Source organism: Ischnura elegans, chromosome X, assembly GCF_921293095.1.
Source record: "Ischnura elegans chromosome X, ioIscEleg1.1, whole genome shotgun sequence".
Taxonomy (NCBI): Eukaryota; Metazoa; Arthropoda; class Insecta; order Odonata; family Coenagrionidae; genus Ischnura; species Ischnura elegans.
The window spans coordinates 93,489,008-93,599,223 of NC_060259.1; the positions used below are offsets into that span (position 1 = coordinate 93,489,008).

A 110,216-nucleotide genomic window follows, 5' to 3' on the forward strand; every position below is an offset into this window, starting at 1 on the left:
ATCCACTAACGGCGGGAAATTTAAACACAGGAGTAAGGAAACAGTTTATCAGAACTTACATTTGGAGTATGCTTCTTTACGGAAGTGACATTAACAGCCTAAGAGAAATCATGTGTAAATGCCTTCGAAATGTGATGCTGCGGAAGAATGACGAGGATGAAATGGAACGACCGAGTTAACGGAAAAGGGAGACCTCGAATGAAATATATGGAACAGGTGAAGAAGAATGTTAATGAGACTAAATACGTACGTGTGAATAGATTATTTGATAGGATAATTGAGTGGAGAGCTGCGTCAAACCAATCTTAGGATTGATGACCAGTGATGATGAGTCTATGTACCCTCCTGCTGCTAAGAGCTTTCGTAGTTTTCCCTGTCCATCTAATATTGCTATCCTATTTTCGTAATTTTTCTGCGGTACATACATTTATTTTAAGAGTAAAATTTCATGGTGTTCTCACTGAAAATTACCTACCCTCAGCCTACATTTAACCCCCCGAAAATATGTTCTATGAGCGGTGCTGGTCTCATCTTAATGCTCTCTATTCCTCGGGACACCTACGAGCGCTCGTCCTGCACCATGCATGCCCATCATTTGAATTCTCTCGGAGTCGTCTCTCAACCGACTGGGTCGTTCTGCCACGGTATGCGGGCCCAGCCGCCCCTCCCCTTCCCCTCCTCGCCTCCCCTTCCCCTCCTCGCCTCCCCTTCCCCTCCTCGCCACCCCTTTCCCTCCCCTCCTCTTCCCCCTCCACAGTCCATGGGCGCGAGAGCACGCTGCCGTCAGTCGAGCGTTGACCGTCCGGGCGTGGAGGCCCCGATTGCGCGTGTGACTGTGTGCTAAGTGTCCAGGATGAGTGCGTCGTTGCGCCGGGTGCGGGAGTTGCGCGCGCGGTCCGGCCCCCTCTGACATGCTGGGCCAGTGGGTGACGCGGCTGCACGGGCTCGCTCCCCGGCCGCGCCGACGCCGCCACTTCCGGGAGGTGCAGTCGGAGCCGGAGTCGGGCGACGAGGCCCCCACGCCCCCCCGCCCCCCGCCGCCCCTCGCCGCATCCAAGTCCCTCGGACGGCTGGACGGGCTGCGCGAGGTGAGTGCCAAGGACGCGCTGTTGCCGCCCCTGTTGACCTCGTGGCGGCAGCCATCATGGCGGCAAACGATCTGGAGGCAGCCAGGGACTCCTCCGTCGCTGCTGGGCGTTTTTGAAAAGAGGGTGCGCTCGCCATGGCTGACGCGATCGTCCGTGATTCCTCAGCTCCCACCTGTATCGCTGCGGTACGATGTTGGGGAGTGCGAACTCGGTCATCGTTCGGCCCGTAGTCATCCGAATAGGAGGCCAGCTCTGGGAAACGAGCATTTTTGTGGCCGTATCGATACCTTCGCGTGGATCTGTTGATTAAAAAAATGCTCATCGTGTCATCAAGTTGATGCTACCACTCAGTAGATCAGGCAGTCGTGTCGTGGCCGATAAAAGTCAACGCCTCATACAGCTAGATAGATGGTGAAGCTTAGAAAGTTTCCTCTCCTATACAGTCATTCCACTCGTAGGTGGTATTTCAATGCAATTCATTAGAAGAGATAGATTAGATTCATTAGATATCTATGGCTATCATTGTGAACAGCCATCTTGATTGTGGTATTTTGGTCACTTACTGTGTGGCTGAGATATGAAATTCAGGCTATTAGTCCTTACATCATTTACAAATGATTCCCTGTTCATTTATTGACAACGTTCCTTCGTGGCGTTCCCGCAGTGCACAGCAGCCGTTGCAAGCTTCATTGCGGGGGGTTTGAGGACCCCTAAGGATGGGGCGCACCTCGCCTTCCCAGTTTTATGAACATGAGGGAAATATTTTATGAGGAAAACTTCGTTTCTCGCGTCCTCAAATCATTTAATTGAAAGGTATTTGATGCTGTGGAAGGCGAATTCTTATTATATGAATAATTTAAAATTCCATTCTTTATTCACGACCCGAATATTGGCTCACAGCTGTTTTCGCGATGGGCATGAACTCAAACACGTTTGTATTGCCCTAAACAGGCCGACTCTTGTTAGTTCTTTGAGTTTTCTGTCAACAGTGTTCGGGGTCAGTCTCCCTCCAGGCCATTGCGATGCCTGTTTTCTCTCGGTAGCTGCCCGGGTTGACCGTCGACAATCTGCTTTCAGAAACTCTCTTCGCTAATATTTAATCAGCAAGATGTCGGCGAAGATGAGGACAACTCGCCTGGTTAGAATCTTTGCCCCGGTATTTTATGGTCTCGAGTCCAGTTACTTTAGAGGCGAATATCATGCATGTATTATTTTTTTGTGTGTTACTTTAATATTTAATGTGGAGGACAAATCGCTGGAAAACGCCCTCGAAGAAGACCTAAAGATAAATACTTGGGACAGGTGAAGGACTCTATGAAGAGGATTAGAGAACAGAAGGGATTAGATTGGGAAAGGGCAGCATTGTACCACTCTAAGGATGGTAATACTTTGAATGAGTGGGATTTATTTCAATATTTGAAAATGAGAGGGCGTGGAGATGTGCTAATATATTACCCATGCCTTTGTCGTCCATGGCGAGAATCAAATGTTCTGGAGGAGGTCACCTTTGGGTTTGTATCTAGTGCAGGCGCCATGCGTGGCGAACGTCTGTCTCTGACGTCATGGAATGGGTGTGAGGGGAGGGGACGGCCGGCTGTTGAAGTCTCTGCCTCATCTCGGAATTATTTCCGTCCCTCAGGCCTTCGCTCAAATTCCACGCTCTGCTTCCGCGATGAGTCTTCGGCCTTCCATGGAATCGCCCTTGACGAGCACAAGTGTTTGTGCGGCCACCGATCGCTTCAGTTCGTTGTGTCACTTCGATCCTCTGGGATCCGTTCTCGATCGAGCTCGAAAGTTTTCCCTGGGGTGATTGTGTAAGGCCGATCGACGAGCACCCGAGCCAACGTCCCGGCGTTGTCAGATTGGCAGCACATGTCGCTTTTGTTTTCCTCATGCGTGTGTGCACGGTTCGCAATTTAAAAACTAAATATGAGCCGCAATGTTAACGAAATTGAAGCTGGTTTCACCAACAACCTCTATTTATGCACACATTGCGTGCTCTCTAGATTAGTTGTCTTACTCTAAATTACAATAAATACCTAATGCTTCTACCAAAGGTTCGACGGTTATGATGTGTAGAATGATCGCTACACCGTATGAAATCTCTCGAGAAGAGGGACTCAAACTATGAACTTATGAACGGAGGGAAATTTTTTTTTAGTCTGAAATATAATCAAGAGTATTTGTTATGATTCTTCTGCAGTAAATGTTACGTTTCATCCTATTTCTTCACCAATAGTTGTCAGATATGACAGCGCATGATCTATGGGCAATGTCAAGGCCGTAGCCAGTTGGGCAGGATGGGTCAAGAGGTTCAACTTCCCCCCTCCAAGAATTGTGGAGGGGGTAGTGAAGTCCCTCCAAATGAACCCCCCAAACCGCATACGTTTCAAAATGCCTGTACTAAAGCAATCATCAGGTGCTAGACTGTTTCATGAATAAAATAAATATTGAACACTTTCAGTGGTCAACCTAGTCGCCTTCAGAAATAAAATAGGGAAATTCCTTTCATGAACCTATTCCTAGTGTCAGTGAGTAGCTAAATTAAATTACTTGAATGTGGGGTAGTGAAAATGTGGCACCTTAGTACTTAAGGAAAGTACATACGATGAGAAAATGACACTAATTTCGCGAAAAAAAACACCTCATAATCTACATCTATCAATAATTAGCCTTCAATTGACTGTGGAAACGGTGACACCTACCACTCGGTAGCAGTCATGACGACGAATATGTTTTCTTTCCTGTCATAGCTTTGAGGTTACGTATCGGTAATATTGGAGAAGTCTCTAAGTTTCTAGGATACATTTCACATTTTTGCAATGCGTTATCCAAAAAAGAATGAGTCAAGAGAATGGAAATGCAATTTTTTCGCTGCAGTATTGTGCGGTTTTCCAAACAATACATCTATCGAGCAACTTAATCCTACCTTGTCACCATATAAGTAACGGTGGTTGATTGAAATAGTTTGCGAATAGTGACCATATGATTTGCCCGATCGCAAATTTGATCTTAACCCACCCATAAAAATGGCAATTGCTGCAATTTGCAGTCGTTTTAGCTGGGAACTTTTTCATCTATGCACAATGTATAATGGAAATATGCGTGATAGTTTAACTTTGACCAGCGGCCGAATGAGTCCGGGTTGTAAGGGAACCGAGAAGCTTTGTACCAAATGAACACCAGGGACAATGTAACTATAGGCTTTGGGGGCGGGGAGAGGTTTCAGGAAAACAAGAACTCGGTCTATTCACCGCGTTTGCTCATGTTCTCCGACGACAGTTGGACCGCATGGTAGCACGCGTCTTCTGCTCTCAAATGTCACAAAATTAGCAATATCGAATTTTAATGGGTATTCATTATCCGAGTCGAATAACGGTAATCGTTAACTAGCACGCTTCACGTATAATTCTTGTGAATGAATGTCGAAGTACCGCGTCAAAAAAAAAAAAAAAAAAAAGAATTGTCAAAATCAGAACTAACCATTAGCATAACTGTCGGTTACTAGAGAATGGCGAAAAATGTTGGGACGGCCAGTTTTGCGGTTAGGATTGCGAGGATACCTCCCTCGCCGATTGATGGTGACCCCCTATGCCCTCTCACCTGTGGACTTAAGTAAAAAGACTGATTAACATCTCCTTCCAAATGACTTTGCGCAGAATTGTAATTTTTGGCGGCGCTCCTTGTCCTCCTTTTTACCTAGCGTTTTCATTGATTAAGGGGCTTAGTCCAAGAAACAAAGTGATTGTCATTTTCATGAGAATGTCTCATTAGGTTCTTTAAATTATGCTTCGTATAATGAGGTTCAGAACTATCTTTTCTGGAAATTGCATTAAAACCTGGTCTCCCTTGCAGACACTAATTGCGACTCTTGTCCAAACATACGAAAAATGTTGATTAATCCCTTGTTACAAATGTATGTAGAATGTTTTTCAAAGAATGTGAGGAATTTCACGGAAAGCGTCGTCGATTCGTAAAGGGCGTTCGCTCATGTCCCGCTTAGATCTGCAGAAATAATTTCTTTCGAGCGAATGGAGTGCTGCCGTACAATCTGTTCCTTATAATTCGGTGTTCCTTTTCGAGGGTTTTTTTATGAAGCACGAGGTCATGTTCCGTACGAAAAAAATCTGTACGACCTTTCTGACTGATTCTGTACAATCTGTTCTGTAGAGCGTAAGGAATATCTATAAAATGGTGACTATTCTCATTTGATACAGATTTTGAGTTTACATATGTACGCCTGCGACATTCTTTCTTTGGAAATAGTGAAGTCAAACTTAAGAGTTTCGAGCAAAAGGTTGCAAAAATTTTTTTATGTTGCAAGGGAATCAGTGGAACCTCTGCACGTTTTCTCAAGAAAAGGATGTTGCGTTCGGGATATGATGTTGTCGCCGTCTTGAGAGAGCGTACGCTATATTTCATATGCTAATAATAGCTTAATGTGATAACTAATCGACGCGTTATTGTCGTATCACTTGGCATGTATATAAATGCGATACTTGCGGTTGAAATTCGCAATGAAATGCGTCTGCCAAGAAGCAGCGGAATGGCCTCACTTCGTCATATCTAAGAGGCTTTCCCTATGGAATACTGCCATTTATTGGTGATTTAAGAAGATCAGATAATAGCTGCTACTTTGCATGGTATTAGTCAAGTTTTAATTCATGTACCATTGCTACTAAGTAGATAAATTTTCCGCATTTAGTTCTTAAGCGAGGCGGAGTCTTCTCGCAGTAATTCACAAATTTTCTAATATATTTCCTCACCAACAATGAATTCTGTCTGGAGACATTGAAATTATGGCAATTTTACGTTAAAATAAAACCATTTAGTACTTTTAAGGTATTGTTATCTTTCCCCAAAATATGTGAGACCAAAGGTGACGACCCAGAACTTCCATGTTTCAAATGGGAGGACACGCCATGCCAATGGCATGTGATAGTCATAAGGAGTGTAGTCCATCATGTTCTTCTCGTTTGGTGCGCTTGTTTGCTGGCTAGAGCAATACGTTCTCAATCATTAGTTCCTACGATTCGCGCTTGCTGTTTCCCTATGCATTAACTTTGTCATTTTTCTTAAATGATGCTTAATATTTTCGATTTTAGAATTTGTTTTTGCCGAGCAGCTAGAATTTTATGGCAAAGAATTAATGTAAAAATTCCGAAGGAATTCTGTAGATCTCTACAGAAACTGTGAAGGAAATCTATAGATCTGTACATAAAATCCTAAAGAATTTTGTGGACAAGGGTTTAAGGAATTTCGTATAGAATTTTGTAGCAGGGAGCTGGATTATTTTTTTTCATTGTGGCATAAAACTGATATAGTACTCGTTGTGCCACTAGAACCATAAGAAATATAACGGAAGCTCGTGGAAGACCTCTCTTGGAATGATGAGAAAATGATTGCTCCTATGGAAGTCAAATCACGCTAGTTACTTGAAAAAGCGCTACGTTCTGGTTAAAAGTGGGGAAACAGTCGACATGCTATTGCCGTTTTGCGTTCAATTCATTAAAATCCAAGAGTTGTGGTTGAAATTCATGGCGAAATGCTTCTATCAAAAATAAAACAGCGGATTGCTCATCTGTGTAGAATGAAACTAGCCACCATTTCATTCATACTCCTTACGTTACACCGAACGGATTGTACAGAATCAGTCTGCAAGGTCGTACAAAATATTTTCTGCGGAAAGAAGAACTCCGCAAATAACTTAGATTGGAAAAGTGGTAGTTAAAAACGTAAGGGTTGTCCTCATTCCATACGCCATTGGTAACCTCGATGGACGTCTTCTGCGATGGTAAAAGTTTGTTTTGGTAACAAAGACGGAAAGTATGTTTGGAATCGTGTACTGGCGAAGCTACCTCCTTCGTAACATATATTTTGAACCCTCAAATTCATGCTTCATTGCCTGATTGCCATTGTACGCCGCATCCGTGGTCGCCCCTCGCAATAGCAATCGTTTCTCTCCCATCCTCCCGTGAATGGATTACTCACCTTCAAGCGGACAATGGCTTTTTTTCTTGGAGGCTCCTTCGATTCATCTGCATGTACGTGATAACCTGCATCCAGGATGTGTGGCAGATAGTGGGTATTTCTCCCCAATATGCGCTCGGCTACATTCACGTGTCCTCATAATTCCAGTTTCAGTTACATGGTAGTGATTAGCTCTCGCCTAGCATTGAACATTCATTCTCCAACCTATGACGGCACAAGGCCCTAATGGACTTGCATCGCAATCTTAGGGAATGCATGTCAATCTATGTATATTATGGCCACTAACAACTACTGGGCTTATGCAAGTAATGGTTCATTGCGCTCAAAATATATAGATTCATCTTAGCAATTGAAAATATGTGGTGAAGATTGGCACCGCAGAAGATGCAAATTCTTGGTTAGAGGCTTTGCCTTTTTCTGGTTTAACGCGGACGGAGTGGAGCCGGAGCATTGTAAACAAATGAATAGGAATATCATCTGGTTAACATGACATAAATTTGAATTTGCTCCGTCCTAACAGTAAGGAATAATTAAAACACCCAAGTAATCCGAACAGAACAAACTCTTGGACCATGGATTGGTACGCCGTAGATTTCTAGCAAATCCTCGAAATAAATAAAAAATTGACTAAACTGTGTAACGAAAGAGTGCTTTTGGAATGGCGGTGAATGGTTTCACAATCGGACCCCTGGAGTGGGCTCTCGTCCCCCAGCTCTCGCCCCTCCCGGCGGACACTGCGGCCGTGGCGCCGCCGCCGTTGACGGAGACCTGTTCCACACTCGCACCACACCTCCCATCCTCTCTCTTCCCTCCCCTCTCCGTCCTATGGCCATTCGCCGCAGCGTGGCTTTTCTCCGTTTCTGAGCAGAACGCAGCCACGCGCCTCCGTGTGGCCTCGCACCACCGCCATGCTGTTGCACCGCCGGCCTCCTCCTCTTCGGACTATCTGCCTCTATCACGATATAAAGTGCAATACTTGTGATCACCCCTTCTTTCAGCCGTCATCGTGTATTGCATTGTCCTTGAATGCGTCATGCAATGCTAGAAAAAAGTTATAAAGCATCATAAATCATTAACCTGGTGTAAAATTCTGTTGTTATAAGTAAATTTCTATATAAAGTATGAAAATGTTTTTTCATTGAGCGTGCATGACGAGTTCAAATGCCTCTTGAACAGAAATACCTGACGTCTTTCTAGATTTAGCATCGGTCTACTTATTTGGGTTGAATTCAATTATACGAATTATTTTTGAAGAGGATTGTGTGTGCAGCGAATTATTTCAGACACTATTATTACCATCATTATGTGACTTACATCTTAATGATGCTTCGTCCACTCTAGGAAATAAATACTTGAGCATTTGCCCATAGTTATAATCCCGAAAACGCAGCGTGGTTTGTTTCCTTATTATTTTCTAGTTATCACTAAACAGCATCAAATAATAGTCCTTTATCTTCAGATGAAAACATTTTTCAATTTATTAATTAATCAGTATAATGCTGGAAAATGGAATGTAGGAACGCATGTTTTTGAGATATTTCACTCCGGTCTCAGTCGTAAAAAATATCGTAATATTTGTTAAATAACATTGTTACTATGGTGGAAAATGAAAGAATAAACTTTGTTAGGTTGACTGATATATTTGAAAAAGCACGACCCGGGCATGGGCGTACCCAGCTAGGGGCAGCTGCCCCCCTAGAAGCAAAAATCGCAAAAGTCTTTAAGCAAAATCAGTACTGAATTGAAACGAAAGTAATCAACAAATTCTCTTTAAACCCACGAAAAATGATATGTATTAATATAAGATATGTAAATAAAATAAAACTATTTTTCAAGGGAATAATCTCATAAACTAATAAAGCATTGCATGTTTTCCTTCTATGCTTCTAGGTGTTTGTTTCAGTGTATTTCTCCTCTGCCGGGTAATTGTTGAAGTGGCCGCGAGGGTCCGACCTCTGGAGAGGCAATTGGAACATTCATGGCTCGAGCGGTAGCAATGGAATGTGGCGATGCATTTTGTGACCGGGGAAAGGTTTTGCACCTGGAGCATTTTTCCTCTCATCGAGTGGAGCTGTATTATTGAGAATTTGGAGTCAATTGCACTCCTCACCGGCGGAATGCGTGTCAGCAAACCATCGCATAAAACCCCTTACGGACGTTTTCACTGGGGTACCAATAGTTTTCAATGTAGCCTCATGGATCTATGCTTACATTTGGAGAGATTGTACATTTCGGTGTTGATTTGAGGAATAATATACTCCCAACTAACTTATTTCCATTTTCGAACACTATTCAAGGTAGTATCTGTTCAAAAAAGGAGAGATATCACGTAAAAGCAGCCAATATTATCCCTTTATCCTCGGATAAGATACGGAAAATCTGGTGGGTATGCATTGGCCGAGGAGTGAGGCAAGGCTGTCATCTATTGCCGCTGCTTTTTAACGTATACGCCGAGGAGATGGTAGGAGAAGCGTGGGATGAGTTGGAAGCTGGAGTACGTCTACATCTACATAATACCCTGCGAGCCACCTCTAGGGTGTTTGGCAGTAAAAGTGGAAGGAATGATGTTCAAATTAGTTAGGTTGGCGGATAATCAGGCGTTGATTAGCCAGTCACCAAGGGTATTGCAGACTCTAGTGCACGAATATTACGAAAGAGAGTCCTCTAGTCTGCCTCTAAATGTGTTGTCACCCACCGCGCATTTAAATGGGTTTACAGAAGTCGCCACTCGCGTCGCTGTCGGACAAATTGATCCGATTTTTACGGGGAAATAAGGTATAATTTGGGGTATTAACCGAAATTTTTACGCATGATGATGTGGTTATTCAAATTCATAACTTTTCAATGCCAGTAATTAATCGTAATTACAAACATTATACTGCAAATTATTGTAAAAAGTGGATCGCATTGCACTCATCACCTCACCGTGGGCATTTTTGAAAAACGATTAAAATGCGACCGAAGGGGATACAGGAATCGGCCTTCTATGGAATGGATTTGGGCCTCGCTTATGCAGCCCCTCTGCTCTTGTGGATGCGTCAGACAAGCGTTGCGAGGTAGGATTAATCACAAGAAGGCCAATGTCATGGGTCTTTGCAAAGCATCGCGGGCTAGGATAGTGAGGCTCAAGATGAAAGTAGGTGGGGAAAAATTGAGCAGGTAGAGCATTCAACTATTTAGGCAGCACATTAGAGGGAAAAGGATTACAGTAGTAATGGACATAAGGAAGAGAATTGCATTAGCGAAGGAGGCGTTCATGAACAGGAAGGAGCTTATGATAGGATCATAATGTAAGAGTTATAAGAAAAGGTTAGTGAAGATTCTGATCGGGAGTGTAAGTCCTTACGGTGCGGAAGCGTGGACACTTAGGAAGGAGGGCAAGCGAAGACTGGAGGTGTACGAGATGTGGGTGCGGAGAGGAATGGAGAAGGTGAAGTTGAGGGAAAGAAGGAGGAACGGCTAAGTGCTGGATATGGTGAGTGAGGAGATACGGAGGAGGCAGAAGGTATGGATGGAGGGAGTACGTAGCGGGGAGGGGATGTTGAAGACAGTGTTAGAGGGTTGGATTGGGTAAACGAGGGAGAGGAATGGAGAGAATAGGAATTTTAGATGGAATGAAAGTGAGTAGGCCTTACAGTGAATCGAAGGGGAAGTGCCTGTAGGAAAGGTAGCCTCCCAAAATGTTTCTTAAGTACTCCATGGAAACGTACCTTAATCGGCAGAAAACTTTAATTAATAGATTAATTAATTGTGTTCTAAGACCATAATGTCTAAAATTTCCTAATGTAATGCATAAAAATTTGAAATTTCATTGAAAAAAATCGGCCCCGGTATACCCTATGTAAATTGAAAAAGAAAATGTTGTTCTAACAAGTCATTGTAATACTTATTTTTGTAGTAATGTGGTGGAATTCATATTTATTCGTATTATATTATAATAAGTGAAAAATTATTAAAATCAGTACAGCCGCTCTTGAATTATAAGTTGTGTAACTAAACTGTTCGTAGATCATGAGGTGGTGCGAGGTTCGCCGGGTCAGCTAGTTCTCGATAAATAACCAGATAAACTCGTAGTTGAATAAATTTGGATAAACCTTGAGCATGAGATATGAATGCAATTCATTTGATTATAATAGTATTCAAACTTGAAGTACTTAATCACGAAAAAATGCGGGAAATTACGTGATTAAAAGCATAAACACTGTGCAAAACACTCTTAGGACCTGGTGGAAATAAATAGGTATATGAATTCTTTCACCCTAAATAATTCGTCGAAAATGAAGAATTATGCACTTATGACCGAAATGGATGTCAGCCGTCTTTGCACTTGTTAATCAGACTCACTCGTGATTTTGCTGTGATGGTGGGGTGGAATGGGTGCTTGTCAAGTAAAACTATTCATCTTTTTCTGTTAACTAGTATTAAGTAGTGTCACCCGCTGTCTCTACAACTTTATGCAGACGTGTAGCTATAGCTGAAACTAATGTGTCACATTTATGATGCTGTCATGGAAATGAATTCCTCAAGTCGTTGATATGCGCCTCTAGCTCCTCCCATGTTATGGCACCCCCCGGTTGTCATTCCTTTGTCATAATCCACCATAAATTCTCGATGTGGTTTTGGTCGGGTGAATGAGGCGGCCATTTGTGTTCTTCTGACGTTACTAGTGGTGAAATAAGGAGTAGAGGCTATAAGATTTGCAGATATAAATATATCGGTATGATTAGAGACAAATTATTCAAAAGTTGATTAAATGGATATCATCTATCCGGTCACAGTGTCATATGGATGTATTTATTCATATCTATGAAGATATGATGTCATATTTGTTGAGAAAATAAGTGAGTCCAAGTATGAATCTAAAGAGCGAAGAGCCCGACACGACATATTATTGAAAACGATAGTAAGACGTTAACAAATTACCTTGGTTATCTTTGAATTTGCTTTTGGTGGGAGAGTAGAGTCTTCGGTCGATGATGGCAAAGGGATTTGGCGTTGATGAAATCAATCGGCGAATCACCGGGAATTTGCTAAGAACTCAGTTTTAGACAAGTTGCAAGTTGGGTGCATTTTAGATTCGTGGTAGAACAAAGAAAACTCTTGTTTAGACTTTGCTGATAAGGTGGCCACGAGGAATGAAGAGGTCAGAGTTAATAACTATGTATAACTGTGTATAACTATGAACAAAAGTGATAAATTCTCTCCGATTGTACTTATATGCTGATTTATATTTTTTAGGCGATGTAGACTGCAATCATATATTATCTTCTGGTTGGATATGTGTTTTTTAGCCACTACGATCTCTTCTCGGAAATGCCAGTCCTAATTGTTGGCACAAGTATCTCCCTATTTCCTTAGTCGCTCGAAAAAATCTAATAAAATGTTCTTCTTTCACTTCAAAATCATTCGACCCCTTCCAGGCAGAGCAATGGCTTTTAGTTAATTTGCGCACGATGTGTAACCATAGTAATGGACGAGTAATTTTTTTCATCTCACATCAAAATCTCCATCGAAACAATTGAGTGTGACGATCCGTGCGTTAAAAATGCCCTGGTAGGGGGTCGCCAAGGGGACAGCACAGAGGAGACTCAATTCCACCCCTTAGAAGGCAGATTTCTGTTGCCAATTCGGTCGCATTTTAATCGGCTTTCAAAAATGTCCGCGGCGCGGTGATGAGTGCAATGCGATCCACCTTTACCCAGTATTTTGAAGTATAATGTTTGAAATGGCGAGGAAGTGCATTGAAAAGTAATGAATTTGATTGATCTCATCATCATGTAATGAATTTCGATGAATACCCCAAATTATACCATTTTCCCCGTAAAAATCGGATCAATTTGTCACTAAGCGACGCGAGTGGCGACTTCTGTAAACCCATTTAAGTGCGCGGTGTATGAAAACACATTTGGAGGCGCTCTTGAGGATCCTGTTTTGTAATATTCGTGGGGGTCGCAATCGGATTACGCTAGCCAAAAGTTGGTGTTATTTTCGCTGCCATAAAGCGACCCCAAATTCCGCTCGTGGGCCGCTATTTTGACGTAGAGAATCGGGGGGGGGCTAATATTGCTCCTAAATAGCATCTTCGCCAAAATAGCGCATCCGCGGTCTTTTATAGAATATCCCTGTTAGACGTGTAAACTAAAGTTGCATAATACTTTCAGCAAACCCGCGGAATTGGCAAACAGAAAAATTACTCGCAAATCATAGCACATTTATCACTTATGAAAGTAAACATAATAGTTACATGTAAAAGTAATGAAAACATTGTTTTGTAAGTAATTTTCTCTAACAATTACCTGCTAATGTTGCACGCGGTGTTGCATATTGTGTGCCATCTTTGGTTGTTGATAGGAATTCAGCTTCGCATGAACGTAGGCTGATATCCATGAATGACGTTGACTTATTTTGTTCGAATTGCACGCTTGACGTAATGTTGTGCGGGACTGAAGGTGGCCGTGTGCTCACTGACGTCCATGTCAGGAATTCGGTACTCTCCAATATCCGACCGGGTGAGAGTTTTCATTGTCCCCGGTGACATTTCTGAGTCCGACATGTTCCTCGTCATGCGAAGGAATGGTGGGGAACGTGTGATGAACATAACTGATGACGAGGGTCCAGCTCGGACCTCGAGACTTCACAGAGTGCGCTGAAACCTAAAAAAGCTGAGCAAAAATCAAATATTCCATATTTTTGGTGCTAGAAAAGAAATAACTTGTCACGTAGGTACATGTTTTTAAGTACGGAAGTGCAAAAATATTTAGAACATCTTATTAACAATTATCTTCGTAAAATTTTATAAACGACGAATTCCAAAAAGTAGAAGCCAGAGCTGATGAGTGGTAATATATTCGATATTAATTTAAGGACAAAATGCATAGCAATAGGCAGGGTTAACAGGAAACCAATGACAAATAATACAGGCGAAAATGTTGTAGCCTCGTCAACGCATGTAAAAGTCCTTCTTGGAAGGCATGATGGCTGGTATATATGGCATTTGCACTGAGTGTCATGGAAATTTTTTGTGACTCATTCTTCTTTTTTTTTTTTTTTTAATAATAATATATAATTTATTCCATTTACAATCAAATATTACATTTTAGAACATACTTAAATATTTTGGAATATATAGGTACCCCTTTTAGTAGTTTTGGGGCTACCATCATAAACTTTTTACATAGGTCTGGTGCTAGCACACATGAGAAGTAAAATTTCTTTGTATTCAGTTATTTGTTCTATTGCCGATTGCATTCATTATTACAAAACGTATTTCAAATATTTGGACAAGGATAACTATTTTTCTTATTTTTCTTATATAAACGCATAATTACATACATAGAATATACAATATACCTTTTATTGTAAACTTTTTAACCCACCTTTCTTAGTAGAAACTCTACTTCCTCACACATCATAAGCCATTTTTTAACTGCGGATTTAAATCCCCATCTTTTTTCCGAGTTTGCTACATTACTCGGCAACATGCTAAACAATTTAGGCCCTAAGTAATTGTATGACTGTCGATAAATTTCGGTCGTCGGCCTAGGTATATGGAAGTTTCTCCAAGCTCTAATGTCATAGTTTTGTGGTCGGGCCTTTTCACCACTACGGTTATAGAATATTCTAAGGACTTTATAAATGAATAAATGCCTTAGTGGGAGGACATCTAATTTTTTGAATAGAGGAAATGAGTGGCTTTTCCTATACGATCGTGTTATAACCCTGATAACCCTTTTTTGCGCCACTATCAATGGTTTAATGTTGATAAAATATGCTCCACCCCAGCAGGCTATTCCGTATTGCAATCTTGAATTAACGAGAGCATAATATACCATTTTTAACACTGATTCAGGGCATATGTATCTGAGGAAGTAGAATTTTCTTACAATAGTAATCATTTCTGATTTTAATTTATTTATGTGAGACTTCCATTTACAATTTTGGTCAAAATATATACCTAAATATTTTATGTGACTAACCTGTTCGATCAAAATACATTTATCACAGGAAGTAACATTATCTTTTATACAATTTGCACATTGATAGTATAGTTTACTTTTGTTTGAGGTAGATTTACTCATGCTAAACATAATATATTTCGTTTTTTCACTTAACAACATATAATTAGCCGAAAACCACATATTGAGTGTTAATAGATCACTTTGTATGTGTTCATATAGATCATCAACACTATTAACAGAGTAACTTAGTGCAGTGTCATCTGCGAATGACGTTAATTGACCTTTAAACCTGCCAGCACATAAATTGTTTACATATATTAAAAACAGTATGGGTCCCAACACAGAACCCTGTGGGACACCACAGGTGAGTCGAATCTTTTCACTGTAGCAATTTTTGAGACGCACACATTGATCTCGATCACAAAGATAACTTTGAAACCAATCATATGCGGTTCCACGTATACCCGCTTTTACCTGTAGTAAGAATGTATGAGAGGGATCTGTTGGGTCTGTGAGGAGGGGGTGGGCATGTAGTTGGAAGACTCGTATGCTTGTGATTATAATACATTTGAGGGAAAGATTGCGGACACCCCCCGAACCAAAGGCCTCCAAGTGCGAAGGGTTGCGCCTTAGTCCTGGGTGAACGCACCTATTCCAATGAACTCGGGACATTTTACTCAATCTATTAAAAATCGTGAAAGCCGTCTTTTCATTCGTAATGAAAAGTGTTAAAAATATCATTTATGGGCCCCCTTTCTCGACTCTTGTCCATTGTGCGACGAGTATGCGAACACGATATGCCATTTAATATTTCTGTTTTAAGATTCTTGGATTTCAACGGTAGGTTTTCGGTTCAAAAGGCTCAAAATCAGTATACCATGGCTAGCAGAGTAGAATTCTAGAGTTTTTCCGGACCTTTATTGAGTATCAGTAAAGACGTTTAGAAGAATCCCGTGCGTCTCCTCACCTTGGGTGCCATTGTCACTTGAGGGCAATAGGGTGGGTCAGCTGTTGCAGACCCAATGGTGGGGGTGTGGCAGGTGCTGAGTCTCCCGAACGAGTCTTCACTGCGGAGCGGACACGGAATCGCTTCCCGTCGATCGTTTTGGCATGAGAGCAATCTAGATGTATCAAAGCAAGGGCAACTGTCGCCTTCCGCGCATGCGACCAAGATTGAAACGGAAGCATCCGAGATCACGTCATACCTAAATCGGGGGATCCGGGTTCGAATCCCAGTCAAGGCGGATGATATTTTTTTCTCTGTGGATATTTCGCACTAATTGGTCTCTAATTGGCTGATTTTGATGATAGTGTATTTCATGTTGTTTATTTCGACGAGAAACTTTATTTCCGTCACATTTAATGTTCATTATGAATTAGAAGTGTTAGGAGTGGAAAATAATGGTATCCTTCGTTAACCCTGTTTCTTTTCCGTAGTAATAACCAAATTAGAGACGTCAGTGTTGACTTCGCCTGTTGCTAAGGCACCTTGATTGCTCTTGTTAACAGTAACTGCGAGGGTGGTACGTGGCCGTTGTGCGATGCCTTCTCTAGACATGCTGATGGTCCGCAATTTTAAATAAAGTGAGTGAACTGCATCTTTCACTAGTATTCATTTTGTGATCTCTCTGGTTAGCTGTCTCAATTTTTCCTTGCAACCCTGATTTTCAATTGTGAAACCTTACTGAAACAGAACTCTTCCCCAACTCTTTAAGTAGTGGGCAATGGGGAACTTGCATGGGTAGATGGTTGCTATAAAAACTATTTTGAACTAGTAGAACGTATATATTAGGTATCTAAAATACCGAAAGCTTCTCCATTCATCATCAAAAGAAATAAAAATTGACTTAAATGATTGAGCAGAAATTCTCCGAGCCAACCACTGCGCGGAGACACCCCTTGGCATTAGTTACGACAAATTATTGCTATTATATTGTCGTGGGAAAATCGCGACGAAAAGAAACTCGCATTGTTGGAGGGTAACGACGATTTAATTATGCATGAATACCTCAATTTTCCCGGTTTATTGTGATGTTCCATGCTTCGGTGCATTTTCTAAACATGTACCACTCCATTTATTCCATTTTCATCTAGTTTTATACTTAGGTCAAAACACTTATTACTTGACACACTTGTTGATAATCTTCGAGAGTTCTTCGGAAAATACCTATGGTAAAGATTTACTCGTGGAAATAGCTGGTGTTAGCCTCAAGAATAATATACTCACACCTCTTTAGATGAATCGACTATAACATGTTTCAGTTACAACAGGGTCACAATCCGTAGGACCTAGGGAGTTCAACGCAGTAGTCATGGAATGTACGACTTTTTGGTGAGCTGCCTCACCGCTCACAGCACACTTCGATGACTGCTCGCATAGTGCGACTCGGCGAAGTGTTTCTGTGTTGAGGGGAGGGGGAAGAGGGGAGTGGAAGAAAGGGAAGGGAAGGTAATGTGGGGGGGGGGGATTTTTGAGCGAACATTTGTGATGCAAAATTTCCTACATATACATCTACGCAATACCCTGAAGGCCACCTCTAGGGTGTTTGGCAGGGGGTGATGAATCACCAGCATGCGGCATGCAATTGGACTCCCACATGCACACCACACCGTCCAAAAAAGTCACGCATACTAACAAATTATACTACCATATGCTGTTAGAAATAATAATAAAATTAAGGAGCATGCATTAAGTTTTACATAGGTTAGTAGGCTACACTACAAGTCATGCAATCTATTTATGAGTTCTATCGCTGCCGTTATAATCTCTTATTGATCGTGTAAAAAAAGACATTCTGAACCTGTCTTTTCTACAATCTTTCTCTCTTATTTTATTTATATGATCTGATCTTCCGTAGTATGTTGGCGTCCGTAATATATGGTTAACTTCGCTAGGAAAGACGCTGCTCTTGAATTTATCTAAAAGGTTTAGTCTATTTTTCAATCTACGGTCCGACAGAGATTCCCATCCGAGTTTACCTAAGAGGTCAGTTACACTAACAAGACTATCGTAACGACCTTTCACATACCTGGCAGCTCTTCTTTGCACGCGTTCTAACTCTGTTATTAAGCCTTTTTCATGAGGGTCCCAAACACTGGCAGCGTATTCTAAATGTGGTCTAACGAGGGAAAAGTAGCTAATTACTCTCACTTTGTCGTCTAAATCCTACGTCACTATTGAATGTTTATTTCAAATTAATATCACATTAGCATTCAGAAATAAAATCTGGGAAACTCTCCTTTGACAGAGTCGTGGGCGGAGGGAGTTGCGATTCACCAAATAAGACTCTCTCGCCTCGCCGACAGCTCAATCAGCCGAGTCGCACGTTGTAACTGACTCACTCGCACAGTGCCCATCACTGCAACACAGTTCTCGACAGTTTCAAGTCTTTTTCATGCGTTTCATCACTGCTTCAATAGATTTTTCAAGTGACTTACAACACAAATGTTCTTTCACGGAAACGGTCGCGATAGCAAATTTACTTCGCTTGTTTAGGTTGGTACGATTCTGAAATGTGCATTTCTCAGAAATGGAGACGAGTGCCTCAATAATAACCTTTCCAAAAATAATTAATTCATTTGCAAACAAATATTGCGCAAGCATAATTTTCATTTCTTTCCCACAAGACTGAAATTCCCGGCTCAGAAGAAAATCCAGCAATTCGGGCCCAAACTCGCGCGCTAATAAGTCATTTTAATAATATCAAGTAAATCCGCAATATTTTTAACAACATTTTCCAGTTAGACGGCTTTTCACATAATTTGCGTTTATATCAATACTTTTGTTGATATCATCTTCACAGATGAATCGCAGTTTTCTTTGAAAAATCTCCCAGATTTCTGCGAAGGGCTCGGAGCCACAGGCTTCTCCTTCTTGCGTTTTTAGGCAAACTAATAAATAGTTTATCAGGCACCTTGGTTGAGGTATTTCTACAACCAGGGGTGAAACCATACTTATGCCACTAACTCATCTCGCTGGCTAATTACAATGCTTGGGATTATGGTCGATGAATGGAGCGGGCACTGCGAAAGAAAGATGAAATTTCGGGATTTAAACAATCTCTCCAGCATATTTCTCATTATTGAAGTGAAATGTCAACTCTATACCATTAAATGATTACCTTCTCAATAAAAAACCATAGATGGGCTCACTATTGGGTTTAGTACTCACGCTTTAAATACCATTTAAATAAACGTAAATGTATATTGGTGAGCTGTTAGCCCAGTAGTTGACTGCTGCGGGTGATGATTCGGCACAGATGACGTCATCTAGACTTCCTTGGGCGCGTTCCGAAATCAACTGGCAGTACGGTGCAGTAACCGATGACGTCTGTCGATTGATGACGTTCCCTACTGTGGACTTGACGGGTGCCTTCACAGTTCGGCGTTGCGTTGACGCCGCGGCTAGCGAGCCAATCAGAGCCCATCTTTGAGAATTGATGACGTCATGTCGCCAGCTCGCTGCGTCTTCGCAGAAAATCTGATCGTGACGGATTTTCTCTGCGTGAAGGCGGCAGTACGCCTTCGATCTCGAATTGGTGTTTGTTTATGGGAAGCTTAGGTATACAAATACGCAAGATCAGCTCTATTGGGAGTAACAAATGCTATTGATTGATGCTTACGATAGTCTTGTTAGTGTAACTGACCTCTTAGATAAACTCGGATGGGAATCTCTGTCTGACCGTAGATTGAAAAATAGACTAAACCTTTTAGATAAATTCAAGAGCAGTGTCTTTTCTGACGAAGTTAACCATATCTTGCGGACGCCAACGTACTACGGAAGATCAGATCATATAAATAAAATAAGAGAGATAGATTGCAGAACAGACAGATTCCGAATGTCATTTTTTCCACGATCAATAAGAGATTATAACGGCAGCAATAGAACGCGTAAATAGATTGCATGACTTGTAGTGTAGCCTACTAACCTATGTAAAACTTACTGCATGTTTCTGAATTTCTATTCTATATTCTATTTCTAACAGCATATAGTAGTATAGTTTGTTATTATACGGGACGTTTCTTGGACGGTGTGGTGTGCATGTGGGAGTCCAAATGCATGCTGCATGCTGGTGATTGATCACCCCCTGCCAAACACCCTAGAGGTGGCTCGCAGGGTAATTTGTAGATGTAGATGATTTCATTATTAACTATCATATTGAAGTGTTAAGCATAGATATTTCGTATCTTTCCTAAACATAAGACAAATGTTAACCCTAAATTAGATTACAATCACTGAGGAATATACATTAGTATAACACATACCCGTCAATGGTACAGGCACGCCGACTTACAAAAAATATTGGGGGAGCCCAAACCGGGGATCTTTTCCCGGGAAATTTTATAAGTAGTGAATTGTAAGTCTTTTATGCATTTTATAAGAGTCATATGATCAAAGTTAGAACCCTGATAACTCTAATCTCGATATCTGGACACTCCGGGGAAAATCAACAAGCCTGACACTTTTTTCCTCACACCCATAACGAATTATTGGGGGGGCTCGGGCCCCCTCAAGCCCCATGGAGTCGGCGCCACTGCAATGGTATCACGAGCTAAATACAGCGTGAGAGCTCCTTGTTAGTGACTACGGTCGTTTAAATTCCAATTTATATCTAATAACTGTGCGCTCATGATCTGCTCAGTTGAAACTATTTAGATAACATGACTAGGGCACTCTGTTTGAACAACAGTTATCGTAATAAATTTTCCTGATAACATTACACGTTACTCATGTTCACCGAGTATATGTAATTTTCTATTTTTCGTATATTCTGAGTTGGGAAATAAAATTAAAAGGTCATAATAATGCATTGGTAAGGGCTATTACAACATATATGATTATCAACTTTATGGTCGCCATATTAACTTCCAATGATATTTATAGCTAAGAAGAATATTTTAAGAAATGAAATTGAGTAAAAATGCACAAAAAACCTATGTGTTGTGCGTTTGGCTCGAAATCATAAGATGATATGCTCCCGGGGCGATTTTTAGGAGCCGACGCTTCTTGCCTTTCATTTGTTTTCGTAACGCAAAGCGCGCAAAGCTGTGAAGGCACCCTATTGCGGCTGCTGCGATTCGAGAGCAGCAGTAGTGGCTGTGCAGACGACTAGCGGTAAAATTTTAACTTGGCGGCGTGTAGTCATGCGCGTCTTATGCGCGAGAAGATGCAAGTTATGATAAATGTCTGAGTTATCTCTTCACTGCCGCTAAAGAATAAGTGGAAAGGGTAATAAAATGTATGTTAAGTATATATAAAGTATACTTTGAATGACTGAAATGGTCGAATACCTACTGTTTTAAGTATGTATTATTCGTAAAGTATTTAACAACCGGTCAAGGTGATTTTCTTAGGGCTGATGGTAAATCAGGCTGCTTTGCCATCTCTTTGAATTATTGGTCCAATCAAAGTTAACATGTTTTCTATCGTTTCTGAATGCATTCTGTTTGCAGTGAAAAATCGAAATATAATAATGAAGACTTAACATTGACAAAGATAATTCAGGTCTTTAATTACCCCTAGTAATCTTTGAAAGCCTAGTGAAATATGATTTTTGTGAGACAGTGTTAAAACGATGATAAATCGTGGCTCTAGTTGGCATCCTACTTGCCGAAAATTCTTAAAAAATTTCCCCGAGAATGAAGATGCAACACATTCGAGAAAAGCCTCTTGCCGAAGGCAGGAGCAGCTTTATTAAACTGACGGAAGGCATTGTTCATTTGTTTTTGGAAAACAGCATTCGCTTTGTGTAGTAACACATGGTACGCAAGTAAATGAAATATAATGGATATAATTCAGAATATTCCCGTAAACTGAGGAAAATAACTCTAATTATCACTTAAAGATATGTATTGGATGCGAAAATAGCGAATGGAATGGTTGTGCGCGAATCAATGTCTGAGTACCTATATGAAATATAAGGTTTCCTAACTTAGTGTGATTTACCGATGGTGTCTTGAATGGTGTCTGGTGTCTCGCAAACTCCAAGGGTAGATAAGAAGTAATTCCTGAAAACTTCAACGCAAGGAACTATTTAAAAAAATTACGCTTTCTACGCATGTGTAGGTGTTACATAAAGGCATGCATGAACTTCCATGATCAATGCATTGATGCATAAACTTTATTGTTCTACCATACTGTTTAATGAGTGAGCATAACCTAGGTAATGGCGAACGCAATTTTAACTACTCGTAGGATATTCGTCTCTCTTTACATTCTTCTACCTTATTAACTGTACGCATGTTGTCGTCTGCTTAAGGTTCAGGAAACTCGCTTGCATTGTGTCAGTGCATGAAGTGCGAAATATAATGTGAAGTATAGCATATGTTACGTTTAACTTTGCTTCAGCTATGGGTATTGAGAGACATCTAATTAATTCCTGTATTGGTGCCTTGAAAATTTCTCTTGATTATGTTTACGCACTGAAACCTTACAATTGAAGGCATTTTCAACCTGAGGTTGAAGTATTTTTAATTTAAAATTCTTACGTGACTCCGCGATTGCAATGGATATAAAAAATATTAAATTAGGCTGCAATCCATCAATTTCGCATTTTTATGCTTACAACTTATATATTCAATTTTCTTTGAAAGTGGTATTTGCACAATTCATTATTTCCCGCGAAATTATCAACGGAAACCACTGTTGACCGTTCCGAAATCACTGCCTTGTTTACAGTGGCTGTACTGTTTTCCGTTCGGTTTTGCTGTAGCATTAGCAGTACTGCCAGTGAATTTCGGAAGGCGGCCTTTACCAGTGGCTTGGGGGGGAGAGAGTTTTCGGCGCGCTTTAAAATTCGTTATATTTTTCATTCATTATCTCGCGAAGGAAAGCTCAGATATACATGCGGTTTTCCCTGTTGAATTCAGAAAATAATCCTCTGTTCGCCTGTGAAATAAAAAAAATATTCATGCAAGTTCCCCTTTGGATTTCTCTTAGTTTTTTTACCAGACTGCTTTGCTTTCTTTTTCTTTTCTATGATTCCAAATGAACTAATGTCACCCTAGCAAACAAGCGCATCATGCTGTGTATCACCCGATGTATCATGGCATGCATATCTGTAGGCGTAAGCTGCGTCACTACAGACATTGTTGTTGGAAGTGCTTACCTTTTTCACTCTCATAATTTTCACATTGCATCACATCTCTGGTATGCAACTAAGTAATGTAGATAAAATGTTTCTTTTGCCTTATTATGATTCTTATTGTTTAAGAATATATGCGTTATGGAATTTGCTGTGGTTGAAGTTAGGTATATGAGTCACTAGAAGTATATATTTTTCGAAGCAGGGAATGCAGTGTGTGGGACAGATTGCGGAATATATCCGGAAATGGATTTAGGGAGCTTGTGATTTATGTGTACTCACATATTTATGCACCGTAAATATCTATTTGTCCTACTTATTTTTTATTTTATTGGTATGAGTATAATTTTATGTTTTCAGACGATATATTTAAGGGAATTATGATTGATTAGAAATGATGCGTATCAAAGTTGCCGCACCAACTATTAATTTATACTTATCACCGACAACTTTCATTTGTTGCTCACAGATTTCATGTGAATTCTCGATCGATGATCATACGGGAGAGTCGTCTATTTTATCTAAAAATAACGCCAAACTCAACTTCATTTGTCGTCCCTATAAGTTCTTTGAAATCGTCAATCGTCGTCTTTGATCGCCGTCCAAGTCTACGATGCTAGAAGCTAATGAAATGTTAGCATTGACTCTCAGGCGGCTTACATATTAGTATGTATCAATTTCATATTTTTGCTATGGCTTTATCTGGTGTGATGATAAACAAGTAGATCCGAAGATACATTTATTAATTATTACATTCTTTGCTGCTGAGACCTCTGCGTGGAAGCCTTTATTTTTTGAGGTTTCGTTGTTCATATCGGCAATGAATTTGGTAGTCATGTACAATTATTTCCGTTCTTGACTTTGAGTTAGAGCATTGTTCATTGAATCGATGAGCACACGTGTTGAGCACGCTCTGTGATTAAGGTCCATTTAGTGCATATGGATTGATTGAATTTAGGAGCCAGGCGAAGAAATATTTTCGGATAAAGGTGTGTCACAACTATTTCATTATTAAATGGGATTTTCTTATTTTAGAATTGAATACTCGTCTCCTATGAGTATGAAAATAAAAAATCTTAAATTCGTCTTTTTAGTTTGTGGCAGCTTAGCTGGTTCTTGTCAAGAGTTAGTTGTCAATTAGTAATTAGTACACGTAGTCTCCACACATTATCATTTTTGTGTTAGCTACATATGTTTCAACACAATTTTAAAGCGGAAGACGTAGTAAACTCTCGTAAAGTCGTGTCTTAAGTGACGTGGCAATGATGTAAACGTGTAAATATATCTCATATACCTTCAAATTCGTTTGCTGGGCTACGAAATTGAAGAAAATACATCTCTTACAAATACAAGGGTATGCATGAGTGTAAGCAAGACGCAGAAAGAATATGGATGTTAGGCATATGCAGATTATATCCAGTGTAAAAGGAAGAGTTAGAAGCAAGTAAACTGTGGCCTAAGGAATATTTTGATGGTAAAGAACTCATGTATTATAATTTATTTATTTTTACTTTTAAAGAAGGGCCTTAGATAGAATCGTATTTCGTGTAGTTGATAGGACTCCGAAATATGAGTGGATAAAGAGTGAATTAATTCATGGTTGACTCGATTCGGGGAAGAAAAAACTCAGCATACCCATGCGTTTCAAAATTAATGTTCAATTCAAATTAAGTCTTCATCTCATTATTAATTTTAGATCAAATACTTCTTTACATCCTTCAAAAATACTATATCGAAAACCGACTCACCATAATGTCGAAATTGAGACCAGTTTTTGAAGTTTGGTGATAGTTAGTGGCCAGTGTGTTAGAGTAAAATCGATTTTTTTACGTGAAGTCTTTTGTCATTAATCTTCATATAGGTAATCCAGTATGCTACAATATTAGTTTCTTTTCTCCTCTCATTTGCTGTGGATAAGGGATGACACAAAACCCAGAACCCCCAAACTTCTCCGCTGACCTTGATACATTTGAGAGCATTTGGTCGGCAGCGCATCGCCGCTATGACCCAGGGCACGCGTGTATGCCCACGTCACGCCTCGCCTTCAAAACAACCTGAAATAGAACGTGTGCTTAGGGAGAGTTTGATGTCCGCGTCAGAGTTCGGCTGCAGGAAATTTTCTCGGGGTCTCGAACGTTAGAGGAAATCCTCTAACTCCTTCGCAGTCATGAGGAGTGGAGATCGTGAATGCCAATCCTCAAAAGGCATTTGGGTCAAAACATGCAAATGGCGAGGCTCGTATGTTGTAGTTTTTGCACTTGTTAGTGGTGGGCTAAATGATTATTGGCTAAAAACGTTTCTCCTCGATTATTTCATGAGCTGCGCAGAGGCGTTATGTGGTGATAGACCTGCGGTTTGGCAGGATCCTCGAAGGAAACTTCATCCAAGTAGGATATTTAAAATGGAGTTGGATGAATGGCATTACGAATAAGATCTGACGTTGAGATCATTCAGTATGTATGACGTGGGGATTTTCAGATGCCGATTAAAGTGTGCGCTTCCAACGCTTCGCGAAATCTCTTTTTTTTGCACCTTGACATCCCTTGAGATAACGCCAGAGTTATCAAAACGTTGAGATACCGACGGATTCTCATCCTGCGTTTCAGGGGCTGCCACCGAACGTACTGCCTAAGCCGAGAAAAGTCCTGCATTCCAACTCCATCCGTCGAAAAGGCCTTTTACCGAATTTATTCCCTATTTTTTTCCCGGCCAATTTTTATGACGATATAGTGATTGAGCTTGGGTCAATTATTCAGTTCTATGTTTCCTAAGCCAAAGAAGGGAAAGGTTAGTTGGTGGAGCAAGGTGTGTTGATAAAGACCCGAAATCATTCGCTAACAGCAGCACGCAATAGGGCTGCACACATATTTGATATCTGGCCAACGCAAAAAGTGTTGTATTAAATGAAAAGTGGCGGTGAGGCAGAGAAGAAAGAAAATATACGCTGTCCACGGCATATCAGTGAAGCATTTTCTCTCTCGCGATTTCGCGAATTAGGTAGTGCCCAACGGTATGTACCCTTAAATAAGGAATTGATACCAGATTGAGATAAGGAACGCCCGGTGATAATGGGCAAATCGGTGTCTGTCATTGCGATAAAAACGCTTTTTTCTACGACAGAGACATTGTTAAGAAGTCCATAATGCTTTAGATTGACGGTACTTCTAGCGGTGTGAATTTATTGCTCACGCCACAGAACCTTACACCTTAGTATCACGGTCAGGTAAGAATATAAGCTGTTCGGCATTCCAAATTAGGCTAGAAATTGTGTCCAATATTGTGAAAAGGATATTGGAATGGAAATTAGTGTGTGTCAGTAGGACCGCAATCCAATATCCAATGGGTTGTCCAATAAATTGGGAAGTGTCATACGGGCTTAAGGATAGATATCAAGTACACACGGATATGGCATTCGTGTGACTTGCGTTGTTGAGTGTCTTAAAATCAATCGCTCTAAATGCAGTATTTCAGCGGAATTCAATTTGTATGCTTTCTTGCCGATTTTTTATTCCGTTTGTGATTTATATACCAGGTTTCATTATGGTTTGTGGACTCTCACATGAGTTTCAGGACACGTACGTATTCGTCTCAAACTGCGATTATCCTTTTGTTGCTCTCCCATGCTATAAAGACTGGAGGTATGTGTAAAAAAATGGAGTGAACGTGTTTCGAGTGTGTGGTAAATACTGAAGGGAAGAGGTACGCAACAATGTCAGGCTTAACTAAATGTTATCTTTCCAAATAGGAAGTAAAAACTATGTTTTCAGTGTTCCACGTAATGGAGTTATTTCATGCTGGGTTAGCTTCATCGAATATGGGCACCTTGTGGGGGCAGCGATCATTTTGCCGCGCGCTGCATGCCTGGCATTCATGCGTGTGTGGCATCTGCCGGGGATGAGCTTCGTCCTTAGCGGAGCGAACCAACCTTCGCGTTCACTGGGCTTTGCGGCTGCGGAGGGGAAGGGAGGCGGGGGGAGTGAAGGGTGGGGTCGCTTTTGGTGCCATGGAGGAAGGGGAGGGTGTGTGTTCTTGCGTGTCAGCGTGGCGTGGCTGCCTCAATCTCACGGCCCCTTTTTCCACGCGTGCACTGGGCCATGCCCACTGTGCGATTTCGCAATATGCTCATTTTAATGTATTGCGATGATAAAATCGTTTCATCGCCTCTTTAACTAGTTGCTGTTGAATGTTGTGGCAGTCGACTATACTCTCGACTCGCGCGTGTGGTTGAAGAGAGGTCGAGGACGTGGGGTCGATCTTGATTGGACTCATTATCGTAGTTGGTGCAGTTCAAATTTGACTCGATAGGAAAAGATGGTTGTGGACTATGGAGGTGTTTTGTTGATTTTACTACGCAGGGAAAGAACATTTAACCGCTTATTTTTTCAATTTTTACTGATAAGAGGTCAATGGTAAGCTAATGTTTAATTTAATTTTCTCATCGAGAGTTGGTGATGGAAATATTTCTCAATTTCCAATGTAGTTTCTTCTGTTTTTCTGCCTCCACCATGACAGACTGCGTATTGACACTCCTGGGACACCTCTGTACTGGTACTAGTCGCGGTGAGGTATCGTTTTTGTTGCTGTCTGCCTTGATGTGTGAACCAGGCTTGGCTACCATTTATCACCATGTATCGGGATTATCGCGGTATTTAATGATATAATTGGGCGCCGATATGTCGTACATATTCAGTTCTCATTCGGAGTATTTTAGGGAAGGGCAGTAATTGACGATGAGTTGGCAGGTCGCTCAGACTCGTCCGAATCTCTCAACCAGTCTTCAGTGCAGTTATTCTCAAGAATGGTGTTTAGTTTTACCGCAGAATTTCGAGCTATTGCAGCTATGAAGAAGTGACCTACGGATATCCTTACAAGTATACTTCATATTGTTAACGAATTATAACCCGTTTTTATAATGGAGTAGTGAGATTATTTGAAACTCCGTGCTACAAAATGTAGATGAGATATTTATAAACATCATTGAAACGTCATATGATTAATGATTTTCTCTCGACTTCGTGTCAATGTTAAATTTTGATGAAATTCTGTGAGTTGCGACCATCGTTTGTTGATCTGAGGTCGTGTGACCAATGTAATATCATCTATCTTAACTGGAGTTTCTTAGAAAATCAGCGTGTTTATTTGTTTTGGGTAAGGTCTCCTCATTGTTGTAATTAGTGCAGCCCTCACGCTTGGGGTCTAAACGTTTTGTTGCCAGTGGTTACAAACCAAAATATCGGTGACTCTTGTGATGTTATTGTCTTTCGTAAAGGATTCGAGACATTGGTAAGAGATCTCTTAATTTTATTAATTGTCGTAACTCCATTCGTACCTAGGTATTCTAAACGAGTCATAGAATTGGGGTACCAGTAGCACTCGAGCCTGCAACTCGTGGAATAGCATGTAAGGCCTTCAATCATCTTGCCGTCGCTGAGGGCGAGGTTCTGTGTACCACGCTTTAGATGAATAGTTTGGGAGATTTTGGGAGCGAATTATTGTGATACCATGGCCGTGGTTAGTCAGTGAATCCATCAACATGTAAAGAGGGCCCATTGACGAAAAACTGGCAGCAAGGAATACTCGCGTAGTGAAACTGACCTTTTCTTAAAGCCGCCTTTTTAATTTCCAAACCGACCGAGACTATGATCTGACCCAAATGATGGTACGACTGCTTGAAAGCTAAGTCCGTTTGGTAAAAATATTTTGGGCTGAGTTAGTTTCCTTACGAATGGAAGCAACTTCCCCAAAGTCTAGTCAGAAGTGATGACTCGGTGGATTATTAGGTAAAAGTGACGCTTAGTTGCGACTCCGAGGAATATCTGAAGAATATTAATTTTTACCAGCGGGTCAGCGGCGTGCTTGTTGCATTTAGCTTCGTGTTAAAGGGACAAGTGCCATAATTTTCTGAAGTCCGAGCCGACGGACAGAGAGAGCTACCACATCGGCAGCTTTGTTCCAACTTCGAGCGTTGCCTATCCCGTCAGTGGCTTCAAAGTTATTCTCACTGCCCGCGAAGGCCTTCCCATGGTATTCTGTAATGGGCCGCTATCTCCCCGACTCCCGAGGGAAGGCCACGAGGCAAAGCGAAAGTTCCCAGTGAGGTGATTTTCACTCTTAGAAGTAGGTAGTCTCGTGTGTCCTCCAAAATACTCAGCCAATGGATCTGCGTGTCAATGGAAATGTAAGCGCAGTGCTAAAGGGAGAGAAGTTTCCTTGGCTTTTGATTGCTGGAAAACTTCGTTGCGGGTAGTGGTGTACAATTCCCTGTTTTAGAATGCTGTAATACCAGTATACTTCTCTATTCACTAGCAAGTATTCGCTTACATACATTCGAGTCACGTATCGTTAGACACGCATTTACAATTGAATGGTTTACGTTCATCTGTTGGTTTGATTCGCAGGTCCGTTGTTGGTTTTAGTTGGCCTTGGTCTAACTTAGTTGCATGGGAAGTGTTGCTACTAATTTCATGACGCTTAATTTTTATTTCACACCAAGTTGGAACTGGAATGAGTTCTACAGTCATAAGATGAAGAATGCGAAATATTTCTTGGCGTATCAAAATGAATCATCAAAATCTTCATCTGAATGTTATTTAGTTAAAAAACTAAATATAAAATAAAGGAATATTTGGTAGTGAACGGAAATATGCCTTAATAATTCCGAATACTTCTTGTTTGTTCATTTTGGCCCACTCTAGGCCTTCCTATTTATTTATTTCTTCTCTGCGGGTTGTTTCAGTGGCATCGCCTGAGATTTTTCCCATGTTTAGTGCTTTTTTCACAGGAATCAGTCGTATTTCGCGTTCTGGTGCTACGTATGGTGCTGCCTTTCAATCTACTATGTATTTGTGATTTTACTCACTAATCAAATATTCGCAAGCGCCTCACGCGTGCACCCAATGTAGCGCTGCGGGTAGCGCTCTTATGGGTTGACGCATGTGGCTCGATTGGGTTGAAACACCGCGAATCAATGCATCCGTCAGTATTAATCTGATTCATTGGAGTAAAATTGTGGGATGATTATTTCTGTAACGATTGAATTTATCATCCCACAAATAAATTACATATTTCACTTCGATTTGGCGTTACGGTATTTTCTTCGATTAAAAGTGGGTGCAGTGGATGAAAAATTCTACGTCGTGCCAAATTTCAATAAAAATCTGTAAATGTTATGAAATTTTGCGATGAAAAGGAGCCTAAGTTGAGCAAAGTTTGCGGAAATTTTGAGACCAAAATTATTGGTAGGGCTTCATGAGCACCAAAAACCTAATTTATCTGCTGCTGGTGATAATATTTAAAAATAAAACAACAAAATTGCGATTAATGATAGTAATCTCAGGCAGAGCTCCTGACGAGAGGGGCAATCTGAGGGCCGTTTTACAAGGGTCTCAGAATTGCGCAGGTTAGAACTGCATTAATTTCTAAAATGGCGTGTAATTGCGCGAATGCATGTACGAAATTAGAATAGGGGCTATTTTGCCATCCCGCGTCCACGCATTCTCGCATGTGTTTTAGCAATTCACCGCTTTACACGACGCAATTTTGACTGCGCCTTCGTACACTCGCTAGATTGTGCAAGTACGTGCCCCGTTTAAAACGGCCTTGAGGGTGAGGTGGATTCAGATGGGGAGTGCTTTTTAAGCCGATTCTAATAATTAATCAGTGTTTGATATGTTATAATTATTTCCTTTTTATATGCTGTCCTGTACAGTTTGTGACGTGCTTGCATCGTTACGTGGAATCCTTCCGCTGATTTCAATTGGTTTTAGGATTTAAAATCACGTATCAAGTAGTGACCTCACCTCAAACATGCTGTGAACAGTTATTGGGCAGCATGAATCTCTTCACGGCTGTATCTTACTCCCTAAAGGAATGCAATGATGGTGATACTACAGAATATTCTTAATTTATGGGTTCCCCAAGAGAAATTCCGTCACTTTTGGTTAGGTACCCGTGATAAAAAAATAAAACTATCGGGGAAGTGTAATCCCGATCACCAATGCTTTACGCACAAATGGAATTTCTTTAATGAATACTTTTAGGTGCTTTAGTTAAGTGTAATTTCATTCTTCTTTACCTTATGACTTCAGTAAAATAATTGCTGGTATTTGTCAGGTACAACTGATGAAAAATTCTTCTTTCCTTAGCTATTAGGTGAAAAATTCTTCTTTCCTTAGCTAAGTTTTTAGTATCTGCCTGGGATAAAAGATTTTTATTTGCTTGCTTTGAGAAAATAAATGTATGGTATATTCTCTGAGTTTCTAAAATTTTGCTTTCTGAATTGTAATATCCCGTCAATTTTAAATCGAAATCGTCCAAGGCCTATTCAAGCGTTGTGTTCTTTGTGGTAGACTCGGCAGACATTTGTGAGTTCAAGAACAAGGGTATTGCGACCTCATATCAGTGGGCATATTAAAATCGATTGATAGTATGCCAAATAGGCTCCACGAAAATAGCCCAATTTACTCCCGAGAACTCACAATAAATGGGCAGCTAGATGTGACTAAAGGTGCATACTGCTAACGCACTCTAGTGTGGAACAACCGCAGGCACATTGCATGCTTCCGTTAGTTTAGCCACCTACAAGAATACAGAATGTAGTAATATTAGAGTAGGTATGTGATAGAGTGCTTCAGAGCCTGCGCCATAACGAAAACCGTGGGCCAGGAATGAAACAGCCAAATACGCAAATGAATAACTAGCAAAGAAAATATTTATTTATGATTTTGTAATAAACCTTATATTTATCATAATTGAAAATTAAAACTTTGTGTATGTCCACAGTATTTATTATTGTACTACGCAAATACTGTGGACATACACAAAGTTTTAATTTTCAATTATCATTAATGTGTTCCACAATCTCGCCAAACACCGTTGAATACATCTTATATTTATCCTTCCTCGTGAGCCTTGAATTTAATCTAATTAAAATCTCCAATCAAAATAAACTCCAAAAAAATAAATAAAAGAAATCTTGGGGATAGGCGAGTCGGAGACCCATCAAGGGATATTAGCTCCGATTATGCGGTTTCACACGTGGATGCGTGCGCAGAAGCCGAGTATATCGCTCTTGTGTGTATCTTGCCCTGCTCTTGCGATAAGCATATTATATAAAAGTCACCCTCTGGTGATCACCATGAACGTGGGCTGCACTCAGGTATGTAATGCACTGGGTATGTCATTTATTTCATCGATTTGTTTCCTATCGTTGGATTGACTGGCGGGGACCAAAAAGTGAAAGCGCTCCAATTCTCTATGCCGCTCCATATTTCGATCGCAAATGACTCGCCAACTATTTCTGCGTCTGAGGTGACTGACGAGCTCTTGCCTCCTTCCGTGGCAACCCTCTCTGCCGGGGGCAAATGAAAGAAATATTTCTTCTCTTTCACGTAGGTTCGTGCTTCGGAATGGTAGGCAGCGGTATGCTTGCAAAAGTGCTTCATTTTACTATAGGTATTTACCCTATAACATTTCACTTGGTCCATTAGGGACTCAAAGCGTTTCTTAATTGGGAGTTCCTCTCGTCCTTTTCAAGATCACGTATGATGAATGATTTCTGGCTTTCTCGGCGGTCGCCGTCGATAAGATTAGCCCATCGACTGGGCATCTCTAATTGTTAGCTTTCAACCCTAAAGTGATTTTTTTCCTCAAATTTGTCGGGACGCCCTTATCCATGGTGGAAGTGGTCTCGGAACCGTCTCACCAACTATATACCAGAGCGTCTTCGCAGTAAGCAAAGGCCGAGACCGGCATAGTGACCTTAATTTCGGTATTGTAATGGGAAATAGAGAAAGATAGGAAATTATATGCTTAGAAATAGATTTGCTGACAATAATGATGCTTCTCTTTCTTCGTGAGTATTGAATCTATCAGGATACAATTTCGAAATGAAAGGATTTAGCCTGGAAATCAACGCCATCACCATAGTCAGCACCAGTCACGTGATCTCATATTTTGGTTTTTCAACCTTAAATTGTTTGTATGCTCAGAATCCCTCTCGTTCGTTTTCGCTCTCAACGTATACTTCGGCCTCTGCCCATCTAGCGTTACCAAAATAATTTTGTCAGACGGAATTTACGCGAGTACCTATCCATGAAAATCTTCGTTCACTGACTGGGAAAATGCAAAAGTAATGCGCCGGATCGTCGAATATCTTTTCATTTCTAAATGCTTCCGTGAATCCACATTTTCTTAAATACTGGCATCAGTTTGCACTGAGTGCTTCATGGCTAGGGAGCCATACCTATTCATGATGTTGGGTTTATCGTCGGATTTATCGACATTAGTATCGAGCCAGAGCGGGAGTCACGGTTAACCACCAGTGCTACCACCAGTATGTTCGTGACGGCGCCATTCACATTAATTACTTTTCGCCTGCGTTACCAAAAATTGTCAGCCATTATTGTTTAGCTATTGTTTTTTTTTTCATTTTTACCAGCTTATACGACACCTATAGAGGTTAAAAAAGAAGTAAGGGTACAGGAAATGTGGAATTATAATATTTTTACTGGGACACTTTTTCCAGCTCCTCGAGGTCACTATCGTTATTTGATTGACTGCGTTCATATAGCTGAAAGAGTAGTCCGATGTCCACCCTAAGGTACATTTTTATCATGAATCTTAAGGTATAGAAGGTAAGGTAGCATTAGGCTTTGTCAAAAGAGTTGAACATTCTCGCATTAATCAACATTGGTCGAATTCTCCGAAAATCATCGCCTAAAGAACTTGTATGAAAATGCGGATTGGCGAATGCAATTTCCAGACATTATTGGATGGAAAGGCTTTTCTTGGCGTTATTTTAACGGATGTATGGGATGGGGCATAATTCGGAGGGCATATTTTGAAGTTGTCATCGTTTACCTTCGATTCTCCCTGACTGGACCTCCCTGCCTGCTTCACACACATTGCATTGACAGGGTTCCCACCACGAATATTACAAAAAAGGATCCTCAAGTTGGCCTCATAATGTGTTGTCGACCACCACGCATTTAAATGGGTTTACAGAAGTCGCCACTCGGGTCGCTGACAGACAAATTGATCCGAGTTTCACGGGGAACGAGGTATTATTAGGGGTATTAACCGAAAATTACACCCATGATGATGTTAATTATTAAATTCATAACTCTTCAATGGAATTACAAACATTTTACCGCAAAATATTGTAAAAAAGTGGATCGCATTGCACTCATCACCGCGCTGCGGATATTTTTGAAAGCCGATTAAAATGCGACCGAAATGACAACAGAAATCCGCCTCGTATGGGATGGAATTGGGCCTCCTCCATGCAGTCCCCTTGGTTCCCACTCAACCGTGAGAACCTTAAAACCGTGAATAAGCCGTGAATTTCGTCTACCGTGAAAAAACCTGGAAAAAGCCGTGAATTTCGCCATGAAACCTTAAAAACCTCTCAAACTTGATTTTAGATCTACGATTGACGGATCAAAAGAAAAATCGATATGTCGATCATATTCAAGGTCAGTCACTCGCAGACACTGTCCACGAATTTGTGTGCACACGTATATTCGAAGCGCAAATATTGGTCCGTGTGCCATGGCGACACACAGACCTTAAGGCTGTGATTGACAGACCGTTAGCCAAAGCGATCATTATCCCTGGCGAGAAGTCATACACCTCATCACTTCCTTGTCACCCTCCATTTTCCCACTCACAACCTTTAGTCAGCCCTAAATTTTGCTTACGATAGGCGACGTCATAAGAGCACTTTCATTGCTGCGTTTGTATTCCCGGCGTTCATCGCGTTTGCTATATTTTTAGTTAAAGTGCGGCCAGTGATTATTATGTGATCAATATTTCTTCCTAAAATGGCTAATCAACTGACCGTGAATTTGAAGCAATTTAGACCGTAGGAACGAAACCCTTGGGTCGGGTTCGCGGGATACACTCCTGGAGCAGGGACTATAAGCGATCAGCTTTTTTCCTCTGCCACCAGAAGGGGAAGGACGGGAAGGAACAAGGAAAGGAGGCGCCGCCGCGATGGGAGCCCGACGACGCCTCCAGGGGTAGGACGGGGAAGAAGGGGAGGGGACGAGGAATCCTGCACCGTCACAAAGGCGGGCAGGTCCTACTACTAACGAAACCAAGCTTACGCAATTAATATTCTACCAATTTTAGTAGATTTTCCTATGAGGAAGAAAAATCTATCGATCAAATCGGTAGATAAGCAATTTAGACCGTGAAAACCTGGAAAACCCCGTGAATTTTATAATTTAGTGATAATGGGAACCCTGATTGATCTTCAACGCCGGCTCGCTAGTGTTGCCAAAAATTTCCATTAAGAGACGCGTTACCAAGACGAGGTTTAGGCGTGAACGTCTTTCCGACACATTTTTCGACATGCTTCCTTTAAAACGAGATTAAATTCATGATCTTAAACGTTACTTATTCATCTCTTTTGTGAGTTTTTTTCACCACTAAAAAAAAAGAATGCATATTTTGACTAATGGGGTTAAGCATGAGGAGATGAGGAGTAGCAGAGCCTTGGAGGCACCTGAAAGAGCTGGAATTGTGGGAACGCACGCAGCGAAAAATTCCGACGAAGAATCAGTAATAATTTGTGTGGCTTGTTTCCCGTCGCCGTGGGGGAATGATTTGAGGGACGCTTGTCGCACCACATCGCGAGCTATGGGCTTTCCCTTAGTGATCAACTAACCGTCAACGTCCACATTTTATAAAAATATGTATAAAATGTGGACATTGACATATGTATACACATATTATAAAAATGAATTGGAGGATTGTCATCTTGAAATTGTACGCATTGGTGTTGATGTTATTAGTATTTCGCGGTTCCACTCGTACTCATTCATTTAAACTCACAAGGAAGAAATTCACGGTGAAATAATCCTTTCGCTCTGCCGGGAATCGAACCCACTTACTTATTTTGCGGTCATGCATGCAACCAGTTCGTCACCCTCATCATTACTCTTTAAGCCGTTTTGCCGTTGGGTTCACCGAAACACGGAGGTCGTATTTAAGCAAGGGAGAGCGTGGACGAAGGAGCGCTTAGCATGCGCTCCGCCTCTCTCCTGTTCCTACCATTATTCTCAAGGTAATCGAGTATGAATTAGTCATCTTTTTTATTTATTTAAGTATACCGGGACTAGCTACGGTGATAACTTTTACGGAGTCACCCGCAATGCACAAATTGTGCGAAAAGTCCACAGAGGAAACAATCATTCGCCTTGACCGGGATTCGAACCCGGATCCCTCGATTTCCGCTTTAGACAGTAAAGCTACTGAGGCGTTATTCTACTCTGTGGAAATTTTTGGACTATACCGGACGAGGTGGTATGGACTGCTGAGCATATTATGCGACTAGCAGACCAGGTCATGCGCATGGCGCCACAGCCAGAGAGCAAAGCCCGAATTTTGAACACGAAGAGGTGTTCGCTCTACCAAAAAGTCTACGTTTTAGACTTATTTAAGGATACCGGGACTAGCCACGTTGATAACTTTTACGGAGTCACCCGCAATGCACAAATTGTGCTAAAAATTCACAGGAGTACGATACCGTACCGGACAAGTTCTTATCAACTCCTTTTGGTCGAAATCCAGGCTTGCTGATGCTATACAATGGTTGATGTTCCATCACAGATTCTATTTCGTTAACTTCCAAGAGTGCCAGCGTTGTAATAAACACTCTTCGAACACACGTAAATGTCATTTTCAAGATTTATATTTCACTGTTGATGTTTAAATATCGGACCTTAATACATGTAATCAATATCATCGGCGCCATTGTTGCAATGCGCATTGGCTGTCCTTCCTCGCAAATTTTCACTATCGGTGTCTTTTTCCGCTTTTATCTGTAACTCGTCTCAAAATTCAGGATAACTTGTTTAACATCCTATCCAAAACAATGTACATTGCCGTACATTTGAATTTCGATATAGGTAACAAATTAATCTAAGCTGTAATGAAATCAGCATCGCTGACATAATCAGGCAAAAGAAAAGAGGTATGTGACATGATAAAGACCGCATTTATTCCATCGGTTTTATAACTATGGCAAGGAAGAAAACGGTTGGGCGTAGTTAAAGGAATCGTGACCGGCAATTTTTTCGAAATATTCTCCCACAATGCAGCGGGAGTGACACACTTTTGAATGTGAATAAGTCTTTCCACGACTCCAGCGTTGGAACTGAAAATGTTTGAAATGGCCGTCTCGGACCTTGACTAGTTTTCTCTGCTGAATGGCAACCTATTCCACCAAACTGAGTTTACTTGCATGAATATAGGTTTAACTACCCTGATGTGCACTTGAATCATTACCATGCGTGGATAGGCAGTGTCTGCGTCCTAGTGGGAGGTTTTCTTTCTTTGGCCATCAAGAGTATGACGTGCGCTTGGAAGCAAAAGTGTTTAATGGCGGTGGGGACGTGGATTTTTCAAGATGCTTGCCTGTTTTCTTTACTTTCCATTCATTTGAGACTCCAATTTTGGCTGAGTTCTCCGCCGAAGATGACGAACTCTCTTTTGCTTGCGGCAAGTTTTAGTTTTCACTCATGTGCCCATTTCTCCACTTTGCAGTGTTTTGCTTTCCCTTCCATCTCCCGCGGGAATTGGGTTTGGTTGGCCGTTATAGCCGTATCATCATCAGCATATTCAATGAAATCCATCTTCCAATCGAATGATCAAGGTACGGAGCTTTGTGGAATCCCTTTAGTCGCTCTTTCCTCACGAACTAATTGTGAATAGATGCCTCCATCCTAGAAAAAAACAGACGAAGAGTTTTCTGTCATGCCCACCGTTCTGCAATGTACGGCAGACGACGGTCTGCGAAGGCTCCTAGCATATTGATCAAAATTCCTACCGTGTATGTTTTGGCTTCCATCGACATTCTCGAGTGTTATTGTTGCATCCTCGGTTGTTAAATCTCTTCGAATGCGTTCTATGTACGGCTATCATTGGCGTACCCAGCGAGGGTAGGGGGGGGTGCTTCTAGGGGTGCTGCCCCCCTAGAAGCAAAAATGGCAAAAGTCTTTAAGCAAAATCAGTACTGAATTGAAACGAAAGTATTCAACAAATTTTCTTTAAACCCACGAAAAATGGTATATATTAGTATAAGATATGTAACTAAAATAAAACTATTTTTTCAAGGAAATAATCTCATAAATCCCATGGCTTGCCCTCCCCCCTAGATCATGGCTTGCGCCCCCTAGACCATGGCGTTGCCCCTCCCCCCCCTAGTTATTATCCTGGGTGCGCCCTTGACGGTTATAAAAATGTTTGTCGTTCGTCGTTTCACCGAAATAAATGAACCTCCTGCATTTAGCACTTTTGTTTCTTTTATCGTTCTCCCAATTTCTATCCATTCCTCTCCGATATTTTCTATCTCCTCTCGAAATTATGTTTCATCCCAGGGCTGTGTCTGCCGTTTCTTTGCACTAATTGAGAAGAGTGCCCTTCCGCATCGCGTCCACCAGTGCCATTCTCTCCTCCACCTCACACACACACACCCCTCCATTGCCCCCTCCTTCATAAGCTTCAAATTCCCATACCCCATGTCCCCCCGTCTCCCGCCACCCCCCCCCCCTCCCCTGTTCCTCCCCATCCTCTACTCAACGCCAACTATTTCCCACACTCTCGATTGGCTAACGTTCTCTTCCGCTCAAATCTCACACATTCACCACTTTCTTTTTCCTCAGAATTCGTTTCTAACCTCTACCCCCTTCCCTTTCCAATCTGTCCCCTGTCAGTAGTATTACTACGCTTGCTATGATTTCATTATTATCATTTTTTAAATTGCCAGTATATTTCTTAAAATTTATGTTGTTTGTTTGCCTCTGTAAAAGTGCGCATTTGCTATTTTGTGGCTGTATTTATTAATATAAAAACAAACCGCGTTACTCTGTCATAGCGTGTAGTTTCCCGACCCTGATCGTTGAAAAGTTGTTACATAGCAGACTGATCGTTGAAAAGTTGTTACAGATTCAGGAAGAAGCCGGTACGAAGGCCAAGAACACAATATGCTAAGTTTTCGCCGGGAAAATCAGAGGTCTTACCATATCCAATCTTGACTTATTTATTAGTTTCAGAATTTTTCCAAGTTCCGGAGACAAACTCATTGGCCGCTATACTTTTGAATTGCGACAACTCTGTCTTTAGATTTCGTAGCTGTCATCAGGTTTCCGAATTTCCAGCACTTTTGGAAATACCTGATAAAAATAGATCGCAGGCAATGGTAGATCATATCATGGATTGTAGAACCCATCTTCACGATGGCGAAGCGGGACATTTCATGTGTGCCTCATTTCTCTTCGTTTTCAAGTTTGAAGTTAGTGTTTACTACGTCGTGAAATAGCCTGTTTATTTTTTATGATATGGTTCATGCTATTTTCTTCTGGCCTCCAAATGGATTTTCTGAGCCTTTTCTTGTGGAAAGTGTTAAGTATTTTGCTCGAATTTCCTCATAGTAGCGGGCTGTGTCTATGTGTTCTCGGCAGTTCCATAAATGATAGATGTTTTTACCTTCTATAAGAATGTATTGTAAACTGATTCCTTAGGGTTATCGTCTTAAAATAAGTTATCCTAAAAACGTTATCTCATGTTTGGTGTTTTAAATTTTCATGCTTGGCTTTCATGTTCTTCCGGTTTGTTACGCTAATTAAAGTGGTGGATTTTTTAAAACGGCACTTGCCCACTCACAAAACAAACCGCTCTCTTTTCGCGTCGTCGAATCCATCAAAGCCATCACTTCAACTTTTGTCGTAGAATTACTTGCTTTTAGAGTATGAAAATTGCAATTTTACTGCATAAAATTATTTTATGCAGTAAAATAATTTTATGCAGTATGTAATCACAGGATGTATATCGAAGTTAGAGCTATAGTGGCCCTGAAGATAAAGAATTAGCTATTTTTTGGAGATTCGTTCCAAGTTGACTTAAGACCGTTTTGGAAATCATGTCTTCGAGTGTTTCCAATTTGCCGTGTCCATTGGCACTTATTGTAGTTGTGTTTCCTCCGAAGTCACTTTGTGCTATTTTACGTCCAAGGTCCACCTTCCCTGCCTTCTATAGGTAGTATTAAACTTGTGAGTGTCCACATCTGTCATTAGCTGGTTGTTGAAGCAGGTGTCATTGTATTATTTGAATATAATCGGTCCCAACCGTGAAATATGTTTCCCGGAAGGCATCTTTAATTCACTTGAAAATATCCAAATGAGGAAATAATAGAGTAGCACACTTGTGCCCCAACGCCCCACAAAATGTTTTCGTGAAAATATCCTCTAATGAATTTTCAAAATTTTCATTAAAAATTAAAATACTCAATTGTATTTGGTTTGGTTATTGGTGCCATTCATGTATAGTCGCACCAAGGAATGAGATAATTAGGCCGTTAAAAAGCCAACCAATCGCTGTATCTACTGTGGTTGCTCGTTTATTGAACGTTATATTCATAGCTATAGGATTAATAATCCTAACACTCGGATATTCTTCTGTATATTGTCGTAAGTATTAATGCACTTACTTTCGCTGGAATGGATGTGATCATAAATAATCTCACTTATTATTATTGCATCTTTCTTGGTTTTTGTCGATATAGTACAAATTGGAATGTACTAAACCAATACTTTTTGTACCTACTTAGAGCCATTGTGCAACCAGTGCGATAAAGCACACGACATGTATCTGATGAAACGGAAATTCGTTGAAGAAGTTTATGTGGATGAAAAAAGTAAGCATAATAGGTAATGGATTCATCATCTTCTAGAAAATTTCAGTGAATTTGAAATTGTAAGTAAATTTTATTTTATAAGTTATTAGTCTTTACAACTCTACGGGAAATAACCTCTCGTCAAAATTCCGTAAGTTTTCACTTCAGCATCAGTCTCAGATGGTACTCTTTATTTGAGTATGATAATTGAGTACTTTCTGTTTAAAATGTTATACATTTTACTGTGTTTACTATGTTGCGATGCGCATAATTGACTGAGTAGGTTCAGTTTGCAGCTATATTTAGTCCGTTAACAACATCAGGGTCGGATTATCAGGGCGACATGTCGCAGGATTTCTAAACCAATTTCAGCTTATGTTGACGAAAGTTATCAATATTTTGCTTTCTATTACATATTTAAAGAGCGATACGTGGTTACTGCAGTGATAATTTGACGTAAATTCTGCAAAACGATGTCTGACGACAGTTGCAGCTTTCCAATCTAGGTGACGATGACAACGAAGAACGTTAAAACCGGGTGGTTGATGAATTTGAGACATACTTCGCTAGATGTGCAGTATTTCACTGAGGATTTAACTTTTAGTTAGGAAATATGAAAACCTATATCAGAATAAGGTTCATGGCGTTATTTTCTTACGGCTGAACATTCACATTCCCCGGAATTCCGTCAGTAATCATATGTCGTGCTTCACTTATTTTCAAGACGTAGAAGAAACGATTCTTTGTTACACATCTTAAACCTATGGTATTAAAACGTTTAACTGTTTCATTAGAAAACAGGGTTCATAAAAGATATGAAAATCATTACATTATATTTAGAGTTTAAATTTATTTGGTGCTACCTGCCTCGAGTGAAGGGTTTCGTGAACGGGTGATTCCCATTGATTGAAGATTTAAACGCCCAGATGATACAGTTGCAGTTGAAAGGAAGATAGTTGTAGATTTTCAAGCCTGGAAATTTCCATGGTCGTATCGATTTATTATTCATGTTGTTTTTTTCTATGTAGACATTAAAGTGTCTTAGCATTAACCGGACTATCGGGCTTCCTAGCAATCGGGGTTTGCAATTTCCTCTTCTTTCGTGGATCTCCAAACAGAGAAAGAAGCTTTCGTCATCTGATTTTCTTTGCTCAATTCCCGAAAGCTAACATCGAAGACATGTTATTACCTTCGTGTATTCACTCAACCCGTATCTTTCGAAGTCCACGTGAACTTCACGGCTATTCTGTGATTATCTCGCTGGTGTCTGAACCAACTTCATTGACCCATATAATGCGGTTTTTATCCTTTTTTTATCCATAATTGAAGAGGGCCTTAACTTTCCCTGACATCAAGACGTGTGTAGCGTCTCGATTGCTTCCCGTAAAACGTCTCGGCAGGCTGGACTCCTTCTCTACTCTTCGCGACTTTTTTGGGATTTTGTTTCTCCGGTTTCGTTTCTGTCAGCTCCTTTTTCTTTAAAATTAATTCTTGGCGCAATTTTTTAATCATACCTAGCCTAAGAGAAAGTGACTGGCTGCGCATGTATAAAATTGGAAATGGCTTTTATGAATGAGGTCCCAGCACTTAGGTGATACGTTAGCGGGAAGGCTTATTCCTCTTTGAAAACGATTCTATTTGATGACATACAGATCCGACCAAACAAATATTGGTGAGCAATATTCGAGGAATAAAGTTCTCCCAGCGTGTAAAGAGCTTACGATTAGCGCAGTTCCAATGCACCCTCTCAGGGTTCCCATCTCAACCGTAAAAACCTTAAAACCTTGAGTAAGCCGTGAATTTTGTATACCGTGAAATAAAAACCTGGAAAAAGCCGTGAATTTCGTCATAAAACTTTAAAAATATTTCAAACTTGATTGTAAAACTAAGATTGAACAATTAAAGAAAAATCGATTTGTCGATCATGTTTCAAGGGCAGGCATGCGAGGACACGTCGCACGAATTTATCTGCACACGTATGTTCGAAGTGCAATTATTGGTCCCTGTGTCATGGCGACACATTGCCCCTAATGCTCTGATTGGAAGACGGATAGCTAAACTGTTGATTAACCATGTCGAAAAATCAGACACTCTTTCTTCACGTCCCTGCCACCCTGCTCCCTCCATTTTCCCACTCACTACCTTTAGCCGGCCCTGAATTTTGCTAACGATAGGTGACGTCATCAGAGATAGCACTTTCATTGCTGCGTTTGCATTCTTAGAGTCTGTTGCGTATGTTAAATTTTTATTTAGCGTGTGGCCGGTAATTGTTACGTGATCAATATTTCTGCCTAAAATGCCCTATCTACAGACCGTGAATTTGACTACTTTTTGACCCTGAGAACCTGGAAAAAACCGTGAATTGTATAATTTAGTGAGAATGGGAACCCAGCCTCTGTAACTATGTCTATCAGGGAATAAAAATTTATCTGTTACTGTGTTAACTATTGCCTCGACAGTTTGACGCTTATTTTTTGCAAAATGGAGGTTAGGGATGGAGGGGCAGACTGAAATATTTTTGGCTGAGATGCTAAGCGCACCACAAGACGCATCACTCCCGTTTTTTACGTAACGCATTATTTGCTTGAAATTAAGCTACCGAATTGAAATGATAAAAAGTGTGCATACAGGAGCCTATTTCAACGTTTTAATTTTATTCCAAGTTTTTAAATTTTTGAAGTTTTAAAATCTAATTTATAAGTACTTTCTCAAATATGAAAATGTTTTAAATGCAGTTTAATGTTGGTAGAGGCTTGCTCTATATTACTTACAATTTCAATGTGACGGTTTAGGTTTTTAACGGTTGGCACTACGCGAAGAAAGACTAAACTGCGTTCGCTCAAGCGAGAGTGATGCATCGTGGTACAACCGTGGTACCGAAAATGTAGAGTGGAGGTAAAACGTTGTCCATATTGATGTAATGTATAAAAAATTGGCTTTCCCGCAAACCTGAAGACCTTGGGAAATTATTAATGAGTACAGAGATTTTTTCGGTACTGCATGGCGAAAGTATAGCAATAAATTCGGTTCCCTTGTGTTCATGGTTTGCGGTGATTGGAGGCTTGAGCGTGAAATGGCGAGGCTTGTGGAGCTGATCTCATGGGGAAATACTTACCCAATGAGTGTGTCTTCGGACGAGGAAGTGGCATGAAGCATTTCGAGATTCCATTCTCTTCGTTGTCATCGACTCCCTTCCTCGTGGAACGAACCAACTACACGTTCTCTGACATTTGTTTTCGTCATTCAATCTTTCCGATTCTTGAGCTGCTCAGACGAAATCTCTATAGTTTCGTCCCCAATTTGCTTGCTTTCGATCGTTGAATGCTGTGAGATGAAAATGGAATATTGAATTATGGGATTGGTTATTACATGACAGTTGTAGCGACTTATTCTTGTGGTGGTAGAGGCCCGTAATCGTTGGTATGTTGGTTTTATCCGTAATTTGATACTTATTTGCTGTATTGAATATGCGAGAATAAAATCCAAGATCCGTGTTACAGGTATTCACAGGTAATTATGAGATGGGACTCGCAATTATAGCGGAAATGGAGCCAACAAAGAACAGTATATAATTTTCTCTGGTTAAAAACATAACTCGACCCAGTAAGACCTGTCCGTGACGTCAATGTCAGTGATGTTTAAACATGTTCATTGGACGTGGCGTAAGAGGTAGAGCACCTTGCGTGAATCCAGGACATTCGGGTTCAACTCCCGGCCACTGCCCCCTGTGGAATTTTTGAACTTGATGCGCTGTTGCGGCACAGCGGCGGATGGATCGCAGGTGTATTCGTGAATAATGTTCATTCGATTCTTTTAATATTAAAATTCATTGATTATTCCCAGGAAACTTCGGAAGCTTTTGTAACAGCGAGTTAAATAATATTTGTCACCCAGCTGAACATTTTTACACGTACGTAGTTTAGTAATATGAGCAATTGATACATGATCCATAAATCTAGGACAAAATTCCACTCCGTTTTTCGTATCGTCCGTAATGGAACAGTTAGGAAAATTTCGCGAAAAACGTTCTCTCTCATTTAAGTGAAATTTGAAAATATAATTCGAAAATGACTGCATTTTTAGTGTCTTCAGATTCAAGAAAAATTAAAAATTCGTCAAAATTGTACCGAATGTGGATAATACGAGGCAATGATTTATATTTTCTCACTTTATCTTGCGATATCGCAAATGTAACACGCCGTCGCGATTTCACGCGCACCTGTACGTGAAAAAAAGGAGGAGTTGTTTCAGCGGTCGTGTTGACGCGAGTCGCGCCCAATTTGCCGGAAAGCGCTTCTCTCTTGTCTCCTGAGCGAAGATGTGTGCAGTGCTTTCCCCCGCCGGCCGTCCCCATTCCACGGCGCATCGGGGACGCTTTCCCCGGCAGAACGTGTCCTCCATGGAGTCGTCTGCACCACGCGCAGACACCACCGCATCTCGGACGTGAGCCGCGCCGAAACGTAGGACTCCCACCGGCCGCACAGTCGCTCCAAAGCGAAAGAAAGCTGGCAAATATTTATAACGTCGTTATATTACCCGACTATACAACAAAAATGATGGGTTTATTTCGCTTAAAATGCCCTAGATTTGATTTTTTGATTATTTTTATTGGTCGTCATCATTTTTATATTTATCAAACTCTTATTACTTAAGCGATTTTGGATATCTCCCCAAAAAGCACAGTGGGATTAGCGAAAATTAGCTCTACAAGTGGATATTTAAATGAATAAAAGATCGTAGCACTTTTCCACGACATTTGTTTACTGCTTAACGCGTTATGCGCAGTAAAAAAACTGTGGAAAAGTCCTACGATCTTTTATTTATTTAAATATGCCTAACTTCCACTAATTGAAGCCTGAATCTGTTGAACGTACAAGTGGAATGTAAAACAGTGTGATTTTAACGAAACGGTGGTGTGGTTGAAGGCCATGATAGAACCACTGACTGGCAATTGACGAAATTCGAACCCGCTACCATCAGCATCGCTGGCCAGCTACCCAAACCGCAAAGAATAATAAAGGCCCTGACATTATAGCTTCTTATTTTTACCATGTATAAAACCACTTTGTATGGGAAGATGTCGGACTTAACCTTTTATGGCTGACCTCATTTTTTCGGTACTCTTGATAATATTGAAATGTAAAACTTGAAAGATGGACGGTGCCTATTTTCAAAAATTGGAAAAGTTCTGTTTTTTCCTAGTCTTAAAATGGCTGAAACGAAGCTAATATTCACGTGCTTTTTTATATGTCTCAATATTTCATCGTTTTGGGGAGGACATGCGTTAAAGGAAATCTGTGTACTAATTGATTTACTAGATGGATGGGCTAGGGGGCTATTAATTATTGGAATTTATTTACTTTGAAATGACGGAAACCCGTAGCCCTAGGGCCCTAAGCACTAACGGTCGTATTCATAGATTTCCGCTAAATCACGCCAGTAAGGCGACTAACTTAGTCGCCTACTAAGGATATGGTATTCCTGGATTCTGTTAAGTGAGCTACTAACTTCTTATGCTACTAGCCAGCTCGGCCGCCGATATTTGATAGCGAATTGTGTTCAAGCTAGGCTACACTTAGCTTCACTGCGTCCTACTCTTTCGAGGCGCGGAAAATTCGTAAAACCATCAAACAAAAGAAATTGATTCAGCAAATTGCATCGAAATCTTTACTTGATAATGAATAATTCGATGTGAATCCATCGCAGATATATTTGTTGATTATTGCACACAAAAATTATGCCATACCATTGAGAAAGGAGAGATTAGTGTGTACAACCGAATCATTTGTATGATTGAAATGCAGTTATTCTTGTACAAACGGCCGTGTATTCATTGATGATATATATTGCATATTTTTTGCACCTCAGATATTTATTTTTATTTGTGCGTTGGTGTATGCGTAATGAGTATGGAAAAACATAATTATCTACGTCAGTTTTATATACATTTATACTTGAAAAGCAGAAATACACCTGAATGTCGGAGTACAATCGAATAATTATAAAAATTTTACAATGCAGAAAAGAATTGTAAAGAACATAGCGTTAAGGTAGATCTGTGAATGATACACATTTATTACGTTACAAATACCTACGTGCGATCTATTAGTAACTTATGTTTGCAACTTCTAAAATGTCATAGTTAAGAAAACACGACAATCTGCCTCTCCACCTTTAAATTTTCCAAATATTGACAGAGTAGAAGCGCGGAAACATAGGGCATTTAGTTTACTAGAGATGGTTAGTATAAAAAACAAAGCATAATTAACCTAACTTGTTGTACTTATTTATTGCTGATCATTTCACAAATAGCACTAAAACGCACATTTCACGAGCTGTCTTTATGGTACTTATAATCTGTGCATTCCGAATGATTTGATTCAATGAAAAACTTGGCTCACAATTAATTTAAAAAACTATAACGTAACACATAAAGCATGATAATCAGTTTTCCAAGCACTCTGCACACAATAAAAGAATTTGCACTCGTTTAGTTCGAAAGGATTCTTCACAACTTACTTCCCAATCTCACTATCGCTTGCACCGTAACCAAAACAAAAAAAGCGCAACGAAATGCGTGAAATGTAAACACAGGCGAAAGCTTACGATGAAGTGACGAGAATAAGTAATAAAATCAAACAGAACTTAAAAGCGCACTAACGAATGAAAATTAATACGCGTTCGCTGTATCTCTATAGAACGACTACTTCACATATGACACATATGCCCTTCGCAGCAGTTAGATATCTTCGATGGATTTGTATACCGTTGATTAAACCAGTATGGATGAAATAAAAAAAATTGTCGAAGATCGTACACTCACAAATCACTTCCCTTGTCACTCCACTCTTTTCTTCATCGTCTCTATGTAAACAGTTCAGCTAGGGGTACACTTAAGGCACAAATTGTGATCACTTACACTAGAGGCCCAATGAAAGTTCACTGCACGTCGTAGTTTCCTTGCAGCTATGCTAAACTTTCAATTCATGTCAAAAATTACACTACATGCGTTACCTGCCTTACTTGAAGAATGGATTTTCGTGTTCCATTTTGGCACAAATGCGTAAAAAAATCTATAAGAGTACACAAATGAAACCGGAGTTCGATCATCCACAACGGTCCGCCATATTTAGTAGCTCCCTTAGTCAAGGTAGGCGAATGATTAAGAGCCGGCTACTAAGATAATAGCGTACTAAGCTTAGTAGCCCTTAGTTACGATCTATGAATACCATTGTCCTAGTATGCTACTTTGGCGATAGTAGCTCACTAAGGAAACTACGAAACTAGGATATATGAATTTGGCGGTTAAGAACTTCAACCTACTGACTACCTGACTATGTTGTCTAAACCGACAGCTGTGGGAATGTTTTTCATTCAATTTCCTATCTTGCCAGGCTGTCGCGTCAGCTTCCAATTGTTCTCCCAACCGCTTTTGTCATTGCGAAGCTTTGCCCGACAAGTTGTTGTGTACCCAGGGACAGGAATTTAAAGGTTACGGTAACGTAAGCTGCAGCGCCTCCAAAGATGGGGGCGCAGCGAGCAAAGGAATGTGAAGGCTTATCTGCGGCTGAGCCCTTGCCCTGCATTCTTCAGTTGTCACTCCGCACCCTTTGAGCCCATCCTGCCAACCAACAAGTCCGTTCGAGGCGTGTGCGCCGACGGTGACAATTCCATGGCAGCGGCACAGGAGAGGAAAGGTTCTTCTGCGGCGGCGGCGTCTGGCCGTACGTTGCGCGCCCTCCCCCGATCGTCTCTTCGGTGGAAAATTCTTTCAACGTCGATTGTGAGAGAGTTTGAAAAAGAAAGAGAGCCGTATTTTTTCCGTTTTCGATCCGTCGCGTACGTCTTGCTGTCCTCACTCGTCTATTTCACGGCCTCGACCCTCTCGCAGATAAGTTGACGACGTCATAGACTAAGAAAAAGTGGTCGGCACCTTTCGTGCGTTCTTACGCTTAACTTATGAAAAAGGACTGAATGCGGAAATTTCTTTTCATCGTGACTTATCCTCAAGTATAACGAATTCTTTAAATGAATCGCGATTTCGGGTTAAAGTGAAGGACCTCATTGGTCACCAAAGGTTAAAAATGAGTTCCAAGAATGAATAAGTGTAAAAAATAAGGCTAATATCAAGAATGCATCCTAGCACTGACTGAGCACATTTTGGGAGAATAACGGTTTAATTTTCAGCAGACTCGGCGTGCACCGCACACACACGCCGCATTCCCGCCTTTCCCAATCTCCAATCTTGGAGTCCCTAAATGCCGGGGTCTTGAAGGTGTCATTCCCAGAATCTCGGGGTTTAATAAATACCAATCCCAACATTTCGGGATTAGAATTCACACTTTCGCTAACAGGTATGAAACTAAAGGAAGGTCTTGATTAGATCAATAACTTATGTTTGGCTACAAATGAGAAATATTTTTCTTTCCTTATTTCAAATTGCCTAGAATCATCAATGCCATAAAAGGATTGCGGATTTCCGATGAAGGCGAGGGAGGGTAAATAATCTGCGGTTTGTTTACGAGCTTTTATTCCTCCCACGAGCGTTGAATTCATGGAGGGCTTTTCAGTTGCGGACAGGCAATGAAATAAGCACATGTCGAGTATAAGAGACAGGAAAAACTGTTTTTTCAAAGAAAATAATTACTAAACTACTATAATAAACTGTAAAATACTATTGGGTAAGATTCTATTAAGGAGAACATTAATTTTTCTTATGTTTCCGCCTGCATTGTTGGAAGCCTACAATGTCGTCCCTTCCGAGAGATCCAGTTCAGAAAGGTTCTCTTAATTTTTTCGTCTATGATAGTTTTTAATGAACTTCCGGGGAAAACCCATATCATTCGAAATATTATTACAATAGAATCTTTAATACTTCATGAGATTTTTCCCTCTTCAATGCCATAAAATATGTACAGGTAAAATATTCTCAACGCCACAAGAAGTAAAAAAAGACACGCACTGGGTTTCAATGCATGTACAGGGTGTCCCATTTATCTTGACCACCCGAAATAACATTTGTCCAGATGCAAATTCAAAAATGTGTCATGCACTGTACTGTACAGTACTGTAGTACTGGAGAGTCCATGTGACTTTTGTGTTATGTTTTGACATGGTTGTCATTTGTTTACTGCTTACTCCAGTAAGTGGACGTTTTGTTGTGTGGCCCGGGCTCAAAGTGACTTTTGTGTTATGTTTTGACTTGGTTGTTATTTGTTCACAGCTCCAGTAAGTGGACGAGTTTCTTATGTTTTCCTAACGTTGCGTTTATGTTAATGGTCCACTTTGCTAAATTTTTGAATAAGTCTTTAGGAGAGGAAATGAATTGCCGAATAAAAATTATAGGGTGCCCTTTAAAAGTGACATAGTGCTGTTCATATCTTTGTAAATAACAAAGCTGCAAGGAAGGCAATCATGCTGATTAATTCCCTCCTGACGGCTAATGAACATTTACTTGACAAATTTTTGAATTTGCATCTGGACAAAAGTTATTTCGCGTGGTCAAGATAAATGGGACACCCTGTATAATCAGTCTTTGTCGTCTGTCAAGTTTATCGCATGTATTTTGAATTTTGTTTCGAGAGTTTTGTCATAATATTATCTTTGATTGATGAGCTTTTACTGGCCGCGAATACGTACGTTTTTGACGATTAATCATAAATTCTTGTCATTTTAGCTATAATTCTATTTGTCCTTATCTACATATTTTTTCATTTAAAACAACTGTTCGAAGACAGTGTAAGTCATTATTTCCTTGTTTTGAATTACTTTCAACAGTTCCGGGATTCCGAAACGGTAGAGATCGCTTTACCGTAATGTGGGTCGATCTCTGCAGCAATGGGTGTGCATCCAGGGGCGCAGCCAAAACAAGGCCAGGGAGGGTTTTAGGCGCAACTAATACTTTGGGGTGTGGGGTCTCCTCCAGAAAGAATTTAAAGATTAATATATTTTATAATATTTCTTGGAGTTTAGGTCAATGTAAAACAAGTTATAGCCAACGTTTCGATTTATTTAAAATCATCCAACCTAAACCGAGAATTGCCGATTTGAAAAAATTAAATTTTTCTTTGTAATTGTTTTTTTTTGACCTAAACTCCAAGAAATATTATAAAATGTATTAAACAAGGTCAAGAATAGAAGAGGAAAAAAAATATTATTATTATTTAAGATTAATGGTTCGAAGTGGCGAGTTTTAGGGCTTTCTGAGGGATATTTGATTAATCCTAACACTATTCTATAAGTAATACTAATCCATTAAGTAAAAATGGATTAAATGGAAAAATTTCTCTGAGCTCCGGGGGGGGGGGGGGTTATCTCCCAAAACCCCCCCTCGCTGCGTCACTCATGTGCATCTTCTCATCGCCGTCTTCTCTCGTTGCAGGTTCAGCGGCTCGCGCAGTACGAGGCGGGCGGCAGCGGCGGGTGGGCCGCCATCGACGCTCCCTCTCCCGCCACCCGGGTAAGTCTCACAATCAGCCCACCATCCAATTTTCTCTATGTACACAAACACACATACACATAAATGCTGATTGATGTTGGAACAAGGGACGGGGGCATAACAGATGACGATGACACTGCGGCGGCGTGAAGATGGAATGATGGCCGAAAAATCGTGGAAAATTTTCACCTTGACCGGGGATCGAACCGATAGTTAATTCCTATTGTTTGAGTTTCCAATATTAACCCCTGCAACGTTCATCAGTGGCCTAATTTGCCCCGTCTTTCTGCTGACTTCTTTCGCCTAAGTTACGGAAGAGATCGTACCTTGAATGACGGCGTAATTGTTACGAAGGCCCTACGGGGGTCGACCACTTAAATGGGAAAGTTTCCGTTAATACTATCGGAACTTTGTTATGGGTGTAGAACACGATCATTTGTCCCCATCATTAATTGAAAGGGCATCTTCTGTAAATGGTTGTTCGTGCACGTTTACTTGTTAAATTTGTTGGATATCCCGATGTAAAATGGCCAATATGAGCTTTATTCGGTGATTTGAGAATAAATAAATAAATAATGGTAATAATATCTTATGGTCGCGGAAAGAGTTTGATTTCAAACAGAATCGTGTATTGTTCGGGTGGTATGACTGCGATGAATAATCTGAGTGTTTATTTTTTCAGATGTAGCAGTGGCGTAACTATGGGGGGATATATTTCAGGGGGGGATGAGCGGATATATTTCAGGAGCCCTCCCCCAAAGCCTCGGAGATTTTTTAAAAACTATTGTGTAGTTTTTATACATAATAACTGCATTTGCGTATAGTTAAATTTTAAGCGCGAAAATTATGTAAAATCTATTTTCATGCATGCCATTTTTCAAAAATTTTCCCGGACCTCCCCTTGACTGGGGGGGGTCAAGCTTAAGCACCCATCACCCCCAAAGCATAATACTAGTTACGCCACTAAGTTGTAGTGTCCACCAAAGTGTTCCATTTAGACTTGTGTTATCTTCGTATAACTGAAATTGATCTTGGGAATACAAAGTATGACTTCCCGGAAAATGCGTCTATTTTAACAGTTGATAAATCCGATTAACTACTTCGATTATGTTATTAAGCTTTAGAATGGCTCCCAAGTTTTCCTTCAGGAAAGTATAACGCGGTTTCATTTAATGTTAAATATTTGTAACTTTTTTATCTACCTCTTGCACGTATAATTTATCGAGTTGTAATCACGCGTAAGCGTAATAATTAGCTAGGTTAAGTGTTTTTGCAGCACTGATATAGAATGGGAATTGCTGATAGTGGGAATTATCTTATCATTGGTTGCCGTTTGAGATTTGTCAACTCCTAGAGTTATTTCACTCTGCACGAATCAGATGCAATGAGGAAACTGCTGCGCTACAGGCGTCCTTCATGTTATTATATAATCTAAGTTGGAAACCTAGAGGCTACATCAGCGTCAGCAGCTTTATGATCCACAATGGGTGTCTTCATTTCAGCGGCTCATACGTTGCCATGTGTTTACTCGCAGAGACTTACCAACCCGCTTACGCCTCTGTCGATTTGTGTTTGATCCACATGCATTGAATAGCGACAGCAGTATGATAACTTGTGCTCATTGCTTGTTGGCTACGTAAATAAAGTTGGAATATTTTACTCACCTCGGCTAATTTTTAATGGAAATGCTTTATATTTCTCTCCGCATCCTTTATGCTATAATTGAAGTATGAGAGGATGTGCTTCAGATGCGTGGTCCATTAGGGGTAAGCACCAAGAACTTCGACCTTATACTCTACCAGATTCTCCTTCAGCATACACATGGAAACCGCGTCAAAGTGAAGCATCGTACTCCATTCGGGCGAGGATGGTGTCGATTCGTTAACGGCGTCATTTGGAATCCACGTTTCAGGATGCGGGGATTGACGTTTCACCAGCCTCACGTTGCCTTTCGAACTACATACTCCGAATGTGACGCTGGCAATCTTGCAAGCAAATATTTAAAAAAAGCCACAAAATTCAATTTTAATGCCGTCGACGTATAATTTATGGAAATTTCCTTATGCATTACATTGGTTAGTATTGTGAGCCACCGCTTAATATTGACACTCGTACTGGTATTGTAGCGCGTGGATCCAAGGTTGCATTTTATTCAGCTGAAAGATTTTTGAGATGTGCACCGCGTGTGTCCATAGTCTTGTACAGTTTCGCCGGCATTGTAGCAGGTCTTCCTCGAACTGAAGAAGCCTGCTGCAACGTGCATATCCCGAAAACCTCTCTGCTGAATCCTCGGCACTTCGCGAAAGCCTACTCGAGGTGATATTTTACTGTTAGATCCAATGAAATCCATAAGCATCGCGTCTTTTACGCAGGGATGGCAAGTGAAACGAAACGAAAGTATTTCGTTTCGACCCTATGGGAAAGGAAAATACGAGGCCTAAGTTTAGTTTCTTTCCTGCACGGAATTATATTCACCAAGGAGTTTAGTTTCGACCCGGGATGAAACTTTACTCCCGGGAACCAAACGAAATTAATCGAAATTCCGCTGCCCACAGTTAAGTTTCGATCCCAAAAGTTGAGTGGAGGGGTATAGGAGGGAATAGTTTCCACCCATTATGCTTGACATACGTGTGGAGAGATTAAAACATTTAGCTTAAAAATGAAATGGCCGGTTTGCGTTCACCGGCTTCCTGTTAGAGGTAAAAATAAGAGTCCCCCGTGCATCTAATGGCGGTAGGCCGAACCTCTACTTCATTCAACCCTATTTCGTAATTGGTGTGTGAGTCGAAACTAATGCGTATTATGTTGGTGGTCCAGAGCAAGTTCCCCATGACCTCCCACGAGTAAGTTTTGATGTTGGGACAAATATCTTGCCCTAGTATCACATGTATTGCTCACATGATCGAAGCAATGGGGTTACAATAACCGAGACTGGACGGGGTACGAAACTGTAGCTATCGTTGAAAATTCATTCTTCCGGCTGGCTCCCTGTCTTCTGGTGCAGGGGTCGGATGAGGGACATGTACATATTTGCGAACTGCGGTTACCGACGAGCGGTGGACGGGGAAATGAAATCGGTCACCTTCGTGACAATATGGCATCGGAATGGTCTATTTCGCGTTGGAGGTTAAACGATCGCATATTTGACGAGAAGTACTAACATTTCGTCAGTTTATTTCATTGGTTTACTAATATTTTTTATTAAACTGAATAATATTTTTGTTTTTACTTTAAAATGGCTTTTTAACTCTGGTATTTTGCCTATGTTTAAACGAATCGACACAAATGGAAATGTCGGGTGATACCTCGCTGTATCGTACAAAACTTCTTCAAAACCATTTCATACAATTTGAGAGAACTCATCAAGGTTAGTTAATTAATTTGGACACTGTAATTTCCATGATTTGGCCATCCGTCCAAGCTTCCTGCATCCAATGGTTCAAATATTTCTTTTTAACCGTCACTTGTACATTTTCCTTACATCAAATTTGAACTGTTTATTTTTTCGTTAAATTGCGTGTCATGATTTTGTGAATTGGTGAAAGAGGCGTTACATTTCGTGGGATTGGCTTTCAAATAATTTAACACTACTTTTTGTCCAATCGCCAGAATTTTTGTTGGATATATTCGAGTGCAATGAATTTTCAAACTAAGGTTATAGCAATGAAATAATTAAAAAGAAACATGGTTGGGTATGGATTGGGTGTCGACATTTATGGATCGTCGCAAATAAATTTTTTCATGTTCCTCTCTCTATATATTTTTTCTCTGCGAAGATGTTGACATTTTGGGACTCATACCGCAGTCTGCGCAATGCCATTGGGGCCCATTACTTCAGTATCTTATCTGTGCCAGACCTGTATCATCCTTTTATATTCATGAAAAACATAATTATTTTCTTCAGGTGTAAATATCTCCTATCGAAATAAGAGGAAATTGCCTCATAAGAAATTCAGAGAGGACTGACGCACTTCAACATCATGGTCCTTGGTGATTACAAGATAAATTGTCGTAACTTGGCTCGGTAAATCAGCAGGTGTGGACTAAAAGTATTTTTTCTTCGCGAGAATGAAAGTCTTATATATTAACGAAGGATCGATAGGAGTTTAATATGAAAACATTATTTATAAAAAGTGAAAAATATTCAGGTATGAACAGGATATGTAGTAAGGAACTTTTTACCAAGCGTTTTCCTTCTAAAGTAGGAATCGTGCAATGAGGAAATAAGCGTGCGGTTATGTTGACACGAATGATGTCCCTGTAATTTGATAACTTTTTGTTTTTCCTCATCATGAATCGTATGTTAATTTGCATTCTAATCATGTTGTTATTAAAATATGTAAACTTTTATCTTCATTGAATTTCTCACATTAACTTTCGGAAAAGTCATTGAAAGTCACGGTTGAATGCCGCGTAAGTTGTGCTGCTCGTGGAGTGCGGCGCGCGAGGCTACAAGGCAATCACGTTTTTTTTTTAAATTGAGGAGGCATTGATAAGGACGGGAAAGGTAGGCATTTATTCTTGTATTCACGAATATTACAATCGAGGATTCTCCATTCGGCCTCCAGATGGGCTCTCAACCAAGCAACTCACTGGAGACGCCGCTCGCGTCGCTGACGGCAGCGCGATCCTATTTTTGCGGGGAAATAATTTATTTATTTAATTTAGTCGAAAAACAGCGCGAGGCCAATTACAGAGAATAACAAGAGAATAATTTACTAATATTAGGCAAAACGTAACCAGCAACGAACAAAATAGTATTCAACAGTATTTACAAATAAATAACAAAGAATGGTAGACTTCATCGGGTGGTGCGAGGAGGAGGGGGAGAATTACGATAGTGATGGTGCAAAATGGATGAGGGATGAAAAAAAGGATCAAAATCTGGAATACATTTGGAATAGGAGTTCATGGAAGAAGGAAGTCTGAATAGAAAAGATCGTTTAGAGACAGAAAGGCGAGGGTGAAACAATGAAAAAGTCACTCGACGTCGTCGTGCGCGAAGGAACACGAAGCGGGAAAAGAGAAAGAAGGTCAGATGATCTGTATTTGCCGTTAATAATATTTTAGAAGAGTCTCCGGTCATTGATGTCTCGGCGATCAGGTTCAGTTGCAATTCCAAGGGAGGATCTTATGTTATTGAGGGAGAGGTTACGATAAGGCATGTGGCGGTAACGGACAGCAGAAAGGAAAACATTCAACGGGCTCTAATTAGGTCTTTAAACCGAAATTTATATTTTTGTTGGTGTAATCTATTACGTAAATAGGTTATCAATGCTATTCTTCGCGAGTGCAAATACTCTATTGCTTGTATTGAGAGAGAATGAGTCGCACTCATGGCCGCATTGTGGAGATTTTTGAAAACCAGTGACAATGCGCCCGAAGTGACAGCATCAATCGAGGTTCGGCGGGTCCCCCTCTATATAGTCCCCTTGATTGCAATATTAAAGAAATGGCCATTATAATTTCTATTGAAAATATCCCTTACCATCATTTCCGCATCGTCCTTGCCTCACACGAGATCTCTTTTTATGACCCATGTCATTACTTTGTCAGTTGGTATATACCGAAATACCGGTATTTCTAGTCTTGGAACCGTCGGTAGTACCGATTTTAAATATTGGCCGGTACTACCGGATAAAGAACATTGGACCCAGTACTACAAAATACCGGTATATTTACCATCACTGCTGTAATCCACTTCTAAATTATGCCAAAGACAATTTAGTTTTGCCCTCATCTTTTGAGTTCTTTACAAAAGTTTGTAAGTTGTTTAATTTTCCTTATTGTTCGGAATCTTCGGCCATGTTTTGCCGTTTATTTTAAAGGCTCTTTTTATTATTTTCTTCTATCGGGCGGTGATTACTTTTTGATCAGCTTTCAGGCTCCATTTATCAGCAAAGTTTTAATAATAAAGTCGTAATTTGACTGTTCGAAAAGTATCACTTTCCTAATATGAAAAATCTTATTTTTGACCGTAATTATATGCGAAGAAGCAGAGTTTGTTCATTATTCGCAATAAAAATTGAATTTCATGCATAGGTAATCGATTTCGATTAATTATATTACTATCACCCAAAGGATCCAGAATTTTGTTTCTGGTCTCACTGGCAAACGATCTCCTCATATTTAGGAATAAAACTACATGCAACAATTACTCTACGAAATATACTCTCAATTTTATCGTAAAAATTATTAATATGTAAATATTAAAATATAAAACTTATGAATACTTGTATTAAAAATCTCGTCTATTTTTTAAGCGCCTGGGGGGGGGCCGGCCCCGGTGCCCACCCCCCTAAATCCGCCTACGCTATCACCTGAGGTAGGAGACCATTTAAACATTTGGGCGGGAAATAATATTCCTTCTTGTATCCGCAGTCAATTTTTGTATACGAAAAGATATATTTAAAACCTAAAGAAATGTATTGTAAAAGATATGTTTTTTGAAATATTGTTTAAAACCTTTTTTGATGCCTTTTAATATTTTTAAAACATCTACAAGTTTCCTTGATAACCGCAGTCTGACTGTGGATGGGGAAAAAATACTATCTCGACTAATGGTATCGACTCAATGGCGTATATATGAGACTTATAATAAAACCCAATACTTCATTCACGCGATTCAGTGAGAGTTTACTAGTAAGGATATAATTGAATTTCGTAATAATAACGGTAAATGTAAAATGCGTAAGCTATGAATTGGTCGTTGTTCGAAAATATTATTCTGGGAGAGGGAAGTGCTTTAACGTTTTGGACATATCCAAGCATGACCTTATTAGGTGTAAAGAGTGTTTTTTGTGGGCATTTTTCGTGTTGTAAGCGTGGAATATTTTGCGAATCATGCCCTCGTCCCACTTGTAACCCTTTCAGTCAATGTTACAACTAGCGATGACATGAACGACTCTTTTCTGTGAGCTGCCTCTCGGCGGTGTGGTGCACCGCTCACAGCACCCTTTGGTGCCCTCTCGAACAGGGCGACTCAGCAAAGTGTTCTGGGTTGCAGGGACGCTGACTCACAAAATATATTGGGGGGGGCCCAAACCGGGATCTTGCCCTGGGAAATTTTATAAGTAGTGAATTTTAAGTTTTTTAACCATTTTAGAAGAGTCATATGATCAACATTAGAACCCTGATTAATCGAATCTCGATATCTGGACACTCCGGGGAAAATCGACAAGCCTGACACATTTTTTCCTCACACCTATATGGAATTTTTGAGGGGGCTCAGGCCCCCTCAGGCCCCATGGAGTCGGCGCCACTGCTGGGCTGTGAGGGAAACGGGGACAGGACATTGGTGAGGGGGTATTTTTGAGCGAACATTTGAAATGCAAAATTTTCTACATCACTATTGAAATATTTATTTCAAATTGATTACGTGTTAGCATTCAGAAACAATATCTGGGAACCTCTCTGCTCTAAATGTTTTTTGGTAGTGATAATTTACCTAGCTTTAGAAATTCTCATTGGATTCTTTCGCTGGGAACTGAGTTACCAACCTTAAAAAGCCCAGACACACCCAGCTGCGCCGCTGAATGGACCCGCAGGGATGGAACTTATTACGACTTAACTTTAAATTTAGCATAATTAAGTATAGTCGCAAATTAAAAATTTTCCTTACTGAATTGTGACTAATAATGCTTACCAGGGGATATAAATTACCATTTCTGCCGATACTTTAATCGTATAATATCTTTCATGGAAGACGAACAATATATTTTGTCTTCTGTGGTTAGAGATGATGTCAAAGTAAAAAAATTTCCTTGTATAAAAATATTCTGTCCAAAACTACATGATCATGTTAACCATTGGAAATTATTTTCCCCGATTAAGCTAGGTTGTTTAATATTTTCATTGTTGTGTATCATCATACGTTTGGTCAAGGGGGGATCATATTTTTTTTCTGGGGCAAAAGGGCCTGACAGGCAACCGGTACTCCCACGTTTGGGATTAAGAACAATACTATGAGAAATATTCTCTTTATTTTAATAAGAACTTTATTAATATGGCATTAAATGATTTAAAATGTTCCCGTAATTTACAATTCAAAACGAATGTAAAGTTATTACAAATGTTATCTATTTTTAAGCACGTGCCCCCTATCCTAAATCTGCCTATGCGTCTGTTTTTATTTTAATAAATTGTTCGATGGTGAAAACTTTTATGGAAGTATCTTCAACCCTTTTTCACTCAAGATGTAAGGAAAATGCAGGTAAGAGAATAGGGTGGTTTCCTATTATTTTTTATTGCCTAAATCGAAAGATTATTTCTCCTGGAGTACGAATGTCACACTTTTAGATTTTTATATGTCAATATCTATTTTTTACGATTAAATGAAAAGTGAAAAATTTCAACCGCGCGAAAACGCGACGGCTAGGATGAATGCCGGGAAAAGCCCGTGTGACGTCATTCTGGTTCCCGCTGCCGCAAAGTGAGGTGACCCAGCAGCTCGATTCTGTAAATGTGATATGGCCGTCACAAGCGGATTTCGTCAATGTATTCACGGCTTTGACGCTGGAGCGATTCTGAAACTTTATAGTGACGTCACTCTCACAGCCGCGTCCGTGAAAGTATTCACGCCCAAGAGGGCCCGTGGTAGCTTCGTCGCATCAATGCGCTCTAATTTTTCATTATGAATTTACGCTGTGATTGATAATTAATAGCACATTATTCATTAATTACGATGGTGGTTATTTCATATTGTCACTTCCCATAAGTTATATGTATTACAAACAAATAAGAGAAATGCGTAAAGTTAAATTTACATTCGCGTCCTATTTAAATTGATTGGCCTTCATTGCGATTGAAGTTGGTGGGAAGTTAAACCTTGCGCTGAGGGTTTGACAATTATCTTATATTTGTGCATCTTCTAGAATGTACAAGTAAAATACTCACAACTTAATGTTCATAATAATTTGGAGTAGAACCAACGGTAAAAGTATTGTGCGGTATTGAATGTTAACAGATTTATTTAATATTTGTTTCGTAAGTTCAAGCCTTCGATTTGTTTTTTTTAACGAGAATGGAGGCTCTTTACATACCTCCGCTACTGTTGCATGAGCACCAATGTCGACGGAGGCAATAGATGCACATACTTCGGCGGCAGATACGCGATATCAACAATCCCTTCGAGACGTGAGATTGGCGATGGATCACTGAGTTCACACCACGATTAATTCGTAGACGTTTAGATGGCTTGCCGGGGCATACTTTAGTACGTTAAGTTAAACATTGATCATCTATTCCATCTCTTCCATGCATTATTGCTGCCGTTCAGTAACACGACCAACATGATTCGTTTTTCTGTTGACATTATAGAAATACTAAGACATGTAAACATCTCGTCCTCTAGCAGAAACTGTTGATAATCTACTCGTATTCGCGCCAGAAACATTTTCATCAGTATAAATCGTGAATAGTGGCATGTGCTTGCATAATCAGACATATATGTATACGCACCACAGCGCATTTAAAATTATGTACTGAAATGATGAGAACAGCTCAAACGCGTACGAGAATGAACCATTATTAAATAATAAAATAACACTTGTTCTCATTCCGCGTAAGCATTAGCTCCATATTATGAGGAAATTAGAGCTAATTGCGCAATTACGAGCCCGCTACGTGATAACTGACTTCGATACGCAGCACTTGACAATATATAAAAGAGGTAATGTACAGTTTATAGCTATAAACTAATTAAACAACCGTAACTTATCATTAATAGGTACTTTTAAAAGAAAAGACCTCACTCAAAATTGAGTAAAGAAGTATTATTTACTTTGGGAGTGAATATTCCACGGCATTGTATATGTTTCTCTATGGTAACTGAAGTTGCAGTTGGCCGCTGAAGTAAGTTTGTATCGGTGATTCTGATTCGTTCCTCGCGTCCGCACAGCTACCAACATAAGAAACTGAAGTGATCGTTCGCAATCCGTCAAACATCTCACGACACAGGCTTACAGGATCGCTTGAACGTCTTTCACGGTGAGAGGCGTGAGAACTCCACTGTGGTTCGAACCACGCGAAGCACAGGTATGACATTTACAGAATCGAGCTGCTGGGGCGAGGATGTGTGCGCCGCTGAGATGCAGGCTGCTAGCAGGTAGCAGAGTACCCTGCTATCAGGTAGCGCTTGGCTTAAATAAGGATTATTAATACATTGTCAAACGAAGGAAACTTTCCGACCTTAGCCAGTTTCAATAGGTGATTATTAAGAAATGTTTCCCTGAGCTCTGTGCCTCATGCATGCATTGGTAATCTCAGACGATGTAAAACTCCTATCTACTCGTATAGAAACTAGTGACGTCATGTGGAGTGGCATCGCATGGACGCCAATCTGGCCTTTTTCAAATGAGGATAAAATTGACCATTGCCATTCGTTTAAACTGGGATTTCTAAAACCAAACAATTCGTATATTATGAATACATTAATGGTGGGTAACGAATCGCAATCAATGCCTTTAGTTTTCTTTGATGAAGGAAACTACCCTATAACAAAAAGGATCATAGAGAAGATGAATCGGGAGAATCTTTCCAGCGACTTGAAGGTGAGCAGTGAGCTACCCGCAAAAAGTTCCTTGTGCTCCCTTTGACCCGTCAAACGTGTGATGAGTCTCACAGTCTGACATGCACAATGTAAGCGAGTGTCGTGTGCGCATGGAGTCCGACTCCCGCCGCTCACGACTCCAACACTCTAAGTGTGCGCGGACTGAGTCCTAAGCGTCTCCGGGTGTCCGACTCGCGCAACTCGAGAGCAGTGTGCGCGGAGAGGGTCGTGTGCGGAGGGAGTTCCCTAGTGGCACCAAAAGTATTATATCGAGATTTAATACGTATCATAGTATACACTGTATACATATTATATCTGTATAAAATACATGCAAATGTCCTCTACCACGCAGATAATATCTAGATATTATACGTATTATATCTGCTGCCATAATGTGGATTTTATATAGATTAAATATAAAATACGCATAGCTAGTCGTAAATCTGTATATTATACATATCTTATACACGTCTGATGATCCCTGGTTACACCGTAAGGATATTATTTGTACATTTTAAAGATTCTGGTATACATCAAGGACCATGGATCACCAGGCATGTATGAAATATGTGTAATATACAGATTTGCAAATCTGTATACCGATGTATTTCGAAATCTTAAAAATATACAGATATAATCCATTTTGGTGCTACTAGGGTTGCGGCTCACCTAATAAGACTCCCTCGCCTCACAGCTAAATAAAAAAAGAGTTAAAAAAATAATAAAATGGCAAAAAAGAGACAAAACAAAACGGAAAAAAATAATAATTATAATTAAAAAATCCTTTTTCCTAAGTTCAATTCAATTGTTAATTTTAAGTTTGTGTTCTCACAAACACAACGCTACCCCCACAACACAAAAAATCAACAGTCAACTGGTTGGTATAACGCGACTGCAATGCGTCACGATTCAGCTCAATCGGCCGAGTCGCTCGTTTGAACTGACTCACTCGCACTGTGCCCATCACTATGTAAAACTCCTTCCTTTCCGATTTCATCTCGTTGTCTTCCTTCGTTGCTTGCCCTGCCCCTCACCAAGCAATCCCTCCCCGCCTACTACTCCCTCCATCCAAATACGACGCAATGCGTTTATTGTATGAAGGGAGGACCACTCTTTCCCACCGTGCTTCTCTATCTCCTGTAATACGAGGTCTAGCTGTTAAGGCCAACATATGGTTATTATTCGGAAGATTCAGAAATATAGACTGATATGTACACTTTTAATTACGTTTAGTGATGTGGGCATTCTTTTAACCGATCCAGAAATATCTCATTTTTTCCCAGAAACTGTTTCTCGGAGAAAATTCATCAAAAAATTGTGAATGGCGTGTGAATCAGACGAACATGCAAGAAAATGACACATAATTTTAAACGCTTTTTACGCGTTGCTTTCGGAGACTGGACCTCCATTTACTTTCCAATTAAGGTGAAACCTCTGTGGCAATTTCCCTCTATAATATGCACCTATTTTATTTTATATTTTGCTGTAAATATACTCCCGGCATATCTAAACAAAATAATTTTTTTTATTGGTCATGAAGTGTCATGTATAAGATTTTAAAAATCGTCATTTTTCCTTTAGGGCTGGTTTTATAATGTCTGGTTAGCCTTAACTGGAACATGATGCAGCCAAAACCTTAACAGGAGAATGTTAATAAATCACAGTAAGTAAAATTAGTTCAAAATAACGATCCGTTAAACTCATGATCTCCAACGCAAGGATGAGTTAATTCCAGTTTTCATGTTCCGTAAAATTTTAACCAGACACTATAAAACCGGCCCTTAATGTCATAACCCTAATGGAATAATACATATTGGCATTGATCCTGTTAATCGTTTTTCTCTAAATTTTTTTCCACCGGGTTTGATGAAAAATAATCGGTAGTGTCAGCAAGACCATGTATAATACTTAATGGTTGTATCATCGAACTTGTAAGGCAATTATTCAATGCTATGAGTTAATGAGCATTCAGACTTCGTTTTCGATGACGCCATATTGGACGGCGTTGGTCAACGCCTTAGAACAGTAATGTTCGTAGAGGCACTCTTAGGCAGATAAGAGACGTCAGAGCGACGTGTCGGCGTGTCACGTCAGAGAAGGCGACATTTATTGTTGTTTTTGGGGAATTCCAAGCACTTAAAATCTCATGCCATTACGAAAGTTGTATTCCTGCCGGTGAAGTCAGAAGAAAGCTAATATTCTGTAGCGGTGAATTCTTCTCGGGTTTCCATCCGGGTGAGCTCCATCTCCATCGCTGCCGACGTTTCGATAGAATCCTTTTCTATCGTCATCAGGGCCGATGACGATAGAAAAGGATTCTATCGAAACGTCGGCAGCGATGGAGATGGAGCTCACCCGGATGGAAACCCGAGAAGAATTCACCGCCATCATACGCCGGGAAAAAGTGAAATCTTACATAATATTCTGTAGCTAAATAAGCTATTTAGCGTCGAGACGGTTAGAATTAACGTCTTCGTAAATTTTAACATCAGAATAGCGTTCCTCTTCCAGGTTTCAAAACGGTAAGACTTGAAAAAATATTAATCCACTTAATAGAGCTGTCCGTGAGCTTAAAAGAAAGGAAAACTGTACTCGAACAATGCGGATGAGTTTTTCTCTTCGAAAATGAGACCGCTCTTTCGTTGCGTTCGAAGCGAGTGTTTGAAACTTGAAAACCATCTGCAGAGGCTCTTAAATCAACCGAGGCCTTTCAGGAGGTGAAAATTTGCTAAAATATGAATGAGGCTGTTTGATCTCTCTTTTTCGGTCCAATTTATTTCTTGTAATCTTACGTCCCACTATCTATTTTTTCATGAATGAAATTTCATTTATTAAAACTGTTTATTCCGATATGGTCATTATTGCCATTAAGTTCTCGTAATTTCAATTTAAAATGCAGTAAAATAGAGGAATTTTTGGCCTGTAGGCGCTAAAAATACAAGAATGACGTGACATAAACGTCTCGAGGGAGTTGTAGTTAGGGCGAATGAATTCCGAAGCGCAACTCGCTGTTATGTCAAAAATGTTATGTGCTCTGGTCTCGAGTCTCCCTACGCATGAGGATGAAAAAGTGACAACTTTAGCTTATAAAAGAGCTAACAAATACAGTACTTAGTACCCCTATAAAATTCTTTTAAATATACCCGACGTCTTACACGGCGGCGCGGCGGCAGTCCATCTAGTATTCTGCAATGATGTGAATACCCTCTAGCATTGGGGGTGTTTTTGAACGTCTATGCCCACACAAACCCGCTACTGCGTTGAAATAGCTCCACTGCTTACAGAAAGTCCAAATATTTAATCACGGTCAATGCGGTAGTCAGAAGCGTGTGCTTTTATAATATATTTTCGGGGTGTGGGGAGCAAGATCAGAGCAAGGTCAGGTTAAATGAATTTAAGTTAGGTCTCTCCACGATATCTTATAGCTTATATATTTGTGAAATTAAATGAATACAGGAAATACGGAAGTAGTTAGTAGTTACGGCGGCTAGTAGATAGATAAAAACACTATGATAACTATAAGCGCCTGGTGGTTGAAGTTTGAATGCTAAAAAAAATCCTCATTCCGGGGGGAGAGGGGGATGGGCACCCCTCATCTGTTGTGGTCTCTTGTATTTCGCGGAAATAATTAAGTTTTGAGTTAATCTGGTCTGCAATCTATTTCCCTGATTTAGAGGTCATCGTACAATCTACCTTCCAATAATATCTGTCGGCGTTGCCGGAAAAATATTTACAGTGCAACACTTGATATGATTATTATTGATTCTTAGATATTAACGGCACTCGGACAATAGTGCCTATGTTAGTTGTTGTCGTATATTCATAGCCCTAATTAGTTAATGATCACATCGACCTTGAACGTGCCGTGCCCATCTTCGACGTTTCACTCGTTGCTTCAGCTCACCTCATGAGATTCTCAAAGACCGGCGGCGCACTCCAATACAGGTCTGATTGTGAGACAAGAGAAAAGTTAAAAACCTTTGCTCCAAGTCCGTTCGCGCTTGCTAAGAATTTATCTCACAAATCCTCATTTGGGATTATCTCTCTCTCTCACGCGTTCGCGCAGTGTTCGCACAAAGTATATGAACGTAAGCAAACGCGGTACAAATCTCCAAATATGTTTTGCCTCGACAAAGATTTTTTTTGTGTTCTTGCGGATTCCGTGGCCATACAGATTATTTAAGCGCGAATTGAATTAATTTATTTATTTAATCCAATCCAAAAACAGCACGAGGCCAATTACAGAGGACTCGCAATAACAGGAGAAACGATTTAATAATATTAAGCAACGTAAGCAAATGACTAATGGCACATGTAGTTGGTCATGTAAAGTAAGCGAGCGATGCCGCCTTTCCTATGATTCCATATCTCCAAAGAATACGCCTATTAGTAGTGAGAGAACTGCCCGTGTCAAGTGAACGTATCAACATCTTTGACTTACTGTTAGTATTACCATCGCAGCCTCTACTCAGTAATTTTTTAGGATCTCAACGTCACTTCAGTACACGTCGCTTATTTCTACTTTGGTCTAGCATAAGTGTGTGTAATCTGTTGGGATGAGCTAAATTCACTGGAGCACTTTTTTGTGGGCCAACCCATTAAATACCGGGTATTTTATTTAAAACTTACCGCAGTGTGGGCGTATTTTCCTTGGCAAACCCTTATCATGGGCCTGGAGACGCCGTCCTTGCCCAGGCCACTTTCTCAGCCTTTCGTCTCCGTTTTTGCCCCGAGTCTGGTCTCTCGGCCGTTTCTTAGGTCCTGAGCTCCCTCGAGATCCAACCCGTGAAGACACGCAACACGGCAAGCTCGTGATCCGTCCGCGATGCGTTCCAACCACTTGTCCATCCGCGAATACTTGCATGTGTGGTGCGTTCACATTGCTCGATGATTTCGTCGTGGCGCATGTCTCTTTCCTGTCGTGGTGCATGACGGGCCGGCCCGCGTCGCCGGCCGCCAGTCGCGATGCACGCCACCTCGGAGCCGGTGCCGATAGCCGCGAGGCCGGAGGGCCTCTGGAGGGCCGCACACTCGTTGCCTGCCCGCCTCGGCACCTCGTGGAGGACGGAGCCGCGCCTCGTAAGTAGAGCCCACGTCTTTTCCGCGGGGATTACTGACCCGTGGCACCTCGGCCCTCATCGCGTGATTTTGGTATACAGTGTTGGATACAAAGGGAGTCGCAGCCCGCCTCGCCCCCTCCCTCGTGACAGGAAACTGTTTACACTTGAGCCTGGGAAGAATGAAAGTTCCGCTCTTGTTCATTAGGGGACAGGAAACAGTTGACCCTAATGCTGGGGGGAAGCAACTTCTCCAGTGACCATGAAGGGTCAGGTAGAACCTGTGGAAGTATTTTGTCGTTCTTATCACTCTCATTTGTCTTTATATGCTGTGGCACGTGTACCGAGGCGTGGCGGAAACATATGAAATGCAACTACGCTGTTGAGGACGCGATGGTAACTATTACGCAGCAGGTGTTGCGATTCAAGGTTATGGGGCTCTCTATAGCTTAGATTATTGAGATATCCGGTCCTTTGGAGTTATGCCCCTTGGAAATTCATGTTAATTGGGTTAATGAGTTAGTTTGAGAAGTAATTGCGTGTTAAATGAATTAATGTTGAAGCACTAATGTGTTCGTTTAAGTGAAATGGCGATATTTTTGGTAGATGTGTCTCGGCAACTAACAGCAGTGAACTAGTGTTGTCACTGATTATTACTAGATAAAAATATCCTGTGGAAGTGTGTGAGAGCCTAGTGGGTAGTGCCTTTGGCTTCTGTTCAAAGTGTCCCATGTTCTAATCCGTGGTCAATCCTTAGAAACAGTGTGGGAGTCCTCGTGTCGTGAGTTTTTCGAGGGAATATAAACATACCGGAAAGTGTGAGCTTTACACTACCGCGGCCTGGCCCTGGGTGAGCCCTGCTGTCTTCTGTACCGACCATCATTAGGTGTGGAAGCACTAGATAAGCGAGGATTGCGGTCACTCGCGTTCCGACCTCCCTCCCGCCGCCATATTATTCGAGCATCGCGCGGGGAACTTTCCATGCCGGCCACGTGGCCTGGCGTGAGTGGCGAGTCTCTGCTAAGCGCGGCAGAAAAGGGAATGCGCCGCACTCAGCATCTGCCGCCCTTCTCTTGTCACTTACTGCTGAAGCACCGATGTTATCGCAACAATATTATCAACCTAGCGTGTCAGAGGGTAGCCACTAACACCGTAAACACAAGTCGACCTTGTCTTTTCCTGGAAAATTGCAAATAATCGAGCTAACAATAAGAATTATTCGCATTGCTTTAACCCTTAACCGGTGACGTGCGGTCTGAGAGACCGCTGCGTTTCTACAACTATGAATATTTTCAAAATATAAATAATATTGAGCGTCACAATATTGTATAATAAGGACATATCACTCTTAAAATTTAACGTTCTTATTATTTATTTCTGAAAACTTGAAACTGAATATGAGTTGTGGTCTGTGAGACCTCACGTCACTAAATTGGAAGTCCAATAAACGTAATGCTGGTGGAAATGAATCAAAAAGTTGTTAAAAACAATTCCTAGTGATTTTTCAAGAATAATAACTATATTATAAATTTGTAAGGAAGCATTTTTAGTTGCATAACGTGGATAATTAAGTAGTTAATTAAAAAAAGTACTATAGTAAAAATAATAACTCAAAGTGTTTTGGATAATAGGTTTTTGATCCTGTTTCAAATAAAAATTTTTACTGAAAAAGTTGGTTCGTATTTGGAATGCATAATATCAAATATAAGTTTTGTAATAATTGAGAAGTCAAAGAAACATTAAACTAAGCAATAAAAATGACTTTACAAAGTTTCATGAATTTTTGTTTTATTGCGGTCTCCCAGACCTCGCGTCACTGGTAGTGTAACAAGAATTTCACGTCACTGGTAAAGGGTTAATGTTAAAAAAGGTTAATGTTTGAGTCGTTTTGATTCCGGTTAGCAGGCACGTAACCATGGGGACTTTTGGGAGGCTTTTCAGCCCATACCACGTAAACATTTTACCTTGTAGCAAGTGTCCACCGTACATACCCTTCGGAGAAAACTAGTCCAGGGACACTTACCCTATGACATCTACATCAACGAGGTACCGTGCGAGCCACCACCAGGGGGTGTGGCACGGGGTGATTCCACACCAGGCTTGAAGCTCTCTTGTCATTAGTTGAGAGCAAGTCTTAGCTCAGCAAAGACCAGCTCTCAACTAATAAAAGTGGTGAACTGAGATCAAGGTCTCAGATTTTAAATTTGCTTTAAATCGGATTATATGAGGGCTTTTTTTCAATCTTCGATGGGATGGAGTATACAACGATTGATTAGAAATGATCCCCTTGCTAAATAACTAGTACACTTCTAGTTACTTACCAGCATAATGGTCTCGGCGATTGCGACATCGGCCGTACCTGTGGACAAGATTTACAGTACCTGCCTTATTCATAGAAAGTTTTCGCCAATGACTTTCAATGGATTGCAATTATTTATTTATATCGCCCCGGAAAGAGCTCATATAAGACCTTTGCAGCATTTGGGAATCTAATGAAAAACAACGTAGGACTAGCGCTCTTGCCCAGGATTGGGAAAACCTATCCAGACGGGACTCGAACTCGCGACTTTCGGTTTGGCAGACGAGAAATTTCTCCGCCGCCACCGAGGCCGGCGGTGTGAAGTCCTCGTCCAATTTATTGCTGTATTAAAGGCGCATAATTTTTTTGAAAAAGCTTTCCTTCTAATCACATTTTAGCGGGAAGATGGAATATCATGTATGATGTCAGGCTCGATGCGGTGGAAGTTCTGAATACAAGTAAATTCGGACATTTCATCATTTCCACTGAGTTTCATTTTTGACACTACGCGTTTCGTTGCTACAAAATAATGTTGTTTTAGGAAATTTTAGGAAAGACTTCTACACGGATCATGCCATCCATTCTACCTCCAGACATGCTTTTCACAAAAACTGTCGGTATTTCATTCCACAATCCATAGGCTAATATCGATTCCAATGTCCATTTCAAATATTTTAAGGAACTAAACACTTTTAAAACAATAGCACTGTATAATGGCAACCCGGAAAAATTGATGAAAAAACTCTTCCAGAATAAATTGTCCAACATAGCAAGATGCAGTACCTATGGGTATCAGCCTAGTGAAATTGTGAGTACTCGATGGAATTTAAGGTTTCTCTTTTTTAGTGCCATTATCCCTTGGGTTATGCAATAAAATCCCCGAAAACGAAATAAAATTAGCTTTCTACCATAAACAATGCCTAAGGAATTTGATTTCACATAGCTAGGGCATAATTCTGGAAAATAATAAAAGTAGCGTGGACATTGAAAAAGTTGAATTGTGAATGTGGAGCAACATAAATTGGCCGGACTGGACGTAAGTTTAAAGAGAGAATTAAAGAATGTCAATCGTGCATCAAGGATAAGACCCGGCGTTAGACATCTGCATGGTTTTACTACACAAAATGGCGTACCCATTTTTCGCGTGAAATTTTAAATAAAGTAGACATTATCTTTCAATGTGAACCAAAATCTTCAAACAATCATGAACAATATAGCTAAAGCATCTGGTCAAAGGAATATTGTGTTTTTTATTCCATAAAAATCACACAGCTGCCACACTACATGTTTAAGTTCAAAGATTTTCGGAGAAAAACGAGATCGCGCGCGTTTTGGAAAAATAGGTCATATTTGAGCCGCTGTATCTCCGCAGCGGATGCCTTAGAGCATTTTGAAATTTTAAGAAGTGTCGAAAATAAGCAACATATTGTGAACGAAATTTTGTATCTTTTGCACTCCCCACTTCCAGATCTTCCTTTCTTACATTAGGGTGGTCCTTATTTTTACAAGTTTTCGAATTTCTTTTGACACGCCCCCTAACTTTGTTCCATTTGTTAGGAAAAAAGATCATGAAAATTATTTTTGCAATTGGATTCCGGGAAAACGTGCCGCATCGCACTTAAAGTTTTGAAATTTTGGTATTTTTTGGGTGTTTTCGGACATAACTGAATATGATGTCACTCTAGGATTATTCTATCACTTTTATGTTTCCTACAACGACTCGCTTGACATTTGTAGTGTATCAACTCACAATAGCGCAGAGCTCAGAGAAATATTTAAGTTTAATCCATTTTACTTAATTGGATTGATATTACTAATAGAGTAGTGTAAGGATTAAGAAAATATCCCTCAGAAAGCCGTAAAACTCACCATTTTGAACCGTTGATCTAAAATTACGCCATTTATTAATCTCGCACATACCGCTTATCCAGGTGGGTATTCCATACCCCCACACACCCCGGTATTAGTTGCACCTAAACCCCCCCCCCCCCAGCCTTAATTCCTGGCTGCGCCCCTGTCGACTCAAACATCTTTCATTTTTGCCCTTTGGCTCCCGGGATATCGCACTGAGAGTGAGCGACCGCCAACCCAGTCAGACAATCTAATTGTGGGTATCACGCGGGTCGCATACTCTCAGTATTTGTAAATCATTCTCACTGATTGTAAAAGCATAAAACTTTTAAGTTAAACTTTAAAATTCGTCAATATATCCCTGAATGCTATATCTCAATTGGAGAAATAGAATTTCGTAAATAAAAATATCTTCTAGATATCTAGAGCATGTCTACAATGCTACTTGTATATGTGAAATATCTACTAGATGCCTAGAAAACATCTTCAATATCTTGGATATTTTAAATATCTACTAGAGATCTAGAAAATGTCTTCTTTGTCTTGGATATTTTAAATATACTCTTGATGTCTAGATTATGTCTTTTTTGAGCGGAGACTCTTTTTGTGTATTTCCATTACAATTTGCCATAAAGCACCCGAATTTAGAAAAAAAGTGTAACTGCTATGCTTTTTGATGGATGGATAGATAAAGTCATTCTACGCATGTTCACTAAAAAAACAAAGGCAAATCTTCTGGCATCATCATCATCACTGGTCAACAATCCTAGGATTGGTTTGACGCAGCTCTCCACTCAGTTCTCCTATCAGCTAATCTTTTCACACCTACGTATTTCTTCTCTTTCACATCTCTCTTTACTTGTTCCATATATTTTGTTTGGGGTCTTCCTTTTCCATTCTTGCCTTCCACTTGTCCTTCGACGATTGTCTTCATCAGGCCATCATGTCTCAAGATGTGGCCTATAAGGTTGTTCCGAAATCTTCTGGCAAAAACTTATAAAAGCGATTTAACGTTACGATAGGGTGTTTTTTTATATCTACTAGTTGTCTAAAATATGTCTATTCTATGAAAGTATGGCTACTGCTTAGCCTCCCAAAAAACCGGAATTTTAGACTCTGAAAGTAATTTAACAAAGAGATTATTTAAAGTAATGGTGCATTTTTCGAAAAACAATAATATTTGTGAGAAAAGAGCAGACATCGACAATTTAAGCCAAGAGACAAGTTAACCATGAACTGTCTCAGCTTAGTTACCATCAATAAACAAATCCAACTCAGTGGAATAAAAGGTATGTCGAAATTCCAGTCTCTTCTTTTTGATTGACTTAATTCAAAAATTTGTTTACTGTCGTAACAAACAATGTCATACCTTTTATGCATCATATTATGTACTCATATTCATTCATAGCCCTGGTGAAGGTGTTTAAATACGTTGGCAAAAACTTGCATTAATAATTCTTCAAGACCTATACTGCAAGACAAGACTGAATCTATATTCGTTGATAATGTTGCAGACTCCTTTTGAGAAATTTACTATGAAATTGTAAGCGGCTTTGGAAACGTCAAATTTGGAGGAAGCTCCCATTAGAAAGAAGCGAAAGTCAGAGAGGTTACAATATTCAGGGAGAATCCCCAGAAGACACCCTACCATCACCTCTTGCTCCACCAGCTGGGTGTCAGTTGAAAAATAAACTCTTGTTATACCGAAACATATTATATTCGAGTCATTTATCATAAATTTTCCCAGTGGATCCAATTTGAATATGAATGTCTAGAAAACACCTTCTCAAGATATGCTGTAGATATCAGAAAAGCGGACATTCACATTTCTACAAAATGTCTAGAAGATATTACAAGATGTTTTCTACATATTAGCTGAAGACGTTTAAGATCTTTTGTAGACATCTAGTAGATATTTTGTGCTGTGTAGGTTACTTATACCACTACTTTTATACATAACGCGACCCTTGATGACAATGGTTACTCATCGAAACCTGGGTCACGTTATGTAAAAAAGTAGTGGTATAAGTAATAGTGTGCTATCCAAGAAACCTAACTCACTGAATGCTTCGTACAAATGTTTGGGGTGAATGAGACGAGATGCGGCAAAAAAGTCATGGAATCGACACCTCTAAAATTGTGTGAAACCCTAAAACAATCGTTGAAACACTAAATTTTCAATTTTCTATCTATTACAATGTTGCCAACGGTCTCTATGCCTCTACTATTGGGGCCATTTGGGGGTTAAAAAATCGACGGTAATGAGGAATTTGAACATCGCGGAGAAGCTTTTTTATGGCACCAAAGTCTTTGTGGCAGCCTTTAGCCTACACCTTGTAACAGTCAGAAAGTCTGGAATCTAATAACTGTATGGTATTCTTAGGATTAAATTTAAGTAGGTTAGATGTCCCCGAAAAAATGATCCGTAAGGACCGAACGTGAGACAAATATAATGAGAGGTGGCAAAGGCCGCAGTCCTTTTCCCAGGGTATATTGAGGTCGGAGCCCCCAACGAGCGAATCCTAGTTTATGTATTATTATTACAGTATTCTACCGATTAAGGTAGGTTTCCATGGAGTACTAAAGAAGTGATCTGGGAGCCTCCCTTTCCTTCCAGCGCTACCTTCTTCAATTCACTGTAAGGCCTACTCCCTTTCAATCTATCTAAAAATCATATTCTTTTCCTTCCCCTCCCTCGTTTCCCTAACATTCTACCCTCTAACACCATTTTCAACATCCCCTCCCCGCTAAGTATTCGCTCCATCCATACATTCTATCTCCTCCGTACCTCATCTAAAAGCTGCCTCTCCTTACCCACCATGTCCAACACTTCGTCGTTCCTTTTCCTCTCCGTCCATTTCACCCTCTCCATTCTTCTCCACACCCACATCTCGAATGCCTCCAATCTTCTCTCATCTTCTTTCCTTAATGTCCACGTTTCCGCGCCGTAGAGCGCTACACTCCAGATCAAACTCTTCACTAACCATTTCTTTAAACTCTTACATAACGATCCTCTCAGAAGCTCCTTCCTGTTCATGAACGCCTCCTTTGCTAATGCAATTCTCTTCCTAATGTCCTTACTACTGTATCCGTCGAAATACCCTTAAAAATTGGCAGCCATCGAAAAGCAGTGATGAACAACTCATGAAACACGGATTTTCATTGGGATGTATTACGAATTTTTCATTTACTTCAAGTTTTGGAGGGAGGATTATTTTCAGCGAATTTGATTTATCAAAAATTGGCTCAAACTAACACTTGTGCGCTGTGAAACATCTTTACGTACTCAACGCCTCAATCTCAGTTTTCTCTGCTGTCACTATTTTACTTATTCTGTTATAATTTTGTTAATTTTTACGAGAATGTATCGAGTGCACCTTAGCCTTAGAGTAAATAAATTCAAACGTGTAGTGCAGCACGTGGAAGCTGAGGCCAGCATTGAAAGTCTTACTTCAGCATTATTGTGGTGCATGGAAAAAGCTGTGGGAGTTCCCTGAAGTCGATTTAATAAAAAAAACTCAATCTTTTCTTTCTTCGTAAGCATTAAATTATGAGGATATGAAATTTTAAATCAAAATAAAATGCATTAAAGCAATCGCTCTCGTGGTAGCCGGCCAATCAGATCAGCCAAATCCATCGCGTAATATCTGATCCTGCCATTTTAATCCCATGCGCAGAAGCCAACACTCCGCTCCCGTATGTATTTGTATTGCTCTGAGGTCTCCTCAAGGAATGAAAAATGATTTTCGAATTCAGTTTTTCCATTTATTTATTTACTTAACTCCGGACTGGACACACCTATAATTTTTTCGCAACATCTCAACATAAAATCACTATAATAGCAGTGATTCAGCTACAATATCCACAGGATTTAACTGAAAGAAAATGAACCCTATTTGGCCTATTACTCCCAATAATGAGTTAATTCATACCAACTTTGGCTATTAATTTTATTCTGCTTCCATTTTAGCGTTGAACGCCACGATGCATGATCGCTGATGGTAGATGCGTTTAATATTTAATCATATTTCATGAAGAAATTACTTTCTTCGTGAAAAATCATCTTAATTTCTTCGCTAATACCTCGTTCGTGTTGTATACCTTCAATTTTTAACTTTATATCTTGGTAGTGCAAGTATCATGAGCGGCAATTGTTACACCTTTCTATATTTGCCGTTTCTCACGGCTTGTACTTTGTGACGGGAACTCTCGAACGCTCATATCACTCCACCGTTCACGGAGCGCCGAACAGGTCTTCACTCCAATACCTACAGACTTATGTTCCGCCTTAGAAAATTGCTAGAAAATAGATTGCCTTTTGATCAGGAGTGTTAGAGATAGCTGCGAGATGAAATACTTGCTCAAGGAAAACATTACTAGCCAAGGCAGTAGTGGATTAGTAGACCTGAAGAAAACATAATCGTTTTAGGGGTGGTTGAGGGCTGGCAAGATTTGCTTGCACCAATATGCCTCCCAAAAATATTGCTATTAACATTGAATACTATATTGCCCCAGAAATACTCCGGATCAATTTAAAAGCCACAAATTTCGCCAACTTTTGAAATTAATACATGGGTGGACTTCCGGACCCCCACCAACTGCGTATATTCCGTCCGGGAATAAATTCAGATTTGCATATCGCTTCATAGCTAGCGATTGATTTTTTCTATTGATGACGTTTTACGCTAGGATAATTTCACAGAATAGATTTTTTTGTGGGGACATAGTTTTCAGGATTGGGATATATTTACTCTGAGCCGACCTCTCCCTCCTCTCCTCCTTCCCAAGCCTGCGCTAACCCAACGCTCCCCCCTCCCACGCCGAGTCTACTTTCAATGCAAGCACTGCCAATTGAAGACAGGGAGTTAGAAGAGGTTTGCTCTAGCTCCAAGTGGGGGCTCGTCTGAGATTCTCATTTAAGTGCAAAACGTCATTGTCGCCATGAAATTACAACTTTATAAAAATTTAACCGAGATTTTACAGCACACTTTCACTGCGAAGAGGGTGCATTAAATGGAATGCAAATATTGCGCATAAAATTTCTGTGTAGTTTCTACCGAGTTGTACTTCATTGTATAGTCCAGGAAATGAAGCACTTCAGCTTGCAATTTTTTCAAACTGGATGGATTTACTTGAAATTTTGACAGTAGGTAGGAAATAGGCCAATGGTCAAAATCTTTATCATGCCGACGGGCGCTTTATTGCATGGGGCTGGTTTCCACCCCATCTCGGGGGTGGAAATTTTTTATTAAATTTTGAACATTGAAATCGATGGGAAAACTAATTAGAAGCAGATAATGTTCTTCGCATTTTTGTCGTAACATTAATATTTTTCGAGCTATTCACAATTAAAAGTTACAGTGTTTCATCGAAAAAATCAAAATTTTCCATTGATTTTTCGCAAATAACTTGAAAAATATGCATTTATCAAAAAAAAATAAATTATAAAATTACAGCTTATAACACAACACAGAAAATTCTTTTTTTTATGTTTCCTTGATAACCAGTATGAATGGAGATAAGTACGGCTTGTTTATGCATTTTTCGGGAAAAAATGTTTTTATTTGCTTTACAACCTTTCTTTAGAAACATAAAAGTATTCTTTAGTGTGAAATTTGAGTGAGTTATGATAAAAAAAGTCAGACTTTATTTTTTCCTACGAAAATATCAGTGAAAACAGCAACAGAATTACCACCCTAACTAAAATTGATCGTATTCCTGTTTCAGTTCTCTTTATTTAGTTACTCTCAATAAATTATAAAATTTTCATCAATTTGCAATCATTAATTTTGAAAAAATTGGATCTAATAGTGAAAAACGATTTTCTACAATTTCGTAAGAAATGTCCTTTTTTCAAAATAACTCGAAAGATAATGGAGATACGAAAACCTTCTGGATTAAAAAATTGTAGCTACTATAATGTCGTACATTTTTATTTGTTTAAATTTCCTGTTTAATAAATGCTTTGTGAAATATGCCCGTTTAAAGTCTCTATTAACAAGCAGGCATCACCTTATTTAAGCCCTTTAAACTCGCCCCCTTTCAAAACTGAGGCTATAAAAGGAACTACTTTTACATAGCCTCTTAACCCTTAAAAGAACCTCACAAAATAATTTATAAATAATTTATTATCATCAAAAACCAAGGAACTATGTTTAAATAAACAATCAACTTTGTTTTTGGAAAATTTGGAAAAGCACAATTAGTAGCATCCTAATCCACGTTACCGATATATTCTTTTTGTGCTACACGTTCGGCAGTGACGGAAACACTCCAATTTACACCAAAATAAACACACATGCCCATAATATGCCTATAAACACATATGCAAGCGTGCATGTGTGCGCTCGCACGCGTGTAGCGTGTGTGCATGTGTGTTGCAGAAAGACTGGACGCCATGCAGTATCTGTCATATAGTGTTATTTTTAATAAATAAATATCCATTTAGTTGTTTACCATTGGACCCCGTTAAAACGAACAAACCGCCTGCACCTGAAAAAATTCTAAAAATATTTTGTTTTATAATCACAGAAAGGGTGCGCCTTTTCTTTTGGCTGAAGAAAAGTTGCATAATTTTGCAATTCTATTTCTTCTGTGTGCTCTGGTGGGGATTTTCCTGTATTAGAAGACGAGGATGACGAGGACGACGACGACGATGACTATATAAATGAAGATAATAAAAAAAATATTTTATCTGTGCTTGAATAAGTTTTTCTTTTGTCTATGCATATAGATATTTGGTGCATTTTTGTGTAAATTATCTTTTGTGTGTAGTTTTAGTTTTTTCCTATTTATACCTATTAAAGTAGTTTATAAGCATTGCAATGTTACATCGGGTGGTTTTGAAGGGTTGAAAAGTTGCAAAATAAAATTAGCACATATCTGAAGCAACAAAATTCTTAAATTAATACACTGTGACGAATAATTATTTTTTAGGGTAAGTAATTTTTTACGTTCACCCCTAGTAAGGGATGAAATATTCTGAAATTATGTTCCAAAGCATAAAAAAATCATTATTCAACTAATCCAAACTAAATTTTACCCATAGAAAACTTTCAAATGTAGTTTTTTTACTTTTAGCATTTAGGGGTAGTTTTCACCCCTAAAAAATAAAGAGCGCCCATTGCCATAGTATAGATTTTGAAGTAGAGGGTAGGGTTAGTCTAGTCCCAAATTTTATGCATATCGATTCAGTTTGAAAAAAAATTGCAAGGTTTTGCACTTTATGAACTTCATTTCCTGGACTAGTAATTTTGTTGTAACTTCGAAACGAGGGCTTTTTTGCACTTCTGAATTTTGATATTTTTATGAAAATTCTGTCTGTAAACCGAAGCGAAACAGATACTTTTACCTTTACTTTTAACTTTTAGGCATTTGTAAATCTGTGGTCGCTCTTCTGTGTTTTGGAGAATGATCAGTGTTTGCTGAGCATTAGTTATTCAGTTTTAGACTTTTCAATTGTTTATTCCTAGGGTTCTAATTCCCATGAATATAGTTTTGTGCCTAAATAAATGATTTATAAGTGGGCTTTCAGCTCTTGTGATGGCGAAAAATTTGGCCGTTAAATTTATAGGTGGCCTTTCGTGTGAGAGATTTCACTGTTTTATGCTATCTTTGTTGCTATCTCTCGTCGCCTCGACTATTTGAGATGCGGCGATGAAAGCGTTCTCTTGTGGGAGTTTTTTGCAAAATCCTAACCACAAAATCCGCAGGAAGCGTAATAAAGACTCAGAGCGTGAATAGGAATGAATAGCAAGTTAGCGATTTCGTCGTTTCACGACCGATCTCCCGAAACTAAATTTTCCTTGACGTAGTCCCTTTTTGGTGCTCTTTGCCCCACCGATATTCCTGGTCAATTATTATTATTATTTCAGCTATTAAATAAAAATTACTTATACTGATTACGAAAGTAATTTAACCCATTCGCGTCCCAAGTTTTTATCACCATTAGTCAAAAATTGTAAGATTAGTTTGACACAGCTCTCCATTCCATTCTCATACTTGCTAGCCTTTTCATTCTGAGGTATTTCTTCTCGTTTACATTTTTCATAACCTGTCCTATGTAACTCATTCGGGGCCGTCCTTTGCCCTTCTTCCCGTCCACCTGTCCTTCGACGATTGTCTTCATCCGGCCATCATGTGTCATGATGTGGCCGACTACGTTGTACCTTTGAAGACTTATCTTTTCCCCAACTCTTCTTACTACTTCTTCATTACGCACTCAGACGATTTTTTTGGTACGCATGCTAACAAATTATACTATCACATTCATTCAAAGGCAAAACTTGTCAACTACTCATTATGTTTTTCTATCAATAAGGGAAGAACTCACAAAACGTGCTGTTAGAGATAATAAAAAAAATTCATAAACGTGCATTAAGGTATACATAAAATAGTAGACTACACTACAGGTCATCTTACCTATTGGTGAGTTCTAATGCTGCCGTTATAGTCTCTTATTGATCGTGGAAAAAAGGTATTCTGAATCTGTCTGTTCTACAGTCCATCTCATTTATTTTATTTATATGGCCTGATTGACCGTAGTATATTTGCGTTCGTAATATATAGCCACCTTCGTCAGAAACGCACTACACTGCTCTGCGAAATACTCTGCTCTTGAATTTATCTAATAGGTTTTAGTCTATTTTTCAATCACCACGATCCGACATGTTCTTCATTCTTCGGAAGCATCACTTTTCGAATGCTTCCACCCTTGACTTCTGTGCTGCTGTCAACGTCTTAGCCACGCTCCCATACGGAAACATGATTCTTATGTAGCATCTGATGAATTGTTTCCTCACTTCTTTGCTCTCGTTCTCAGCTGTAAGAAAATTCTTTTTGATGAAAGCCCTCTTCGCCTGCGCTATTGTACTGACTATTTCTTTCTCGCTTCGTCCGTTGTTGGTTATTCGGCTTCCTTGGTAGCGAAACTCTTTCACATCTCCAAGCCTTTACTTTCATAGTGCAACATTAATCCCAGTCTCCTCTCTGCTATGCAAACTTACATCTTAGTTTTCGTTTTGTTGATTTTCAGCTGATGCCTGACCATTGTCCTTTTCATTTTATCAGATTCTTCTTCAAATTCTTCTCTGTCTCGGATATGACTGCTATGCCCTCAGCTATTCGCGGCATACTATTTCTTTGTGCGTCAGTACATCTACATCTACATAATACCTTGCGAGCCACCGCTAGGGTGTTTGGCAGGGGGTGATATCACCAGCATGCAGCATGCAATAGGATTCCCTCATGCACACCACAGTACAAAAAACGTTACGCATGCTAACGAATTATACTATCGCATTCATTCAAAGGCAAAACTTGCCAACTACTCATAATGGTTTTCTGCCAATAAAAGAAGAACACACAGAACATGCTTTTAGAGATAGTAAGAAAATTCAGAAACATGCTTTAATGTATACATAAGTTAGTAAGCTACAATACAAGTTATCTAGTCTATTTGTGATTTCTACTGCTGCCGTTACAGTCTCTTATTGATCGTGGAAAAAGACATTCTGAATCTCTAAGCTCTACTGTCTCATCATCATCGTTAGTCAACAACCTTAACTTAGGTTTGACGTAGCTCTCCATTCCTCTCTCCTATCCACTAACCTTTTCAAAGCGACATATTTCTTTTCTTTTACATCCTTTATAACCTGTCCTATGCAACTCATTCGGGGCCGTCCTTAGCCCTTCTTCCCTTCCACTTGTCCTTCAACGATTGTCTTTATCAGGCCATCATGCCTCAAAATGTGTTCAACTAAGTTGTTCCGTCTTCCGCTTAAGGTTTTTAGGAGGCTTCTCTTTTCTCCCACACTTCTTAGCACTTCCTCATCACTTACACGATCAATCCATTTTATCATAATCATTCTTCGGTAGCGCCACATTTCGAATGCTTCCACTCTTGACTTCTCTGCGACTTTCAACGTCCAAGCCTCGCTTCCATATAGAAACATGCTCCATATCTGATGAATTGTTTCCTGACTTCTTTGCTTGTATTCTTAGCTGTAAGGAGACTCTTCTTTTTGTAGAAAGCCCTCTTCGCCTGCGCTATTCTACTGACTATTTCTTTCTTGATTCGTCCATCGCTGGTAATTTGTCCTCTCAGGTACGAAAACTCTTTCACCTCTTCAAGCTTATGCTTTCCTAGGTTAATATTTGTCTTAGCCTCCTCTCTTTTGCTGCATACTGTATTTGCTGCATTAATAGTATTCTTTTTGTTTATTTTCAGCATTGTCCTTTCCATATTTGCCAAAGTCTTCTTTAAATCCTTCTCTGTCTCGGCTATGAGTGCTATGTCGTCAGCAAATTGCAGCATACTAATTTTTTCTCCGTGGATATTGACACCCAAAGCTTTCTCCTTGATTTCATTCATGACTTTCTGTATGTAAATATTAAACATTATGGGGAAAGTGAACCACCCCTTTTCTTATTCTTGCTTCAGCACTGTTGGGTCCACATTTGATCACAGGTACTTGTTTTTTATGGAAACTACGAACATTTCAACGATCATCGTAGATCATTCCGATTTCTTTCAGAATTCTAAGCATTGAATTTCATGTCATCTGTTTCTACTTCACTTTCATCTTCCACGATCTTTGCAATAAGTCCTGTTTCTGTAAGTAAAATCTGTTGTATAACTCTTCTTGGTATTCTTTCAACCTCTTCACTATGTCTGTTTTCAATCAAATCGTTTTCACCCCTGTCCCTTATGATGTTAAATTTTACATTCCGTTCCTTGAAATGGTTCTTCACAATTCCACACGAATTCTACACTTCAGTTTCCACTTTACCTCGAACGAAGTTATTTTGCAAATCTTCGCGTAGGTTCATCATCCACGCGTCTCTAGCATTCCTCGCTTTGCGGAAAATCTCCTTCCTTATTCTCTTTTAGCCAATTTCCTTCTTCGATTTAGGCATTCTTATACTTTACCCTTTCTTTAATTTGGTATATGACTTCATCCGTGATACATGGCTCGTTCTTAACCATTTTTCTTCTCCCTATAACTTCTACTGACATTGGTTTATTGAAGCGAAGCATCTCTCCTATTCTCATATATATACATCTACATAACTCCCCGCAAGCCGCCTAAAAGGCGTGTGGAAGGGGGTGTTAGGACACCAGACGTTTACACATAAAAATGAAGTGCTCAAACGAAGTGAGGACTAGCATTTATTAAAGTCCTTTATGGTTCGGGGGAAAAACGAATTCCCATAACTATCCGTTCGGCAAAATATCTCTTAATTTATCGCATCTATTTGGACCTGGAAATATAGTGTGGCTCTAATATTATGTTCTCCTTGTCGTTCTTAAAGATATCCATTCTCAATTGTTCTAGCAATCTAAGCCTAGCGCGCAGCCTCCGAGTCTCCAGCGGCTCCCAGCCTAATTCGTTCAACATCTGGATAACCTGTAATAACTGATCTGATAACCATTCTGTCTGTACGCCCGTAGCAGTTTTTGACGAATCGTGCAGTCTTCCTTTTTCTATTCAGTTCGCGGATTAAGTCTTTCTGCACCGGATCCCATACGCTCGCTGCATATTCAAGGTGTGGTCGGATAAGTGCGAAATAGCACCTTTCTTTTACTTTCTCATCCGAAAATATTCCCACAATACGCGTGACGAATCCTAATTTCTTCTGGGCTGTGCCGCAAATATTCCTTATATGTGTTCCCCACGAGAGCTTCGAGGTTATCGTAACTCCCAGGTACTTCATTTCGTCTGTTGCCTTTATGTTAATACCATCCACAGCATAAACATGGTTATTCCGCAATATCCGCAATAAATGTACCGCCATGCATTTGCTCAGATTAAGGTCGAGTCCCCACTCCTGGCTCCACAAATGAACGTTGTTTAAGTCCGAGGATAGAATTTCATGGTCAGAGTGATCACTAATTTCACGATAGATGGCTGCATCATCAGCAAATAAACGTATTTCACTGATAATGCGGGAGCAGAGATCATAAATGTATATAATGAACAAAATGGGGCCGATTACGCTTCCATGTGGAACACCTGATGTAACTTTTACTACATCAGAGCTAATTCCGCCAAGAACTACTTTTTGTTTACGATCACTGAGAAAGTCGCGTATCCGGTTTACCACTGTTTCGTTTATTCCGCTTGACTGTAATTTGTATAAAAGTTTGTTGTGAGGTACCGTGTCGAAAGCTTTCTTAAAATACAGAAATAATTCGTCTACTTGTCTTTTCGATTCACCAGATTTTAGAACATCGTGAAGGAAGAGCGCGAGCTGTGCTACCTTTGCGGAATCCGTGGTGACACTCATGGAGTAAGTTATGTCTGTCCAAGAAAGTCATGATATTGCTAAAGACGATATGCTCAAGTATATTGCCTATAATCGATGTTAATGAGATTGGACGATAGTTACCTGGGTCATGTCTATTTCTCTTTATCAATATCGGTGTAACACTTGCAATTTTCCTGTCTAGCGGTACCTTGTTGATTATTATCTCTAAGTAAGGTGCGATCTGTGGAGCTAACCTTTGCAGAATCCGTGGTGACACTCATGGAGGAAGTTACGTCTGTCCAAGAAAGTCATGATATTGCTAAAGACGATATGCTCAAGTATATTGCCTATAATCGATGTTAATAAGATTGGACGATAGTTACCTGGGTCATGTCTATTTCTCTTTATCAATGTCGGTGTAACACTTGCAATTTTCTTGTCTAGCGGTACCTTTTTGATTATTATCTCTAAGTAAGGTGCGATCTGTGGAGCTAAATCCTTGAGGACACGCGCAGGTATTCATTCCGTACGAACCCGGAGATTTACTATTCTTAATCGATTGTAGTTGTTTAGTTATCCCATCACGTTGTATAGAGATTTCGTCCATCGATTCCTCAGTATATGGGATGTCTAAAATAAATACAGTATCGTCTGTAGTGTATGAACTTTCGAAATGGGAATTTAACGTGTTAGCTTTGTCAATATTTTCGGTGACAAGTATCAAATAACGAATCTACGGTTGAATGTTTTCCCTGAAGCTCACCCGCGTACGACCACAAGGATTTCGGATTTTAGTCGACTAATTCACCGAGTACTTCTTTCTTGAACTTTCCAAATGCAGTTCGCATTGATTTCTTGGTTATTGAGCGTTGTGCTGCGTAACTTTCTTTTGCTTCAAGTTCTTTCGATTTATTACATAACTTAATGGACTTTCTGTACACGTTCGTTTTCATCCTGGGCTTGTTGCATGAATTTTCACAGTTATCCGATCAACACCTCCTAAATTCAAAGCAACTTTTTATATTCCTCTGAAATATTTAATACCTATAAAATATAATGTTTCTTATAAATTCACATTTTCGCGAATGAATCGTTTCCTTTTTTATCATGGATAGATTAGCGACATGAACATTTCTGGCATCAGCTCTTATTGATATGGCATCAGCTGCTTAGGAAATTTCATACCTTCCCTTGGATGCAACGGTTATCTTTCTGTGAAGCTATTGAAATACGTCAGGAACAAGTTTATAACCCCTTCTCGTGCGAAACGTCTTTTCCTGTCCAATGGGTACTCGAAGGCAGGGGCGCAGCTAGGAGTTAGGGCTAGGGGGGTTTTAGGCGCAACTAATACTTTCGGGTGTGGGGGTATTGCATACCTATCAGGGTAGCAGGAGTTGCGGGGGCCCTCCTCCAGAAAAATTTGAAGAATAATGGTTCCAAATGGCGAGTTTTACGCCTTTCTGAGGGATATGTGATAAGTCCTATCTTTATTCTAAAAGCAATACTGATCCAGATAAGTAAAATGGATTAAACTTTAAAGTTTCTCTGAGCTCTGGGGGGGGGGGTTTCATCCCCCAAAACCCCCCCATCCACTGCTCGAAGGCACTCGAGTGCTTAATTGCTCCTTCAGAATAAGACGGTTTGCTAAGTAATAAATTCGCTCTCTTCGCATGAAAATGTTTTTGGATATTTTTTTAAATAATTGAGGATTATGTTTCTTGTAAGGCTGAAGTACTAAGCTTGAGCAGAGCGCACTTAGGAAACGACTTGCTTCCAAATGATGGAAAAGACGAGCAGGATGGTGTTCGCGTGGAACAGGAAAGAATGTTGTTCGTGACATGTTTCAAAGTGGGGAAATAACAAATTGTGTCGGTATTAAATGGTGGCTTTGTTGCATTGGATTCGTCAACGATATCCAATTGATTGGCACGGAAAGTCGGGGTTAGCTCTTCTCTCTCTAAAGGCCGTTTTACACGGTACACGGAATTGCGCAGGTTAGAGCTGCATTAATTTCTAAAATGGCGTGGAATTGCGCGAATGCATGAACGAAATTAGAACAGGGGCTATTTTGCCGTCTCGCATCCACGCATTCTCGCATGTGTTCTTGCAATTCACCGCTTTACACGACGCAATTTTGATTGCGCCTTCACACGTACGTCAGACTGCGCAATTCCGTGTACCGTGTAAAACGGCCTTTAGGGCCGGTCTGAGCGGATAGCAATATCTATGTGGGGCGCCAAGCGGAAGGGGGCGCCTGTGATCAGTGCAACGTTCAGTACTGATCAAACAAGACTAGAGACGAGGCTAAGGGGTCTGGGGGTGGAATGTTGTTCGCTTCGACTGGAACCTGTCTAGAGCCGGCCCTGTTCTTACTGCTTTTGTGAAAACCCCTCCCTTTCGCCTCAAACTTCAAAAGTGAACTCAACAGTGCACCCACCCGCTGCGAAACACCGATCTTTCATTTTTTAGAGACTCGCGAAATTCCTCGGTGAATTCAATTTTAATTATGCATGCACTTAAAATTTAATTCTCAAAATAAGGTAATGTATGTAGGTTTTCTGCGTAGAAGAACAGTTAAAATATTTTACTTGAGTTATAATGATTTATGTCCACAAAAAGTTTGGATTTTAGAAGTCCTTCACTTCGTTTTAACGTTAATTTGTAGAAATTATAGAATCATTAAAAATGGAAAACGTATATTAGAATTGACGGCTGAGTTTTGTTTCAGATCTTCTAAATTCTTTAATACTGAGATAGTGAATTCAATGGCGATTGAGAGAGACCTTACGACGCGCATTGTCGCCATTTTGTTTCAACGTCGTCTGTGATTGGTTTAGGAATTTGTGACCTTGAATTTGTATTTTTCACTTCATTTGCATGATGATGTGAAAATTTCCCAGCTCTAAACTCTCAAACAGAGAAGATTTTGGCTGTTTCGATTTCAGCCTACTGTGCGGCACCTTCACAGGCTTTCTGTATCATTTCGATACCCATAACACCTCGGAATGCCGTCGCTCTTCGTCCATATCTCCTCACTCGACGTTTGAACTCCATATATCGCAGCCTAAGCCCTTAGCCTAGAGGTCGACCTGCAACCCTGTGGAAGTATTGTGTCAGTAGCGCAGCGAGGGGGGATATTGGGAGATAAACCCCCGCCCCCCAGAGCTCAGAGAAATTTTCAAGTTTAATCAACTTTACTTAATTGGATTGATATTACTAATAGAATAGTGTACAGATTAATAAAATATCCCTCAGAAAGCTGTAAAACTCACCGTTTTGAACCATTTATCTTAAAATTCCGCAATTTATTAATCTCGCACATACCGCTTATCCTGGTGAGTATACCAACCCCAACACACCCCGGTATTAGTTGCACCTAAACCCCCCCCCCAGCCATAATTCCTAGCTGCGCCCCTGTTCTGTGTGGCCTAAGGGGTTTAACCGCGAGCCCGCATTTTTATTTTTAAACACATATTTGGAATATCTTTCTTTCTTTCCTAGCTTAGGAAAATGTAAATAAATCATGAAATGATGAGGTGTTACGTGCCAAGACTTCCGCGGCGTCAGTTATATTTAAGCTTCATGTTTCTCGGGAATCCGTCGAGTTTACTGAGTCATTGGCATAGAGCAACATCCGTGTGGGTTTAATGATTGAGTGGTGAGCATCCCGTCAGACGAGGCGATGACGATGTTTGCGTCAAATGTAGGGAGAAACGGTATACATCCCACACAGCACACCCAAAAGCTTATACATATACGCAGTATATCTAGATAAGGTCTACTGTGCAATTATCTGAAGTAGGGGACGGTAGAACGTCGTGTATATATTTTCGTAGCGTGTGCGGTATATCCAACCTCCCTGCATTTTTATATGTATATGTAAATTGAATGATGCGACTTTACTAGGAGATTTAGATGAGTTTAAAAAATAAGTGCACTCAAATGTAATATCTTCAAATTGTCTACATTATTTAAACCATGTATTAGGCCAAAGGTATACATTCTGTATACGGCATCAATTTTCCATACATCTACAGTATATATTGTGTAGAGGACATTTGCATCTTTGAGAGCTCAAACCAAATCATCATGCATCGTAGAGGAAGGGGAAATATTTCACAGAACTTAAAAAAAAGCCACTGCACGACAGGCTCTACAATTCCTGCGGGGAATTTGCGCATTATTTATTAGGAATCCACATGGTATGACCATTAGTACTCACGGCAAAATTCATATTTTCGTCGATCATAGTTGTCCCCGAAACGTGTAAAACGTTGAACAATCAGTGTTAATATGACGATCGCTTGAAATCATTCTTTATCGAATAGATTCTACTCGAAGTTGAAGGAATTGTTCGACTTCGGCCACGCTGACTACTTAGTACCCCTCGTTTCCTTTCAAAGGTTTGATGAGAATCTGAGAGGGGAGTACGGTCGCCATGCGCAAGTCAATGTTAGTCTCTCTCTCAGGATCAAGGAGGTTGGAATATAACATAATTACAATAACATAATAACAGTGTTACAACCTTATTGCTCATGAATGAGTCCCCAGTTGGCAAATTAGAATACCAGGCCGAGAGAATACACTGAAAAAGTCATTGAAAGGCTTTTTTTTACGGAAACTCATTAAAAAATATATTGGAGGCGCTGTGATACTGACGTAGTTGTCGAAGTCAACGTCGTACAAAAAATTTCGGTGATGCGTTTTAAGTTTTATTGTTTTCGTGGCGTATTTTGTGTGAAGTTCTCTCGGGAACTCCATCAGGCGAGTGCTTTCCCTACAGCCAGCGTTTTTACCAGCGTCATCAGAACGTCTACCATGTAATGAATAAATCTTCTTATTCAAAGCCCTGATGGTGTCCGTCTGACACAGACTTTGGACGAATGAAAAGCACCCTCTTTGTGCCCGAAAAGGCTCTAATTATTTGAATCTTTGTTCTCTCTTCGTGAGCAAATATATGTTTACACTCGTTTAATGTAAGGACACTATTTTAAAATTTTACGTTACTAGAATCGGTGATATCCTTGCCTAATTACTCCGCTCAAATATATTTCGATTTGTTCCATTTATTTTGCAGGAGAAATAAATAAATTTTTTAGGCTCAATTACTTTGATTTTTTTGTCTTCTGTGACATGAAATATCTTTTATATCAATAATGATAACGCTTGCCTCAAACTCATGGTTTTCTAAAAGTACCGTAAAATGATGGGAAAATAAGAAAGGTACTTAAAAAGGGTTACCTTATTAAGGTTCTTAAATTACCTTAAGGTACTTAAAAAGGTTAGCTTATTGCCATGTACAACATTTTGCGTTCCTTATTTCATTTCTTGAATGCGTATCGATGTAACCTAGCGGTGAATATTGAACACGTTTTATTGTTATCATAGTTTTATGCAGACTTATATTTCTTGCTTGCTAATGGTCAGGTTCATTCTTAATCGTCGGCCGTTGCGTAATAAAAACAATGTGCAGAATTTTTTAAAGAAAATTCGGTACATGTTAAATTCAGTTGTAGGGTAGTTTCCTTCATCAAAGAAAACGAAAGTCATTAATTGCGATTCGTTACCCACCATTAGTGTATTCATAATATACAAATTGTTTGGTTTTAGAAATCCCAGTTTAGACGAATGTCAATGGTCAATTTTAACCTCGTTTGAAAAAGGCCAGATTTTTTTTTCATACATTTTATTGGTCACAGCATTTAGATCTCCTTAATTACAAGTACATTTTTACAAGTACCTTTTTTTTATACAGGAGCAATTTTTTTCTGAAAACAAGGCAAAATTTTTAAAAGTTACATACAATTCAGTTATTGGTGTATCCTTGCAGAATTTTTCTTGCGTCTTCACATAATATTTTTAAGTCCATATTTTAAAATTTATTAACATATTTTCCATTATTTTTCACAACTTGTTGAATATAATCTGCTGATATTAGCCCCATAGGATCATTCTTAAAACTGGGGAAAAGATTGTAATCCAGACATAAAATTTTTAAATAACTTATCCCACTTTCGCCAAAAACATTTAGTTGTTTAAACATCTGGCGCCCATGCGATGCCACTCCACGTGACGTCACAGGGACCTAGATGCTATACGAGTAGATAGGAGTTCTACATCGTCTTAGATTAACAATCCATGCATGAGGCACAGAGCTCAGGGAAAAATTTCTTAATAATCACCTTTTAAAATTGCCCATGTTCGGAAAGTTTTTTTCGCTTGATAGGGTATCAATAATCCGTATTTAAGCTAAGCGCTATCTGCTAGCAGGACTCTACGCTACCCCATGCTCGGCAGCAAGCAGCCTGCATCGTAGCGGCGTTTATACCCTCGCACCCAGGTGGCCTCACTCAGCAGCAGCCAGACATCACACGGGCTTTTCCCAGCATTCATACTTAGCCGTTACGTTTTCGCGCGCTTGAAAATTTTCACTTTTCATTTAATCGCGAAAAATAGATATCGTCATTTAATTATCTATAAGCGTGAAATGCGTACTCCAGGAGTAATAATCTTTCGATTTAGGCAATTTAAAAAAATGGAAACCACCCTATTAGGGGGAGGCAACCGCCCGGGCGCGCCCCCGCAGCTACCCTCCTCCCTGGATCCGCCGCGACCGATGACCACCGCGCAAGACCCTTTGGGATTAGAAGACAATTAAACGATTGGTAACGAAGGGTCGAGCAACATTTTTCCTTTTCTTCCGTCGCCTTTCATGCTCGTATCATGATGGATTAATTCAGAGAATCTTCATATTTCATTTGACATGTTGACATTTCGTTAGACATGCCGGAAAAATGGGGCCTTTGAAATATTCCGGAAGGAAGCGAAAAATAACAAGTTGTCTGCTATAGGCATTTGAAAATCCACATTGATGTCGATAATAATTCCCATTTTTGTACTTCGAAGACAGTTATATCGTACATGCCCAAGTTAAGTCATACCTTAATTAATTTGTTCGCATCGTCAAGAATTTTGAATAGTGGTGGTTTGTGTGGTGTACAGATTTAATAAATGAAATTATGCTAACTATAAATATTATAATATTGAACGTTACAAGTGGGGAATATAAGCAGGGTTTTGTTACTAGAATGAATAAGAAATAAATAAGCAAATTCATCATATATCATTATGTTACTTCGGTGCATAGTTATCATTTTAATGGTTTCAGGACATTGTGTGTCCCACTCTCGAGGAAAATACCAGTTATGGAGCATGATGTGAAATGATAAAGCAATGGCAATAATATACCTAATGGCTTTTATCCAATTCGCCAATTCCATTAATACTTGACGAATAAAAAATGATTCATTCATATTTTATTCTTCATCGGCTTCAATAATGTATTCGTTATACTTTGGGATCAAGTCCAAACACACGTCGATTCTAAATATTGAACTTTTTACTCTTAGCTATTTAGCTCCAATTAGCTGTTGCTAAATAGATCTTAAATAGATAAATAGCCTTAAATATCTTAAAATTACTGTGCAAGTTATATTTCATTCAATATTTTATTATTTATAATTACTTCAAAGTGGTCATGGAATATTACATTCATAGAGAGAAAATCCCAGTCGTGAAATCAAATCCTGACTAACACTGTTAATTATTCCGTTTTTTTAAAAATATTTCTGTTCAATAAGATTAACTTCGCTTGCAATGTTATCAGCACTCAATTGTTTTAGTTGTTAGTGACGTTAGTGAATTAATAAAACATAAAATTGCAGTGCTGTCGAAGTATCGGCCGTAGTACCCATGAAAAGATGCAAGGTTCGTTTAATGAGTTCTTAGAATTTCCGAGAGATTGCACACTTAATAGCAAAAATTAATTTTTCCCAGCTAGCAGCACTCTTGACTAGTCAGCTGTTGCAGTTTCAGCTGTATCCGTGCCATAATTACATTGTTGCTGCCGATTGTAGTGAACAACTTTCATCTGTTTAGAAAAATGGATAAAACTGAGTTTTGTGCGGTGATCAAATACTTGCTTTTAAAAGGGTTACGCCGAAATAAATCAAAGCTGAGCTGTATGAAGTTCATGTCACATCTATTTTTGTGCTTGCTCATATTTACGATTGAGTAAGTGAATTAAAACGTGGTCGTGCATCCAAAACAATGGGCATGGTTCTGGACGCCCTTCGGAAGTGTCTACGCCCGAAATGATTGACAAAATCCACGTTATGGTTCTAAGTTGTACGCAAATCAAAGTGCGAAAAATATTTGAGACAACAGGCACATCGCAATGCACATTCGCTTCAAGTTTGCACGAAAGATTGGGTGTGAAAAAAATATCGGCAATATGGCTGCCGCGTTTGCTCGCCGTGGAGAATAAACGATATATCGTTTGGTCAACTCTGAGGCTGCTTTGGCGCTTTTCCGCCGCAATCCTAAGGATTTTTCCCGTCGATATATAACTTTCAATGGAGTATGAATTTATCACTACTCTACAGAGACAAAAACAGTCCAAACAATGGAATTCTAAAGGTGAACAGGCTCCAAAGCAGATGGTGAAATCCATGGTCAGGTCATAGCAACGAAATTTTGGCGTGGACTTATAAAAGAGAAAAGTGATAGCAGAAGAGTATTATGCATCGTTATTGGACCGGTTTTAGGTAGAAATCAACACATGTGTCCTCATTTGAAAGAGAAAAACTCCCTCCTTCAACAAGACTAAGTATGCACGGTTGCACACCTATGTAGTTGTATTGGCCAAAATTACGGAATTGAAGTTCCAATTGGAACAAAATTCACCGTATTCACATGATTTGACCCCCAGCGACTTTTTACTTTACGTTTCTCAACTCGAAGAAATACCTTTGCAGACAAAGATTTGCGTCCATGGAGTACGTAATCGCCCAAAATAATGCATATTTTGAGGATTTACCCAAATTCTACTTTTTGGACGGCTAAAAATGTTTTTAAAATGCTATTAAAATTTACAGAGCTAAAAGGAGTCAAAGTTGAAAAATGTAAAGCAATTGGCCTAAAATAATGTTGTTTTCCTACCTTTTTCTAAAGACTTATTGAACGACCTCGTATTAATGTATTATGTAATACGAACATGTTATATCATATTATGAACATATATTATATTATGTATGTTCATGTTAGTACCGGTATTTCTGGTACCGGCACGGTAATACCGCTTTTTAATACTGGCCTATACTACCGGAGTAGAAAAAATAGTACTCTGTACTTCTGAATACCGGTATTTTTTGCCCATCCTAGTCCCTAGATTCAACGTGTGCACGGCGGCATGGCTGAGATGTGCTGGTTTGGCCGTCAGTCGTCGTCAAGTGCCATGAATGTGCAGGGGCGCAGCTAGAAATTAAGGCTAGGGGGGGGTTTCAGGCGCAACTAATATTGGGGTGCCTGGGGGTGTGGTATACCCTCCAGGGTAAGCGGTAGGTGCGGGGGCCGTCCGCAAGAAAAAATTTAGATAAATGGTTCAAAATGTTGAGTTTTACGGCCTTCTGAGGGATATTTTGTTAATACTCACACTATTCTATAAGCAATATTAATCCAATTAAGTAAAATAGATTTAACTTAAAATTTTCTGAGCTCTGGGGGGGGGGGGGGTTTATCCCCCAAACCCCCCCCCTCGCTGCGCCACTGTGAAAGTGGCTCTTTCCAGTTGTCTCTCATGTCAGTGTGGTGAAGATGATGTGCCAAGATTCGGAGGCGGAAACCCTATTTGTACTTCAGTGCGCTTCTCTTTTTATGCATTCACGCAATTTTAGGCAGAAAATTTGCTATTACTCTACTTAAGTTGGTTGACAAAAGCTTCGGCGATATGCGTCGCGAACCACGTGACACATTTATCGACATCATAAAATTTTATGTTTTTTACCTTGAAGCAGTAGTATGTTATTTAATTGTAAAATATCTTGTTTAATTTAATTTGATTTCATTGAATTGTAAAATTTCAATATTCTTCATGTTTTCGTATTTTCTTCAGCAGGCTGCAGCCCACAGAGAACTACAAAGCGACTTGGAGAGAATTCAGAACCTCTTCCCGAATGATGCCCTGTGCCTGTATGAGAAAGACGTGAGCCATGTGGTGAGAACTGACTTATTTTCTCTTCAACGAGTCTCGCTCGGTTGCGTATCGCTGCTATTTCAGTCGCATTCGTATAAAGTAGTTTTTGACGGAATTAGCTCTTTATGTAGTTAAATTGATATCAGGTGTTCCACAAGGCAGCGTAATCGGCCCCCTTTTGTTCATTGTATACATTAATGACCTCTGATCCCGAATTAACCTCGAACCTCTCGTGGGGAACACATTAGGAATATTTGCGGCATAGCCTTGAAGAAATCAGTGGCGGATACAGATGGGGGGCGCGGGGGGCGCGCGCCCCTCCCTTGCGGGTCCGGCCGTATTGCCAAACATTGCAGAACCACAATTGTGAATTTTTTATATCATAAGATGGCATTGTCTTATATATGTGTATAATTACTTTAATTAAAATTTTATTTTACTCTGCCTGTGACTTGATTATTTTTTATCGCGATAAAAGTAAAGGCAACTCAATATATCTTTTGCGCCCCCCCCTTGAGTGCTTTCTGTATCCGCCACTGGAAGAAATTAGGATTCTTCAAATGTATTGTGGGAAGAATGTCATATGAGAAAGTAAAAGAAAGGTGCTATTTCGCACCCGTCCGACCACACCTTGAATATACTGCGAGCATATGGGATCCGGTGAAGAAAGACCTAATCCGCGAACTGAATAAAATGCAAAGGAAGGCAGATGTTAAGCAAATTAAGGCTGGGAGCCGCTGGAGACTCGGAGGCTGCGCGCTAGGCTAGATTGCTTGAACGATTGAGAATGGATATCTTTAAGAGCGACACGGGGAACATAATATTAGAGGCCCACTATATTTCTATTTCCGACTGAAGAGATAAATTAATAGAGATATTTCGCCGAACGGATAGAAAATGGAATTCGTTTTCCCCCGAGCGAAAAAGAACTTTCATAAATGCTAGTCGTCATTTTGTTTGAGCTTCTTTTTATATGCAGACGGCTAGTGTCCTAACACCCCCTGCAGTACGCCTTTTTAGGCTTGCGGGATAGTTCTAGATGTAGACTCCTAGAATTCGTATTCATATTGGTATCAGAAGTTCGTTTTAAAATCAAGTAATCCGCTGATGGAGATGCAGGTACATGACGAGTGCATTCATCCGTCTCCCCCTCATTTGTTTCTGCTCCTTCAAATAAATCATTAATTATTTTCGACATCATGGTTTACGTTCATCTCTTTTGCATCTCGTAGAATTTACCCTCGGTTGCTGCTCTAATTAAAGTAATGTCATTAAAGTAAATAATTGAAAAAAAAATAAAATAAAGTAAGGCCGTTCAGTTATGCCATTGAATATTCAGGGAACCTTATCGCGCCTGTTGATAACTATTAACAGGCGCGATAAGCATTGCGTTTTTACATTTCCGTACTCTTTACTGCCCTTAAAATTTTTTCTGGCTCCCTTCATTTCGAATCTTGGCAGTTGTGGTGGATTTCGTGACTAACCCTCTCACCATGCTATCTCTTTCCTGAAACGGATACGAAATATTTATTTCGTAGGTATGACGTCGGATTTGTATTTCCGTTGGGATCGAATACCTGATGCATGGGCGTGCCCAGATCAAAACTTGTGGGGGGGGGGAGGGAGGGCAGGTCGTGGCCGTTTTAGTTATAACATTTTAGCATAGGAAAGGTTAATGACACCAACATTTTAAGAAAATTATTAAGGTGCTTTATTAGTTTATGAAATTATTTTCTTGAAAAAAAAAATATTTTAGTTTCATGTCTTATTTCAATACCTTTGTTCTTTAAAAAAAAACTTTTTTTCTTGAAAAAATAATAAATTTTGGTGAAAACTTTCGTTTTGAACTAAATCTATTTTCGCCTCTGAGATGGGGGTGTGCAAGTGGCCAGATGCATATTTTGTAATTGTGTATAGCATTTGCTATAATAATTCCTTATTTGTATACTTTTGTTGTGCCTATTTATAATGGATAGGTGTTCGCTGAATCTAGAGCAAGGAAAGAATGAGGATATGTCATTTTGAGTGCAGAATATGTGTGCCAAAAAGACTGCTGAGACCCTCAACTGTGACCAAAGAATATGACTGCCATCATAACATAACAGATTAAAATTAAACAAATACTTACAAAAAAAATGTGTTCGATCACATTCTATTAGTGTAAATTATTGATCCTTTCATTTGTAATGTTGTCAGTTGTGGACAATTTTGTGACTTCTCGATACACTTCAAATGGTTGATTGAATGGTGAGTTGAGGTGTTGTGGCACTTTTTGAGGTCCTTTATTGGGCCATAGTTCCAACCCCATGTTTATCCTGGCTGCTACCTACAGGCAGCAGACAAGAATACCATCGTTTAGATACCCCATTCTATGCTTGACATAGCTTCACTTTGGTAATCTTACGGCAAATAGTTAGTTAGTGTGGTAAGGTTAGTGTGGTTAGTGTGGTTAGTGTGTAGTGTTGCCCAACCCCACTTGTACCATCACAGGTGTCTCTCATGGTCTGACATTTCAAGGGTTTGTTTGTCATTGCAGGTGTCTAGGGCAGGCAAATCGACCCCCCGCCGGAGATCATCATCATCCCGAGCATCAGGAACTCATGCCACTGGACGAAGGTTCATCATGGAGTCACCCGTTCAGTTCACAACGGTCAGTGTCTCCCTCTGATCATTCCTCTAATCATCAAGCCCTCCCACTCCTGCTCCTCAATTGCATAGTGAGGGATCCCTAGAGTGCATCCCTTGCCCCTCCAACTCGCCAACCTATGCGTTTGACTGCAAGTGGAGATGATACGAGACCGATACCCAATTAGGAAATATTGTAGTAATGCTTGAAAAAGTGTCCTCAGAAAATGTTTCCTCATAATCTTAAGAACCAAGATGTCTTTGAATGCTGTTGCTAAGTGTAATACTCAGTACTATGATTTTACCACGTGGATTTTAAACTTACTTATGGTTTAGTTTTTGGGTGGAATTCACTGCCTGAAGTAGACAAGAGATAGTCCATGATATCATGTTGACATTTCTTGCTTGAGATGAAAAAACACTGAGGTCTCACTTCAATGTTAAATGCTCAAGCGGAACTCCCTTCAGCATTGAAGCATTCTTCAAAGAAAAATGACCCTGGCCATGCCATTTTTATTGGAGTTCAAATCTATGCTGAAAGTATTGAGATTTTTTAGATCAAGTTTGCCGGGAACCATTGCCAAAGTCAGATTTGGAGGATCTAATTGAAGTTTTCCTGGAAGTTGAATCCAAACACACATAGTTGTTCTTGGACTTTAAAGACTGAAAGTTTGGCTATTTTCAGTGGAGGTATAGGTTAGTGATTATACATTCAATTAATGCAGCATCAATTTACCACTCATTTGGACTGTATATAAGGTGTTTATTAGCATATGGTTAATATTATATGTTATTTTATATAATAGTTAAATATTAAAGTGCTGGCACTTCTTGGTTGTGTTATGTAAAAGAAATTGTTTGAAATACAAATGAAATAACACCAAAATTTTCATTCTTGGATCTCTTAAAACACAGCAAATTAAAATATATAAAGAAGGAAAGGTTGTTTTTAATGATTATGGAAGAAAAATTAAAGTGTTGTCATGCCTGTAACTACGCATTTTTTCATGTCCTACAGGGATTGCAGAGCCAGGAGAGGCACATGTTTTTGTTCAATGACCTGCTACTTGTGGCCAAGGCACGATCTGCGGGTCACTTCAAGCTGAAGGAGCGAGTCCGAATTTCGGATGCATGGCTGTCCCTTGGGCCCATTGATGACCTCTCAGAAGTGCCGTGCTCGCCAGACACCTCATTCATCGTTGGATGGCCCACGACCAACATTGTGGCCACATTTAGGTTGGATTCGAGATCTTTTCTCAGTGTTTTGCCTTCATATCCCCTTGTTTGATAAAAGTTTCCAAGTAGTTTCATGCCCAAATTATTTTAGTAGCTATTCTTATTGGCTTTGGTTCCAATATTGGTTCCAAGCTCAAGAAATGGTAGAAATAAGAAACAAAAGTACTGAGCTGACCCTTTCCAAATTTTCTCAACCATTTCAGAATAATGAAAGCATTACTCTTTGATGGTCAGATGAGTTTTGTACTTGTGTAGTTGAGGATCAGCCTACCTGAAGTCACAGATTTCATAATGGTAACTCGTAGGATGAATACATAGCATAGTGTAAAACGTTCATAGTTGATGCAGTTTTCAAACAATCCAGGGCACCCTATTGAATTGGCATTCTGCATTTAGGGAGGCATGACTGGTGATGAATTTCTCATAGAAAAGGTGGAACCTTGGGTTATCAATAGTGAAATCTTTGGAAACTGCAGCACCCTGGAAAGTTATTAGATCATTTCCACATCTCTAGTTTTTTTTTGTTTTTAATTGTATGTAGACATTAATTGTTAGGCCCCTCTCTTACTTATAGCCAGGAGTAGAAGGATCCAAAGAAGAGGGTATGCTAAATGAGCTCTTGTGGTCTCTTTTGCAGCACCAAAGCGGCCAGGGATCAGTGGCTATCTGTGTTGTCTGAGGTGATTGCAGTGGAAAGAGATAAGGAGCCTCCATCCACCAACATTCAAGTGGTCTATTACAACCTCTCCACTCATGTGGAATATGTAAGTACCCACCCACTCTTCAAACTCAGCAAAAGCATTAGCAGGCTCAATCAGCCCAGTGGTCTGAGCGAGCCTGGCAGGTTGGTCCACCACTCAGTGTCCTGGGGTTGGTTGAAGAGGTCTTGGGATTTTTCATTGATTATTTTCGGTCAGAATTGATTCCTAGTGGACTACTCACAGTATAGTGAACAATTAGTTAATTTAAGAGCTATGCTAGCACCAATCATTGTATGAGAAGGCATCAGCCAAAGCAGCCTCAAGAAGGGTGGTGGAAATATGCGTGGGAGAAGTTGTTGCAGCTGGAGGGCACCCCAGCAGACCATTTGGGAAAAGAAGGCACCTTTAATCACGCTTGACTTAGGGCTCCTAAGTGTTACAAGTTATGATTTTCATTTTGTGTGTCAATATGGTTGTGAGGTGTTACGGTCAAAAAAAGTTTTCTAAGCTCCCAACATTTACTCAGTAGCAGGGTGCATACTCTATGTTGAATTTTGCTCCTTGTATCTCATATGCCAACTTGGAGGAAGGCCTTGAATGAGTCATTAACGTAGGATAAATTATCCAGGATTTAAAAAACAAGACGAGCTTAAGTACAGGCCCATGCTGGACCCCTTGTTAGGGCGGTGGATGGCCATGGCCAGAGGGTAGCAGCACTATTGGAGGGGGAGAAGTACTGGGGGGTGTGGGAATATGGAGTGTAATAAATAAATTTTAATCTCTAAAAATGAATTTTAAACGATTTGATAGCTCCAAATCCACTTTGTCTGCATACAAATGTTGACAATTTTTTTGCTCATTTTGTGCTTTGGGGGGAAAAAAATTAATTTAATAATACTAAATAAATAAATCGCTTGGCAACAAGACAAAGATGAAAATTTGTTTTAACAAAAGCATCTAAGATTAATCAAGGAAATTAACTATGAATAATTAGCATTATCATGTAGTTTCGGAGAGAATATATTTTTACTACAGAAATTTTTATATTGTCGCCATCTCTAAGCACAGGAGACAGAATACATTTTCCGTAAAAATTTCCATGAATGATCATCCCAAAACCTACCTGCCCAGGGGCGCAGTTAGGAATTAAGGTGGGGGGGGGGGGGGAGTTTAGGTGCAACTAATACCGGGGTGTGTGGGGGTATAGAATAATCACCAGGATAAGCGGTATGTGCGAGATTAATAAATTGCGGAATTTTGTGATAAATGGTTCAAAATGGTGAGTTTTATGGCTTTCTGAGGGATATTTTATTAATCATAACACTATTCTATTAGTAGTATCAATCCAATTGAGTAAATGGATTGAACCTAAAAATTTCTCTGAGCTCTGGGGGGTTTATCTAGAGATGGGTCGAATAGCAGATTTCTCGAACTCAAATATCGAATTTGAATATTAAATCATTGCTCGAATATTCAAATACTTGAATTGCGCAAAGCATATTAAATGTACGTTTCTTCTTCTATTTCTGTTGATGAATGTACAAATAAAAAGGTGGAACCTCGATCTATTGTTTTTCAAGGGGATGGACGAAAAAATCCAATTTACCGGCCTCGGTGGCGGTGGGGTAAAGTCCTCGCCTGCCAAACCGTAGGTCGTGGGTTCGAATCCCGCCTGGGTAGGTGATCCCTATCCAGGGCATGGATGTTTGTGTTGTACTTTGTTAATATTGGAAACCCTCGTTGTAAAAGGCCGTTATGTGCTGTTTACGGGGGATGTGATAAATGAATAAATAAAAACGATGAATGTGGGAATGTTTGACTAGGTTGCCTATGCAGCAGGAAACTCAGGATTTTGGGGTGTTATTGTGATTTCCTTTTAAGGATTCAAAATGGATTTTAGCTGATTAATGGAGTATTTTAATTTTATGGAAACAATTTGGGCAAATAGTTGATTCAACTATCATCTCTTTCAAATATACTAAGGCGACACACCACCTCGCAAAAAAATGATTTCATGCCGTCTCGGCATTTACATTGCTGCGATGATTTCTGTCTGATGTATGCATTCTTATCTACTTTTTCATGTGCTTACAATTTTTCATATCTCTTCCAGTGCAAGACATTCAGTGTGAGACCAACTGATACAGCGAGGCATTGCATCCGCTTGGCACTGGAACATCTGGGTCCCGAAGCCGTTAGCCTGGAGGAGAACCTTGATGGTAGTTGTTTTTTCTGAATCCATGTTCACAGGTGTAAATGGACTGATTTTGTGGGATTCTTACCTCATTGGTGGAGGAACAATGGTTGTGTTCTCCTCCATGCAACCTTAACACTGAGTCAGGTCCCTGTGGCAGTCATGGATGAGCTCAACTTTGTGAAATCCAAGAAGTCACTGGTAGCATTCTCTAGGAATGAACAAAAAGGGATTTCTATGTCAAAATTATGAGTAACAATGTTAGAAATAGTGTTACTCTAGGCACGTCTCGGGGCAAAAAATGTGAAAGATTGAAATGTGGTGGAATCTCAGAATATACTTTTCAAAAATGGTCTTTATTTGCTTAGTGTAAGGTGACTATCTAGCTATGTACTAATTTTGATGCAAACTTTCAGACCAAAAAGATTCATTGTTTACAGAATTTAAGTAGCATGAACTTAGTGTGTTATATCCACATTTTAGAAATTAGCTGCTGGATTGCTTCATGAGATCCTCTATTTATCTCGTACTTGTTTCAGACTTGGTTGGTGCCTTTCAACTCTGGGCAAAGTCAGCAAGTGACAAGGGGAATGAGGGTGAGTCTCCATATCCTCTCTTGGGCCACGAAAGACCATTTGCCATAAAACTTCACTGTCTGCGACTTGCCCTGAGCACTGAGGAGGGATTTGATCTGGAGCACTGCAACAATCTCTATGGAACAGACCCTCTCACCCGATGCCAATTTTTACTTAGGTAAGCTCTTTGGAATCCTAGAACTCTAATTAAAAATTTGGAAATGGTTATGATCTCTTATAGTATCCAAGTCTGTAATTTGTTGAAATTAGTGGCATTCATTGAATTTATACAAGCATGAGAAATATGTATGTCCATTAACATATTCAATGAGGAAGATGTTTTTGCCGTAACTTCCAGTGATGGATGGGTGATTTTCCTTCATAGTGGTGGTGTTCAAGTAATATGTACTACAGAATCAGCAAAATTTTTCATTTCCATTTTATTCAATTTGCAAAAAACGTTAATGATGCACAGTGGAACCCTTATCTATGGTTCCCGCATTGATCGTTTTCCCGCATTCATGGTTTTTTTCATCCATCCCCTTGAAAAACAGTAAACCGAGGTTCCACTGTACACGTATGCCAGCTGTCACCAGTAATTGACAATCCACGCAACCTGCATTACACACATGTAATTTTACATGCATGAGGTAGTAAACCTTTCATTTTTCCAATTATAATATTTTTTCTACAGTTGTTGTCTTCGATTAATAATGAAAATTTCTTGGAATTACCCTTATCCTGTAATTTTATGTCTCCAAGGCCATATCTTTATTTTTTTCAAATAATAGATTGATGTTGCAATGAAATTCACTGGCCTAGGATGGCTTAGCTGAGCAGGATAATTTTTTAGCACGTATGATTCTGCAGGGGCCTTGTTTTATATTTTTTGGGATGTATTCCAAATATCTTATCCATACAATTTTGCTAGCGACGAAGCTCTACTGAGAAGGCCAACCGGATGGCAGGTGGACTAATAAGTTATGATGAATACGCAGAATCCAACTAATAAAAGCACTGAATTGATGTATATTCCTTTATACTTACCCATTGGTTAGTAAGAAATATAAATGCAAGTAATGCAATGGTGCCATGCCATCAGGGCTGGGCAAAATGCAGGCGGAGGGGTATTTAAAATACAAAATACCTTTGACTTGGGTCTTTGAAAAACAAACTACAAAATGGTATTTTAAATACTTTTTAAAAGAAAAACATTTGTGTGGAAACTGAGAGATCTTTAAAAAATATAATCTGCCTTGGCATGCTATGGATGGTGGTAATCATGAAGAAAACTATTCTAACCAAAATGAACTAATCCCGGAAGCATAATATTACAGAAGTTTTATCAGAGCTACTTCTTAAGTATTTTACGAATGTATTTGATTTTTTTGAATGGGGGAATACCAAAAATCTGTGTTTGAAATACCAAGTACAAATTTCAAATATCTATTTTAAAATACTTGTATTTGAAATACTGCCCAGCCCTGTGTGCCATAAGTTAGAACTAAATGAATTGACACTCAAATTAAAATTTTCCTTTTTCAGGAATAAGAGTACGAGTGTCATTGTTTCCTCATTGGATGGAAAAATGACATTGAAAAAGAAAAGCCGTAAGTCTCCTATTAGAATACACCAGGTTTTCCGTAGAAGTATCAGTAGCAAAGCAGATGAAAGGCTGGAGAATAGGATCTCGAATGCAAGCTCGAGTGAGCAGGATCATGCTGCAAGTTTGCTCTTTGGTGTGCCTCTGAGCAGACTCATAAGAAATCAGATTCCAAAATCTGTTCAGGTGAGTTTCATTTGACCTTGTGCTAATTATTGGCATGATGGAGGTGGATGAGGCCTATTTTGATTAATGTTATCTTGGAGTGCTTACCTACTGTGGATTTTTCCTCATGTCACAAGCTATATTACAATTTATCAGCAGTCATTATTAACACCAGAGTATTGATGTTCAGTTGAGATGATGAATCCTGGTGGTGACTGAGATTTTTCAGAGGCTGCCTGATCCCCACATGATTGCCTAATGGAGGACACTTCAAGGGCTGGTGCCTTATCTTCAGATGGGATATTAGCTAGATAATACATACCTATTGCCAAAAATATTGCCTTGCATTATCGCTACCTTTCCCATTGTCATTTCTACCAGGCGTTTATTTTTTGAACTTGCTGTTTTAATGTATGGATCATAACAGAAAGATTACCTTAAGCTTAGTTCATAGATACTTATCAGTCAAATTTTCTCTGATCATCTATGCTTTCAGAAATCAAATATTTTATTAAAGCAGATTTTTTTTGTCAACACAGAGGGGCCACCTTAGCCTCTCCTGTCCCTGGTTAAAGAAACAACAAGTTAAGTCATGCACTAAGCAGAGAGGGGAATTTTTATGTAAATCTCATGTGTCTAGTAAATTCAATCTCTATTTGATTGAATTAAAAATAATTTAGGTTGTATTATACATGAATTCAAGGCAGTTAGATTATTAACATAAAAGCATTTCCATGATTGAAAAAATAGGTATCAAATTATTAGCCATCATTTGTGTAAAAATGCTGCTATTCTTAACACTGGACATACATGATCAGTCGAGGTAACTTTTGTGTGCTGTGCCAATATTTTGAGGAAGAAAACCATATGTTTTCGCTGATAACCAAGGAATGGCTAAAACTAATTATACAATGCCAATAAAAAATTTGGTTAAGTTACCATTTGATGAGAAAAATGATAAAAGTCATGATTACCTCCTACCTTGTGTATTTTCCAAAGTAGAAATAGGTGGTCAAATTTCTTAGGCCCCACCTCAGCTTTGGAACCCATGGTTGTGAGAGGTTCAAGTGAAGTAATCGCAATGATCAGGCTGACCATGGTGTGGCCCCCACAGCTATCGCCAATCAGAAAAACTGAATTGAGGGAATGAAAGGCGAAAAATTAATCTTGCCTAAAAGCAAATTCTGCAGTTATTGCTCAAATCTGAAACTTTCTGTTAGTTAATCATGTGATTAAGAGTGAAGTTTCAGTCTGATGAAATATCTGCTCATTACATGCATTAAAATCTGAATCACGCAATTTTTGGAGTTTGTTTTGTGTTAAAAGCTTATGTCTACAATCTCACCACCTTGTTAACATCGCAAATATGTACATCACATATTAATAAATACAAATGCATCTTTCAGGGAATGCTGTTTCAAGTGTTTCTGAAAGGACCCAGTACACAGGGGATTTTCCGGAAGTCTGCAAATGTTCGACTGGTGAGAGAGCTACGTGAGAAATTGGATAGGGGGAGAGACATAGACCTGAATCATATCCCTGTGCTGACGACAGCTGCTCTCCTCAAGGAATTTCTGCGATCCCTCCCCGACCCACTCCTTTGTGCTCACTTGTTCCCAGACTGGATATCTGCACTTGCCACTCAGGACATCAGTGAGAAGATAGGGCGTCTGAAGAGGTGAGGGCATTGAATTCTACTTTCAGCAATGTACTTTGCACGTTTCTTTAATTCTCTTATTATAATGCCTCCTTTGAATATAATCCATCCAATTTATAAAGAAAAAGTTTCAGAAGGTGAAAGTAAGTCTGAGTAACAATCCACAATGTTTACAAATTATCTCAGCTTAGCATTTTGACAGTATTATATATATGGTATGTAAGGTGAAAATATAGTTATTATTGCTGCTAAAATTTCGACAGTAGTAGATCAATAGTGCAGAAACATACCTTTGCAAAAAATTTCTTCAACTATGAACAAAATGGGCACAGTAAAAAATTCAGCATTAACTGTGGTAAGAATGGTAAGACCTAGTATGAACATTGTCTCTTCACCACTCTTCTCCACGAATTTAATGTAGTTGTTCAGCGTGCCTAAAATGGCGCTGCAAGCACTTAATGACTAAGAGTTCTCTATGTGGTGTCCGAGCCAACTACCTAAGATGTGTGTGCGATGGTGTGGTATAAAATGGTGTGAAATTCAAAGTATTCAAGGTATTTGAGATTGTACTAAGACATTGAGATATTACTGCATAATTTTTCAAGATATCGAATATCAAATAATTTCTAGTATTCGAGTATACACAGATACTATACATTCACACATTTCTAACTGGGGCACTGGAAACAGTTACTCACGAAAAAACCTCATGCATGTTGACTACACCAATAAAGGGTACAGGGTCCCAGGGTTGGGCTATTTCATGGGTAAGATCACTCAAACACTTAACTCTAAATTCCTTTGCATATATGGTATACATGACTTAGACACATAGAATAAAATGGTAATTTTCAACACTTACAATAAGCAGTAATGAAATAAAATGTGTTTTTGATACATTTGATTAGTAAGGTTCCTTTTGTGTTCCTGTAATCCTTGCTAAAACTTTGAGGCAAATGGTAAACGATGTGATGCTTTATGTTAGGGTACATGCCGATTCTGTACTTATGGGGCTCTCAGCATTTGTTATCTTATAAACTAATTTTTGACAGTTACTGTTCTGTTAATCAATATGTTTCTGCATCTTTTACTGTGAATATGTTGCATTGCTATTGAGGTGGCTGCAGTGTATATTTAAAATTTTCACATTACTTTCGTTTCCTTTAAAGTGTGCTGGATATGCTGCCGGCTGCCAATTCCCTTCTCCTCCAGCACTTCCTGTGCGTTCTCCATCACATAAGTGCACGCTCCGGGGAGAATCTGATGTCGTCAGTGAATTTGGGTGTGTGTGTTGGGCCGTCTCTCCTGTGGGTTCCTAGTCTTACTCCATCCTCCTCTCGCACAGTTCCTGCCCTAGTAACCTTGCTCATTGACCATTGTGAAGCACTCTGTGGGCCTCACGTGGTCTCTTTGCTGGGAGAACCTCCAGAGAGGGATGCTGCACGTCTTGACAGCGGAGCGGAAGAGTCGGACAGTTTGCATTGTAAGTTTTATGTAATTTGCATCAAAGGTTTGGGGACTGAAAATGTATCAACATTTGTTCAATGCGATTCAACATTAGCATTCATTCCTCATGAACTGAACTGCAGCTCAGCCTTGAATTATAGGTATCATTCATATAGGTAACTGTTTGTTGGATTGTTTGTCATATTATTTTCCTCGGCAGTCCCCTCAAACACTTTCCTACTCTCCATTTCCTACCCAGTCCCATTCTCCATTTTGCACCTTTCTTCATCTGGGGACCTAGTTTTTCTATGGAATGGACAATAAAGATACAGGAAAAATGAAACAGGAGCAAATATATTAGAAAATATTATTAAGAAATTGATCTTGAACTGCGTATCTGTCTACTTCAACTATCAATTTCTGCTTTCGCATCTGTTAGGACTAATAGTCAAAGCTCTACTGTTGGTTCATTAAGATTCTAATATGATTCTGTGTAAACACTCATCTGGATATGTCGTCTTTTCTGCATTTTATTTCATTTTCCCCTTCTCAGTTTCTTCAGCAAAAAGTTGCTTAGTGGCTCATTAACATTTATTTTGGGCATATATAAACTAAGTCACTATTTTTTCCATTGGATATGGCATTTTTACTGGTCATGGAAAATATGGTGCTCACAGATGGGAGGATTGTTCATTACAGAACTCCTGCAGACAACGGTTCATGAAATTTCTCCACAAATAATGAAGTGAAACCAGTACATATTAAGAGCCCGCAAACAGTTCAAACAAAAAGTGGTTGTTATGAGGGTTCCATTAGGAATGAGTAAGTTCTGTATGGAAAGGATGTATCTTTATATATGTACAGTGAAACCTCTATTTTACACTTTTGAATGGACCACTTACAAAAAGTGCAAAATTGAGGATATTGTAAAATAGAGTATCATTTTCTAAAGGCGGTATTGTTTGGGACCTGATAAAAACTGTGCAAAATCAGGGAAAATGTATAATGGGGGAATGTAAAATCGAGGTTTCACTGTATGTATAAATAGACTGGGTGGCTAGTTTGAAGAAACTTATAAAACTTCTGAGCTTTAAATGTTATTATTAAATTTCATTTAGCATTCATTAAATTTCATTAGCATTCATTAAATGTAGTAGGAACGGAGGTTAAATATGCTTACCAATTCACTGAAAATTTCTAATGAATAATAATTTGATTCAATATTTCCCACTGTAATGCATAAAATAACATATTTTGCACTGGTAATGAATTTTAAATGATAGTACTTTGTGGCGAGCACACCAATCAATTTTGCGAATATGCCGCAAAAAAATTTAAATATGCATATGTGTAAGTCACCATGGCTCTCTCGTCCTCGTCCTCCAAAGGAGTATACGGAAAGTCACGCCAAAAAAGGAAGAATTCACATTTCAGAACAATCACACTCAATTCTTACTTCATCCCCATACCCACTCCGACTGCCCGAGGAGCCGTTGTCTCCCTCTTGTCAGCGCATCCGTTATTGGGTCGGGTGCATGGCAAGATCACGTTGGGATATATTTAAAAAATTGAGTGAATGATGCATGAAACTGGGAGCCTTTTATTATTTACTGCCACTTTCCCTTGTAGGGCAGGGAAAACAGTGACACATATTGGCTATGGGCAAATGCCATAAGATTGTCATTGCAGTGGTGTGTACCACTCAAACGGTGGAATATAAGAGGCGCTCAACTGCATATATGTATAGAGTTTAATAATGAATTAAAACTATCTATGCTCATTTTTTAAGGTGATAGTACTTGTGTTTGTAAATTAATGTGATAATGATTTCTTTTGTATTTTAATAGTAAACAAATTGAGGGTACTTAAATGCTACACAATTATCCTCTGTGGTCTTGTGGGTAGTGGTCGCTGAAAAATTGTTTTTTGTCAAGGATAAGAAAATCATATTATGCATGGCCTTAATGTTTAAACCATGTAAAATTTTTAAGCGATGATGAATGCTATGAATACTGCACACTCCAATAGTTAGCCAAAAGGCAATGACTTGTAACCATAGCTGTAACAATGAGAACATTTTGGGAAAATTGGGGAAATTATGATCTTCACTTAGGATGTGAAGGTGTAGTCATTGATTTAAAATGACAAATTTGATTTTTTCAGCTGGAGGAGGACTACGCAGAGACGATTCATCCATTGACAGCTTAGAGAGGGAACTGTTGGAGTCGAGTCCACCCCCTCGGAAAGATAAAATGTCATTAAGCCGTGACTCGGGTCTTACTATGTCGGACACACAGTTGTACACGCCAGATGAGGAAGATACGAGCTCGACGAGTGGCAGTGGCAGTGGGGTGGGCAGAGTCGTGCACCAAAGGTCCTCACCTAGCAGCTACCCCGTCAATTCGCCGTTGATGTCAACTCCCCCATCCATTGGCCCCTACCACTCCAAAGTGATGGCCTCACTCTCCACGCCGAGTCCCTTTGGCGCAGTGGGAGAGAAGAGCCGCTTCATGATGAACATGCTCCCCGAGCCAAAGAAGTATGTGCGTGTGTATGCGGGGTGGGATGAGCGCATGGAGTGCTTTCGCAAAGGTTGTGGTGATTCGGTGTATGGCAAACGGATTTCAAGGCACGCACAGCCTCCTAGTGGGCCACACCAAGTGCTCAATCCCAATTTCCAGAGACAAGATTGGTTTCGGCAAAGATCTCAGCTGAAGCGAGTGGCCTCCAAACAGAGTGGGCACACGTCTTCAGGCAGCAGTACGAGCAGCAGCGGAGGTGGTGGCACCAGCAGTGGCAAGGACGTGAGTGAACGGGCCCTGCGGCGCAGTGCCTCTGACGAATCGCTGCCCCGAGCAGCATTCACGTTGGAGCAGGGGGCGAACCGCAAGGGTCCCACTGTGGATGCCAAGGGTGCATTTCCTGCCCCGTCAAGGAGGCACCCCTGGGCACTGCACTCCAGGCGGCACACTACACATCACGCATACCTGGCTCCCTCCACCTTCCTCCCTCTCCCCCACTCGGCTCCCGTCCCCATCCCGAGGTCCAGATCGGCCCACCACTTGGTGGCAGACGACTGGCGTGCTCACGGAGGAGTGCGGAGTGCGACTAGTGGTGGTGAGGACTTAGACTCGAGCACACTCTCAGACGATGACTCTACACCCCACGTTTCGCGCTCCAACTCACGTGGCAAGGACTGCCCTGCACCAGAAGACCTGCATGCAGCCATGCGCCTCACAAAAGCCCTTCCGAGCTACGAGGAGGCGATGACCCGTCGACCGCAGGTGGTGCGGGCTGCACCCGCCACCACCGTGCCCGACCAGGGTGCTGACAGTGATGCAGAGAGTCTGCCCCCTCCACCCCCACCGAGGCGTGGCAGTGGGGAGCAGAGAGGAGAGGCGCGGCGAGCGCGGCCAGGAAGGCGTGGCCGGCGGGGCTCTGCTCAGCGGTCACAGTCTCTGCCCCCAGGCGCAGCGGGTGGGGGCAAGCCGCAGGGCTGCAGTGCACCACCATTGTATGGGGGTTGTGGGGGTCCGCCACCGTACCGGCACCCACCCTCGTGCCCGCCTGTGACTAGGTCTCGTCCCAGGGACCACGCAATAGTGCTTGGTGAGGAGGAGGAGTCGTACGTGTGAATTGTTCTTCATGTGGGATGCTGGTTGCAAGGGAGTCCCAGGTGCTTTCTAATGTCTGCTCATATCTTGAGGATGGTCCATTGGATGTGTGATAATTATATTTTTGTGGACTTAAAACGAATCGAGCCTGATATTTTTAAACAAATTGAGATATTTTTATACCAATTACAGTCTGTACAGAAGTTATTTTTATTTTTAGTGGAAGGATGTTGTACTTAAAGGTGCTGTATATTATCATCCCTGTCTTATTCAAGAAATTTTCTCCAAATATGTTAAGCTACATATGTATAGTATTATTCATTCCTCAAGGCTAAGTCACTACGTTCAAGTGGTGGCTCTTAAATAAGCCCTGGTTTATTGTGTTCATATATCCATTTCACTGATGTCTGCTGATACCCTCGTGCTGCATTTTTTCATGAATGCTTTCATCCATTTATGATGGAGAAGTGGAGATATTTTTTTTCTCAGGGCCATTGAAGCTGCCTAGTGGCAAAAATATTTGTATGCAATGGATGATGATGCCAAATAATTTTGCCTTAAAATAATGGATGTGCAATCTCTGAAGTCAAGGCAAATTGAGATCATCCAGTTGCCTATGCTGGTGAGAAAGTCAACCCTTGAATGTTTTTAATCGAGTCATAAATTCACATTCTGTATAATATTGTAACTAACGTGCTGTGTTTGAATAAACACGAAATGAATTCAAATTTCTAGGGAATTGTGACCTAAGTTGTTTTTTTTTTGTTGGGCCATCTACTTGCCACTGTCATGCCAACCAGAGGCAGTGGGGGTGACTGCCCCCTCCCCCTGCATCTCCAAAACAAAATCTAGAAAAATAGGAAAGCTGATCATCATTAGGGGAGCTCTCGAATGCAAGTCTTTATCTCACGGACTTAAGCAAGAATTTGGAAAGATAATTGGAGTTCATCCAAAATCCACTTGTCTACAACCAAATGCAATAACGGAGAAAGGAATTGCTTACCACCGAGGTACCACTAAAAGTAGTGAACCCACCCTCCAAAGCTACACTTTGTAAATAAGATTTGAAATAGTCTGGGATCCACTGTTGTCCATTGAGTAGACATAATGGTGTTCATTATGGCAC

The 110,216-nt window shown here is 39.9% G+C and overlaps 1 protein-coding gene across 4 annotated transcripts; it reads left to right on the plus strand.

Moving 5' to 3' along the window:
- The first annotated feature begins 781 nt into the window (after positions 1-781).
- LOC124170795 (rho GTPase-activating protein 20-like) lies at positions 782-109,818 on the plus strand. 4 transcript variants are annotated; one of them, XM_046549758.1, is made up of 12 exons: positions 782-1,088; positions 51,180-51,257; positions 93,194-93,295; positions 95,811-95,924; positions 96,918-97,135; positions 97,773-97,899; positions 99,950-100,055; positions 100,570-100,783; positions 102,151-102,394; positions 103,780-104,051; positions 105,200-105,513; positions 107,640-109,818. In XM_046549758.1, exons 1-12 carry the CDS (start codon positions 912-914, stop codon positions 109,109-109,111), a joined length of 3,438 nt encoding a protein of 1,145 aa, XP_046405714.1. In that variant the 5' UTR covers positions 782-911; the 3' UTR covers positions 109,112-109,818. The 4 variants fall into 4 exon arrangements, with proteins under 4 accessions (XP_046405714.1, XP_046405715.1, XP_046405717.1 ...); XM_046549759.1 differs by having other exon boundaries at positions 93,197-93,295; XM_046549761.1 differs by lacking the exons at positions 782-1,088; positions 51,180-51,257 and adding an exon at positions 66,706-66,864.
- The last annotated feature ends 398 nt before the right edge of the window (positions 109,819-110,216 follow it).

Excerpts from the sequence above, each read along its gene's own strand:
- LOC124170795 (XM_046549758.1), top strand. The coding sequence starts at position 912 with ATGCTGGGCCAGTGGGTGACGCGGCTGCACGGGCTCGCTCCCCGGCCG. Across the intron at positions 93,296-95,810 it reads AGAAAGACGTGAGCCATGTG|GTGTCTAGGGCAGGCAAATC; the intron begins GTGAGAACTGAC and ends TTGTCATTGCAG. Across the intron at positions 95,925-96,917 it reads CACCCGTTCAGTTCACAACG|GGATTGCAGAGCCAGGAGAG; the intron begins GTCAGTGTCTCC and ends CATGTCCTACAG.